General features: G+C 59.8%; 3 protein-coding genes across 15 annotated transcripts; all 3 read right to left on the minus strand.

The window, feature by feature from the left end:
- Positions 1–6237: 6237 nt before the first annotated feature.
- GLE1 (GLE1 RNA export mediator) lies at positions 6238–26842 on the minus strand. Its single transcript, XM_055124387.1, has 16 exons — positions 26656–26842; positions 23276–23497; positions 21500–21610; positions 20436–20584; positions 20276–20336; positions 19905–20174; positions 17686–17917; positions 15915–16027; positions 15754–15823; positions 15123–15265; positions 14817–15007; positions 14240–14369; positions 12051–12155; positions 9994–10076; positions 8856–8919; positions 6238–7137 (listed from the first exon to the last, which is right to left on the minus strand). The coding sequence occupies exons 1-16, from the start codon at positions 26752–26754 to the stop codon at positions 7069–7071; spliced, it is 2112 nt and encodes a 703-aa protein (XP_054980362.1). The 5' UTR covers positions 26755–26842; the 3' UTR covers positions 6238–7068.
- Positions 26843–28895: 2053 nt separating this feature from the next.
- On the minus strand, positions 28896–63516 carry ODF2 (outer dense fiber of sperm tails 2). 11 transcript variants are annotated; one of them, XM_055124329.1, is made up of 22 exons: positions 63327–63516; positions 60483–60573; positions 60197–60268; positions 59306–59374; positions 50157–50327; positions 49460–49609; positions 49148–49308; positions 48628–48757; positions 48035–48166; positions 44749–44820; positions 42664–42735; positions 42461–42577; positions 41782–41967; positions 41404–41513; positions 39196–39331; positions 37145–37255; positions 36954–37058; positions 35865–36023; positions 34569–34669; positions 33016–33178; positions 31328–31453; positions 28896–30136 (listed from the first exon to the last, which is right to left on the minus strand). In XM_055124329.1, exons 1-22 carry the CDS (start codon positions 63488–63490, stop codon positions 29948–29950), a joined length of 2787 nt encoding a protein of 928 aa, XP_054980304.1. In that variant the 5' UTR covers positions 63491–63516; the 3' UTR covers positions 28896–29947. The 11 variants fall into 11 exon arrangements, with proteins under 11 accessions (XP_054980304.1, XP_054980329.1, XP_054980334.1 ...); XM_055124354.1 differs by lacking the exon at positions 60197–60268 and adding an exon at positions 59570–59723 and having other exon boundaries at positions 59249–59374; positions 63327–63351; XM_055124359.1 differs by lacking the exon at positions 63327–63516 and adding an exon at positions 59570–59723 and having other exon boundaries at positions 60483–60548.
- A 4732-nt stretch (positions 63517–68248) lies between these two features.
- On the minus strand, positions 68249–78452 carry CERCAM (cerebral endothelial cell adhesion molecule). 3 transcript variants are annotated; one of them, XM_055124821.1, is made up of 13 exons: positions 78314–78452; positions 77563–77672; positions 75623–75733; positions 75417–75534; positions 74536–74670; positions 73912–74116; positions 72669–72788; positions 72394–72470; positions 72191–72297; positions 70575–70707; positions 69811–69938; positions 69459–69662; positions 68249–69098 (listed from the first exon to the last, which is right to left on the minus strand). In XM_055124821.1, the coding sequence occupies exons 3-13, from the start codon at positions 75694–75696 to the stop codon at positions 68852–68854; spliced, it is 1548 nt and encodes a 515-aa protein (XP_054980796.1). In that variant the 5' UTR covers positions 75697–75733; positions 77563–77672; positions 78314–78452; the 3' UTR covers positions 68249–68851. The 3 variants fall into 3 exon arrangements, with proteins under 3 accessions (XP_054980796.1, XP_054980797.1, XP_054980795.1); XM_055124822.1 differs by lacking the exon at positions 78314–78452 and adding an exon at positions 77933–78156; XM_055124820.1 differs by lacking the exons at positions 77563–77672; positions 78314–78452 and adding an exon at positions 76663–76875.
- Positions 78453–102746: the final 24294 nt, after the last annotated feature.

Below are 102746 nucleotides of genomic sequence, written 5' to 3' on the forward strand. Positions count from 1 at the left end.
TACCATGTGGAAAGTTACAAAGCTTTCAGGCTTAAGTCTCAGTTATACAATGATCGAACACCCATCCCTTCACCAGTGCACATGTTCCACCACCAAGAACACCAATATACCCCCTCCCACCCACCCCCACCACCCCCTGCCTGTGTAGCTGATAATTTTCACTTTACTTTCTCTTTACTTTGATTACATTCAATATTTCAATAAAAAACTCACTGTTGTTGTTTGGAGTTTCCCCCCCAAAATCAGACCTGAAAAGGAAGTATTTGATAAGTTGTTTTCCATTGCTGAGAATAGAGATATGAGGTTGCATGGCCGCAATAGTGGCTGTGTTGTTTTGGATTTCTGTATTTTAGTAACTAAGTTCAGGAACATTTCTGCCAGAAATTGCATCATTGCAAGCTCATACCTCTCTTTAGTGGTCCTTATAATATGGCGGTCGCCATGCCGCCCCCCCCCCACGCCCCCAAAAGGAAAAGCCGAGAGAGAAAAACCTTTCCCCTCCTGGGACAGCATGGGGCCGTGGCTTGGTTCACAGTCTAGAGACACTTTTTTTTTTTTTTTGGCTTTTTGGGTCACACCCGGCAATGCACAGGGGTTACCTCCTGGCTTTGCACTCAGGAGTTACTCCTGGCGGTGCTCAGGGGACCATATGGGATGCTGGGAATCGAACCCGGGTCGGCTGTGTGCAAGGCAAACGCCCTATCCGCTAGGCTATTGCTCCAGCCCCACTTCTTTTTTTTTTGGGGGGGGGGTCACACCTGGCGATGCACAGGGGTTACTCCTGGCTCTGCACTCAGGAATTACCAATTACCCCTGGCCGTGCTCAGGGGACCATATGGGATGCTGGGATTCGAACCCGGGTCAGCTGCGTGCAAGGCAAACGCCCTACCCGCTGTGCTATCGCTCCAGCCCCGAGACACTTCTGCAAGAAGCTGCTGGTGCCAAAAGTAGAGGTGGCCTCCGGAATCATGGTCATTCAGCAATGGAGAGGCCGCATAAGTGCAGCTGCTTGGGTCACATCTCGGCAGAGAGTGGCCTCACTTAAATATTTTGTTTGTGAGCCACACCTGGCTACGTTCAGGGCTTATTTCCTACTGGCTCTTGCTTCAGGCTCACTCCTGGTGGATGGAACCGAGGCCAGCCCCGTGCATGGTAAGCACCTGAGCCACTGTTCTTTCGGCCTTTTCGTTTCATTTTCAAGGAGCATTTGCCAAGTCTATTTAGTGACAAGTCTCCATTTCTGCAGTCATCTGTTCACAAAATAAGCATCAGCTTCTGTTTACTTCTTTTTTTCTTTCTTTCTTTCTTTTTTTTTTTTTTGCTTTTTGGGTCACACCCAGCAATGCACAGGGGTTACTCCTGGCTCTGCACTCAGGAATTACTCCTGGCGGTGCTCAGGGAACCATATGGGATGTTGGGAATCGAACCCTGGTCGGCTGCGTGCAAGGCAAACTCCCTCCCCACTGTGCTATCGCCCAGCCCCTCTATTATTCTATTATCTAACTGATAGACCTTATTGAAGTTTGCCAATTGGCTTGATGTCCTTCACGAGACAAATTCGTAAGATTTTTACCCCTGGTTCAGCTTTCACTACATGCACTACATGTACTCAGTGGAAGAATCCTGAACATTGAGACTGCCAGAGTGATCCCTGAGCACAGAGCTAGGAGTAAGTTCTGAGCACCGCCAGGTACCCCCAAACCAAACAATTCCCCAAAAAAAATCCTAGAAGGATCTGAGCTAAAATATACATTGCATATCATTGTTATATAAAATAGCACTGTTGTCCCATTGTTCATTGATTTGCTCGAGTGGGCACCAGTAACGTCTCCACTATGAGACTTTTTGTTACTGTTTTTGGCATGGCTGGAGCCATAGCGCAGCAGTTGGGTGTTCACCTTTCACGCGGCCAACCTGAGTTCAATTCCTCCGCCCCTCTCAGAGAGCCTGGCAAGCTACCGAGAGTATCGAGCCTGCACGGCAGAGCCTGGCAAGCTACCCGTGCATATTGGATATGCCAAAAACAGTAACAATAAGTCTCTCAATGAGAGACTTTACTGGTGCCCGCTCGAACAAATCGATGAGCAATGGGATGACAGTGACAGTTTTTGGCATATCGAATATGCCATGGGTAGCTTGCCAGGCTCTGCCGTGTGGGCAGGATACTCTCGGTAGCTTGCCGGGCTCTCTGAGAGGGACAAAGGAATCAAACCCGGGTCGGCCACATGCAAGGCAAACGCCGTACCCGCTGTGCTATTATATATAAGATATATATACGTACTTATATTTATATATATATATATATGTGGGGAAGGAGCCATACCTGGTGGTGCTCAGGAATCATTCCTGGCAGCTATTGGAGACCGTATCAATACAGTACCAGGGACCAAACCCAGGTCAGTCACGTGCAAGGCAAGGGCCCTATCTGCTGTACTATTGCTCTGCCCAAGAAAGATGTTTCTTGGGCTGGAGCGATAGCACAGCGGGTAAGGCGTTTGCCTTGCACGCGGCCGACCCGGGTTCAAATCCCAGCATCCCATATGGTCCCCTGAGCATGGCCAGGGGTAATTCCTGAGTGCAGAGCCAGGAGTGACCCCTGTGCATCGCCAGGTGTGACCCAAAAAGAAAAAAAAAAAAAGAAAAGAAAAGAAAGATGTTTCTTGACTGGTCATCTCTAAAACATTTTTAGGGTGTGGCCTCCAAGTGGAGCTCTGGGGACCCCACTGGCAATTCTCAGCCAACACGGCCAGTTCACTGTAGGGGCACAAGGTGTGATGCTGTTCAGGTCTATAGTGCCATGGTCATCCTGGTCGTGCTGGGGACCTCTAGAGTCACCCCTGGTGGTCCTGGGGGACCACGTGGTACCGGACATCCAACCCAGGCATATGCTGCGCATGTGCCCTAACCACTGTACTATTTCCAGGGTCCCTAAAACTTACTTTTATTGAATCACTGTGAAATACATTTACAAAGTTTAAAATGCTAAAACTTATTTTTATAGGTTGAAAATTTCTGAAACAGAAAATGGACTCCTAGCTCTGATTATGCAGAAAAAAAAAATATTTTCTTTGGTTTTGGGCCACAGCCAGAGATGCTCAGGGCTGACTTCTGGCAGTGCTCAGGGGACCATATGGGATGCCGGGGATTGAACTCAGGTCAGCCATGTGCAAGGCAAACGCCCTACCTGCTGTGCTCCAGGCTCCCCCCAGCGCCCCCCCTCCCACAAAGTGGAGTCTGGTTCTAATGCAAAATCCTTTGCAATGGAAGTTTTATAAAGTCTTTGTGTGGGGAGCTGGAGTGATAGCACAGCGGGTAGGGCATTTGCCTTGCACGCAGCCGACCCGGGTTCGAATCCCAGCATCCCATATGGTCCCCTGAGCACCGCCAGGAGTAATTCCTGAGTGTAGAACCAGGAGTAACCCCTGTGCATCGCCGGGTGTAACCCAAAAAGCAAAAATAAATAAATAAATAAATAAAGTCTTTGTGTGGGGGAGGACCACGGCTCTCATCTGCTTCCTAAAGGGTCCATAGGAAACCTAAGCATAGGAAATGCCTCTGACCGTGCTAGACCATATGCAGCTGACCCAGGTTCTATCCCCTGCACCACATACGGCTCCCCAAGCACTGAGCCAGGAATAAGTCCTGAGCACAACTGGGCAGGCCCCCTAAACAAGCAAAACCACTGTCACTGTCATCCCGTTGCTCATCGATTTGTTCGAGCGGGCACCAGTAATGTCTCTCATTGTGAGACTTGTTACTGTTTTTGGCATATTCAACATGCCACAGGGAGCTTGCCAGGCTCTGCCGTGCAGGCGCGATACTCTCGGTAGCTTGCTGGGCTCTCCGAGAGGGGCAGAGGAATCGAACACGGGTCAGCTGCGTGAAAGGCGAACATCCGACCGCTGTGCTATCACTCCAGCCCAGCAAAACCACAAAAACAAAAAATGGTATCAAAGGTACAGAGAGCGCATGATGCGTTGAGCACAGTCTGTGCACAGGGGAAGGTCTGGGTCTGATTCCTGGCACCACGTCCCCCCCCACCCCCAGCACCACCAGGAGGAAACCCTAAGCACAGTCAGGACACCTGAGGACCACTGGGTATGTCCCCAACTCCCCCTCCCCCAGACCCCAAAATGTAGGCCAATGATGTGACAAAAATCTGGGCACTCTGCCTGAAAAACGAGGTCACGCTTGGGAGGGATGCAGCGGGCAGCGCAGGAGAGCCCTCGGGAGCTGAGCACAGCCCGGCAGACCTAAGGGATCTGGTGTGCCTTCACCATCTCTGGAGATCGCGGCCCCGGAGGAAACTCGAGCAGCGGGCATCAGCTACTCTCAGGCGAAGCCCCTTCCGGGTCTGCCATCCAGAACTCTCAGAATACCAGGGATCCGATGACACGTGCTGGACAGCTCACTTACCTACCGGATCCTCAGGTATTTTTTGTTTGGGGTCACACCTAGTAATTTTCAGGGGCTATTCCTGGCAGTAAACGGGGGACCATATGGGATGTCGGGGGTCAAACCTGGGTTGGCTGCATACAAGGCAAACGCTCCCCCCCCGCCCGCTGTACTGGCACTCCAGTCTGCTGTCAGGTATTTTAAGGGGCTTTTCTTTTTGGGTCACACCTGGTGATGCACAGGGGTTACTCCTGGCAGTGCTCAGGGGACCATATGGGATGCTGGGAATTGAACCTCGCCCTACCCACTGTGCTATTGCTCCAGACCCAGGGCTTTTTTTTTTTTTTTAAAGTTTTTGGGTCATATGCTCAGGGGTTACTCTGGCTCTGCACTCAGGAATCACTGCTGGTGGTGCTCAGGGCACCATATGGGATGCAGGGTTGGCAATGTGCAAAACAAACGTACTCTAAGTCTCCAAAGAGGCATTTTTGACTGGGTTTTTTTTTTTTTTTTTTTTTGCTTTCTGGGTCACACCCGGCGATGCACAGGGGTCACTCCTGGCTCATGCACTCAGGAATCACTTCTGGCGGTGCTCAGGGGACCATATGGGATGCTGGGAATCGAACCTGGGTCAGCTGCGTGTAAGGCAAACGCCCTCCCCACTGTGCTATTGCTCCAGTCCCATTTTTGACTTTTTGTTAGGGACCACCCCGGCTGTGCTGAGCTGACTCCCAGCTTTGTGCTCAGGGATCACTCCGGGTGGGGCTTGGGGGGAACCACACGGGATGCCGGGGATTGAACGTGTGTCAGCAGCGTGCGAGGCGAGCGTTCTACCCGCTGCACTCCCTCCCTGGAGGCGCTTTCTAGAGAGCGGTATAAATTCAGCCTGGAAGCTGCCGTGGCAATCGCGTCATCCTGCAATCTGCCCACGTCCTGCCTGGTGGTGGACTGTGCCTCCATCTCACGTGAAGCCGGTGTCTGCAGCCCGGCAGGCGGCAATGCCGAGGATCCCCTTTCGTGGCTCCCGTTTCAGGGTGCGGAGACTCGAGTAGCGCGAGGCCCGCCCAGTCTCACCGTCGTCCTGGCTATTAATAGGACGAGGCTCCAGCAGATGGCAGGAACATCTTGGAGGGAGCGTTCTACAAAATGTGTCGCTGCCTCCACGGGCGGGTTCCAGGGCCAGCCCCAGCCAGCCAGCACCCCGTCTGGTGCTTCCAAGCGGACCCCCGCCTCGTTCTCAGGACCCCATCACCGGAAACTCAGAAGGGCAACGGACTCGGGGGCTGCAGCTGCCCGAGCCCGCGGAGCTGAAGGTGTGCCAGGACCCCGCACTGTCCAGAGCACAGCCTGGCAATCTCTCACCTGGGAACGAGTCCACGCTTTCGGTTCTGCAGGTGTTGGGGTGGGGGGAACGAGGCTCCTGCCACAAAACCCGAAAGGCCACGAGGCCCTGGTCTGAAGGCCCCACCCGAGCTCCTTCTGTTGAGCCCACACGAAATGACCGTCTACATGAAAGAGCGCCAGTTCCTGGTGCGGAAGTGGGGGCGAGAACAGTACTAGAGCGGGCAGGGGGTTCGCTCTGCCCGTGGCTCCCCTGCACGGTTCCCCGACCCCCGCCAGGAGTGATCCCTGAGCGCAGGGCCAGGAACAAGCCAAGCATGGCCAGGTGATGACCAAAATAAACAACTAAAGTTGAAAACTTTTTCAAAAAAAGATGCCACTTCCCAAGGTGCAGATCAAAAAGATGATGAAGAGTGTCAGCGGCCCTGGCACAGGCTCCTGCCCCCGCCCGCCCCCAGGACGCCCCAGATCGGGCTGAGGAAATGGAGGGAGAACCAGAGGTACCAGCGTTACTAAAATCAAGCTTTATTACTTTTTTGGCACAGCACTCATTAAGTCTTAAAGTGGGTCACTCCCACCCAGAGCACTGGGGCGGGGGGCAGGCCCCAAGCGCTTGCCCCTTGCTCCCCGGAGCTCTCACCGCCAGTGCTCACAGCACGGGCTCCGCCTGACATCTCGGGCTCCGCGTGGGGCTGCTGCTTCAAGCCCATCTTCAGAGCGGAGAGCCAGACAGGCACCTGGGGTGCCCGGCCTCCCTCGTGGGCACTGTCTGGGGAGCAGACTACCCACGAGGAGGGGGACGGAGCGGCTCTTGTGGCCGCGCCCGAGCCCTGACCCACAACAAGCTCTCTTGGGTGTGGGGTGGGGGGGGCTGGGGCACCAGCACCAGGACTGACCTGGGAGACTGGGGAGACGCCGCAGGGGCCTCGGGAGCCGTCTCCTTCCTCAACCCACCTGGACCCACGGGGCGCCAAGAGGGAGGAGGCGGGCGCAGTATCTCGGCAAACTGGCGCATAATTACCTGCTTTCTGCAGGGGCGAGGCTGAGATGGGAGAACGACACCAAGAGGGAGGGCAGGACCAGGAACATTTCTCCTGACTCCGGGGAAATGAGAAGGCCGACTCTGTCACACGGACCCCGGAGGGGGCCATCGAATGTATTAAGGGACCACCTTGATTCTGTGACCCATGTCACAAGGTACAACCATATGAAAATACACACTGGTGCTTCTACGTGGGACAAGACTTCTGCCAGGCAGCTGGCCGGGGGCTTTTTTATTGCCTCTGCACCATGGGTGGCATTGGTGGCGGCGGGCGGCGGGCGACGGAGGCATCAGGAGCGCCAGAAGGAGGACGTCAGAAAGCCTTTGGGCACGGGGATCTCCTTGCGCTGCAGACATTTCTGGCCAGGGAGAGAAGGCAACAGTGACGCCACAGCACCTCGGCCAGCACTGCACGGCCGGAAGCACAGGAGGGCACAGGGAGCGGCGCCGACGCCAGCAGCAGAGGTTGGGCCGAGAGGACAGTGGGCGCCAGGACGCCGCCCCGCACACCCCAACCGGGCTCCGCTCCTGCGGCCTCGTGGGACCTCCCAAGCTCCCGCCGGGACTGACCCGAGTGCAGAGACCTGAGCCCTGCGGGGTGGCCCCCGGACAAAGGGGCAGAGATGCTGTGACAGTTCTGCTCCAGTGCCCCGGAGTGCCGCCAGGGCGGAGGCCACTGCCCACCGTGTCGCCCTCGTCGCCTGCTGGCTAAGAGGGGAGGCTGCGGCAGAGTGGGAGCCAGCAGGCTGCCCCGCAGACGCCAGAGGTCCGGATGCTCCACACGGGGCTCCCGAACCCTCAGGCACTTAGGGCAGCTGGGGGTCTGGCTGAACGCCGGCAAAGGGCAGGTGACCACAGCACACACCCCTCCCCAGGCTGGAGGCTGAGACCCGTGGTCAGGGGCAGGGCCCAAGCGGGCTGGTGTGCAGGCGCGGCATACTCAAGTACTGGTGGCCTCCGAGTACTGCCAAGAGCAGCCCCCAGGCGGCAAGGGGAGAGACTCTCACCTTTCAAAGAAATAAAACACAGAGACAAAAACTTCGGCTAACCTGCAAAAAACGTACTGGTGACGGGGCTCGGCATTCAGAGAACATGCCTTGTACGTGTGGTACAATTGCCTATAACACAAATACTAAGAAAAAGAAAAATAAATCTATTTGGGGGCTGAAGAGAGAGTAGTGCAGGTACGACGCCGACCTTGCATGCGGTCAACCAGGGTTCATAGGCCCTCGTACCCTATACGCTTCCCTGAGCCCTGCGAGCGGTCACTAAGCCAGGGGTAAGCCCCGGACATGACCAGGTGGGGCCCAAGCAACCCCCAGGATTGAAAAATGTCAGTAAACACCCTTTGGGCTGGAGAGAGGCCTCGACGGGCTGGGATGCTGCGTCCTCAGGAGGTCCAGGTGTGCACCCAGGGACACGGCAAGAGCTGCCCCAAGCACTGAGTCAAGTGGTGCCCGAGCACCAGCAGGCGTGGCCCCAAATTCAAACCAGCAGCGCGCGCGCGCGCACGCATACACATATGAATGCAATATCACGGCAGAGCCTGGCAAGCTACCTGTGGCATACCCGATGTGCCAAAAATAGTAACAATGACGGTCCTTATTCCCCTGACCTGAAGGAGCCCCCAATCCGCCACTGGGCTACACTAGCACGCAAATAGAGACATTATTGGCACCTGCTTGAGCAAATCGATGAACAAAAGGATGACAGTGATACAGTGATACACACACACACCATGCTGTTGTTGCTCTTAGCGCGGCTTTCCCAAAGGCAGTGAAAAGTGACAGAGGCAGGCAGGAGCAAGAGCACAGCGGGTAGGATGTTTGCCTTGTACACGGCTGATCTCGGTTTGATCCCTAGTATCCCATATGGTCCCCTGGGCCCACCAGAGTGATCACACAGGACAGAGCCAGAAAGCCTGGTCACTGCCGGGTGTGGCACGCGCGCACACACCCCCCCCCCCCCCAAGAGCGACAGAGAGGAAGAAGATAAAATGGGCAGCGAGGGTCTGGAGAAATCGCAAGTCCGGCAGGCAGAGCCTGAGGGTGCAGGTCAGCCCAGGGCGGTATCTCACCTCCAAGAACTGCTTGAGGCGGATGACGGAGCCCATCTGCCCGGAGCTGGTGATGGCTTCAATCCTACAGGAGAGAAGGCAGAGGCGGGCGCTGCAGTCGGGCGTAGTGCACAGCTGGGAGCAGGCAGCAGCCGACTCAGGACTCTTCCAGACCAGGGAACTGTCCCCTGCCAAGAACCTCAACTTCCTTTCCAACAAGGGGTCAAGAAGCAGCGCGTGGAGGAGCTGGAGCAGAGGGCCAGCGTGCAGCCCTGCAGCAAGCAGCTCAGATCTGTTTTGTTTGAGGCCACACGTAGGGACGCACAGGGCTTACTCCTATCTCCACACTCAGGAATTACTCCTGGCAGTGCATGGGGGACCATATGGGACGCTGAGGATCGAACATGGGTTGGCCGTGTGCAAGGCAAGTGCCCCACCGGCTGTACTACCACTCTAGCCCTAGGAGGCCCAGATTTGATCCCGGTCATTGAGCACAGAGTCAGGAGTACCCCAAGTACTACATACAAGGTATGAACCTCCTCCCCAAAAAAGAGCAGAGAGCAGTGTCCTTTCCCAGAGGGGACGGGTGTAGCCGAGTCCCCACATAAATGACGGGACGCTGAGAAGCAGCTACTTGAGGGTCAAAAGATTAACTGAGTTGAGCAAACACCATTTTATCAAGGGGTTGGACTCCTCCCCTGCGACTGTGACTGCAGAGAATCGCCACCTCAGACTATGTGGGGTAGTTCGGAAAAGACGTGAGGGGTTGGGACTGGAGATAGTACAATGGGTAGGGCGCTTGCCTGTATGCAGCCAACCTGGGTTCGAGCCCCATACTGCATATGGTCCCCCAAGCATCGCCAGAGGTGGTTCCTGAGTGTATAACCAGAAGTAACCCCTGAGCATCACCAAAAGATGAAAAAGGGGTCAGGGTTGGGGATATAGACACGGCATGTGGAGACCTGGACTCTTCCATCACAGAGATACACACCACACCAAAGACACCTCAGGAGTCAGAGATGCTCAGAGACTCGTTAGAGAGCCAGTTCTGCAGGAACAGAGCAGAGGAGAGAGGGCAGGGCCTAACCACGCTGGGGTATCAGACGTCAATCAGAGTTCAATGAGTGAAAGCCCCGGGGTCCGCTCTCGGGTGCGATACCTGGGGAAGTAATCTTCTTTGATGAGAAGAATCATCTTCCAGAACTGGAGCTGGTACTGCCTCATCAGGGCATTCCCACACACCTGGCGGGAGAGATGGGAGAGTCAGCACAGAGAAGGGAGTTTCCCCTTGGACAGGGGGAAAGCAGGAGCCTCTGGCCTCTGGCCTCCCACCCCCATCGAGAACCTGGGCCGCTTCGCTTGCCCACAGGGAGAAAGTGGAAAGAATCCAGCTTTCTTCTGAAGCATTCCTTGGTAGACAGCAACACTTTCATCAAATTGCCAGTCGCTGATGTTTCAGGAAACGTAAATCAAATCTAAGAAACTAAAGGGCTGTGGGTTCAGACCCAGACCACTACAAAGAGTCATCACACAAATGACCCTGGCTTTCTGCCTGTGAACGTTGGCTCTATGCTACAATGCAGCTCACTGACTTTAATACGTGACGTGTACAGAAACACACCTCTGGGGCCAGAGTGATAGCACAGAGGGAGGGTGTTTGCCTTGCATGCAGCGGACCCGGGTTCGATCCCTGGCATCCCATACAGTCCCCCAGTGAGGCCAGGAGTAATTCCTGAGCATTGCTAGGTGTGCCCCAAAAAGCTAAAAACAAATCAAAACAATCCCACACCCAAAGCTGGAGAGACAGGACTGCGGGAAGGGTGCCTGCCTTGCTGGTGGTCTGACCCAGGTTGGATCCCCAAAACAACTTACAGTCCCCAGAGCCCTGCCAGGAGTGATCCCTGAGTGCAGAGGCAGAAGGAACCCCCAAGCACCACTTGGGTGTGGCCCCAAAACCAAAATAAATAACACTTCCTTGTCTATGTCTAAAAAACATACATCTTTTACTTTTCTTATTTGCTTTTTTGGGTCACACCCGGCAATGCACAGGGGTTACTCCTGGCTCATGCACTCAGCAATTACTCCTGGCGGTGCTCAGGGGACCACACGGGATGCTGGGAATCGAACCCGGGTCGGCCGCGTGCAAGGCAAACGCCCTCCCCGCTGTCCTATCACTCCAGCCCCTCACCTTGTACTTTTCTGCAGTGCTAGGGACCGTGTTCTACCACTGAGAGACATCCCAGTCAAACACGCCGCCGTCTATTTTCCCTTTTGAGGCTATACCAAACAACGCTCAGGGCTTACTCCTGCCTCGCGCTAACGAATCATTTCCGGCTGTACCTGGGAGGGCCTCCTGGGGTGCCGGGGCTCTAGCAGGTAGACAAGGCAGGCACCCCACCCACGCTACTATGGTCCTGACCCCGAGAGGTGCGCCCTTCCCACAGAAAGCCTTCCCTTCGTCTACCTTCAAGTGGCCTTTCAAGCAGCAGCTAGGACTGCAAGAACCTTCTGGAAGGGGGAGATCCTGACCCGCGCTGGTCAGCCCTACTTTCTCCTTTGGGATTAGGAGTCACAGCGGTGGGACACTGACTACACAACGCCAGATGCCCACACCGGGGCTGACGGCAGCCAGGACGGAGAAGCAGAGAAAGCCGGGCTGACCAGAGGGCGGCGTCTAGGTCGGGGCAGACACGAAGCTCACGTGGCTGGAGAGAGATGGACCAGGGCCTCGTGGTGGAACAGCTCCTGGTTCCAGGCACCGGGAGACGCACCAGCCCGCCCGAGGCTTGGTTCATTTCCGAACCCCAAAACAAAGTTCCTTTCTCGACACTACTCTGGCCTGGGAATGTACAGCTCTGGGATCTTTGGAATGTGAAACCATTCGCCCAGAAAAAGTGAGCAGAGCGTGAAAAAATCAAGACCATTGGGGCCGGAGCGATAGTACCGTGGGTAGGCGTTTGCCTTGTACATACTGACCTGGTTCAATCCCCAGCACCTGATAATACCCGAGCACTGTCAGGAGTGAGCCCTGAGCAGTGCCAGCTGTGGCCGAGACAAAGAAAACTCAGAAGCCAGCTTTGTCTTAGGTCTAACGATGGCACCAGCCCTGACGCTGGTCCCCATCCACCTGACTTGTGTACAACCTGCCTGCCTATGGCACGCAGGGCATGGCCGCACCGAACACTGGCACGCTTGTGTGCTAACTGCATCACGTACCTCCAAGAAGTCAAAGAGAAGGGTGGCGGTCACATCGGACAGGGGCTCCATGTTCAGGACTTGTGCCAACCAGCGCCAGCCGTGATTTAAGCCGTGGGGGTGAGCCTAGGAGGAGAGGGGCCTGGTCATGACCTGACAGCTGCTTGCTGCTGCTGTGTGGAGCTGTCACCCCGGCAATGCTCAGGGATACTCAAGGCAGGGCTCCAGCCCCTCTGATACTTTACTGTAACTGAAACTCCCAGGTCATCATGCAGCTCTAATGAACTAGATGTGAACCCCCAGATCCCATAACCCCAAGCACATAGCACAAGGCAGAAAAGGCATAGACCAGAGGGCCTGAGAAACAGGCCAATACGAAGAGCACTTGGCCTTGCACGAGGCTGACCCAGGTTCAATCCCTGGCTCCCCGTAAGGCCCCCAGAGCTCCACCAGAAGTGATCTCTGAGGGGCTGGAGCGATAGCACAGTGGTTAGGGCAGTTGCCCTACACTCGGCCAACCCAAGTTCGATTCCCAGCATCACATAGGGTCCCCTGAGCACTGCCGGAAGTAATTCCTGAGTGCATAAGCCAGGAGCAACCCCTATGCATCACCGCGTGTGACACAAAAAGCCAAAAAATAAAAAAAAGTGATCTCTGAGTGCAGAGCCAGGAGTAAGCCCCGAGCACCTCCTCCCCCCTCCCCGCCAAAAAAAAAAAAAGAAAAAGGAAAAGAGGAAAAGCACACATCAAATCTTTCCATGTTGGTCTTAGGGCCTCGCCTTGTGTGGGGCTACGCCTAGCTCGTGTCTGGGAGTCACGCCCAGAGGTGCCCAGGGCCCAAGCTGGGTCTGGTGCAGGCAGAGCCTGTGCCGAGCCCGTGGAGCTCGTTCACACTCACCGGCCTGACAAATGCCAAGTCCAAGTGTCCCAGAAGGCTGGTGCCCATGGTTGGTGCCCAAGGTTGGTTTCCCTTCGGGAAACACCTCAGCTTCGGGGACGCACGGACCAACAATCCCTTTGCTACTTATTTTATTCGTTGTCCTCAGATCCTTCTGCACAGAACCTGGGACATGGCAGGTGCCCAGTGACTGAGAAGCTCTTGGATCCAGTCACCTTATACACCTTTCTCTTTTAGGTTCCCAAGTTCTGGAACTCTCCATCCTTGAGACAGACTGGGCCAGCAGGCCAAAGCCCTGGAGCCCACTGCGCCGTCACCACGCAGGGTGGAGCCTGCAGTGAGCGCGAGTCTGCGAGGGACAGGACCTGTTAGGTCCAACAGGACAATTTCTTCCTCTTTCCTCTCCTGGGAGACTCTCCAGCCTTAATGACACCCCCAGGTTTTCTAGGGAACAAAATAAACTCTTTGACGACTACTTGGAGCGGGGGGCTGGAGCGGAGGGTAGGGAGCTTGCTTACACTCGGCCAACCGGCATCCCTGAACCCACCAGGAGTGACCCCTGAGTGCAGAGCCAGTACTACTGGGTATGGCCAAAACCCGAAACCAAAAGAAACACACACACAAAACAAACAAACAGAACCGTGTGGGCCCCTGAGCACTACAGGAGTGATCCCTAAGCGTGGGCCAGGGGCAGCCCCTGAGCACCACTCGGGATGGCAGAGAACCAAACTAAACGCCATGCGCTGAAGCTGCATGGACCTGACCAAGCCGGACCCCCTCCCTGCCCCACCTGACCATGCCGGACCCCCTCCCCTGCCCCACCTGACCATGCCGGACCCCCTCCCTGCCCCACCTGACCATGCCGGACCCCCTCCCTGCCCCACCTGACCATGCCGGACCCCCTCCCTGCCCCACCTGACCATGCCGGACCCCCTCCCTGCCCCACCTGACCATGCCGGACCCCCTCCCTGCCCCACCTGACCATGCCGGACCCCCTCCCTGCCCCACCTGACCATGCCGGACCCCCTCCCTGCCCTACCTGACCATGCCGGACCCCCTCCCTGCCCCACCTGACCATGCCGGACCCCCTCCCTTCCCCTACCTGACCATGCCGGACCCCCTCCCCGCCCCACCTGACCATGCCAGACCCCCTCCCCGCCCCACCTGACCATGCCAGACCCCCTCCCTGCCCCACCTGACCATGCCGGACCCCCTCCCTGCCCCACCTGACCATGCCGGACCCCCTCTCTGCACCCACAGGCACAGGGCACTAGGGCCCGGGCCCTTCTCGGTGTCTGAGAAAGTCTCCTACCTCCTGTCGGTTCCCATATGGCCACCGCAGCTGGATGATAGCCGCATAGAGACGGATCATCCCGGACATGCGTTTCAGGAAGTTGTCCTGCTGTTCCACTTTGGAATCCTTTACCTGGTAACCAAGACTCCTGAAGGGAATAAATAAAAATAAAAAGACACAGCTGAAGCAAGGGTGACAGATTGGAGATGACGTGAAGCCAAAAATCAAACACTAGGGCCTCAGACATGACAGGCCAGCACTGACCTACATCCCCTCTGTCGCTTGAGAGTTTATTTTACTGGCTCAGGGATCACAGGGCGGGCTTGGGGGCATCACATGGGACGCTGAGATTGAAGCCAGGTCAGCCACAGGCAAGTGCCCTCCCTGCTGTACTCTCCCTCCGGCCCTCACCCCCTTCACTGGTAACAAAACTGATGCTCCAGGAGTTTAGCTGATTCTCCCCCAGAGCCAGGATAAGACCCCGGACTCAACCAGAGCCCTTGTCCCCAAAGGACACTGCCTGTTGCTGGCCAAGCCCAAACATTCCCCAGGCCGCCTAGCCTGGGACTGGACAGTGGGCAGAGAAGCGCGTCACCTCTGATAGTCCTCCAGAGCCATTCCCTCCTTGAAGGTCGGGTAGAAGGGGACCGAATAAGGACACTTCTTGTGGAGATGAGCAAGAATGAGGTCCCCCACCCGGGGGTGCAGCTCCCAGATCCCGGAAGCCACCACAGCGATGGGGAAGGCGGCTTCGTGGTGGGACGCCACCTCCTCTTCTCCTTGTTTCTAGGAGGACGGGGGTTGGGGGGGAGACAAGAGCAACAGATGAGGTTCACGCAGGGGGCAGGGGACGGTGGGCACCAGCCTCTCCTGCCCCGCCTCTGGCAATCAGGTTTCTTACCACAAACTTCTCCGCCAGCTTGTACTGGACAAAGTCCAGGCCCTGTGGGGTGAGAGTGACAGACACAGAGCGTCCCCCGGAATGCACCGGTTTCCCGGAGAGCAGGTTGTGGATCCTGTCGAAGATCTCCTTCAGCTTCGAGCCTGGGCACAACAGAGAGAGCCTGGTCAAGCCAGCGGTCAGCACTGCCACACCAAAGAGAAACCCCCCGGCAGCCCTTCAGAGGGCTGAGCCTCACGCCCAGGTGGTGCTGCGGAGATGACGATCAACACTCAGCGTGGCGCAAAGGCAGCAGAGCAGCCTGGGGATGCGGAATGGACCGACGGGAAAGAAAGGGATGACCAGGACAGGGATCAAAGTAGACACCTTCCAGGCCTCACAGGCCACGAGTGATTGCCCCAAAGGAGTCTCGTACCTCTAAGAAAAACCTTCCAGGGGCCAGAGAGATGGTACAGTGAGTCGGGCACTTGCCTTGCACGGAGCAACCTGGACGCAATGCCCAGACCCCTACAGGGTTCGCTAAGCCCTGTTAGGAGTGATCCCTAAGCACGGAACCAAGAGTAAGCCCTGAGCATCTCTGGGTGTGGCCCGGAAGCAACAAAAGCAGCCAAAGAAGTGAAGGACCACTCACCTGCAATGGTGGAGATCTGGCTCACGGGGATGGTGGCTGCCTTCTGGAGGTCCATCTTGATCTTCTTGGTCTGCCAGAGACAACAAGAGGCAGACAGACAGGGTTGCAACAGGCCACTGAATCCAGGCAGGGAGGAACAGGGCAGCCCAGGCCCCACCTACCTGACTGTCTTTGCCGTTGGCCAGGCCATCGAAGGCCAACACGCACTGGCTAGAAATGTCCTGCAGCTGCTGGTACCATTGCATGGTGCTGTCCTGCACCTTTACCTGCAGCTCTGCGTGACAGAGGAGGCCCGAGCGTCAGTGCTCATTCAACACAAGCCCCGCCCGAACCACCCGCCAGACCCAGAAACGGTCTCGTGGTACGTTCACCCACAAGAGCAGATACAACTCCCATCCGCACGGGTTCCCTTGGTCTTTAGGCTACACCCAGCCCTGGCTCTACGTTCCAGATCCATGCAGCACTGGGGAGAAAACCCAAGTCCCCAGCAAGCAAACCCTGAGCTCAGCTCACTGTGTCTCCCGTCTCAAAGTCACTAATTTAACGACAAAGACCCAGGAGAGGAAAGGGAATGGCATCTGCCAAAGGTGCACTGCTGGGAGGGTGGGAAAGTAGACACCAGCCAGCATTCTTGACTGTCATGCTGTACGCGCCATATCAGTGATGAGTGGACAGGCTTTACACGGGCTTACTTAATGTTCAGGAGGCCAGAGCACTAGTACAGCGCACAGCAGACGGGGTGCTTGCCCTGTTGGCTGACCCGGGGTGATAGTCAGCATCCTATATGGCACTCCAACCCTGCACCGCCCAGGAGTGATCCCTGAGTGCAAAGCCAGGAGCAAGCCCTGAATGAATGGCTCTAAAACCAAAAACTAAAATACTCAGGAGCCGAAGAGATCTATGTTCAAAGCCTCAAAGCCTAAGTTAGATGTTAAGAACACAGATGAGGGGCTGGAGAGATAGCACAGCAGGTAGGGTGTTTGCCTTGCACGCGGCCGACCCGGTTCAAATCCCAGCATCCCATATGGTCCCCTGAGCACGGCCAGGGGTGATTCCTGAGTGCAGAGCCAGGAGTAACCCCTGTGCATCGCCAGGTGTGACCCAAAAAAGAAAAAAAAAAAAAAAGAACACAGATGCCTCACTGGGGGTAACCACCGCCCCACTCCCTGCAAAAATGAAGCGCTCAGGGCACCAATACTTGGAAGCAGAATCACACAGAATTCCAAGTACTGGGTCCTTACCAAAAATTCTTTTTGGTTTTGGGGCTGGAGCAATAGCACAGTGGGTAGGGTGTTTGCCTCGCATGAGGTTGACCCGGGTTCCATTCCCAGCATCCCATATGGTCCCCATGATTCCTGAGTGCACGAGCCAGGAGTAGCCAGGAGTAACCCCCATGCATCGCTGGGTGTGACCCAAAAAGAAAACAACAACAACAACAACAACAAACCTCTTTGGTTTTAGTTTTGTTTTTTTTTGGGCCACACACAATGACCAGGCCATACTCATGGCTCTGCACTTAGGGGATCACTTTTTTGGGGGATGGGGGTGACACCTAGTGATGCTCATGCTTCTGCACTTAGGAATTAGTCCTGGCAGTGCTCAGCAGACCACACGGGAGGCCGGGGATTGCAACTGGGTCAGTCATGTGCAAGACACGTGCCCTCCCCTCTGGACTATTGCTCTGGCCCTCAGGGATCACTCTTGGAGGGTTCGGGGGACCAGATTGGCTGGCGGGTCGGTCGCATGTAAGGCAAGTGCCCTAGCCACTGTCCTCTCTCTGTGGTCTTGTGGGAAAGTCTCCTGGTGTGAAGCAGGCTCCCCCCCGGTACGCTGCCTCGTGGCCTTCCACACAGTCCGAGCCATGGATTCCCGCCACGGTTCCCATCTGCCCACAAGCCAAGTTCCAGGCCCGGGGACACACAGCCAACTCACCTTCACCCTGTCTCCCTCCCGAGCCCGGGCTGGGAGCTGGGAAGTCCTTGCGGACCTCGGGCGCCTTCTGCATCTGCGACTCCTGGAGCTTCGCCCGCGCCGCCTCTTCTTCCTGCCGCCGCTTGTCCTCGCAGGCCACGGCCACCTCGTGCTGCAAGCTGGAGAGGAGGTGCCGCATTTCCTGCAGCATCTTCTCGGCCGCGGCCTGGTCCTCTGCTGTGGGAGAGCGGTTCTGTCAGAGCGACAGAGGCAGAGCTTAGAGGTCGTCGCCAGACACTGCCAGGGCTGAGCCGCACTGTGTGCAAGCCGGCATAGTGCCAGCCCGGGCACGGCTGGACCACGGGACCCACGTTCCACAGAGACAGACACAAACAAAACTGGCTGCCCCGCCGCCCCCGCCCCGCCCCCACCCAGAGTGTCAGGTACACACCTGACCCTGCTCTGTCTCCACAGGCTGGGGCCATCCTGTCACTGCTTGTGCCCACAGTCTGGATAAAAAGTACCACTGAGCTTGGGGCTGGTGAGATAGTACAGTGGGGAAGGCGCTTGCCTTGCATCCCATATGGTCCCCCGAGCACTGCCAGGAATTAATTCCCGAGTCCAGAAGAACCCCTGAGCACTGCTGGTGTGACCCAAATCCCACAGAGGACAACAACAAAAAGTTACTGGGGCTGAGAGTGGCAGTACAGTGGGTAGGGCACTGGCCTGGCAAACAGGCGCTCTGGGCTTGATTCCTGGCACCCCCCGCCCCGAGTACCGTAAGCCCTGCTAGGAGTGACCCCAAGTGCAGAGCCCTGAGCACAGTCTGATGTGACACAAACACAAAACAATGTTTTTGTTTGTTTTCAGGCCACACTTGGCAGTGCTTGGGGGTTACTCCTGGCTCTGCACTCCAGGACACTCCTGGCAGGATCAGGGGACCGTATGGGATGCCGGGGATCAAACCTGGTTTGGTTGCACGCTATGCAAATGCGCTAACCACTTTACTACTGTTCTGGCCTCAAAATAGTTAAAAAAAAAAAAAAAAGATACCGGGGAAGGGGAGAGGAGCTATAGTCAAAGGGGTTCCCCCCTGGTACATGTATCTAAGACAGGAGTCAGCCGGTTCGATTCCCCACACATCATGCGGGGTGACCTGGTGAGAGCCAAGAGTCTCACGTCCTCGAAACCCGTGAACTTCCAGCCTGGCCGGCTGACCATTAGCAACCAGCAGGGGCGAGAGGCTTCCTGAGCACCACCCTGGTGGCGAGTGGGTGCACACAGCGCATTAATTTGGTCTCCACTTCAGTATCGGTTTTGAAACTTCACACTAACAAAGGTAAACAAAAGCCAGAAAGAGAACCAAAGGTGCAGGCCTGAGAGAAGGGGAGAGGTGGCTCAGAAAGGCAGGCCTGCTCGATGCCGGAGAGCACAGCGCGTGGAAGCGGCACCCCACAGCCGGGGGCGGCTCCGGCCTCTGCCTGCACAAGACAAATGCTTCAAGTTCTCAGTGTTCGAATTTCAAATAAATCGATTCCAAAAGAAACTGGGGCCGTATCTAGCTCTCCTTAAGGTTTACTCCTGGCGGGCTCCAGAGTGCCCTACCTGGGGGACTTTTTCTTTTTTTCAAATTTTGTTTTTTGGGACACACCTGGCGATGCTCAAGGGTCACTCCTGGCTCTGCACTCAGCAATCACTGCTGGTGGTGCTCATACCTGCTAGATTGTTGTTTTTTTTTTTTTAAAAAAAAAAGGGGGTGAGCACACTGAGCTGTTTTCAGGATCTACTCTCGGTGGGGCATCAGGAAACTCTATGCAGCGCCCAGGGTTCAACGCAGGGTCAAGCCATCATGCAGGCCTGCACCCCCTCTGCGCAGGGCGCACTCGCAGGCCCGGGATGGGCTGCTCCAAACCCCCGTCGCACACTGCGGAGACTCTGCCCGGGAAAGGAGAAGGGAAGCACCTTCCCGGCCGCTCTACCTCATGGTTCCAGACAATTTTTATAACTTAAGAACCCAAGACTATTTATAGTTATAGATAAGCTTTTAGAAGTCAATGTCAGGTGACAAACAGAACCACCGCCACCACACACACTGGGGAAATCCCATCACATATCGCAGGCGACCTCCTCCCTTGCCCTCTTCCTCTCCCTCCCTCCCTCCTTCTCTCAGTAAGGACCCGAGTGGGACGTGCTGTTCTAGAGGACAGGTGGCACGGGGCTGCCGCCAGCAGGTGCGTCACCTCGGCAGAGCTGGAGCCGCGGATGATGTTGGAGATCTGACCGCACAGCTGGTTGCCCCGGGTGCGGAAGGCCGCGGGATCGCCCTTGAGCAGGTCCTGGCGCTGGGCCAAGGTCTCGAGCTGCTGGTGGAGGTGCAGCAGCTCCTCCTGCAGGGCGTAGAGGCTGCGCCGGCGGTCCTCGGCCTCCTCCCGCCGGGCCCGCTCCTGCTCCTCCTGCTTCAGGCGCTGCTGCTCCGCCTCCCGCAGCCTCAGCAGCTTCCCGTTGAGAATCTGCAGGGAAGGCAGGGACGGCCCCTGAGCGAGGGCCTGGGGCTGCGAGCCCGGGGGCAGCCCCTCCGCACTGCTGAGCCCGCCGCCCTCCCAGCTCCGACCTGGGCGCGTCTGCTGTGCTCCTCTTTCAGCTTCTCCTGCTGCCCCAGGGCTTCTCGGGAGCTGCGGGGGGACACCGGGAGGGCGTCGGGCGCAAGCCAGGCCCAGACCCCCCCAACCCTCGGGCGGCTCCGCCCCGGGCCTCAGAGCGCCGGTGCTCACCTCTTCTCCATCACCTCCCGCAAGTCCTGTAACTCCCTGTGCTGCTTCAGCTCTTTGTGCTCGTCGAAGCGCTTCAGCTGCTCGGACGCCATCTCGGAGAAGGCACGCACGCGCCGCTCCTGCTCCTCCCGCCACTGCCGCAGGCCCTCCTGGAGAGCAGCGCGGAGCACTCGTGTGCACTGAACGGGCTGCTCCAAAGCCCTGTCGCACTGCAGGGCCTGCCTTGAGGCTAAACCTGACTTTCAGGGCGCTGAGGAGGGAGCAAGCCCTCCACTGGCGAGCTGCGGCCCAGCCCGGAACTGCCCTGACTCCAGCTGGGAGAGCGCTCTTCCACTTGGCCTGTGGTCGAGTCCAGCAGGAGTGACCCCTGAGCACCGCTGGGTATGGCCCAAACACCAAAATTTATAAAACAAAAAGGGAAGAAAACTCCCATGCCAGGCGCAGGCCGAGCCTGCCTTCCGGGCACCCCTCCGGCCAGCAGCGCCTCGGACCGCTCACGAGGGCACTCTGCACAAGCGACTTAGGGAATCGCGTCTCGTGTTTTGGTTTGGGGCCACACTCAGCAGTGCTCAGAGCTTGCTCCTGCCTCTGTGTTCACGGGTCTTTCCTGGTGGGCGCAGGGGACACTGCAGGGTGCAGGGATCAAACCCCGTGGGCTGAGAGCCCTGTGTACTAAGCCGCCTGCCGCGGGAACGGTCACAAAAACTCAGAGCACAGCACGGCAGCCCCTGGGCACCACCTGGCAGGCCACAGAACCCACCACCCACCACCAGACTGGGCAGCACCCGAACCCCTGGGCAAGGCTGGGCGTGGCACCTATGAAAACACAATCTTCCAGGTGGGCTGAGGATGTGGCTCAAGGGCAGACATGCGCCTGGCACCCCCGCGCCCCGGGTGAGACTGCCAGGCAAGGTGTGGTGCTGGCGGTCTCCCCCGACACACAAACGACAGCTGGCAAAGGGAAGGGGAGCCCGAGTCCCAGCGAAGGCCGCCAGCAGCCGTGGAACAGCGTGAGGCTCTGAGACCCGACTCCAGTCCGTCCCTGACGCCCGAGCACCCCGTACCGTTCCTCTCAGTCTGTGCACCAGCTCGTACATCCGGATACAGCCTTCCACCTTCATCCCGCGGGAGGACTGAAGGGCCATGGGTTCCGTGTGCTGAGAGTCACGCTTGCCCTGCGGAGGGAATAAACAGATCAAGCCTCTCAGGGGCTGCAGAGAGAGAACAGCTCTGAGGGCACTCGCCTCGCACACAGCGGACCCCAGGCCCATGATGCTCTGAACACCGCCAGGAGTGAACCCCGAGCACAGATCCAGCGTAAGCCAGTCCCTGAGCACAGCCGGGTGCGGCCTCCACGCAAGCAAACACCACGAGAGGGCTAAGTGTTCTTCGCATGCGGGAGGCCCAGGGTCAAGCTCCAGCATCACACAGCGCCTGAACAGCACCAAGAGTGAGGCCAGAGCAGCGCTGGTGTGGCCCAATTCCTCCCACCGCTCCGACCCTCCCCGCACGCCCCACAAAAGGAGAGAAAGAACGTATGGTCTTCAAGCCGGAGAGTAGTACAGAGCATAAGGCACTTGCCTTGCACACTGCCAACTCAGGTTTGATCCCTGGCACCCCACTCGATCCCCCAAGCCCTACCAGGAGTGATGCCTGAGCACAGAGCCAGGAGCAAGTCCAGAGTTACCACAGGGTATGGCCCCAAAACCAAAAATAAAAAAAGTTAATTAAATGATCAAAACTTAACAAAAAGAGGGCTGGAGCAACAGCACAGCGGGTAGGACGTTTGCCTTGCACACGGCCGACCCGGGTTCAATTCCCAGCATCCCATAGGGTCCCCTGAGTACTACCAGGGGTAATTCCTGAGTGCAGAGCCAGGAGTAACCCCTGTGCATCACCGGGTGTGATCCAAAAAGCAAAAAAAAAAAAAAAAAAAAAAAACTTAACAAAAAGAATTGGGGGGGGGGGTTGTCGTGGTGGGGGGAGAAAACCCACATACACCGGTACTAACCTGATTTTATTGATTGGTTTGGCTGTGGTTTGGGGGCCACAACCAGTGATGCTCAGGGCTTACTCCTGACTCTGTGCTCAAGGGACCAAATGTGGTGCTGGGCATCGAACCCAGGTTAGCAGCATGCAAATCGAGTGCCTAACTACCTCTCTGGCCCTGACTCACAGTTTTACTTTTTTAAGAGGGAGCAACAAAGCCCCCAAAACCTGGTTAAAAACACACAGCACCTTTGATACGGTCCAAAAAATTTTTCTTTCTGGGCCACACCCAGCACTGCTCAGGGGTCACTCCTGGCTCTGCACTCAGGGATTAATCCTGATGGTGCTTGGGGAACCATATGGGACCCCGGGGATTGAGCCCGGGTCGGCCGCGTGTAAAGCTTGTGAAGTACAAACGCCCTACTCACTGAGCCACCGCTCCAGTCCTGGTTCATGCACTTTAAGAGCAAGGAACCCAAAAACAGATTTTTACGGGTAAAACAGATACAACACCCCTGAAAACAACCCACGCAAGCACCCATGACATGACTCTTCTTGATACGAAGAGTCCATTAAAGGGTCTTGTCAGCGAGGGCACTGGGGGAGGGGCACTGCTCCTTCGAGTCCCCGCTGCATCTCTCCCTCCCCGCCCAGGACTTACTCCTGCTCCGCACTCAGGGATCACCCCGGGCAGGGCTCAGGGGACCATACGGGGTGCTGGAAAGCAGCTGCACAGACGCCAAGTGCACTCCCCATCTGCGCTCTCTCCCTGGGCGAGGCTCCGTCTCAGCCACCGTTCAGGCCCTCACCCCGCCTTCCCTCTCAGGCCCGCGGGAAACCTTCCCTCTTACCTGGGTTCCATCTGGAGTTTCTGGGGGCTCAGGCGAGAAGGCAGTGTCTCTTCCTGGGGATGTGGGGGCGAAGGAAGACCCATCCAGGCCCGAAGACGATCTAGTGGCTGCTGACACCTCCAAAGGAGGTACGCGCTCTTGTGTATGAGGTAACACGTGATCCACCACCCATCCGGAGTAAGAAGAGAGCTCGGGAACGGACATGCATTCTTCCAGAACATCCTGGGGACATGAGGCAGACTAAGCACAACTGACTTCTGTCCTCGAAAGTCCACTCTACACCTCAACAAAAGGCCACGGAAAACTAAACCAGTACACAGAACACAAAATAATTGTCTTATTACTAGGTGAAGCAAATGTGCAGTTTTTATGATTTTTTCCCCTGTTCCTAGTCTGCGCTCAGAAATCAATGCTCAGGGCTTCCTTCCACCTGCTTCTGCGCTCCACACGCACCATATGGGGTGCTGAGGTTTGTACCTACCACACTCATCGCTCTAGCCCAAGTATGTACAGTTTCTTGATGACCCCAATAACTGTATTTTCCTAGTATCAGACTAAGCCTGGCAACAGTAATCGGAACAGCAGAGATGCTGAAAGCAATCTAAAACAGATGGAGAGAGACGCAACAATGAAGCTCTGGGAAGAGAGCACAGAACAATATGCCACAGAGATGCCTCGAGACCCTCGGCAGGCTGTTTCATTCGGGGTAACCAAGTTCCCCTCCCCGCCCCCCCCCGCCCCCACAGAGCCAGCCCCAGCAGCATCCCAAATGGTCCCCCGAGCACCGCCTGGAGTTATTCCTGAGTGCATGAGCCAGAAGTAACCTCTGTGCATCGCCGGGTGTGACCCCAAAACCAAAATAAATAAATAGAATAAAACAGACTCAGAAAAAATGAATCCTGAAGTAAAGTAAAGCCACAATCAATGACTGTCAATCATCACAAACTCTGGAGCCATGTGGCTCCAGGACGGCGGCTACATGCATGTGCTCTATATACCTGGTGCACAAGCCTCAGGGGTTGTTACCTGGCACAGTAAATAAACTATACTGACAAACATTATCTCAGAAACTATAATTAGGTGATAAAACCAAAAGCATAAGTATGTCCACAGCTGGACAGAGCATTTGTCTTGCACACAGTCACCCTGGGTTCTATCCCCAGCATCCCATCTGGTCACCTGAGCCTGCCAGGAGTGACTCCTAAGTGCAGAGCCAGGAGTATGCCCTGAGTACAGCCATGTGTAGCCCAAAAAATATGTCCACGGTTACCTAAATCAAAAGAAATGCTGAGCTGTGGTTTGATCCCTGGTCACTGTCACTGTCATCCTGTTGCTCATTGATTTTGCTCGAGCGGGCACCAGTAACGTCTCCATTGTGAGACTTGTTACTGTTTTTGGCATATCGAATACCTGGTACTACAAAAATATCCAAGAGGAAACAAGAGAAAAGAAAAGGTTACCACGCCAAAAGAAAGAATGAAGCAAGAAAGAAAGAGAGAAGAAAGAAAGATAGGGAGAAAGAAAGAAACATGGTAAGTCTTGAATGATCAGTGGTATAATTCGTCTTGTTTTAATTTTCTGTACTTAACTTTTAGCAGAACTTCAGGTGTCTTCCCAATTCCCAGGAGGGCCGGGGGACCAGGCCACCTCTAGCGTGGTGGGGCCCTTGTGTGTGTTGGGAGGCAGTGACGCTAGGGACTGAACCCAGTGCACACAAGGCACGTGCCCTACGCGTCTGAGCCATCTCTTCAGCCCCTACACTTTGTTTAAAGAGGAGGGGGGTTTCTGCCACACTCCAAAATGGTCAGGGGTGACCCCAGGTGGCACTCAGGTGACCATATGCAGCGCTGGGCTGCCATCTGCTGAGGACTGGACCGAGGCTGGCAGGATGCAAGGCTCGGGCCTGGAGCCCTGCACAATCTCTCCAGCTCAAATGATTTATTTACCCGCTTTGTCTGGAGCCCCTGGGGCCTACCTCTCGGCGCTGGAGGAGGCCGTGCCCGTGCTGGGGAACCTCACCTGGAACCTGGAACAACCTGGGCACATGTTTTATCACTTGAGTTACCTTTCCGCCCCAGTAACTTAAATGCTCAAAGTCAAGATGCAAATAAGCAAACCCAGAGCGAGAGAGCTCCACAAGTGAGTGCCTGCAGGCCCTGGTTTCATCATCTGCCACCCCCAATCCCACAGTGGGGAGCACTGCCTGGGGTCACCTCCCAAGCACCGGGCTTAACAAGCACAGAGAAAGCAGCAAAGGGGCCAGAGTGAAACTAGAAAGGGTAGGGCTCTGGCCTTGCACCTCAATCCCCGGCACCCCAAAGGGTCCCTTAAGCCCGAAGGGAGAGAGGAGCCCTGAGTACAGCTGGGAGTAACACTGTAGTCCACTGTTCACTGATTTGCTCCAGCGGGCACCAGCAAAGTCTCCATTGTGAGACCTGGTGTTATTATTTTTGGCATCAAATACGCCACGGGGAGCTTGCCAGGCTCTGCCGTGCGGGCGGGATACTCTCGGGAGCTTGCCGGGCTCTCTGAGAGGGACGGAGGAATCGAACCCGGGTCGGCTGCGTGCAAGGCAAACGCCCTACCCGCTGTGCTATCGCTCCAGCCCAGGTTTTCAGACACTAGGCACGATTTCCAGTACTAGCTTAGCTGGGAAGGAAACACAACACGTGAACACACTGACAGCCCGCGAGTGGACATAAAAGCTCAAGTCGACATTGAAACTAGTTTAAGTAACCAACCAGCTGTGAGTAGTTAAAAAAAAAAAAATCCAAAAAAGCAAGGCTCAAGCCCAGAGAAAAGCGGCGGTGAGAGGCAGCCTATCCCAAAGCAAGGCCATAGGGGCCCCGAGCTCCAGGGAGCACCGAGCCCGGGAGCGCCGCTGGGTGTGGCCCCCGAACAAAACAAAACAGGCGGAAACCGGGAGCAGGAGCTGGGAGGAGAGCGAACAGCGAGCGGGTGAGGGCCCGGCCTTGCAGGTAGACTCCCAGGTGTAGCTGGGTCCCCAGGGCACCTGCGTAACCGGGTGGCCCCCTAAATAAGGCTTGGCGGGGCGGGAGGGGGGCGAAACCTGGCCGGGCGCGGGGCGCTGGGAGGGGCGCTGGGAGATGCCCCGCACAGCTGGGCGCGTCCAGCACGGCCAGGAGCACCCCCAGGGAGCACCCCTGGCTGTGCCCAAAGACCCCGAGCCCGGGGAGGCTCCGGCGGCCTCCACGGCCACGAACGAAGGGGTCAGCCAGACGCGCTCGCTCCTCCCTGGCGTCCACGCGGCTGCCCGCGCAACGTGCCGGCAGCTCGGGGCCGGGCAAGGCCCAGCACACCGGGGCGGCGGGGACCCGGCCGGCGGGGAGGGCGGGCGCGGGGCCCCGGCTCGCACCCACCTCGCCCCGCAGCAGCCAGTCGCGGTGGTAGCACAGGCGGCCCTTCTCGGAGCTGCGCAGCGCCCGCAGCGTCTCCCAGCAGCGGCTCTCGGACGGCATGGCGCGGCCTGCCGCGGGGGCTCGGCCGAGGGCCGCTTGTGACCAAACAAATCCTCGAACCAGCCGCCCGGAAGCGGCCACTCGCCCGCTTCCGCTTCCGGGGCACGCTCGGGGTCGCCGGGGCGGCCCCGCCCCCAACGGCCGCTCGGCCCCGCCCCCGGCTCGGAGCCCGGAGCCCGCGCGCCTGCGCCGTGGGGATGCCTCGCTCGCAGCCCCCTTGCAGGTCCATGGTGCGGCTCGGGGGTGCGGTGCGAACCCTCTTCCTTTGCGGGGGGGGACTGGGAAAGGGCGCAGCTGCGGTGGGAGATTACAGGCGAGCGTCACAGGGGGTCGTGGTGCCCGGAAGGTCCTGGGCAGAGTCCCGGCTGCACTGACAGCTTGACCTGGGTTTTCAGCCGCGCAGCCCGGCGTGTGAGCACTGAGCAGAGGGCCCGAGGGGCCGCAGCCATAGGACAGCGCGGGGGGCGCTCTCCTTGCACGCGGCCGACCCGGTGCAGTCGCCGCACCCCATATGGTTCCCCGAGTACCGCCAGGGGTGATTCCTGAGCATCGCTGGGAGTAAGCCCTGAGCATCGCTGGTTGTGACCCGAAACAAAACACAAAGGGTGTGAGCCCCCAGGAATACTGTTATAAGAGCATCAGGCCAGGAATGCCGACCCTTGGAGAGCATCCTTGTCAGCAAGCTTTACAACTAAAGTGTGTGGCTTCTGGGGGCCGGGGCCATCTTACAGCAACTAAGGCACTTACTTGCCTTGTGTAATACCGACCTGAGTTAGGTCCTAAAACAAAAGGAAAAAACAGGAACCCAAATATTGTCTCCCTAATCGACGTGATCTAATTGTACAGGGAGCTATTTTAATCAGGAAGCACAAATACCAACCCGTGGTGGGCCCTGAAAACACCTATGTGAAAGCGGCATTTCCCAAGCTTGTATGATTGTATTTATGTGAAATGTCCAAGAGGACAAATACACAGGAAGAGACTGCATTAGTAAGGGTCAGAGACTGGGAGGAAGGAATGGGGAGAGAATGCTAATGAGAATGGATTTCAGCTTGGCTGATGGAAAATTCTAGAGATTGATCATGGTGATAGTCCCACAACTTTGTGAACATACAAAAGACCACTGAGTGCCAGCACAGGAGATAAGGCACTTGTCTCACATGCAGCCAACCCCAGTTCAATCCCTGGCATCACAAGGAATCCCCCGCATTGCCAGTGGTTACTTCCTTTGAGTGTACCTCCCTCCCCCACCCTGGCTGTGCTCAGGGGTCTCTCCTGGTGGGGCTCAGGAGAATGTATGAGGTGCCAGGGATCCAGCCTGGGTCTGCTGCATTCGAACCTACCCCCTGTACTAAATCCCCTGTAAATCCAGATGATTTCTAGACCCCATTGTCTGGAGGACAGGAAGTGAGACTCTGTACATCACCCAGAAGGCCGAGGTCAGCTTGAATAAAAGGTTGGGTAATATAGGACAGATTTAATAATTTATTGAGTAATCATCTGTTAGGAATTTTATGTTAAGAATTGGTTTTTCTTTTTAAAAATTTTTTTCGAGGGGAGGGGTTTTGGGCTACACTGGCTGTGCTCAGGGGTTACTCCTAGCACTGCTTGGGGGGACGTACGGGACTTCAGGCAAGCCTGACCCACTGCCTCTATCTCTAGCCCTGGTTTTCCTTTTAATAAAGGAAAATGTCAAGAGCAGAAAAATAGCCCACCATCTTATCATTCAGAAACATATTTTTGTTTTGTTTGGGGACTACATCAAGTCGTGCTCAGAGATCCCTCCTGGTGGGGCTCAGGGGCCATCTGGGTGTCCCAAGTTCAATCCCCAACACTCTTTTTTTTTTGCTTTTTGGGTCTCACCCAACGATGCACAGGGGTTACTCCTGGTTCATGCACTCAGGAATTACTCTGGCAGTGCAGTTCGGGGGACCATATGGGATGCTGAGACTCGAACCCGGGTCAGCCGCATGCAAGGCAAACACCCTATCTATGCTGTGCTATCGCTCCAGCCCCAACCCCCAGCACTCTAAGTTTCCTCATACCATACCGGGCAGTCCTCAGGCCTCACCCAGACTCGCCTCAGGGATCACTCCCGGCGGAGCTTGGGGGAACCACATAGGAGGCAGAATGTAGAGCCCAGGTCAGAGACACTGGGACCTGCCTTCCAGCAGCGACATCCGAGAGGGGAGGTCAGCCTCGTGCAAGGCCCTGACCACTGTACTATATAGCTCTATCCCTTTTAACAGAGAAAAATCATCATGTATCCTCTGCCATCTTCTTCCTAATGGCTCACAGGGTTTGGCCCCAAGAACATGCAGGCCCTACAAGAGCACGGATCCCCTGGTCAGGGGCTGATGGCGTACAGACAGGAGAGAAAGAACCTGCACAAGCCCAGCAGAAGTCTGACGTGAGCACTGGGTCCTTTCACGTCTACTGACTCTCCCGCTACCAATTCATTTATTTTCAGAAGGGGGTTGGGGCATGTGGTGCAAGAGGAATCAACCGAGAAAGGCTTAAATATCAATTAAAAAACTTTTGAAAAACACAAAAAATTCCAAGAATAAATGCGTTCCACAGGTACGAACCTGAAAGAGCAAGAGTGACCCTGGGGTCACCCTTTGAGACGGTCAACTTAGACAGGGGCCCTCCAGCGACCCCTGTGAAGTGCTTCCGGAGAAGGGGCCTCAAGGGAACACGGGCCCGAGAGGCCGCCCCTGAGCTTTCGAGGGCGGCTTTGGGGAAAACCAGCACCTCAGGGACCCGGAAGGAGGACACGGGTCACCCTCCAAGCCCGGGCCGGGGAGGGCCTCTGGACTGGGGGCAGAGAAAAACCAAAGTTCCTACAAAAACGAGGTGTCAGGACACGGGAGGAAAAAGCCCCCCGTGCCAACCCGTGCTCGGGCACTGCCAGCGGTATCAGGGTGTTGAACTGAGTACCCGAGCAGGCCTGCCAGAGACTGCCTTTCGGCAGCGACATCCGAGAGGGGAGAATGTTGGTTTCTGCCTCCTCCTCCAGGCAGCTTTCCAGACTTTTCTGGAGCCCTGAGCTAAGGACAAAATCCTGATGGCACTTTCTCGCCGGGAAGGAGGGGAACCAAGCGGGTCTCGCAGGATGGCTTGGCGACTTCCACTTCCCATGGCCTTCCCGTCCTGGGCCTCCTCCGGGACTCCCGGCCCACAACCCGCAGCCTCAGACAGGAGGCGAGCGCGAGCGGATGGGGGAGCTGGTGAGGAAGCTGCTGTAGGGGTTGTCCCCGAACACGTTGGCGTAGGAGGCCTTGAGGAACTGCACGTAGTTGTGCATGCTGCGGTTGGTGCTCTCCGACTGCTCCAGGCGGTCCTTCAGGTCCTGCAGCCGGCTCTGGTAGCGCCGGTCCACCTGAGGAGGAGAGCAGGACACGGTCCCAAAGGGCCCTCGGCACGGGGGCGGGTCTGGGGAGCACTAAGGGGAAAGGGTGTTTCTTCCCGAAAGTCCCCTCCACTGCGCGGCTCTGAGATATACTGAAAGAACATGTTTTATTAAAAAATTTAAATAAATAGGGGGGCTGGAGCGATAGCACAGTGGGTAGGGCGTTTGCCTTGCACGCGGCCGACCCGGGTTCAATCCCCGGCATCCCATATGGTCCCCCAAGCACCGCCAGGAGTAATTCCTGAGTGCAAAGCCAGGAGTAACCCCTGAGCATCACTGGGTGTGACCCAAAAAGCAAAAAAAAAAAAAAAATTAAATAAATGAATGTGGAACAACAATATAAGGGGCCAGGCAGCTGGCTCGGGGCTGTGGTGTGAGCACTGTATGCGAGGAGTCTCTGAGCCCCAACCGGATGTGGTCCGGAGGCCCTGCTGGGTCTAAACAGCACTGTCTCCTCAGTCCCCAGCGGTGAACTGGTCGGCTGAGGACCACTGGGAGTCGCCCCGTGGCCTTCGAGCATCACTTGAAAGGCCCCCAAAATGTAAATGCCATCTTTAATTTTGCAGGGACAACCACACCCAGCAGTGCTCAGAACTCAGTGCTGGCACAGTGCTCAAGGATCACTCCTGGAGGGTTTGGGTGACCATAAGGGGGTGCCTGGAACCAAACCGGAGTTGGGCTGGTGGCAAGCCCCCTGCTTGCTGTACCGCTGCTCCAGCTCCGTAAATGCCCCCCTAATAAGGAGTGACTCCCGAGTGCAGAGCTAGGAATAACCCCTGAGCTTCATCGGGTGTGACCCCAAAAGTAAAATAAATAAACAAATAAATAAAAAGGGAGACTAAGCGGAAAGGGCTGAGCACATGCCGCACATGCAGGCGACCTGTGATCAGTCCCAGCACCACAGGGCTCCCTGAGCACTGAGTCGGGAGTAGCCGAGCCCTAAGTACCAACAAGTTAGGCCCAGAAATAAATAAAAAGGAAAAACATACCAAAGAAAGGGGGTCGGGGGAGGGGGTGCCTGGGGATTCTGATGCTGGGGAAAAGGAGAAACCGTGCTGTGCCCACCAAAACGACCAGCAGAGCACCTTGCCCCATGGGCCTGAGAGGCCGGCTGCTCCGTGTAAGCCCCCCGCCCCGGCCCGGCCGCCCTGCCCCACTCACGTTGTCCCAACTCCGTCGCAGCTGGCTGACTTCTGTTTTGGTCCTACTCAGCTGGGTCTCAAGGTCCAGAATCTTGTTCTGAGCCGCTCGCTCCTTAGACAACGCCTGCTCCTTGGTTTGCTCCACCTGCGGAGAAGGCACGTAGCGGGGGCTGGCGAGGGCAGCTGCCCGCGATCCCGCCCCGCAGACAAGGCTGGCGCTTGGCCGAGGGGCGTGTCCAGGAATCTCTGGCAGAAGCTCCCCACAGAGCATGACTGCAGCCCAGCTTCCCTGCCCTCACCCGCAGTGCTCTCTACCAGGTGCATAAGTGTCAGACACTGGCTCTAAGGACGCCAGTGACCAGAAGGCAAGAAAAAGGCGGCCAGATGGAATCATGAAATTTGCATATAAGTGGATCGACATGCAGAGTATCTTGCTAAGTGAAATGAGTCAGAGAGGGACAGACATAGAAGGACTGCACTCATTTGTGGAATATAAAGTAACAGAATGGGAGACTAACACCCAAGGGTAATAGAGATCAGGGCCAGGAGGATGGCTCCATGGCTTGGACGCCGGCCTCACATGCTGGGGGAAAAGGCAGCTGGGATAGAGAAGGGACCACTAAGTGAATGATGCTTGGAGGGCTCGCTCGGGATGGGAGATGCGTGCTGAAAGTAGACAATAGACCAAACAGGATGGCCGCTTAATACCTGTATTGCAAACCATAACACCCAAAAGGAGAGAGAAAGGGGCTGAAGGAATAGCACAGTGGGTAGGGCATTTGCCTAGCACGTGGCCGACCCCGGTTTGATTCCCAGCATCCCATACGGTCCCCTGAGCACCACCAGGAGTAATTCCTGAGTGCCGAGCCAGGAGTGAGGTGTGCATCGCCAGGTGTGACCCAAAAAACCAAAAGGAGAGAGAAAGAGGGAATGTGCCTACCACAGAGGCAGGGGGTGGGAAGGGGGTGGGGGTCGGGGGTCAGGATACCAGGAACATTGGTGGTGGAGAATGGGCACTGGTGGAGGGGGGATGGGTACTTGATCACTGTATGACTGAAACGTAATCACGAAAGTTTGTAAGTCTGTAACTGTATCTCACGGTGATTCATTAAAAAATTTCAAGAAAAAGGGGGCTGGAGCAATAGCACAGCGGGTAGGGTGTTTGCCTTGCATGCTGCTGATCTGGTTCGATTCCCAGCATCCCATATGGTCCCCTAAGCACCGCCAGGGGTAATTCCTGAGTTCAGAGCCAGGAGTAACCCCTGTGCATCGCCAGGTATGACCCAAAAAGAAAAAAGAAAAAAAAATCAACAAAAAGAAAAAGGGGGACTGGAGCGATAGCACAGCGGGTAGGGCGTTTGCCTTGCACGTGGCCGGCCCGGGTTCTAATCCCAGCATCCCATATGGTCCCCTGAGCACAACCAGGGGTAATTCCTGAGTGAAGAGCCAGGAGTAACCCCTGTGCATTGTCGGGTGTGACCCAAAAACAAAAAAAAAAAAAAAGAAAAAGGTGGCCAGAGCGCGCCAGCTCTAGCCCTGCCACTGTGCAGGGATACCGAGGCGCGGCCCAACCCAACAAGAGGGCTGAGCCCTTCGCCCCAGTGGGTGGCTCTCCGGATCCTTCCCCCCGGCCCCCCCCCCCCCCGTTCCGAGGAACCCCTCGCCCACGTGCTCGTTTCTCGGGTGGGAGGTGGGCGCCCGACGGACCTGCCTGCGGGCGTCCTCGATGGCGTTCTCCAGCTGCCGCACCAGCGAGCCGCACTCCCGCGTCTTCTCCTCCAGCCGCAGCTGGGACTGGTGGATGGCCTCCTCCCTCTTGGCGATCACCTGGAGGAACTCGAGATTCTGGGCGCTGGTGGCCTCCAGTTTCCTAGAGAGAGCGTGAGCCTCAAGTCAGGTCCCGCAGGGACCCCCGTCCGTCCTGATGCGCCCTGCTAAGGGGCGGCCAGCCGGCCCACGAGCACCTCACGCCGAGAAGCTCCAAGGAGCCACAGGGCTAATGGTGAGCGGGTGGGTGGGCGCGTCACGAGCGAGGAAGCGTGTGACCGGGCCGCTGGCGGGAAGAGCTGGTACAGAACTTCAGGAGCCAGCCAGGCAGGGCTCCACGTCCACGGCCGCCCGTGGACAACCCCCGGCGCCCCGCAGCCCAGTGGGCGGGGACGCCGCAGGTGAAGCCAGTCGCCAAGGCAGCCCAGCCAGCCTGCCGTCACCCCAACCGCGGCCTCCACCTGCTGGTCACTGCTGCCTGCCCAGTGGGCTCTGGCCGAGGCCCACACGGCATCCCAAGGGACTGGCCAGGAGGGCGCAGGGCCCGTCGCCTCATGCCCCTGCTGTACTTCCGGAACACCTTCCAGCTTAAGGAGCCCTGCAATCCTGGAGGCTTCCGGGCAGAGGCGGGACCCGAGGGCTGAAAGGTCCCCGTGCCTCAGAGATGGGCTCCAGCCCTCGCTTTGCAGATGCTCTAAGTTCCCGGGCAGCTGTCCTGCCCACGGTCCAGACGGCAGCTGTGTGGCCGGGAGCAAATCACTGACCCTCTTGCGGAGTTCAGGCCAGTCTGTTCACACCCCAGGAAACCGACGAGCCAACCTGTTCCCCACTGTCTCCCCACGAGCCAACTGAGGCTCCAAGTGCTCAATGGTTTCCTGAGAGTACAGGACGGGAGACCAGGAGGCTTCAGCCACCAAAAGGTGAGCTCCTCCCCCGCCCGGCCTGAGGCCCAGCCAACAGCAGAGGGGCAGCTGGGGAGGATGACTGGGGACGAAGAGCAGAGTCGGGGCGGAGGCCAAAAGGTTGGCGCCAAGTGCCATTCCCATGTGCATCTCTGGGCAATCTGGGTTTTTTGGTTTTTTTGGGGTGGTTTTTTTTTTTTTTTTTTTTTGCTTTTTGGGTCACACCCGGCAATGCTCAGGGGTTACTCTGGCTCTGCACTCAGGAATCACTCCTGGCGGTGCTTGGGGGACCATACAGATGCCGGGGATCAAACACAGGCCGGCCGCGTGCAAGGCAAACGCCCTCCCCGCTGTGCTGTCACTCGGCCCATCTCCAGGCAGCCTGAGATAGTGCAGTTACGCAGACGCGAGACCACCTTCCTCTCGCCCCGTGCTTACCGCTGCCCCAGAGCAGCGACTCCTCTGAGGTCTGCCTAGTACCTTCCAGGGCCTCAAGTCCCTCACACTTGCACACGCCAAGCCCAAAGCAGCTCAGCGGCGGAAGTCTCAGGTCCTAGGAAGAGGACAGAGATGGGGCCAAGCGCCTCTAACCTCTCCAGTTCATCCACCTTCAGACTCAGCTCTTTATTTTCCTTCTGGGAGGCCTGATGTTTCTCTCGCGCCATCTCCAGCTTGTCCCCCTGGTGTTCGATCTAAAATGACAGGAACACAGACCGGTTTATGCCACAAGTTCCCAGGACCGCCCTTCCCGGCGCCTCCTTGCAAGACGCAGCTGCCGTGGCGAGCCTCCACACACATCCTGTGCAGAGCTAAGCCCAGCTCCTGAAGCGGAAGGCCTGTCAGCGCCGAAAAGCTGGTCGCACCCGCAGACCCACCGCGCTGCTCTCTCCATCAGAAGCTGCAGGGGCCGGCAGGTCTGTGCCTCGGACACCAGCTGCGGGAGGCAGGCAGCCCGCCCGGGCCGGCACAGGAGCCCGAGGGACTGCTGAGGACGCAGATTTCCTTCCGGGCGGGCGTGAGGGTGCAGGCCAGGCAGCAGGGAAGCCATCTGGGCATTCGGCTAGTGCCCAGGGACGCAGAGAATGAGCACTCAAGGCTTCCAGAAAGTTCAGACTCGAGAGAAAGCAAGTGCTGGCACGTGGCAAGGAACCTGGACAGTGCCCGCCAAGATTCCTCTAAGCATCGGCTGTTGTGACCTCAGGAAACGACCAACCCTCTGTGCCTCGGCTGTTTCCCACGAGATGGGGCAAAGAACAACCATCTCCTCTGTTCCCGGGGGAGTTAAATCAATCCTGGAACACCGAGGATGCACCCTCCACCTGCCATCCCACCCTGGCCCCCTGATCCCCACCAAGCACGACTTTCCTTGTAACGAAGAAGCAGGTGGCGAGAGGGGAAGGGCCTTGCCCAAGGTCACACTGTGAACCAGACACTGAGCATTTCCCAGCGGCAGCGCGGGGCCCGCTCCCCACTGCTCCGGAGGGAAGGGCTGGGCAGTGGATTTGCCGAGGGGAGAAAGGCAGCTATAGCGAGCGAGGGAGGGGAGGGAGAGAGCGGGAGGAGGAGAGGGAGACAGAGAAGCGGGCAGCGGCCAGGGCTTGGGGCGGGCTGGGGGGGTGAGGCCGAGAGCGAGCAGAAGCAGGCGGGGCGCGTGAGGGCGGAGCAAGCGCGGGGTCCGAGAGGCGGTTCCTATGGCTATAATCACTGGTGCACACACAGGCATTTGGCACACCAGACTTTTATTTCACAGCACTGATGATAGCTCACTCCTTTCAGAACGTGGCAGCCAGAAAAAGGAAGTGGTCCTCCCTCGGAAGGCGCAGCTCATCTTGGTAAGCGGGACCCTGCTCGGGCCAGATCGTGGGACCCCTTCTGCCAGTCCCTTACCCGGCTGCGCAGGTCGGAGATGATGGCTGTGAGGTCGATGTTCTTCTTCTCGTAGCCCTGCAGCTGGTCCTGGCACTCGGCCAGCTTCGCCTCGGTGATCTTGAGGATGTCGGGGAGCTGCTGGAGGTCAGCCAGCTGGGACTGGAACTGCCTGCGAGCCTGCGGGCCACAAGAGGAGCCGCGTCGGGAAGGGCCCCGAGGGAAATGCCCGGGAGACCCTGGAGCCCCCAGCCAAGGTGGCCGCGCAGCAGACGCCAACCCCGGCCGGCCGCGCGGGGCTCTGCGGGTCCTTCTGAAAGGAGCTGCCGCTGCCCCAGGGAGGACACTAAGTAAGGGAGAGCCGAGGAGCCACTGGGCAGGGAGGAAGGGCCCGGTCGGCCTTCAGACCGGGAAGGACCGGCCACAGGTTGTGCGGTGGGGCAGGGCCTCGATCCAACCACTGTCCAAAATCACCACTAAGATGGCCTTTGGCTTCAAGTCCACGGGCCCTGGAGAAGCGGGGAGCCCCCCTTGGGGCTGGCCCGAAATAAAGGTGGAGCCCTGTGAGCCGGGGTCTGGGTCCACTGTGCGACGCCAAGGAGGGTGGGGGGTACAGGGGCGCACCTGGTGGAGTGACTCCTGGGAGTGCTCAGGGGACCACAGGTGGTATCGGGGATTAAACTCAGGTGAGCCACATGTGAGACAAGTGCCCCCCCACCCCATACCTTCTCTTGGGTCCGAGGTGGGCTATTTTTTTTAATTAATTGTTATAAAGTTGTTCACAATAATTGATTACATCGAGGTGGGCTTTTTTTTTTTCTTTTTTGGGTCACACCCACAATCCTCAGGGCTAACTCCTGGCTCTGCACTCAGGAATTACTCCTGGCAGTGCTCGGGGGACCATATGGGTACTGGGGATTGAACCTGGTCAGCCACGTGCAAGGCAAACGCCCTCCCCGCTGTGCTATTGCTCCAGCCAAAGGTGGGCTATTTTGAAATCGAGCAGTAAAAGAAAAAGAGGAGGGGGCGGCCTAGCAATGGCATGAATCAGGCCTTCAACCCGGGGAGCAGGGCAGGGAGAGGTGGGGTGGGGGAGGGGTGAGTACAGACCGCTTCGATCTCTTTGTTCATCTCATCTTTAAGGATCTTGTTTTCTTTATCACAGCGTTCCAGCTGGGCAGCCACTTCGTCTGCCTCCAATCTGGTCTTCATGACCTGGGGGCCAAAATCACGTGCAGCTGGGGCCCCGGAGGCACGGTCTGGGGGCACCCCCCCACCCCCAGCCGCTGGGTGGGCCTTACCTGGCTCTTATAGTTGTCAATCATGTTCTCGTAGTTCTTGACGGATGCTTTCAGCTGCTGCACTTCCAGGTGCGCCTGGCTGAGTTTGTCCTCCATGGGGGCAAAGCTAGCCTGTGGGGGTGGGGGGGCACAGCAGTCAGCCCCACCCAGGGGCGCAGCCTCCTCTGCACCACGCCCCCACTTCTCCTGAACAGGGCAAGCTGTGAGCGGATACAAATGGGGCGACTCTGTTTTCTTGCCCTTGTTGCAAAAGCCTTACGGAATCATTTAAGAGAAACAAGTCAGAATGGAAAAGAAAACGGAAAATAGCCAAACAAAACCCCAGACCTCCCGGACGCCGCCCTGCGCCCACTGACAGCAGCCCCGCACCGGTTCTTCCCCCTCCTGCAGGAAAGCGGGGCCAAGCCCACAGCTCCACAGCTTTCTCATTTTGTTTTGATTCTGGCGCACACCCAGCAGTGCTCATGGGTCACTCGGCAGTGGGGCTCGAGAGACTATAGAGGGGATGCCGGGGATCGAACCCAGGTCAGTTGCCTTCCAGGCATCGGCCCACCTGCTATGCTATTACTCTGACCCTGCAACTCACTTTTTCAATGAACAGCTCTACCGTGACCCACTTCCCCAGTCAGTGGAGGTCCCTGACAAGCCCAGCACTCCCTCCCGCAGGTGAGATGAGACCCCCACAGAGGCCCAGGGAGCCCCCCCAAGTGGGCAGTGAGGATAGGGACAGCCACACCCACACGGAACAGCCCAGGTCGAGGAAGAGTGCGTGTGGGCCTGGGAGGCGTCTGGGGTATCTTCCTACTAGATATATTTCTGGAACTTTTGCTTGTAGCACACGTAAAATCTAAGAAAGCGCTTCCACACACAGCAGGGTTTGACTTTTTGTGCCACACCCGGGGATCACCCCGATGGTGCCAAGAACTGAACCCAGAGCTCCATCTCGGGCCTCATCTTCCACCACACAGCACAGCAGTGCTCAGGGCTGACTCCCGGCTCCGTGCTCAGGGATCCCCTGAGGGGGATTCCCTGGTGGGCATCAGCGCACCATCCTGGGATGCTGCAGATCAACCTGGGTCGGCCACACGCCAGGCAGGTGCCTCCCCGCTGTGCTACTGCTCCAGCCTGGGGACCCATCGGCTCGAGCCTGGGTTCCGCTGACAATCGTGCTAAAGGAAATGCAAAGCTGACACTCGCTCAGGGGAGCAGCAGAAACGAAGGAGCCACAGGCCTTGTCAGGCACAGGGGAGCAAGGGTCAGTGCTCACAGCCCAGAGGGGAGTGGACACCGCTCCAAGTGCTTTGCTGTCTGGCAACATCTACCCAGGCTGGCCTTGGTGACCATCCAGTGACCCAGCCATTTTACCCCAAGGTTTCAGAATCTGAAAACGCTCTGGGTCTGCACTGGAACCAGGCACGGCTGACGGTCTACGCCACGAACTGATAGCCTAAGTCCACACACACACACACACACACACACACACACACTCCACATGGGCCTCACTTGACCGGGTGAACATGAAGTCCAGGCACCAGGCTTCAAGCAGAACAAATCCATGCGGAACATGGGGAGCAGCCACCTCCGGCTGGGGGAGACAGGACACACATGCGAGCACATGGACACACACACACACACACACACACACACACACACACACACACACACAATGGACGGTGCCACCAAGTGAGGTCACCCAACTCGGGCGGGAGTGCAGGCTGACCACTGGACAAAGCCCTTCGTCCTGTGCACCTGGCTGCGTGCTGTCCTTCCCTCGAGCAATCTTAAAGGCAGGAAGAAAACAAACCCCACTGTCACCACTCAGGTGCCCCGAGATGGCCCCGCTGTCCCTGTGCCGCTCCTGCTCAGGTGCCCAAAGGGGCGCGCGGCGAGGGAAGAAGAGCCAGTGCCCCGAGTCCAGGGGAGGTGCCCGGGGCCTGACTCCTGCCCTGCGGCTCACGTCCATCCATGTGCTCGAAGCCCCTGGCCCAGACCCTGAGGCTCTGGAAGCAGAGCTCCGGGGTCCCTCCCCAGCCGCCCGGGCGGGCCCCCACCTTCAGCCGCTCGTTCTCCAGCTTGAACGCCGAGTACTCGGCAGTCTGGCGGTGCAGTCTCTCCACCAGGCTATCCCGGTCTTCCCGCATCTTCTCCTCTAGGGTTTGCTGCTGGTTCACGAGGTCTGTCACCCGGCTGCGAGAAGCAGAAACAATCAGCCGCGCAGGCTCTCCGGCACGGGGGTCTCTGGACACAGCACCAGCGGGAGCTCCTGCCAGCTCACGCACCCATGCCCGCCCAACTCCCCACCTCTGCCCAATTTCTATCCCGAGACGCAAATGCCCGGCCACAGCCCTGTCCACTGCAGTTCCCACGGCGCCAGCCACCCGCTGCAGCCTGACAGGTCGGCCCTCTGGGCAGGTCACTGTGGGCTCTGGAGACACCCACTACCATTTTCTTTTGGGACTGAGAGGCAGCGCCAGGGGCAGGGCGTCTGCATTACAGGTGCCCAACCGGGTTTGATCTCTTATGATCCCCCCAGCACTGCCAGGAGTGTTTCCTGAGTGTACAGCCAGGAATAACCCCTGAGCATCGCTGGGTGTGATCCAAAAAGGAAAAATAAATAAATAAAAGTACAACTGGATGTGACTCAACAGCAAAGCATTGGCCTTGCATTAGGGTTTGAGCATTAGGGTTTGAGTATCTAGTGGGGTTCAGTCCCCAGCATCACCCCAATAAATAGTACTAGGGGTTAGAAAGATAGTAGAGCGGGCAGGGCACTTGCTTCGCATGCAGCTGACCTAGCTTCAACTCCAGGCACCGTGCATGGTCTGCTGAGCACTGGCAGGAGTAATTTGAGTGCAGAACCAGGAGTAACCCCTGAGTGTTCCCAAGTGTGCGCCCCACCCAAAAAGAATTTCTTTGGAGGGCGGGATAGGGGGATTGGCCACACCTAGCAGTGCTAAGGGCTTATGACTGGCAGGGCTTGGGGACTACGTGGGGTACCAGGGATTGAACCTGGATCGGCCACGTGCACAGCACATGCCCCCCGCCCCTGTATGATTGCTCTGGCCCATTTCAAGAATATTTTCATATAAATGTCCAATAAAAAATATATAACCCATCTAATCATACCTGCGATCAGTATGATGAGCAAGGAAAGCGGAATGATCTCAACCGCTCAGAAACCCACCCAAAGCCCCACTTCTCATGCCTGTGTGCTCCCCAGGGCCCCAGACTGCGGCTCCCCTAAGCCTGAGTGCTGAAGGTAACTGGGGGAGGCAGCACCCCTGCCCGGCTGCTGGTTGCCAGGGAAACCAGCAAGAATAGAGGGCGGGACTCTGGCAGGCCTGAGGGGAGGGGCGGGGCAGAGGGGCGGTGCTGGGGTTCAGGTACCAAAGGTCTGAGTGACTAGAAGGTCCAGCGAAGGCTCAGAGAAGCCCAGAGGCGGGATACAGAGGTGTGGAAAGTGGGGCGCTGAGCGGGAGGGGCAGGAGCCCTCCCTCCCCTTCCCACGCCCCATCTCTCCCGCCCATCCACAAACCCACCCACCGGCGCAGGTGCCCGGTGAGGGAAGAGACCCAAAGGCTCCTTAGAGCCCTCTGGGCGGGGAGTGTGTGAGGGGCGGAAGGGAGTGTGCCCCCCAGCCGTGGAGGGAGGCTGCCGCTGGGAGTCTCGGCCAGAGCGTCTCCGGCACAGGGGCTGGAGCGGTCAAGGGGGGCCGAGCCCCACCCCGTCCTCTCCCAGGGCATCCCCAGCGGCTCTCAGGCAGACGCCCCTCACCCGTCAAGGGCCCAGCCTCCCCCAGGCCCCTCCAGCTGCGGCCTCCCCCCTCGGGTTTGTCTTTCTGGGCCACACTGGCAGGCTCAGGGCTGCCTCCTGGCCCTGCAGCCGCAGGGGGCTCTGCAAGGCCGGACCCGCTGCCCCCTTCTAGCTGCTGCTCCACACAGGCGGGGGACTCCCCAGGGCCAGCTCAGCGGGACAGAGAACGGTCTCGCTAGGGCCACACCCGCCCTGAGCGAGGCCCACCATGGCAGCCCCCGCTTCTCCTCTGGGCCGCAGGGTCACCCCCAGGGCAGGGAGCCCACCGGACGCAGAGCCTGGGACACGGCGGGAGTGAGAGTCACTGAACACGCCCGTCCCACTGACCCTGACCGGGATAACCAGCACCTCTGGGCACACACGGGGCAGGAACAGAGGCCCCGAGGGGGACCAGGGGCCAGGGCTAGGCCCCCCGGGGAGTGCGTGAGGGGCCGCCCGCGACCTACTCGTTCAGGACGATGATCTCCAGCTCGAGGTCACCCTTGTCCTTGACAACTTGGTTGTAGCGGCTCCTCCAGGACTCCAGGGTGGACAGAGCTTCGGCGACATAAAGGTCCTGGGGACGGACACGGCCCACAGGGCCCGCAGCCCAGGTCAGCGCCGAGGCTCCGACAGCTGGGTCCAGGGTCTCCCGGACATCTCCACGCCACCCCCCCCTGGGGCCTCCGCCCCCCGCCCGCTGTCAGGCAGAGGGAGGCTGAGGGCTGGAGCGGCAGCTCCTCAACTTCCTGCCCGGGCCAAGCACCGTCTGCGAAACCAGCTCCTCCCCCCCCAGCACCTCTGCAGCCGCCCCGCGCCCCCCACCTTGGGGGCCCCGCGCCCACCTTGTCGGCCAGCTGCACGTGCAGCTGCTCGGCGTACTCCTCGCTCTTCTCGGCTCGCTCCTTCTGGGCGCGGATGGCCTTCTTCAGGGACTCCTTGTCCCGGTCGCCTTTCTGTTTCAGTTCCTTCAGCTGCTCCATGATCGCCTCCACTTCCGCTTTGTGCTGGTTGCCACTGCGCTCGAGGTTCTGGCCGGGGCCGAGGAGGTCTCAGCCGGGGGGCGCGCGGGCGGGGGGCTCCCCTCCCCCAGGCCAGGGAGGGACTTTCCCAGGTCCGAGTGGGACTGGAAGTTTCTGGATCCTTCCCTGGACACCCCGCTCAGGGGTCACCCAGCAGGGCAGTGCCTGCAGAGGGTCTCCGAGTCCCAGCCCCCCTGGCCACAGCCCACAGCCCCCGCCCAGTTGCGGGCCCTCCAGCGGTGCTGGCCCAGAATCTCCCAATTGGTTCTCTTTGGAGGGGCCCTCCCAGCAGCAAGGGGGTTCCGGGACACCGCGGAGTCTCTGACGCAGAAAGGCTCCACCCGGCAATGCTCAGGGGTGACTCCTGGCTCTGCACTCAGGAATTACTCCTGGCAGTGCTCGGGGGACCCTATGGGATGCTGGGAATCGAACCCGGGTTGGCCGCATGCAAGGCAAACGCCCGCCCCGCCTGCTGTGGCTCAGCCCCCCAGCCAGCAGCTACCTTGATCTGCATACACAGGCGGCTGTTCTCGGCTTCCTTGCAGCGCAGCTGGGCTTGCAAGTGGCCGCGCATGGACTCCATGGACTTGGACAGCTCGGCTGCCGTCTTCGCTTGTGCCTGCGGAAGAGACCAGAGACTCGGGCGGGAGTGGGGGCCGGGCGGCCGGTGGGGACGTGGCGCAGGGCGGCGGGGGCAGGCGCTACCTTCTCGCACTGGATCTCCTGGAGGAGCTCTTCCACCTCCTTGTCCTTGTCCTGCAGCAGTAACAGCAGACGCTGCGGGAGAGCACGGCGCCGTGAGCCACCTGGGAGGGGGCAGGAGGCCCGCGGGGCGGAGACTCGGCTGTGGGTCCCAGGGTCCCACGAACACTGGCCAAGGCAGAGTGGCACCGAGCATCGTACTTAACTCCTTCTACCCGTAAAACATCACCCTGGTCTGGAATGCCCTGCCACAGTGGCAGGGTGGGGTGGGGGGAGATGGGATTGGGGAGGGTGGGAGGGATGCTGGGTTTACTGGTGGTGGAGAATGGGCACTGGTGAAGGGATGGGTTCCTGAACTTTGTATGAAGGAAGCATAAGCACAAAAGTGTATACATCTGTAACTGTACCCTCACGGTGATTCACTAATTAAAAATAAATAAATTTAAATTTTAAAAAAAAGGAAAAAAAAATCACCCTGGTCTGTACCTTGAAACCAGGCGGTGCGTGGAAAACGCCCACACACGCTGGAGAATCCCCACGGTCCCCCCCAGAGCCAGGCGCACACCCCTTAGAGCCAGGCGTGCACCCAGCACCTCAACTCTGGACTAGACCTTCTGCCACTCTTTCTTTGCGGGGTGGGGTGACACCCAGGGATGCTCAGGGCTGATTCCTGGGCTTCTGCACTCAGGGGTCACTCCTGACATTGCTCAGGTGACCGCATGTGGCACCAGGCATTGAACTTGGCAAGTCAAGTGCCCTATCCACTATATCGTCTTGCCAGCCCCTTTCTGCCGCTTCTGAAGTGGCATTTAACATTTCCTTTCACTCATCACCATCACTGAGCGAGGAAGGGGACACAGTCAGGGCGGGGGGCGCAGGCTCAGGCACCGTTTCCCAGCCTCTACACCCTTCCAGCCCAGCCCTAGGGACGGGGAGCCGGCGTGGGACATGGCCCCTTGCGTCTCTCGGAGGCAGGGCGACACACATCAAAGGCTCACAGTCCAACTTTCTTCAGGCCAGCCAGTGGGACCCCAGATCACTTGGGGAAGAATTCCTCTGTTTCTGGCATCCTTAACATTTTTGGCAAATGTTCTGTTTTCTGGGCGACACCTGGCGGTTCTCAGAGCTTATTCCGGGTTCTGTGCTCAGGGATCTCTCGCCCCTGCGCGCAGGAGACCCGACGCAGTGCCAAGTATGGAACTGCACACAGGGCAGCGCCTCAACCCCTGAATCCCCAGACTACCCCCCCACCCCCCAACCACTGACCCCGAGGCACTCAGGGTGCTGGGGAACTAGCTTTGAAGCATGCTGCTCAGAGCTGCAAAATTTTTTTTCTTTTTGGGTCACACCCAGCGATGCTCAAGGGTTCCTCCTGGCTCTGCACTCAGGAATTACTCCTGGTGGTGCTCAGGGAACCATATGGGATGCCGGGAATCAAACCTGGGTCGGCCGTGTGCAAGGTAAACGCCCTTCCCACTGTGCCATTTACTCTGGCCCCAACTGGAATTTTTTTTCTTTTCCTTTTTGGGTCACACCAGGCAGTGCACAGGGGTTACCCCTGGCGGTGCTCAGGAGACTATATGGGATGCTGGGAATCAAACCCGGGTTGGCCGTATGCAAGGCAAACCCCCTACCCGCTGCCGCTGTGCTATCGCTCCAGCCCCACCAACTGAAACTCTTTTTTTTTTTTTTTTTTTTTTGCTTTTTGGGTCACACCTGGCGATGCACAGGGGTTACTCCTGGCTCTGCACTCAGGAATTACCCCTGGCAGTGCTCAGGGGACCATATGGGATGCTGGGATTTGAACTCGGGTTGGCCGCGTGCAAGGCAAACCCCCTACCCGCTGTGCTATCGCTCCAGCCCCACCAACTGAAACTCTTAAGTTAAAGAAAAGTCAGTGCTTCTAGGGAATGTGTGAATCGACAGCAGTGGGACGTCCAGGTTTTAGGAGAGCAACAAAGCCCAGAGGAGCCAGTGGCAGAGACTTCAGGCCACGTCCACATCATGGAACTGACCCAGAGCAGTGTGTGTGTATGTGTGTGTGTCTGTGTGTGTGCAGTGGTGCCGCCGGCGGGGCGTGTCCGTTACCGCTTTCTCTGTGTCTGCTTCGGCCAGCCGTTTTAATAGCGCTCCTTGTTGCTCCATTAGTCTATCAGAGTCCTGGGGGGAGGGAAAGAGAAACGGGGTCAGGAAGCAAGTTCCGTTCCTCTCCCCCCCACAGCGTCCGACACACGGTGAATTACCCTGTCACATTTCATTCGGGAAGGGAGCACCTGCTAGGGAGCCTGCCTGCTGCTGTCCCCTGATGGACATTCCGCTCGTCCGGCCTCTCTATCATAATATTAGATATTGGGCCCGGGGAACTCGGGAGCAAGAGGGAGTTAATGGTAATTTTTGTTTTGTTTTGGGGCCACACCTAACAGGGCTGAGGGCTTATTCCTGACTGTGCTGGGGATCACTGCTGGGCGTGCTTGCTGGGGCCCTGTGGAGGGTGGGGGACCCAGCCGGGGTTAACAGAGTGTCTTGACTCCTGAACTGACCTTGCATGACACGAGCGTCTTAACCCCTGCACTAGCACTCTGGCTCCAGCTAATAATCATTTTACAAAAATTACATTTAAAATGTTTGCGCTACACTGGAACCTTTTTTATTTTTTCCCCCTAAATGGAAACCACATCCAGGAATATTTGGCCTGTTGGGTGCTTAGGTGAAAAACTTGACTCATTCAGGGCCCCGGAGTGACAGTACAGTGGGGAGGGAGCTTTCCTTGCATGTGGCCAACCCCACTTCCATCCCTGGCAGCCCGTAGGGTGCCCGGGCCCTGCCAGGAGTGCTCCCCGAGCCCCGCGGGTGTGGCCTGCCTCGTGCTGTTCGAATGACCCTTCTCGAGTCACTCGATGGCTCACTGGCCATCGGGGCGGCCCCTGCCCTGCAGGCCCTGTCTGCACCTGTCCTCCGTCCCGCCCAGTGTCCCCAGCAGGAAGCTCGTCACTGCACCTTCTCCTGTGAACCCTGCAGCATCGTCACAAACCAAGAGGAAAGGACTTCCTGGTCCCACAGCGCCTGGCAACCCCGGAACCTCGGGTCCCTCCAGCAACCAGAGGCGGCAAAGGGGCGGAAGCCGGGGCTCGGGCGGAGCCTGGGGCTGCTGGCTGCCCGGACAGAGCATGAGCGCCGGGTGGGAGCACTCACGGAACCATCTGACAGGGCCTACCACCGAATCCCCACGCTCAGGGGCCAGGTCCCGGGAGCACGCGAGCGGGAGGCCAGGGAACCGTCGTGATCGCGGCAGCAAAGGGCAGCGCCGGGCCCTGACGGCAACTGGTTCTAGATCCCAGAGTGGGTTCCACAGCCAGATTCTAGAGCCACCCCGCCCCCGCCCCAACGCCCACCGTCCTGGACTGCCCAGTGCCCTCCCGCCCGGGGGGAGACGCTGGACTCCAGGAGAGAAGGGACTTGGGCGGGCCAGGCAGAGGGGGCTGGGCACGCTCAGACACCCCAGGGGGCCCGGGCACCGCCTGGCTCCAAGCACCATCGGGGGGGAAACCTAGGGCCCCCAGCCCCGCCAGCCTGAGCACTGAGTGGTACAGCCCGGGGCAGAGCACCCCTGGCACGGCCCCCAAGCCTCCGCTGCGCCGTTTGGGAAACCCCGCGCAGAAGCAGCAGCGTGCGACAGGGAGGGGCTTCCTGAGCCCCCCCCACATGCACACAGCCCCGCCCCTCGGTACTGCCCCGTTCCGGAGGCAGGTGACACTCAGCTGGCTGTGAGACAACAGCACAGGAGGATGAAAGGGGCAAAACTATCCCCAGGGACTCGCTCCGCTCCCTGCCGAAGGGAACAACTAGCCCTCGGGGGTAGCACACGCTGCCCCCCGCCCCCGCCTGCCCCCTGGGGGATTCTCAAAAGGCTAAAAGCACAGTGCACTGGGGGGCCACACAAGCTAGCATTCCTGACCCCCGGAACAGCCCCCAAGGTCTCTGCCCACAAAAGAACAGCGGAAAAAAATGCTGCTGCGAATCCAGCCATAAGGCAGCAGGGTAACCCGGTACCTCAGGCCTTGGGGGAGAAAAATTAAGGCGCCGCCAAGATTGGTGAGAGAAAAGGCAAACTCGAAAGGAAATGGGGGTGTGGTGGAGGGTGGGGGACACTGGGGAAGGGATGATTGATTGGGACACTGTAGCCTGACACTCAATCATGATGATCTTTGTAACTTTGTAACTCACAGTGACAGAACTGAGATTTATTTATTAGCTTTTGTGTCACACTCGGCAATGCTCAGGGTCACTCCTGGCTCTGCACTCAGGAATTACACCTAGCGGTGCTCACGGACCATGCGGGATGCTGGGGATCGAACCCAGGTCAGCTGCGTGAAAGGCAAACGCTCTACCCACTGTACTATCACTCTGACTTTTATGATTTTACTTTTTACATATTTTAGTAAACTAAAATATAAAAAACAAAGAAATAACTGCTCGATTTTGCTTGGAGCATAAAGAAAAGCAACTTTTTCAAAAAATGCAGAGAGCTCGATGGGCTAAGCACATGCTTTGACTACTGGTGGCCGTGGGTCCAATCCCTGGTACCACACGGTCACCTGAAGCACCACCAGGATGGATCCAAAACCGAAAAACAAACTCCAGAGAGGGGCTGGAGTGGTAGTACAGTGGGGAGGGTGCTTGCCTTGACCCCGGGACCCTACCTGGTCCCCTGAGCTTGCCAGAAGTGATCTCTGGGCACAGAGCCAATAGTCAGCCCTGAAAGCCAGATACAGCCACAAAAAAAAAAACAAATAAAAAAGGTTATAGGACACTTGTCAGATCAGATGGGGCCCTCGCCTTGCACACGGCCAACCAGGGTTTGATCCCCGGTACTACGGACAGTTCCCTGCCCCGCCGGGAGGATGTCCTGAGCAGCGCTGGGTGTGGCCCAAAAGCCAAACAAACATTTCTCTTCCTTCAGGTCCTACGGTCACGAGGGTCACTACTTGAGGCTTTAGCGTAGCGGGTACTGGCCCGTCACCATCTCCAAAGTGCCCAGAGACCCTCCTGGTGGCCCTCGGCCCGCCTCCTCCTTCTCCAAGCCCCTCCCACACACAAATTATTTTTATTATTAGTCTCTTTAATCTTTTGTACATGAAAGTATGAGCAGTAGCTAGACCGTGCTGGGAAAAGAAACGAGGCTAAAGTGGGAAAAACCGCGTCACCTGCTCGGCGCGGCGCCCCCTGTGGGCCCGGCCACCCACCCGGGCGCTCGGCGAGCACCGAACCTCAGGGCTCGAAGCTCAGCCCCGGGTCTCACCCTCCCTTCCGCCATCCTGCTCAGCAAGCCCCTGGGGACCGAGTGGCCCTCCCGGCAGCCCCCGGGGGGACTCACGTCCTTGCAGTGCTGTTCCCTCAGCAGGTCTCGCAGGGTGCGGTTGGTCTCTTCGAACGTGCTCAGCTTCTGAAGGAGAAGCTCCTTCTGCCTCGTCAGCGTGTTGATGTCCGTGCAGGTCATTTGTTTCTCCTGGGGACACAGCGGGAGTCCTCACACAGAGCCCACGGGGAGGCGGGGGGGGCGCACAGCCCTGGGAAGAGGGGCCAGGCTGTGTTCAGGGCCCCGGTGAGCCACAGCAGGCTTCCTGGAGGAGGACCTGGGAGGAGGGGGCAGCGCCGGCGGGCCCGGGGGAGGACGGGGCGCGGGTGCGGGTGCCACCGGCCTTCTCAGGAACGCGGGTCCCACCTGGCAACAGCGGTGGTACATGGTTGCAGGGATCAGACGCATGGCCCAGGTCACTGAGATGCCAGGACTCCCATGTTGAGGCCAGCAGTCACCCTCGAGGGTCAGGCCACGGAAGTGAGAGGTGGGGACGGGGCCAGCGGCTGGGCACACCCCTCCCCCCCAAGTCCGGAGATGTCATAAAGTCAGCCTGGTGACTGCGTAGGGACCCCACCCCTCCCCCGGCCGCCAGGCCCGGCCCCACCCACCGTCTTCAGCTTCCCGATGGTGTCCTTCAGGGCCAGAACTTGTTTCGCTGCGGCCGCGCCGTCCATCTCCGCCTCCACCAGCTTGGACATGAGGCATTCTTTCTCCTGCTGGAGGTGTTTCTTCTGGAGCCTGTGGCCATAATGATGGGACATGGTGAGCCCTGGGCTCTGGGAGCAGGGCCCCGAGCTGGAGCGCGGCCCAGAGCTCTGCCCCCGCCTCACAATGCCCTGCCTGACTCATCACCTGGTCAGGGGTCAGGGGCTCGGGGGAGGGGCCACCCCTGCAGGGTCACTGCTCCCTCGAGCCCTGTCCAGCCTCTGCTGCCCCCCACACCCTGTCTGCAGGGCTACCTGGGACGGGGGCTCCCATGCTCCTCCCCCAGACACGCACGCACGGTCCCCGGCTGGGAACAGCCTTCCCACGGCCACCTCGGAGAAAGCCATCGCTTCCCCCGCACCTTACTCTGACCTCAGGCTCCGCGTGAGACACCGCCCCCCGGCGCCCCGGCAGGCCGCTCACATGGTGAAGTCCTTCTCCTCCTTGATGCGCTCGATGTTGTGCCTGAGCACGGTGTTCTCGTGCTCCGTCTCGGCCAGCTCGTGGGCGACCTCCTCCAGCTCCTCCTTCCGCTCTTCCAGGAAGCGCTTGGCCATCTGGCGCTCACCCTTCTGCATCTTGACCTGGCGGGGTGGGGGGCACGCAGGCAGGCGGCGCCACTGAGCACGGGGGCGCTGGTGGGCGGCCAAGCGGCCAGGCCTCAGCGAGCCCCCTGCCCGCCGACCCCCCGCCCGGGGAGCACTGCACGGGCGCTCAGGTCCTTTTGGACCTTACCAAGAGCCGGGGGAAACAGCAGCCCTTCTCATCTCTCCTCAGGCCTGACGACACCGAGGACAGAGCCTGAGTCGCTTGCTGGCTGGGGACCGAGCCAGGATACAAACCGTGGTTCAGCTGGCACACCACAGGACAGGCGTCACAGGGCCCCTGCGCCGCAGAGAGAGGGGGGCCTGTTCCGGGCAGCCCGCCCCGGCCGCTCCACTAGGGCCTGTGGGCCCGGCACGGGGAGGAGGAGCGAAGGCACAGCCCCTCCGAGCTCCGGGCCTGGCCTGCAAGCCAGCCCTACCAACGGCCTGCCCGTGGCCTTGACTCCGGGGCCAATGTCCAACTGACTCTGTGGCTGCAGCACCCCCCAAAGGCACCGGCCAACACCGGGGAGGGCTGAGGCGGGGCGGGGCGGCTGCCTTCACCCGCTCTGAGGCGTTGCTCCGATTTCCAAACACAGGGGAGATGGAAAAGAACCCCGGGCCCCTTGCCCCAAAGGGGGCCAGTACCACCTCTGGTGTCGGGACTGGTCCAAAAAGTCAGGCCCGGCCCTGCAGAGCACCCGGGGAGGGCCCCGGGCCCGGCTAAGCGCAGCCGGAACCCCAGGCAACCTGCCGAGGTCTTCCAGAAGCATGCGGCAGGCCCCTCCCTGGCCGAGGCCAGGCCCCTCGGGCACCAGCTGGCATGGGCCCCCCCGCACCTCCCTCACCTCAGACTTGAGACAACCAACCGCGTTCATAAGACTGTCAATCTTCTTGTCATAATGGTTCATTTTACAGTGACCAGAGTCGTCATCTTCGGTGGAAAGGTCACTGAGTCGCATCACGGAGACCAGTTTTTCTGAAGACGGTGGCGTGATCTCCAGGCAGTGAGGTGGATTCTGACGCACAAGAAGACACACATCAGCTCATCAGGCAAAGTGAGTGCGGCCGCCTCCGCCACCTCGCCTCGCTGAGCCCTGGGGGCAAAGTTCTAACCCCGCTGAAGGGGCCTTGACAGGGGACCCCGCCCCCCATCCTCCCCACACTCGGGAAGAACACGCCACAGCATCTGCAGGGACACCGTCCGCCCTGCGGGGCTCAGCCGTGTGGTGGTGAAATAGTGGCCACGGCAAGCTGGCCATAGTAGGGAGGATCCCCCAGTTTGGCTGAAGTCCGTGGTCTGGGGTGACAGACTGCGTCCCGGCCGTGCTGCCGATGGCCAGGAGGGCATTCAGCCCTGGCCGGCACACAAATGTTAGGCCCAAGTCGGGAAATTTGAATCTTGACCAGATATCAGAGAGGAAATAAAAGTTTTATACACACAACTATTAATGGCGTCTACCTGAAACTCCCATTATGTTATAATATAGTTACTTCAGCTACGAAAAAAAAGACCAGGGAGGGGGGTCTATGGCCCCAAGCACAACACGTGTGGCCCCCAAACCACTCGCCCCTCAAAAGGAGGAATTTTAACAGGTTGTAGCTCAGCAGCAAGGCACTTGCAAAAGGCCTGAGCACTGCTTTAAAAAAAAAAGAGCAATATATAGTACAGTGGGCACTTGCCTTGCACAAGGCTGACCCGAGTTTGATCCCCAGCATCCCATCCGGTCCCCCAAGCCCACCAGAAGTGATCCCTGAGAGCCAGGAATAAGCCGCTGCCATGTGAGGCCCAGAAACAGGAAAATAAAAGACCTTTGACCAGAGAGGCAGTGGGGAAGGCACTCGCCTTGTGCTCTGTCAACCAACATTCTATCCTCAACACCCCAAAAGGTACCCCAGAAGTAATCCCTGAGCGTAGCCAGGAGTTAGCCCTGAGTACTGCTACCCCCCAAAAAAAACTGGGGAAGGTATTTTTTGAGAAATATACACTATAGTTTCAGTTACAGTAGAAAATTACTTAGATTTAATAGAAAATTAAAATTTTTGCCATTTGAAAAAAATATCTAAAATGCACATGTAATTTAGTCACTGAATGGGATGGCTGAGTTTTTTAATTCATCAACTTAAACCGTGTATTTAGGAGGCATGCCAAGGAGACCGCTCAAAGCACTACAGTGCGTGCTCTGAATGCATAAGAACCAGGTTCAGTCCCCGGCACCCCAAGGTGCCCTGAGCGCTCAGGTGTGTCTCAACTGAAATATAAATACTAAAATAAAACCCACGCGCCCCAGGCCAGAATGATGGAGCACTGGGGAGGGCGTTTGCCTTGCACGCAGCCCACCCAGGTTCGATCCCCACCCAGCATCCCATATGGTCCCCAGCACCACCAGGAGTAACTCCTAAGTGCAGAGCTGGGAGTGACCCCTGGGTATCACCAGGTGTGACCCAAAAAAACATGTGCTCCTGAGAAAAGTAAGATGATACTTTAAAAAAAAATTTAAGGGGCTGGAGCGATAGCACAGCGGGTAGGGCGTTTGCCTTGCACGCGGCCGACCCAGGTTCGATTCCCAGCATCCCATATGGTCCCCTGAGCACTGCCAGGAGTAATTCCTGAGTGAAGAGCCAGGAGTAACCCCTGTGCATCGCCGGGTATGACCCAAAAAGGAAAAAAAAAAAATTTGTGTTAAAGGATATGTAATCGTTTTTTGGACTCCAGAAAGCCCAGGTTTTGACAGGCTGAATTGGAACGTGAGTCTGTTTCTACATTTACTCTGCTCCTCTGATGATGAGGTTACCAATCTCTGGGCCGATTTCTGGGAAGAATAATGCTCTCGGGAATAAAAAGGAGTGTTTGTGAAGGTTTAACAACACAATCTAAAAGCCCTGGGGCCGGTGAGAAGAGTAGGTCACAGTGCTTGCTGATCCCTGGCTCCCACATGACAGCCGGAGCAGAGGTCAGGAGTAGCCCCGAAGAACCACTGGGACAAAACCTCCAGCCAAGTAGGGGACACGTCTAAGTGTTGCACCTGCCCTAGAGAAGACCTGGGTTCAATCCCCAGCACCAACCAAGAAAATAAATCAATGGAAGTACGAGTCGGGGGTGGGGAAGGGGCTTGGGGGCGCAGCTCTGCGGGCCTTGCATGTGGAGGACCTGGGCTCAATCCCCGGCGCCGCAGAAACAAAACAAAACAAAAAATCCCCAAGTGTCCTTTCTTCCAGAATTTGAATTCTAGGAATTTATAAAGGGCACCCAAAGAACTTACTTACTCACTATGTAAGCCTAGGACAAGGAGAGCGCTAATATTGGACAAGATAGCAAATCCACAGTGACACTTACAGAGAGGCCCTACCTGGAACAAACACACAACGGAACACTGCCTTTACAGCACAAAGCAGGGCAAGGGGCAGCTGGAGACCACAGCGGCCACACCCTGCTCCGATCCCCTGCACCCGATGGTCTCCCCGAGCAGGGCCAGAAGTAATGCCCGAGCCAGAAGTAAGCCCTGAGCACTGCTGGTTCTGGCCCCCCTCAGATCCACCTCCGCCCCCTGCCCAGCCCAGAACCTTCTCCCAGGAGCATGGAGAATGTGGGTACTCGGGGGGAAGGGGGCCCTTGTTGTCCCTGGCAAAACCTCTTCACGCACAATGACTAACTGTTTGGGGAGGGGGGGCACACCTAGCAATACCTGGCAACACTCAGGGGTTACTCCTGGCTCTGCACTCAGGAATTAAGTCCTGGCAATGCTCGGGAGACCACATGGGATGCCAGGAATCATACCCTGATTGGCTGAGTGCAAGGCAAACGCCCTTTCTGCTGTGTTATCGCTCCAGCCCCTTTCTAAATGCTTCATTTATTGAAAGGATGCTACTAAAAATGTCATGAACCAACAAGAATTGCCTAGTGTTGAAAATCAGTGTGGGAGGGTCTGGGAAGGGCGTGCAAAGGAAAGATGCTTGATGCAAACAAAACCCATGGGTGTGTTTATCAAGAGTGGCTATCAAGGCAGCCCTGGGGCGAGCTCCAGAAGGGATGTTGGTGTTGGCGGCATCAGTGGCCAGCTCTGACGCTTATAAAACAACAGGAGCAGTTGCTGCAGGTCTGGCTTAAAAACCCCAGCTACAATTCCAGGTTTTTCCCTAAGTGTTCCAGCAGGAGACACACGACTCTTCATTGATCGCCTTTTATGTGATTGTTATACTGACTTTTAGTTCTTTTGGGAAATTGGGAAAAGAGACTAGGAAAACAGAAATGTTAAAAAAATTTAAAAGTGGGCCAGAGCGATAGTACAACGGGTAGGGCATTTGTCTCGCACATGGTTGACCTAGGTTCGATCCCCGGCATCCCTTATGGTCCCTTGAGCGCCGCCAGGAGTAATTTCTGAATGCAGAGTCAGGAGTAACCCCTGAGCATTGCTGGATGTGACCCCCCCCCAAAAAAAAAACAAAAAAATATTAAAAGTACCAGGCCAGGGGGGCTGGAGCCATAGCACAGCGGCTAGGGCGTTTGCCTTGCACGCGGCCGACCCGGGTTCAAATCCCAGCATCCCATATGGTCCCCTGAGCACCGCCAGGAGTAATTCCTGAGTGTAGAACAGGGAGTAACCCCTGTGCATCACCGGATGTGACCCAAAAAGCAAAAAAAAAAAAAAAAATTAAAAGTACCAGGCCAGAGAGATAGTACAGTGGGGAAGGCACTTGCCTTGCACTCGGCCAACCCTGGCACGGCATACACCCCCAAGTCCATCAGAGGTCACTCCTGCCCACCTTGAGCAACTCCAGGGTGTGGTTCCAAAACAAAAATAAGCACAAACAAAATCACCTGAAAAGTCCTAATGTAGAGGCTGGGGATGCAGCTCAGCTGCCTTGCATGTATGTATGAGGCCCTGGGTTTGGTGGTTCAATCTCTAGCACCGCAAAACTTCGACAATTAAAAAAAAAAAAACCCATGAAAATTTAGTATGCTTTACACTGAAAATCTGAAGACGTTATAAATATTGTACACGGGACCAGACACACAGGTTAAGGAGCACGCCTTGCACGCAGGCGCCCCTGAGCTTCAGTGGATGTAGCCCTGGAGGCCTGAGCGCTGGGGGTGCCCAGCCCAGGAATTGCAGCACCACAGGGCCCAAGCAGCACCGCCTGCTCCGACCGAGCACGGAACCGGAGGTCCAGTTGGCCAAGAATTGCCAGGAAGGGCTCCCGGGTCTCCTGAGCACCTCCTGGGGAGGTGATCCCACCCACTGGCCCATTGTACGGGGCCAGGGAGCCCCCAAGGGCTCGCTCTCATGCCTTGCACCCAGCAGGCTCAGGCTCAATCCTTAGCCTGATTTCCCCCAGGCTCTGCGAGCATAGTCCTTGAGCCACATCACTGGCTAGTGGGCCAAAACTGAAAATAAGAAAAAACAAAAATTACACAAAGGAAAGTAACGTTGATCCCATTGGCACAAAAGTTCCAAGGATGAGTGCTGGAGCACTAAGACAGCAGGTAGGACGTTTGCCTGGCACGCAGCCAACCCAGGTTCAATCCTGGGCACCCCAGAGGATGCCCCAAGCCCCACCAGGAGTCATCTCTGAGCACAGAGCCAGGGGGGAGCCCTGAGCACTGCCAGATGTGGCCTCCAAACAAAATGAAAGTTAAAAGGATAAGCTATTTTATCAGAAACGCTCAGTAGGGTACAGCCCAGAAGGCTGTGAGCAGACCAGGCGCTTGCCTTGCATGCCGCTGACCCAGGTTCAATCCCTGGCACCCCATATGGTCCCCCGAGCCCCGCCAGGAGTGAGCCCTGAAAACAGAGCTAGGAGTAAGTCCTGAGCACTGCCAGGTGTGGCAAAAAAAAAAGAAAGAAAAAACCTCAACAAACTGTACACCTAAATACTTACACTATTTCTGAGGATTCTCAGGACACTCCAGTGTGTATGTATGTACAAAACCCTGTATGTTTTACAATTACTCATTTGGGCGTTGCATTTTCCAATGTTTCGAGAAACATGACATCATGTTTGATAAAACAGACTCTTCCTAAAGTCTTGATGAACAATAACAATGCATTGCTGCTTGAGTCAGTCAGCTGGGGGCTGGACAGTGCAGCAGTTATAGCGCTTGCCCTGCAGGTGCGACCCCCAGCAATCCTGGGCCCTCTGAGCCTGGTCAGGAGTCAGCCCTGCATACCACAGGGGCAGGCCAAAAGAACAAAACCAAGCAAAAGACACCTGTAAGGGCCGGAAGTTATCAGTGGGAGAGTACTGCTCTCTTGCCTGAGGCCTTGGATTGATCCCTGGGTCAACAAACAGAATCAACAAATCAGCAAGATCTGAAAGATTATCTATCGGAAGTATAAATAAAATACTGTTTTCCAAAACCTCTGCATAAAAAGATAAAATGAATAGGGTTAGGAAGGGGGCATGGGCAGAAGGCACGTGGAAGACCTCAGCTCAGTCTGATCTCTGGCACTGCAAAAAAAGGAAAGAAAAAGTTATAACAAAAATCCAGGGCCAGGGGGCTGGAGAGCGAGTACCAGGCAGCGAGATGCCTCGTGTGTGGCTGCAGCAGCCCAGACAGACACTGTCTCAAGCCCCCCAGCACCACCTAACAGCCCCTGAGCAGAGCCAGGGCTCCAGAGCACCGCTGGGTGTGGCAGAGAATAAAAATAAAGGGCAGGAGAGGAGAACTCCAAGGGCCAGAGCGTGCGTCTCACACGCACAGACCAGGTGCCACATGCAATTCCCAGCACCCCGGGGCCGAGGAATGCAGCCAAGAACGGCTGTGGTAGGCCCCGATGATGACACTGCTGTCCAAAAAAGAAAAAAACACCAATTTAAGAAGAAGTGAATGGGGCTGGAGCGATAGCACAGCGAGTAGGGCGTTTGCCTTGCACGCGGCTGACCCGGGTTCTAATCCCAGCATCCCCTGAGCAACACCAGGAGTAATTCCTGAGTGCATGAGCCAGGAGGAACCCCTGTGCATCACCTGGTGTGACCCAAAAAGCTGCGGGGAGGAGAAGTTAAGCCACATAGTTCAAGAGTAGCACACTTGCCTTGTATGCCACTGACCCCAGGTTGATCCCTGGGGCCACAGAGGGCACACCTCAGGGTATGTCCCCCACTCCTCCACCAAAAAAAAAAAAAAAAAGATGGAGAAGGGACCCATCAGCATCTCAGCAGTTGCAGGAGATGCCTCGCCTGGGGCAGGCACTTCGGAGGCGGCCGTGCAGTTTCTCCAAGAACTCAGTGTCGGGACACAGGTGACAATGGATCACAGCAGGGCCCAAGCAAGAGCACAGTGTGCAGGGCACTTGCCTTGCAGGTGGCTGACCCGGGTTCTGCCCCCGGCTCCCCATCTGGTCCCAGGAATGCCTGAGTGTAGAGCCAAGAGGAAGCCCCGAGCAGTGCCAGCGTACTCAAGAAGCGAAAACCAAAACCAAGCTCCGTGGCACAACACTGATCTGACGTGTGCACTTTCTGGCACTGCCACGCAAGAGGGTTTGTAAAAACTGGGAGCAACCAAATTTGAGTTGTAGGATTGGTCATGTGTCTGCATCTTGAGTCTTTCCACTTTCTGCTAAAGAGAAAAATCGACTTCCAATAGCAATTTACCTTCTTTTTCCCCAAGACAATGTCACGTACCTGAAGGAGCCGAGAGGCCAAGCGAGGCCTGACAGAGCCCCAAGGGCCGGGCGCGCTGCGTGGGGCGGCCCCGGCTCCATCCCCAGCACCACTGACTCGGCCCCTCTCCAAAAACAAAACGAAACAGAACTACCCGCGAGAATTCCCACACGCACACGGCAGCTCTGGGGTCCAACTCTGCCAAGGTCCTTGTCCCCAAGTCCGTAAGCGTCAGGCCAGAGCGCCGAGGACACGGAGGGGCCCAGCGGCAGAAGAGGAGTAACTGCCCGCCCACGGCAACTGCGCGACGGCTAGTGTGAGTGGGAGTGACAAGTCGCTTCCTGGGGCCTCTCCTGGGGCCGCAACAGGGTCCTGACCTGCACCCAGACCCCTGAGTGCCACACAACAGGAGGTCAGCTTCCACATGGCCGCCCAGAAATGGCCTCGAGGAAGACTTTTCTGTTTTAAACCCTGGGGGCTGGAGAAACAGGGTCCAGCCATTTGCCTTGCGTGCAGCCAAGCCCAGCCCATTCCCAGAACTGCAGATGTCCCCCAAGAATCGCCAGGAGTTACCCCCGAGTTTAGAGCCAGGAAGGGGCCCTGAGCACCTTCTGGGTGTGGATCCAACAAAAACAAAAGAATTTGTCCAGGGACAGAGCCAGGGTACAGAGGGGACGGCACCTGCCTCGCAGAGTCAACCCGGGTTTGGTCACCAGCACGACACAGGGTCTTCCGAGCTCACCAGGAGTGAGCCCTCAGGGCAAAGTCAAGAGTATGCCCTGAGCACTGCTGGGTGCGGCCCCAAAACCAACCAACTAAACACACGCACCCCACTCAACGAGTCGGGAACAGGAGAACACCCCCAGCCAGCTTCGTTAGGGGACATTCCACCAGGACACCCACAGAGGGACCAGGCAAGGCCCCCACACCCGGGAGGTCGCCCTGCCCACCACCACTTCCGGGGGTCCTCCCAGAGGACGTCAGGCACTGGCACACGTGTGTACCACACGGGCAAACACACCCTTTCTGCCCACCAGGCCCCAAACTCTAGGCTCTGTGCGGCCCCTCGTGGCTTCAGCTCTGTATTCCGGCTGTGTGTTCCACCGCGCACCTGTGTCCGAGTTAACCAATGCCCTCAGGGGACACTCTTAGGGAGCGGCCCCCCCTTTTTCTGCACCACAAACATCACCACCCCTCCTCCCAGGCTAGGGAAGGGTCAAGTCCCAGAAGAAACACTAGACGGCCCTCGATGGGGGGAAAAAAAATCGCCTCTAGCACCAGGATTCGGTTCCCAATCCGATCCACGGGCTGCCCACAGCCAGCCTGGTAATGTCTCCATTTTTTCCTCAATCAACAAAAATGATGGCTTTGAAAAAAAAAAATGAGCATCCAAGAACAAGCCATGCACAAAGAAAGCCCAAGGTTCCAGCCCTGGCACCAGAAAGACATTTATTGCATATTTAAAAGAGAGAACAAAATTGTATTTACGTTTCCCAGATTCGTGACTGACACATGGCCAAGAATGGGAGGCCGACAATGATTCCAATCTCTGGGATAGACATGACACGCACGCCCCACATCGGACATATACACAGGCCAGAACAGAGACTTCTAATTTATTCCCTTCATCGCCCAAAGATGAGTGGAAGTATCAGGGTGTCGAGACAGGCAGTCAGAGGAGAAATTCCAGACTGATGACTTTTTTTATTCTTACTGTTAAGAGTCATCAGCCATCACCCCCCCCGAAGACGAGATCTTTCCAAATTGGGCAGAAACAGCCTATCTGGGCCTTCACGGGCCCCAGGAATGAGAACGCAGCCAGGAAGGACCCAGCCATAAGCTTCCTCGAGGCACCTGGCTCCCAGGCCGGCCTCGGCGGGTCGGGGGGCCCTGCCCAGGCCTCCAAGCCGGCCCCAAGTCTCCAACAGGGCTGCCGTACGGCACAGACTGCCAAAACTGCCACGGGGCCAAGCTGGAGCGAGGTACGGTGACCCCAGCAGCTCCTCCCCTGGGCTGGGGGCGCCCCATCCCTGCGGCCCCCGCTCGCTGGCCCGGAGCCCCCAGCCTCTCTGGGGCTTGCAGATGTCCTCGCAGTCCCGGGGAAAGACCTCGGCTCCTCGAGTGCCCCAGACACCCGGCGTCAAGCAGGGCCCCCCCACCCCCCGGAGCCCGGCGCCCCACCTGCTCCTGCCTGAGTCTCCAAGCACAGCGCCAGGCTCAGCCGGCCACACCAGGCCCTACGGGGCGCCTCCTCGCCCCCAGCCGACCCCGGCACACCCGGGCAGAGGCCTAGGCCCCGCGCGCTGCGAGAAGAAAGGCCTGACAAGGCAGCGCCTACCTCCCACTTGCATCCCACATGCCGAGAGGATGACTTTCCAGGGGGCATCCAAGGTACCTTGGCTTTCACCCGGACACTCCGCCGCACATTCACGGTGTCCCCTTTCATTCCACGCTTATGAGATTTCTGCGGAGAGGGACAAACCCACGGTCACGGCCCGGCCCGCCGGCCCGGCGTCTCGCTCGGCGACAGCCACCTCCGACTCTTGCCTCTTCCGCCTCCGACCTGGGCCGCCGGGTGGGGCCGACGCGCCTGCCTACCTTCCGCGGGCGGCGCCTCCGAAAGCCTGCGTCTCGAGGCGCCCCCCTGCTGTGCTCCTACCTGGCTGCCGGCCGCTGCTGGTTTCGGGAGTTTTTTAATGTGGACGTGGACAGGGGTGTTCTCATCCACGTGAACATGTAAGGGGGGAGTTGAGGAGCGGTCCTTCATGGTTCGATTCTTGCAGGCGGGGGAGGGCAACACAAAAAGGGCTGATCTGTGGATGAGCAAACTGGGCATGAAAAACGTGCATGGGGGGGGGGACCACCGAGAGCCGGGCCACCAAGCCACCAGGACGGCTACCGACTACTGGCACGCAGGCACGAGCGAAGCGGGCGGGCCCGACAGCAGGCTCCCGCGGAGATCCCGGCTGAAGGCGGCCGCGAGCCAGGGGCACGCAAGGGAAGGGTCTGCGCAGGACCCGCGGGGTCTCCGACAGAGCCCGAGCCCAGGAGCCCTGGGGTCCTCCGAGCCTCCTGGAGGCAGGCCATCCTGGCACGCCGGAATCCCAACGGGGCATGCGGGTCACCGCGGGCAGACACACAAAATGAAAAGGATGCGTTGGTGTGGGGGGGCGGGGTTACAAAATAAAGCAGACGGCAGGCGACGAGAAGGCAGCCGGAGGGGAGTGGCGATGAGACGGTGGCACAGACCCTCAAGCATGAGCACAGCAGACCCCCAGCTACGTACCCCTCCCCTTTGCTTTCTTTTCTTCCTTTTCTGTTTTTGGGAAAGTCTGCTGTCAAGATTTGCAGAATACGCCTGGAAGGATTAGATCAAGACAACCTCCTCACCCCCGGCGCCCGGGCGCAGGCACCCCCACACCCCCGGGAGGCTGCAGGGGAAGCAGGAAGGCACCAAGCAGAGCGGGGAACCAGGGTGCCAGCAGCGCCTGAAGAGGGGTGCGAAGCAGCAGCTATTTTTTTTTTTTTTTGCTTTTGTGGTGGGGACGCAGACACAGACGCGAGTCACCTACCGTCACGGTCACACTGGGCGGGCCACAAGGTGTCCTTAAGACCTTTTTCTGCGTGAGACTTGTTACTCCGTTCTTCCCGCAAGCTGGAAACCTGCATCCGGGCACAAGAACCAGGTTACGGGTGGAGAGGCTGGGGCCCCGCTGCCCTCCGCGCTGGCGGCCGCGCCCCCCCCCCCCCCCGCAGTGCCTACCACGCCAGCCCACAGCTAGCGAGCAGGCTGGGTGCGCTTCTCGCCTTAGCTCAAGCCCCACGCGCACATGATGTGTCCGCTGGGGGGGGGCGGGACGGGGGTGCTGGGCCTGCCCAGGGCTGGCCTTTCAAGCGGCCACCGCATCACATATATTATGACCTTGTGCTGAGGACCAGCTACCCCTGACGGCCCTCTTAGAGGGGCTCCCCCCATCCCAAATGGGAGCTCGGGTTCCAGGGGATGAAGGACCCAGCACCCTCCTGGAACAGAGGCAGCCAGAGAGAGAAACTTGTGATGACATCAAGAGGCCGAGCACCGGGGTCCCGGATGAAATCCCCAAGCCTCAAACTTCGTAACCAAGAGGATGAAATGTTCCCAGACCCCCGCAGGCAGTGGGGGCACCGCCTGGCCCCTCTCCCCCCAACTCTGCTCCACCTCCAGGTGTGCAGATACAGCAAGAGATTCCTTCCCCCGACCAGGCAACGGCAGCGTCCAGATTTCTAGACCTCGCAAAGTTCCTAGGCACCCGGCCCTGCCCCCACCCTCACCCTGCCCACGCGGGAATCGGATGCAAGCCACAAAGCCTTAAGCACTGGGACATGCACTTTGCTGTGTAAGTACCAGACCTTAAGTTTTACTTTTTTTTTTTTTTAAGAAAAAGAATAAAAACATATGGCCCGTTACTGATCAAGGCACATCAAATGTCAGCACGGAGGAGCACAAGCTCTGTCCGCGTCAAGCCACAGGCTGGGGAAGCTCCTACAATCCACCTGGGACCCAGCTCCGCCCTGCAGCCACTGCGGAGGTTGCGATCTACGTGCACGGGGCCTGGTCGCGCACATTACCGGAAGGAACACGTCTCACTAGACAACACAGGTGGCCCTAAGGGGCTCGCTACCAGGAGCTGGGGCGCCAAGGGAGGGCTCCCAGGGAGGGCAAGTTGGGATTGCCAATCTGCTTTTCTGCTTCCTCCATTACAAAAAGGAAAAAAAAGGGGCTGGAGTGATAGTACAGCGGGGAGGGCGTTTGCCTTGCACGTGGCCAACCCGGGTTCAATTCCAAGCATCCCGTATGGTCCCCTGAGCACCGCCAGGAGTAATTACTGAGTCTAGAGCCAGGAGTAACCCCTGTGCATTGCTGGGTGTGACCCGAAAAAAAAAAAAAAAAAAAACATTATCCAGACCAGAGTGATAGAACAGAGGGGAGGGCATTTGCCTTGCACATGGCTGACCCGGGTTCAAACACCTGAATCCCCTATGGTCCCCTGAGCTCTGCCAGGAGTGATCCCTGAGTGCAGAGTCAGGAGTAACCCCTGAGCATCATCGGGTGCGACCCAAGAAACAAAGGAAAACAAAACCGAGAACACCATTTTCCAACACTGTCCTGTGGCCCCAGATCCAGGCCGGAGAGAGGAGCCCAGCGGCGGGGGAGGGGCCCTGACCCCCTTTCTCCCTGTCCCGCTGGGACCCCCACATGGCAGTACCTGGGGGAGCCGCCTGAGGATGAGGCAGACATGGCTAGGCATCAAAGCCGCAAAGGTGGGCAACTGGGTCAGCAGACTGCTCAGGGGGACCCAGAGGGGCTGGCCAGTGAGAATCTCAGGGGCCCCGGCATCAAGCGTCCTGGGGGGAGGAGGGTGGAAGCTTGGGGGTGGAGGCTGGGAGGCGCCCCTCTACTGCCTCACCGCACCTGTCCTGCCGGAGACGGAGAGGCCGAGCGGCCCGCGGGCAGGGGGCGGGGGGGCGGGGGCCTGTGGGCCGGGGAGCCCTCTGGGGAGCCCCCCCACCCCCGCCCTGCGAGGGCCAGGGGCGCGGAAGCTCCAGGGACGGACCCCCACACCCCAGCCCCGACCGGGAGGGCGGAGGCCCCACAGGGGAAACCTGGAGGAGCCCGGCGGAGTCCGCAGGGAACCGCCCGGCCCGAGTGGGCCCCCGGCCCGGGGCAGCGCGGGCAGGTGGGCGAAGCTTTCCCGGGCGGGCGGGGCCGGGGCAACTGTCTCCTAGGAGAAGGGGCGTTCCCGCAGGACGGCGGCCTCGGGAGGGAGGCGCGGCGGCGAGCGGGGTGCCCCCGAGGGGCGAGGCACGCTCGGGCCGCTAGCGTGGGTCCGAGCGGGCGGCGGGCGGGAGCGGGGTGGGGCCCCCAGGACCGGTGAGCCCGCTCCGGCGGGTCGGGCGATGCCCGGGGGGCGCGGCGCTGCCCTCGAGGAGCCGGACACTAACCGCCGTCCGCGGGGAGGGAGGGGGCGCTGACCCTCCCCCGGGTGGGGGGGGGAGGCGGCGGGGCGCGGGGACCGGTCTCCGGCGGCGCAGGGCGCGGAAACGGCCACCCACCCGTGGGCAGCAGGGACCCAGGTCCTGCCCATAGAGAGGAGGGCGCGGCGCTGCCCGAGGGCAGCCGGAAGCGGCGGGAGCCCACGGCCGGTGGCCAGGTGAGGAGGGAGGCGGCCGGCCCGCCCGTTAGCGGGAGGAGGAGAGCCCCGCGCCGAGGGGAGGGGCCCGGGCGCCAGGTTCGGACGGGAGCGGGGCCGAGCGCGCCCCCCGGGCCGGACGCGGGGTCCGCCCGCGGCGCGGGGGGCGGCAGGCCGCGGCGACCGCGCCCCCGGCGAGCGGCGCCGCCCTCGGCCCCCCGCGCCCCGCCGCCCGCCGCCTCTCACCAGGAGCGGCACGGCTGTGCCCAGAAGCGCCTCCTTATGTAGTCGTTGAAGTCGGAGGCCAGGGACGTGCCATGGAGACGCCGCGATGGATGCGGTCCGGCTCCGGCGGCGGCTCCTCCCCGCTTCCGCCTCTTTTTCCGACACCCGGTCGGCAGCTCGCCCATTGGTCAGTTCAAATCTGCCCGGAAGCCTCCGGCCTCGCCATTTAGTCCCACCCCCGCGCGTCACAGAGACGCCCCGCCCACTCGCGGGCCACGTGATCCGTCGCCACGGAGACGCGCGACGCCACCGGCGGGCCGGGCCCAGGCTTGCCCGGCGCTTCGGGGGCTGGCGTCCCTCTCCTGCCGTTTTGTCCCCCGCCCGCCACCCCTGACCCCTAGCTTTTCGGCGTTATTTTGGCTGTGTGTTGTTGTTGTTTTGGAGGGGCCAGCCCTGGCTCTGCGCCCAGGGGACCAGGCGGGATGCCGGCGAGCGAACCGCGGCCGGCCGCGCGCGAGGCCAACGCCCGACGAACATCGCCGTCGCACCGCTCCCGCCCCTCGTTTTTTTGTCTGAACTGCCGCGACCCCCGGCCCCCGGGAACGCTCAGGCCGCTGCTCCTGGGGGTCTCCGCAGCAAACGGGGCCCCGGGAGGGCCCCCGGGGCGGGCTGGGGGAGGGAGCGGCGCGTGCCGCGGAGCCCAGCCCTGCCCGGCCGCCGCAGCGAGCCGCCCTGCGCCCGCCCGGCCCCGCCGCCGGCCCGCGCTACCCACCGACCCCGGTGAGCCTTCCCTCGGGCCGCCATCGTCGCCGCGATTGGGCGCTGCCCCGGCAGCCAATCACGGGCGCGCGCGGCGCGCGGCCGCCCTGGATTCTGGGACCCGCGCTCGGCCGCCGCCGCCTCTCTTTGACGTCCGCAACGCCAGTGACCTGCCCGGGGGGCCTCTTTATCTTTCACCATCTCCCACCCCCCAGCCACCTTGTCTTCGGCTCTGACTTTTCATTTCGGGTGGCCAGTTAACTTAGCTCCGTGTCCCCGCGCCCCTTCTCTGCCCGCCCCCCAACGCCCATCACCCTTCAGGCTGTCCCCACTGCCCCAGGTCCCTCCCCACTGCATGACGTTCCCCAACTTTGCTGCTTTGCTTTGTCTGGGTGGGGGGCCGGGCATGGGGTACACTTGGTGGGGTGCAGGGGGTCCAGGACCCCATCCCTCTCCCCCTTCAGAGGAAGCGGTACCTTCCTTCCGTGGAGCCCAGGATCCACTTCTGGCTTCAGGGCCCCGGTTCTATGTTGCTCCTCCATCCTGGGGCACCATTCCAGCCTTCCCTGGCCTCCCACATGGAACTGCTGACCCTGTTTCGTGTCGCACCCACCAGAGCAGGATTGATTCTTAGGGGGTTACTGATTTCAGCGCTGGGCCTGGGAACCCAGGTGTGTGCTCAAGCATTGAGCCACATCCCCAGCCCCCAAACCACTATTTAAGTCCCTCCTATATGCCCAGTCCTCACATGCACCAAGCCCAGCCTGGTCTGCCAGCATCACATATGACCCCCTAAGCACCATGAGGAGTAATCTCTGAGCACAGAGCCAGGAGTAGGCCCTGAACATTGCCAGGTAGCGTCCTGCCCCACCCTCCCAGATGGACTCCCGCCCCTGCCCCCCTACCCTTAAATGAAGACTCATTCAGGAGGGGAGGGGAAGGTCTGGGGATGGGCCCAGGGACCCTGGAGTGGGAAGGGGGAGGAAGGGGTACTTTGAAAGTCCAGCTGGGGTGGGGGCGGAGAGTACAGCAGGAGAAGTGTTTGCCTTTGCCCCTTACCCGGGTTCCATCCCCGCCCCCCCAGCATTACCTGGAGTGATTTCCTAGTTCAGAGCCATGAGTGAGCCCTGAGCATTATAGAAACCAAACCAAAAAAGTCCAGCTGGGGGCGCTGAAGTGACAGCACAGCAGGTTGGACACTTGCCCTGCATGACCCGGGTTCTATCCTTGCCACCATGCCACCCAAGCACGGAGCCTGGCGTTAGCCCCCAACCGAGGCAGGTGCGGCCCCCAAACTAATAAAGTAAATAAACTTATAAAATGTCCAGCCTGATCTGGCTTGCTATCCCTGCCGTGCTATTAAGAAATCCCAGCAGCGGGCTGGAGTGATAGCACAGCGGGGAGGGCATTTTTTGCCTTGCACGCGGCTGACCCGGGTTCGATTCCCAGCATCCCATATGGTCCCCTGAGCACCGCCAGGAGTGATTCCTGAGTGCAGAGCCAGGAGTAACCCCTGTGCATTACCGGGTGTGACCCAAAAAGAAAAAAAAAAAATCCCAGCAATGGGCTGGAGCTATAGTACAGCAGGTAGGGCTTTAGCCTTGCATGCATCCGACCTGGTTTCTATTCCCGGCATCCCATAGGGTCCCTGAGCATCGCCAGGAGTAATTCCTGAGTGCAGAGCCAGGAATGACCTCTGTGTGTAACCATGTGTGACCCAAAAAGAAAAAAAAATCACAGCAGTTGGGGCCAAGGCAATAGTACAGTGAAGGAAGCCTTGAGGATCATTGGGTGTGGCCCATAAACTGGGAAAAAAAAAATGTCCAGCTAAATGGAGTAGAAGAGACTGTACGAACAAAAGTACAGTGGCTGGGGTCAGCCGCGTGGCCCAAAAACAAAAGCACCGAATTCATATCCACCCTTAATAAATTCACTTTCACTTAATTGCCTTCTGAAGTTCATTTCTGGGCAGAAGAGAAGCCCCTCAGGGCTGGGCAGGCCGAAGGCTGGCGGCTCCTTCTCCTGCTAAGAGCATAACCTGGCTCAGCTGGAACCCCCGGCTCCCAAAAATTTTGTGGTAAACACCTGTCCCCCCTGCTCAATAAGACACACACACACACACACACACACAAAAAAAAAAAAAAAAAAAACCCACACACACACACCTGGAGCCAGGAGCCCAGCACACACGAGAGGTACGCCAGCTGCATAGGTGAAGAACCGAAGGTGGGTTCGTCCAGCAACTGTGCATCTGGCCAAACTGAGGTCAGTGATGGCCAGGACGGCCCCGGGAGGCTGAGCTCCAGACCCCTTCATTTCCTCCCTGGTTTGGGGGGCCACACCCAGCCGTCCCCTGTACTCAGGTGGCGCTGGGTCTCCTGCCTACCGACAGGCAGTCGGCCTCCTGCAGTCTCCAGGACCCCGGTCCAGTCCGTACCCCCGGCACCTCCCCACCATGAGCCCGGGAGACACATCTCTCCTCCTCACCACCCATCCTGGAAGTTTCCAGGAGGAACTCGTGGGTACTCAGGACTTGAGCATTCAGTGGCCAAGTGCTGTTCCCCTGGCCGGCCCCCCGAGATGGACGGATAAAGGATCGGGGAATGGAGAAACAGGGCCCCAGGCCGGTCGGTAGTCAGTTATTTCTCTCCCCTCCCCAGCGTAGTCCGATCTCTCCTGTACAGCACAGTCGTAGTCATGTTTTGGTCGCAGTCCCAGTCACCATCGTTCCATCATCCTAGTCCTCTTTCTAGTCTTCCTTATACCCCCTCTTACATTCCCTTATAGCATAGTTATATAGAAGTCATGAAGGGTGGGGGCACACACAGCTGGGGTTGAACATTGTCATAGCAACAAGAGAGGTAAAGCCCCTCCTTCAGGGGGAGTTCTAGGAGACTAACTCAAATAGACAAGATCTCATCTGAGGGTTCAGCACTCCTGATTACTAGGAGATCCGCTCAATACACACATTCAGAGTGTATTGCTTTCTCCTTTCCTCAGCTAGTCATCCATTTGAGAAATCATAGTAAATTTACTGGGGCTGGAGCGATAGCACAGCGAGTAGGGAGTTTGCCTTCACATGGCCAACCCGGGTTCGATTCCCAGCATCCTATATGGTCGTCTGAGCACTGCCAGGGGTGATTCCTGAGTGCAGGGTCAGGAGTAACCCCTGAGCATCACCGGGTGTGACCCAAAAAGAAAAACAAACAAAAAAGCACAGTAAATTTACTTCTTATAATATTTCTAATGGGCTGGAGCGATACCACAGCAGGCAGGGCATTTGCCTTGCGCGCAGCCGACCCAGGTTAGATTTCTTCGTTCCTTTCGAAGAGTCCAGCAAGCTACTGAGATTATCTTGCCCGCACTGCAGAGCCTGGCAAGCTACCCATGGCGGATTCGATATGCCAAAAACAGTAACAACAAGTCTCACCATGGAGATGCTACTGGTGCCCGCTTGAGCAAATTGATGAACAACGGGACGACAGTGCTACAGTGCTAATATTTCCTAGTAATTTCGTATGAACACAGTGAGAGATGTATTAAGCATAAAGGTTGGCTCTTCCTGGGGACATCTCACTATATATCCCAGACCACAGTCCCCAGGCCAGGTCAGTCTTTCCTAAGCCCAGCAAGGCCCTTTATTCAGTTACTTCTTTTTGGGTCATGACAGAGTCTGTTCCATGACTGTGCTCTTAACTTATTATACTGATGGTGCTTAGCTTGTTCGATGCCAGGTAGCTTACCGCTCACCCTGGGTCCATCCAGTCCCCTCTTCGGGACCCTCCTTTTGGAGGTGTTAGGAGTAAAGGCAACTGAGGCATAAGTCAGGTAAATATGATGGATGCCCAGGAGTAAATATTATTTGGAATCAATTAACTCCCATGCTACAAAAGCACAGCCTCAACTCTCTTCCTGTGTCTATACGAAAAGGACATTGCTAAATAAACCATGCAAAGGACATAAAGGAAAGAGAAAAGCAATATAGGATTATTAGTGCTTGATGGAATTGGGTGTGCCTCAGGGGCACTGTTGTGGGAGTAGCTCAATAAACCTAAGCCCCCTGCAGGAGGAGCAAGGACACCCCAATGTTACCCAACAACATCCCAGGGGAGTGATATCAGGTCTGGCCTTCCCTCCTCTCTGTCCCTCGGCACCCACAAAGAGACTCCGCCATGAGTGAGGTATAAAGTGCAAATCCCAGCGGGCTTTTATTGAGCACCTACTATGTACCAGGCACCCGGCACACGAGGGTCCTCCCCTCCCGCCCTGCCCGCTGGCCAGGCGTGGAGCTGGGGAGGAGCTGACATGGAGGTAGAGGGGGAGAAGGGGCTGGGCGGGCAGGTGTCTGGGGCAGAACCCCCTTCTCTCCACCCAGGCCCTGAGTCGATGAGCCCAGCCCGTGTGCAACGAACGTGATCAGGACACTGCCCGAGTGCTGTCTCCACTCCCGGGACAGGGCCGGGGGCAGAGGGGTCAGGTCCCAGGCGGCGGCCGGCGGTCTCCAGTGCTGCTCCTGGACGTTCCCCGCCTCACCGCCTGGACGTGGAGATGGCAGAGGCGTGTGGAGAGAGCAGGGAGCAGTCTGGCGTGACACAGTGACAGTGACAGAGGCGGCAGGGAGAGGACGGGGGGGCAGCGGGGAGGCCAGGCACGCGGCCGGCCCTGTTCCACGCCCCGGGCAGGGGTGACTCGCGAGTGCAGAGCCGGGGTCAACCCTGGGCCTCGCCGGGTGTGGCCCCCGAGCCGAATCCAGACAGGACAGAGGGGAACACGCGTGCTGCCCGGGGCTAGAGCTCGTCCCGGGGCCGGAGGCCGTGGCCCCCGCCAGCCAGGTCCAGGCGGGGGTCACGCAGGGTCTTGTGGGAGCCGCCGCTCCAGCTGACCAGCTGGCCGCTGTCGTCGTCCCAGGCCGAGGACGTCTCCGTGTCGCTGAGCCAGTCCGCGTCCCCGGCGTAGTGAGTGGGCGCGGTGAGCAGCGGCCGGGCCGAGAAGGCCCGCAGGTCCCGCGGCCAGAAGTGGGCCTTGTACTGCTCGCTGGGAGGAGAGAGCACGGCTCAGGGGCGGGGGCGGCCCCACACACCCCCAAACCACACGCCTGTCTGGAGTCACTTCCCACAGCCCCTCTAGAGCTGTCCCCATATACGTGATTGTGGGGGGGGTGGATGTCTTCCAACCCATTTTCCAGATGGAGAAATAGAGGCTGCAGACAAGGAAGTCATGTGACTGAAACCAGCTGGAACGTGGATTCCCCCCTCCCCCACCTACCCCTGCTGTGGCCAGTCTGACTCAAGGGCTGGGCAGTGCCCGAGTAGGGGAGCCCAGGGCCTCCAAGCCTCATAGCTTCCATCTGCCCCGCTGCCCGAAATGTGGGGTCACGCCCTGACGCCGGCTCACTTAGGGTGCTGGTCAAACATGATGGGCAGAAACTCGTCCACGGGCAGCATGCGGCGTAGGGGCTGCGAGGCCAGCAGCTTGCGGGCGCCCGGCAGGCTCAGCGCGTAGGCCAGCGTCCAGTAGGAGTAGCCGGCCACCACCAGGCGTGGGAGACCCTCCACGGCCACTTCCTCCTCGGGGTTCACCTGCTTCCGGCCCAGGTAGCTGCAGGCAAACAGTGGGGGGGCCCCGGGGGGGTCACCGTGGGTGCCGGGGTCTCATGGGGCCCGTCTCCCCAGACGCAGGCCCGGGTGTGGAGGGCTCAGCGCACACGGAGGGGTCAGCGGGGGGGGGGGGGGGCGGGGCGGCCTACATCAGGTCCCACGCCAGCCGCTGCGTCTGCACCTCCGCCATCAGCTGCTCCAGCCGCGCCCGGAAGTTGCTCTCGAAGCGGACATCGTCCTCAAACACCAGGACCTGGCCCAGGCCCCTGGACACCACCTGCGGGGCCCAGGGTCGGGGGGGGGTCCTGAGATGGGGGCTCCCCGACATGGACCCCCACGGCAAGCTGACACCCAGACCCCGGTTCCCCCAGTGGGAGGGTGGGGGCCGCAGAACCGAACCCAGGGTGGCCCTGTATGGACCCGCAGGAGGTGGCCCCCGGGGGCCGTGGGCAGAGGAGACCGGGTCCCCCCGCGTGGCCGCACCAGCCCCCCCGCGTGCCACTCCCGGAACTTTCTCTCACTTGTTCGGTTCCAGTAGTGCCAGGGACACAGTCCAGCACCTCACCCCCGAGAGGCCAGTGACGGCCACTGCGCCCCCAGCCCTAGCCTCCGAGCTTTAAAGGGGGTGGGATGTGATGGGGGAAACCTTAGCCCCCGACACCCCGACACAATGGCCCTTTAGGGGGCTGGAGAGAGAGGACAGTGGCGAGGGCACTGGGTTAGGTCCCCGGAACCCCAGATGGTCCCCTGGGCCTTGGGACTCAGCCCAGGCCTGCTCAGGTTTCACTGGGGGGCGGGCCGCACCCAGGGGTGCTCAGGGGGCCCTCCCACGCCTCACCTCCTCACAGCCTGGGGAGCCGCCCCCGCTGCCTGCTCACCTCCCCCCACCCCTTCCTCCTTGGGGTCCCCTCACCTCCTCCCACACGGAGTGGTGGCTCAGGAAGCAGCCCACCTCGCCCTTGGTGAGCGGGCGGCCCGAGTGGGGGTCCTGGTAGCCGGGGAGCAGCTCCACGCCCAGACGTCTCAGGGTGCTGCCGTTGAGAGTCCTGGGGGACGGGGTGTCACCGGGCAGTCACGGCACTGCCCGGCAGCGCGTCTGGCTTGGGGTGGCTGAGGCCACAGTGACTGGACCCAGGGAGCTGAGGGGGCAGCGCAGGGCAGAGGTGGGGGAGAGGGGAGGCAGGTCCTGGACGGACACCCAGCAGCGGCGGGGGCACGGGGGCAGGGAGGACGGCCAGCCGCAGGCTCACCTTACCTCGGACACCCACTCGGCGGGGCCCCAGCTGACCCGTCCCTCACCCCAAAGGGGCTGGAGCCGCAGAGAGAGGGGATGAGGCTCAGCAGAGGAGCCCCAAATCTGTGCACCCCCACACGGGAAAACAGACAGACACAGGGGCTGGAGCGATAGCACAGCGGGGAGGGCGTTTGCCTTGCACGCAGCCGACCAGGGTTCAAATCCCAGCATCCCATATGGTCCCCTGAGCACCACCAGGGGTAATTCCTGAGTGCATGAGCCAGGAGTGACCCCTGTGCATTGCCGGGTGTGACCCAAAAAAAAAGCAAAAAAAAAACAAAAACAGACAGACACAAACACACGCAAATAAAGGAACACGCAGAGGGGGCCGGAGGGGGCCGGCGGGCTGAGCTCTGCATGCGGGAGCCCCGGGATCCACACCCAGCCCCACACGGCCCCCTGAGCAGAGCTGGGAGCAGCCACCAGGCAGGGCCGGGCCCCAAACCAAAACCGACTGAGAGCAGGCCGGAGCGACAGTACGGCAGGGAGGGCGTGTGCCTTGCATGAGGCCGATCCGGATCCCCCAAGCCCCACCAGGAGTAATTCCTGAGTGCAGAGCCAGGAGTAATCCCTGAGCATCACCGGGTATGACCCAAAAGAGAAAAAACAAATATACAAAAAAAAAAAAAAAAACCCACAAAACTGATAGAGAGAGAAGGGCTCAGGCTGCCCTCCCTGGTCCCCTGAACACCCCGGCAGGTGCAGGAGCACAAAGCCAGGAGTAGCTGATTCCCCACAGCCCCCAGCACTGCTGGGTGTGGCCCCAAATCCAAAACAGAAGAAGTTAAAGTCAGAGAGAGAGGGAGGGAGGGGGGGAAGGAGGAAAAGGAGGCCCCAAAGGAAGCATACTCTCGGGCCGGAGCGAAAGCACAGTGGGTAGGGTGTTTGCCTTGCACGCAGCCAACCCGGGTTCGACCCCCAGTATCCCACGACCCCTGGCATCCCATATGGTCCCCTGGGCACCGCCAGGAGTCATTTCTGAGTGCAGAGCCAGGAGTCACCCCAGAGCATCGCTGGGTGTGACCCAAAAGGGAAAAAAGAAAAAAAAGGAAGCACAGCTTTTTGTGGCTGAGTGGGTCACTGGGCGAGGTGACCAGCAGGTCACGGTTGAGCTGGGCGCTCAGGCCCCGGGACTGAGTCCTGCACTCTGCGCCCCCTGGTGGCCAGACTCTGTTAGTGCTGCAGCCTGCGGGGAACTGGCGGACCCCCCCACTCCCAGCCCCCGGGTACCTCACCGGCCATCCACGGCCTCCACCACCCGCGCCGCGATCTCCATCTCCCACAGTGAACTCAGCATGCGCTGGCGGCGCTCTGGCCGTCGGGCCAGGCTGATGACAAAGACCTGGAGGGGGCGGTGGGGGTCGGGGCGGATGGTCAGAGCCCCCACCCCCCGCGGCCCACGGGCCCAGTTCTGCGTGCGGGGCAGGGAGGCTCTTACCTCATCAAATCCCATCTTGCTGGGCCTCTTCGGGGGCCGGGACACGTGTGCCGAGGCCCGCATTGGGGGCCCGTCCACTGCAGGGGAAGGCACCCCCCTGTCAGCATCAGCCCCGGGGCCCCGCCCCCCACTGCTGGCCCCCTCGGCAGGTCACAGAACCCACCTGTTCCCTCGGCCGGCAGACCTACCTGGGGAAACTGAAGCCCAGGGAAGGGGTGGGGCAGGGGCCCGGGGGCCAACACAGGGTGAGGGGGGAGAGCCGGGCTGGGCCTCACCTAGGGACTCCAGGAGCAGGTGGATGAAGTTGACCCTCTCGTCCTCCAGGCCCTGGTGGGGGCCCGCGGGCACATTCATGTAGCCGTATCTCTGCTCGTTGCATAAGTGAACCGAGACCCCTGGGGAGACAGAGCGCGGGCGGGGGCGTCTCAGGCTCAGCTGAGTGTCCCAAAGGGGGCAAAGATGGTCTGGCCCGAGCGCGCACGGCCCCCTCCCTGCAGCGGGTCCCTCCCTGCCCGGGCTCCCGCGCCCCCCCGCCCCCCGCCTCGAGGGGGCTGCAGACAGGCGTGGCCCACCCGCCGCCTCTTCCACCTCTTCCCACCGCCCTGCCTTTCGCAGACCCCCAGCACCCCCTGCGGGCCCCCTCCAGGCCCCGTCTTCACTGTTGCACCCAGAGTCGCCTGGGGCTGCCGAGGGCAGTGCTGGGGCTCCTGGGGTGGCCCCGGGGACCCGACTCGACTCGAAGCCTCGGGCCCCCAGGGGCTGTGGCTAGGGCCGAGTAAGCCTCTGGCCCTTCCTCCCTCCCGACCTGGCCTTCACCTGCACCTGTTTCCAGAGGCTGAACCTGCGCACCCTGGGGCAGGCCCAAAGCAGGGGCGACAGAGCGTCACCCCCAGGGTCCCATCTAGGGGCTGGCCGGGTGGGCGAGTGGGCTCGGGGCCCCCCAGGGAGGACGCTGACGCTTCACGGCCGCTGCAGTTCCCTCCCCTTTCTGGTCGCCTCTTTGCTGGTTTGGGGGCCACACCTGGCAGTGCTCAGGGCTTACGCCCAGCGTGCGGCTCTGGGGTCACACGGGGTCACCCACCCGGTGCCAGGGACCGGTCCCTGCCTCCTGCTCTGGCTCGAGCTCTCCCTCACACCCTCCCGCTCCTCTTGGGCTCCTGCCAGGACCACGAACGGCGGGTGCAGGGGGCCTGGGGCCCTGGGGCCCACGCCAGGGCCCTGCAGGGCACCTCCTGGGTACCGCTGTCCGCCCTGGACTCAAAGGGCCTAAGACTCCCCGCGGCACACAGCCACTGAGGGCGCCGAGCGGGAGGCCCCAGGAGGGCAGGGCTGGGTTTTCCTCTCCACTGTCTTCCCAGGCCCTGGCGCGTGCCACTGTGCCCAAGCCTGTGTCAGACAAGCTGGGGACAGACAGAGGACATGCTCAGGGAGGGTCGAGGCGGCAGGAGTGGAACCGCTGCCAGGTGGGGAAGGGTGTGCAGGGAAGGGGGAACAGACGGAGGCCCAGAGGCTCCTCACCGGCCGCCTGGCAGGCATAGGCGAAGACAATGATGTCGTCGAAGGGCCAGGTGTAGTTGGGGTGCGGGGGGTAGAAGGCCAGCTGGGCCGCCCCCTCGGCCCGCAGGGACAGCAGGAAGGTGGAGTGCACCATGGGCACCCGGAAGCAGCCCCGGCGCTGGCGGTTCTTGGTGGGGAAGTACTCGGCCGTGCGGCGGTAGTAGCCCTAGGGAAGGGCGGGGCTCTGGGTTCGGTGTAGCCCCCCCCACCCCACGCTGCCCCTTACAGGTCACCCCCACCCCCACCCACCCCAGGCTGCAGACTCCCAAACCATGGCCCCGAGCACCAGTACGGCCAGGTCCCATCCCCAGCACCGTATATAGTCCCCCTGACGGCCACCAGGAGGAGTGAAGAGCCAGGAGTCGGCCCTGAGCACTGCAGGGTGAGCCCCCCAAAGTAACACAACACACAGACTGGGGCCATAGCACAGCAGGGAGGGTGCTTGGGTTCGAGCACCGCCAGGAGTGACCCCTGAGCATCACCGCCAGGACTGACCTCTGAGCATCGCCAGGTGTGACCCACCCCCCAAGAAAAACAATCAAAACCGCAAACCCCAGGAGGCTCTGGTGGCACCTCCCGCCTCACCTGCGGGGTGATGCCGCACCAGAAGTTGGAGTAGTAGGTCTGCGAGTCCAGCATGGGCGCCGCCACGGGCAGGCCCCGGCCCACCAGCAGCCGCAGCGTCTGGTTGTTGGTCAGGATGTTGTCCGTGTCTGCAAACTTGGGGGGCAGCGTGGCCGGTCGCAGCCTGCCGGGGTGTGCCGCGGGCACCCCCCAGACTGCCGAGACTCAGGGGCAGCGCCCAGCCAGCGGCGGGGAGGGCCGGGGCACTGGGCGCTGAGCCAGCTTCCCGCAGCGCCACAGAGGGTCCCCCTCAGCCTGCCGTGACAGTCCCTGAGCACCAGCCAGGAGGAAGCAGGAAGAGAAGGAGGGTTCGAGGGAGGGAGGGAGGGAGGAGGAGAGAGAGGAAGGGAAGTGACATCCCTAACATCCCGCCCGCCCGCAGGGATCAGACCTAGGCCTGATCTCTAAGGACCACAGAGACCCCTCCCACTTCGGAAACAGGCCCAGAGAGTTGCTTCAGGCCAGGCATGGAGCTCAGCCATACAGTGCTCACTCTGCAGGTGTGAGATTCTAGGTTCAGTCCCTGACACTTACATGGGCGTGCACACACACACACACACACACACACACACACACACATGCACATGCACACACGTGCTCGCGCACACACGCAGCTCCTGTGAGCGTGGGCCGGGGAGCGGCCCTGGCCGAGGTGCAGGCCTCAGATGCCCCCGGGCTCTGGCTCAGAGATCAGCTCAGCGCAGCCGCCAGCACAGACAGACCTAAGCCCTCCGTGTCGGAGCTGGGTGGGTTCTGTCCCAGCGGCGTCTGGGGCTCAGCCCTGGGGCTGGAGAGCACTGCAGGCTCGGGCTGGGGCCCCACAGCACCCCGGGGCTTCTCACCAGGATGTAGTCGGCCCCCCAGCGCCGGGCGAAGGTCAGCGCCTCCTGCTTCAGCTCCATCAGAAACTGGTACCGCTCCCGGGTCCAGTGCTTGGGACCCTGCTCGTCTGGGTAGGCCCTGGGGGACAGAAAGGTGAGGGGACGCTCGCCGAGGGCCCGGGTGTGCCTGCCAGTGCCGCTGCTCCCCACCGTCCCCGGGTCCCCACCTGGGCGCCCCCTCGGGCCTCCAGACCACGGCCGCGTAGTCAGGGCCCACGGCGGCCAGCCACTCACGCAGCATCTCCGTCGTGTTGTCCACGTTGTGGTCTGTGGCACACCTGCAGGCACGGGGCGCGGAGAGGTGAGGGGTGCCCCCGAGCCCGCCCTGAGCTCCCCAGTGCCTGGCCTGCGCGACAAGGCCCACCCTGTGCCAGAGAAGGGGGCCGGGCAGGGGGCTGCTCCGGGAAAGCTGTGTGACCTCCACCCCGCCCCAGCCCTCTCTGGGCTCTGCCCCCCCCCTTCAGTGCTCTGAGCTGTCCTGCCCAGCCCGGGGGACTGAGAGGGCAACAGGTGAGTGGCCGGAGGAGACACAAACCCAGGACAGGTCTCAGGTCTGTGGCCTCGCTCCCTCCCGGTGGCACCGTCCCAGGTGGGCTGGGCCCATAGGAGACAGAGGTGCATCCGCCTCTGCGCCACAGCCACTGCCATGGCCAGTCGGTCCCAGCCCCACATAGTGTGGCCCCCGCGAGCCAGTTCAGGCCCCTGTTCCCCAGGGCCGAGTGTCAGGCGCCGCTGCCCCTTTAAGCCAGCGCCCAGCCCCAGCCCTAAGTGCGTGTCAGGTCCCAGGGAGGAAACCCAGAGGCTCCCAAATTGGCCCTTGTGGGCAGCGCGGGCTCCACCCGCCAGGGCAGTGCGGCCCAGGAGGGTCCTGGCCACCCCAGACCTCAGCCCCGGCCCCTCCCTCTTCTGGGTCACACTTGGCCTCCATCCCGCTGGCGGTTCGGACGCGGCCCAGAGGCTCCAGCCGGCGGCCGGGGGCTGAGGCCCCTGCAAAGGGGCAGAGACCCCCGGGGCTTGACAGCATTCCGGAGGGGCTCCCCAGGGACCCCCGGCTTGCCACGTGGGACCCCGGGGCGGCGGGCCAGCCGAGCCCAGGGCAGGCCCCGGGTCTGGCGCCCTGCTGCGGGCCGGCGCCCTCCCCGGGCTGTCAGGGGGCGCGTGTGCAGGCGGGGGTCCCGCGGGGTCCGTGCGCGCCGGGGTCTCTCACCACACGGCCAGCCGGGCCCGCGGGTAGTCCAGCCGCTCCAGCGCGCCCAGGTAGTGGGGCAGCGAGTGCTCGGCATTGCGGGCCAGGACGGCGAGCACCACGGCGGGCAGCTGCGGCTCGGCCACACCCGCAGCCGCCAGCCGCGGCCCCAGCAGGAGCAGCAGCGGGAGCAGCGGGGCGGCGCGGGCGGCGCGCATGGCGGGGTCCGGGGCGGCGGCGCCCGGGGCGCGGGGCGCGGGGCGCGGCGGGGCCCGGGGCGGGGGGCGGGGCCTGGCGGGGCGGGGCCTGGCGGGGGGCGGGGCGCCGAAGGCGACAACCGGCTCCCACCCGGTGGGCGGGGCCTCTGCCAGGGGCGGGGTCTGGAGGCCCGCTGGGGCAGGGGGCGCGGAATCCCCAAACCCTGGCCGCCCACTCCCCTCGCGCTGACGCGTGGGTTCTCAAGTGTCCTCCCTAACCGGGTCTCCGCGACCTGTCCCAGCGCGGCCCGGGAGTCGCCGCGCCCCCTCCGCCAGCGGGCTGGCCCCCTGCGGGGATGACGGGGGCGGGGGGGCGGCGGGGCGGGGCGCGGGGGGCGGCATCGCTCCAGCGTCTGAGGCTCGGACTCGGACTCGCTGAGCGCGCCAGGCCCCCGGATCAAGCTTCCCGCGCACCCGCCGCCCTGACCCCCGAGGCCCTAACCCCCCATCGCCCTCGGGCCGTGGACGCCCAGCCCGCGGGGCGCTGTCCACCGCCCTGGTTCCCGGCGCCCCCTCTGCTCTCGGGCGCCCCCTGGCCGCCCCGGACGGAACTTCGGGGCCCCGAGCCTGGGTCCTGCCCGCGTTTGGACTGCGCGGAACCAGGGCGCGCCCCAGAAACGCCAGAACCGCGGCGGGGCCTAGAGGAGGCAGGGGCTGGACCTACCGTGCAACGGCGCCGCCGGCGGGGCGTCCCGGGGAGTCCCTCTCTGGCCGGCGGCCGGGGGACCCAGGCCTCGGTCGGAGCTTCCAGGCTGAGCGCTCCCCGCCGCGGGCCTGTGGTGGAAGGCGGGGACCAGAGAAACGGGACTGCAGGGGGCTTTGCCTGACGTGCGGCCCACCGGGTTCCATCCCCAGCGTCCCACAGGGCCCCCTGAGTGCAGAGCTCTAATCGCCGGCACCCCCAGCCCCAGGAGGGGCTTCCCTTCCTTCACATCATGCTCGCACATTTGGGGAGTCCCCCTCGCACCCCAGCACCTTCCTTGTTGAGTCTGGGGCCACCCCAGCGGGGCTGGAGGGCTGCTCTGCTCTCTCACCTGGTGCCTCCCTCTTGCAATGCCTGGGTTCCTCCCCGCCCCTCTTCCTCCTGTTTGTTTGGTGGATGCCACAACAGCAGTGCTCAGGGGTGACTCCTGGCAGTGATCAGGGGACCATCTGCGATGCTGGTGAACAAACCCGGGCCGGCCACGTGCAGGGCAAGCGCCCAAGCGCTGTACTGTCCTCCGGCCTCTTCCTCCTCCTTTCTGAGGAAAAGTGTACCCTGCCCCCCCACCTCCCTCCCCCGCCCCGGGGCTCACCTCCAGCCTCTAGCCCTCCCTGAGTGCCCCCATCCACCTGGCTGTCACTGCAGGGGGGACTGCACCTCAACAGGGACCCCCCGGCTCCAGGAAGCCACCCCCCTGCCCTGTGCGACTCACCTCCCTTCCCCGCACCCTGCCACATTCCAGCGACTTCAATCTTCAAGCAGAGAGCACTCGTCCTGCTCGCAGCCGACCCAGCGTCTGTCCCCGGAGCCCTGCTGGGAAGGAGCTCTGAGCCCAGAGCCCGCAGCACTGTCAGGTGAGGCCTAAAAACGAGCAGAAAACGCTGTGGACACCCAACAGCCCGCCACCCCCAGCTACAGCCTCGTCTCTTCCCAACCTCCGGGAAGGACACGCGCTTTGTTTCCTGTCTCTGTTCATGGTCACGGGAAACACACCAATGTGTAAACACGCATGCACACAGGCACGGAATGCTCGCACACACACACACACATGCACACAGCGGGCTACAGTGAGACTCCAAGTCCTCCTGGCCAGTCCCCCAAGAGCTACTCCTGTTCGTCCCAGAGGACTCCTGGCAAAAAAAACTGGGGTCTCCGTCCAAACCTGAGCCCCAAAACCTGCTTCCCCCCTGCTGACCAGGACACGGCTGCACGCAAGTTCCTCACACAGCGGGGGACTGTGGACAAGTTGCTCTCCCTGGAGCCATGGTGACCCCTGCGCGGGGCCCCTGGCTCCCGGCACTGTCACCCGATGTCGGGGGGGGGGGGGGGAGCGCCAGATCCCTCCCGGGGCCACTCTCTCTGGAAGCCATTCCGCACACATCAACCCCTTCAAGCCTTTTCTTTCTTTTGTGAGGAGTGTGTATGTGTGTCGGGCCACACACGGTGATGCTCGGGGCTGACTCCCAAATCTCTCCTGACGGTGCTCAGATGGGGTGCTGGGACCGAGCCTGGCTGGCCGCGTGCAAGGCAATGTCCTCACTTGCCATATTATCTCTCGGCCCCCCTTCAAGCCCTTTCTAGAATGCTCAAGTCAACACCTCTGGGGGCTGCCCTCGGGAGTGTTCGCCCATGGAGAGCGCAGACCCTCACAGAGCCACGCGGCCCCCGGGCCTGCCCCTGGCCGCCTCGGCCCTGCAGACGTGCAAGGTCCTGCGGCATGCAGGCTGGAGCACTTCGCCACATCTCTTCCTTGTTTTGTTTTGTTCTTTGCTTTGGGGCCACACCTGGAGACGTCACTCCTGCCGCTGACTCAGGGGACCGTACAGAAGGCTGAGCACTGGACCCGGGTCGGCCTTGTGCGAGGCGAGTGCCTCCCCACTGTGCAGTCATGCTGACCCCCTCGCCACATCTTTTCCACATGTGAGTGCGCCTGTGTGTCTCTTCCCTGGGGACTGCTACGGGCCCCCCCGGCCTCAGCGTCCACTTCTCTGGCCAGGCCTCCGCGATGTCTCATCTAGGGAATGTGGGGTGTCGCCTCAACATGCAGCGGGTGTAGACCGAGCCCCGCTCCCTGGGTCCCCAGCACCATCACCTCCCGGGGACACAGAGGGACCAGCTGGGGTCCTTGGGGCTCCCGCGCTCCGGGGAGGTCAGCGGATGGGAAACCGGCTGACGGACCCAGGAACGGTTTCTGGCAGTGGGGAGTGGGCAGAGCGGGCTAGCTGGAGTGGGCCGCGTGCCAGGAGCAGGTCACAGAGGCCAAAGGCGCCAGTCTAGTGCGTGGCGGCAGCCGGAACCAGCATTCCAGCCCCGGGCACAGAGCTAGGCGTGGCCACAGGATACGGCCCCTCCCCAAAGTGACGCGGGCGGGGCGGGAGAGGTGGGAGACCTGGGCAGGTCCTTGCGGGGAGCCAGCCCCGGTTTGAGCCCCTGAGACCCACGTGGTCTCCCACGCCCTTCCAAAGAATGACCCCTGAGCACAGGAAGAAAAAAAAAGTGGGGAAGAAGAATGTTCTAGGGGTCGGGAGGGGTGGGGTATGTGGAGGGCACAAGCCACCATGCGGGCAGGATCCCGGGGCCTCCTGGTGCAAAGCGTGTGTTCCCCTGCTGAGCCTCAAGCCCGCTCAGCAGCATTTGATTTTATTCTGGAAACTCTGGGCCGCGTCCAGGTTCTGTGCTCAGGAGTGCCCCCTGGCGGAGCTGAGGAGACAGTGCTGGGGATGGAACCAGGGTCAGCAGAGAGCACAAGCGTCTTTCTTCCTCCTGGGCTATCTCTGGCCCAAGGATTTTGGTTTTAATTAGAGGGGGCACTTCTAGCAGGGGCCACAGCCAGTGACCAGGGCTGTGCACTGCTGGGGAATGAACCCTACGCTCACTCCCGCATCCCATCCCCAGCACAATTTTGACTTTCTTTTTTCCCTTTGGGTCACACCAGTGATGCTCAGGGCTCTGCACTCTCCACCTGCTCCTGCTGGTGCTCAGGGGCCTCTCTGGGATGCTGAGGGTCAAACTCGGGCCGGCTGTGTGCAAGGCAAACGCCCTCCCCATTCTGCGATCACTCTGGCCCCCACTGACTTTTTTTTTTTATGTATTAGTAGTAGAGAAGTAAGTAAATAGGAAAGTGGGGAGGGAGAGGAACGGTATGATCTGTCTTTTTTTTTTTTTTTTTTTGCTTTTTGGATCACACCCAGCGCGATGCTCAGGGGTCACTCCTGGCTCTGCACTCAGGAATTACCCCTGGCCGTGCTCAGGGGACCATATGGGATGGTGGGAATCGAACCCGGGTCGGCCGCGTGCAAGGCAAACGCCCTACCCGCTGTGCTATCGCTCCAGCCCTGATCTGTCTTTTAAAATTGTTGCTTTGGGGGCAGGAGCAGATAGTACAGCAGGTAGGGCATTTGTCTTGCACGCGGCCAAGCCAAGGTTCGATCCTTATCATCCCGTATGATCCTCTGAGCACTGCCAGAAGTAATTTCTGAGTCCAGAGCCAGGAGTAAGGCCTGAATACTGCTGGAGATGACCCCAAAACAAAACCAAAAAATATTGCTTTGGGCGGGGGGGGGGGGGCAAAGCTATAGTACAATGGACAGGGTACTTGCTTTGCATACAGCTGACCTACGTTCAATCTCGGCATCTCATACAGTCCGCCCACACCATCAAGAGTAATCCCTGGGCTGGAGTGATAGCACAGCGGGTAGGGCTTTTGCCTTGCACGCAGCCGACCCGGGTTGGAATCCCAGCATCCCATATGGTCCCTTGAGCACCGCCAGTGATAATTCCTGAGTGCATGAGCCAGGAATGACTCCTGTGCATTGCCAGGTGTGACCCAAAAAACAAAACAAAAAAAAAAGAGTAATCCCTGAGGCCAGAACGATAGTACAGCAGGAAAGGCCTTTGCCTCGTACACGGGTGACCCAGGTTCAATCCCCAGCATCCCATAGGGTCCCCTGAGCACCACCAGGAGTAATTCCTGAATGCAGAGCCAGGAGAAACCCCTGAGCACTGCTGGGTGTGACCCAAAAAGTCAAAACAGAGTGATCCCTGAGCATCACCGTGTGGTCCAAAAACAAAACCGAATCATTGCTTTGGAGGCACATCTCCCCATTCTGGGGAAAGGGTCTGCCCAGCCCCCCTTGGGGTGTGCACTTGGCTTCTCACTCTGGAGATGCCCAGTTCTCCCTCTAGCATGTATCTCTCATGCACCCCTTTATTTCCTGAATAAATTTGTTTTAAATACATACACAGATATATACACACACATTATACATATATAGAAATTTATATATCTAGCTGCGGCTGGAGCAATAGTACAGCAGATAAGATAAGCAGAGAAGGGGCTGGAGCGATAGCACAGCAGGTAGGGCATTTGCCTTGCATGCGACCGATCCGGGTTCAATTCCCAGCTTCCCATATGGTTCCCCCGAGCACCGCCAGGAGTAATTCCTGAGTGCATGAGACAGGAGTAACTCCTGTGCATCACTGGATGTGACCCAAAAAGCCAAAAAAAAAAAAAAAAAGTAAGCAGATAAGCCTTACGTGTGTGGGTGAGTGAGGCTTGATCCTCAGCCCTCCATAAGGTCCCACAAGCCTGTCAGGAGTGATCCCTGATGCAGAGCCAGGAGTAAACCCTGAGCACAGCCAGGTGTGGCCCAAAATTTAAATAAATGAATGCAAAATATTGCTTTGGGCTAGAGGAATATAATTCAACGAGCTACACAGACGCTTTGTTTAAGGTCCCAAGTTTGATCCCTAGTCCCTCATGGGCCTTTTTCTTTTTCTTTCTTTCTTTTTTTTTTTTTTGGCGATGCTTAAGGCTTACTCCTGGCTCTTCACTCCTGGTGGGCTTGGGAGACTATATGGGGTCCCAGGGATGGAATCCAGGTCAGCTGCATGCAAGGCACGTGCCCTTCCCGCTATTCTACTTCTCTGCCCCCACCACCGGCCCTGGTGCCCATTCACCAGAGTCCCACAGAACCAAGGAGGTAGGAAACAACAATAATAAAGGACTAGAGAACTAATGGAGAGGGTAAGGCACTTGCCCTGCGTCAGCCAATCTAGGTACAGTCTCCAGAACTGTATGGTCCCCTAGCAGTGCTGGGAGTGCGCCCTGAGCACAGAGCTGGGAGTACTCTCTGAGCACTGACAGGTATAGTCTCCTAAACCCAAACAAACAAATCATAAAAATAGAGGAATAACTTGTTTTTTTCCCAGGCACCAGGGGGACTGTGGGAGCCGGGCATCTGGTATTTGTTTAGCTTCTTTTTGGGTGGGGAGGGAGTTTGGTCGCATCTGGAGATGCTCAGGGCTTACTCCTGGCTCTGCACTCAGGGCACTCCTGGTGGTGCACAGGCGACCATACGGGGTGCCGGGGATCGGACCTCGCAAGGCAAGTGCCCTACTGGCTATACTATCACTCTGGCCCCAGTAAAGGAGTGATGGAAAATTTTGAACTGGGGCTGGAGCAATAGCACAGCGGGGAGGGCGTTTGCCATGCATGTGGCCAACCTGGGTTCAATTTCCAGTATCCCATATGGTTCCCTGAGCACCGCCAGGAGTAATTCCTGAGTGCAGAGCCAGGATTAGCCCCTGTGCATCGCAGGGTGTGATGCCCCCCCCCCAAAAAAAAAAAGATCAGGGACCAGAGGGACAGGAGCAGGGTAAGGACTGTAAAGTCACAGTCCCCCCCATCCAGCACCATCAGAAATAAAACAAAAGAAAAAATTACGGGAATTTTATTTGTTTTGTTATTTCGGGTTAGGGTCAGACCCGGCGGTGCTCAGGGTTTACTCCTGGCTCTGTGCTCGGGGACCATCTGGGGTAGCAGGGATCTAACGGGACTTGGCCTCAGGCAAGGCAAGTGCCTTAACCCCCTGTACCATCTCTCTGGCCCCAATAATAATGATTTTAATAATTAAAAAAAAAAGAAAAGAAATGCAAATGATTGGGTCCTGCCCCACAGGCCTTGGGTCTAGCAGCCTGCAGGCTACAGCTCATTTTTTTTCTTTTCCTTTTGGGGTCACACCCTGCGATGCTCAGGGGTTACTCCTGGCTCTGCACTCAGGAACTACTCCTGTTGGTGCTCAGGGGACCAGATGGGATGCCGGAGATCGAACCCAGGTGGGGCGCCTGCAAGGCAAATGCCCTGACCACTGTACTACCCCTCCAGCCCCTGCTGGTTACAGCCTGAAGCCCGTTTCCTGCAGGGCCTCAGCAGCATCCCCTGCCTGGTGGGGCACAGGAAGAGATGACTGTCCAATGGAGGGGGGAGGGGTGTGCCCTGATGGGGGCCCAGACCCAATTACAACCCCCAGTGACTGTAATTCTCCACACGGCCAGGCGGTGGCGCCCGCGCCTCAGGCTTCCGCGACTGGGGCACTCCAGACCCTGGCACTGTCCCCTCTTGCTCTGCCCTCAGCCTCAAGGCCGCCCGCTGGCCGCGGCCCCGCAGTGACCTGCTTCAAGGAAGGGGCGCTGAGGCTGCTATACCCAAGGCTGCCTTCCCCCCTCTACCTGGAAGGTGGCAGAGATGAGGGGCTCTGCCCTTGGGTCTTGGGTCCAGCAGACCCCGGCCACACCCCCCCCACACACACATGCACACACACGCACACGCATGCACACACACACGCATGCACACACACGCACACGCATGCACACACATGCACACGCATGCCTTTCCTGCCTCAGAGCCTGTGAGGTATCAGCACTTGCTTTCTTGCCAAGGGGAGCCCAGAGGCTCCCCAGAACCCTGGGGGTGGGTGGGGGGCTCCCTCCCAGGGGGGCTGCGGGCGGTGAGGACCGTGCGGTCGGGTGGACGGGCTCTTACCAGCCGCCAGCTTGACGTCCCGTGGGTTGGGGGCTCCCTGGGCCCTGTCCCTGGTGGCCGGGGTGTCCCGCTCCGGGATCCAGGTACAGCGGGCAGGCAGCGGGAGGAGTCCGAGTCCCGCCTGGGCGCTGTCCACTGGCAGGAGGACGCGGGGCTGCGGGCACCTGGCACTGCCATCTGCTCCTCCTTTCGGTTCTAGGGGGTCGCGAGAGCCCCAGGCCCCCGCCGGAGTGACCCGGCCGGTCCGAGCGTCCAGCGCCGTCTCTGCAGCAAGAACGTGCCCACGCCCGCCGCTGTGGGGTCCCACCCAACGCCCACGCAGCCGCGCCCGCGCCCTGCCTGGGCGCCCAGGACCCCTCCGCGGCCGTGCCCGGAGACTCTGCTGTGTCCTCAGGACGCAGCGTGCCAGAGGCTCTCCCCGCACCGCCAGCTGTTTTGCCCATTAGGAAGCAGCCCCGGCCAGCGTCGGGGCTGCAGCGTGGCACCCCACAGGCCAGGCCGGGCAGTTAACTCCTCTGGGTCCAGCGCCCCCCCACGCCTCTGCCACCCCCCCACACACAAGCAGGATGCCCAGGGCCCTAGCCCACCCCCAAGACTGCACCTGGGTGACCCCAGGTGAGAGCGAATAGAATAATAATAATATAATAATAATAATAATGATATTCATAACGATCACAGCTGTCGGAACGCCCGGGTGGGCAGCGGGTGCTAAGTGCTTCCCGTGCATTCTCTCCCTCCGCCGTTTCCACCACCCCCCTGCCAAGGATGGGCTGTTTTCATTACACGGAGGAGAAGGAGGAGGAGGAGGGGGAGGAGGGGGAGGAAGAGGGGGAGGAGGAGGAGGAGCAGCAGGACAACCAGCGTGGCTCAGCTCTGCTCTCCCGAGTCCAGTCGGGTCGGGTCTGATCTGGAACCGGGCTGCCGGGGACCAGTCCTGCTTCCTCCCAGCTGCCAGGGGCGGTGGGGGTGGGGGGTGGCTCGGTAAGGTCCCCGCCCTGGGTGGCTTTTCCTGCTCCCGTGGGTGCATGCACCCCCCGGTGGGTGAAAGGGAAGGGCAAGGGGAGGCAGGAGCAGCCCTGGCCGCGGGCCTGGGTGGGCCGGCCCCCGCCAGACTCTGCACTCAGCACCTTCCAAGTTCCGGGCCCAGCCCTGCTCTTGGACCTGGCCCGGCCAGGATCTGGCCCCAGGCGAGGTCTTCCTCCGCGCCTCCGTGTCCAAACGGGGCGGAAGGAGCCTGGACTGGAGGGGAAAGGGGGCGGGCAGGTACAGGGAGGGAGCGAGCGGACAGCGGGGAAGGTGCGGGCACTAGGTCCGCAGGGTTCGAGCCCCCTGGGTCCTGCCCAAGTGGCCCTGAGCACAGCACCAGGAGTGAGCCCCGAGCACGGCCAGGTGTGGCCCCCCAAACAAACAGAAAAAAGAAAAAGAGGGTGGAGCCAGAGTGACAGCACCCCCGGCCGGCGCCTGGCCGTGACACGGGTTCTGGTGCCAGATTGTCCCTGAGCCCGACCAGGACCCATCCCTGAGCACTGGGTCAGGGAAAGCCCTGAGCACCCCCTGGTGTGGCCCCAAAGACAAGTGAAAAGGAAGCTGCTGGGGTCAGCTGGGGGGTCAGCTGGGGGGGGCTGGCACCTGACCGTGAGGACCCTTAGCCGCAGGCCAGGGGGACCTGGGGGCTCACTGCCCCCGGCCTGCCCCGCGCTCAACACAGAGCCGGCACCGCGCAGGGCTCTGGCGTGGCCGGTGAGTGGACGAACGCCGGCTGGGGGTCCCGCACGAGGGGACGCACACCCACACCTCGGGGCTGCACCCCCCGCCCCGCCCCAGCCGGGACCTGTCAGGTGGCCGGGGAGAAGGGTCGAGTCCGGGGACAGCCCCGGACTGAGACAGCCCAGAAGGTGCCTGGGTGGGATCCCGGGGTCTGGGAACGACCCTCGGGACGCAGTGACCCGTGCTCTCCCCTCAGTCCCCTCCCCCTGCCCACCATGGGTCAGCTCCCTGGTCCCAGCTGAGACATCTGGAACCGGGGCAGACAAAGGGCCGCGGGAGGGACAATAACCTTCTGTCCATCTTCAGATGCGGGGCCGGGCTGGCCAGGGCTGGGGGCCGGAGCCCCACGAGGCGGTGCCAGGTCCCCCGCGGGCAGCGGACAATGTTGGCAGTGATGGAAAGGAGGCATTTCAAAGCGTTTTGTTCCCCGCTGACCCCCTTCCCCCCCACTTCTGGAGGGGTGAGGCCCTGGCCCCACCCCACCCCCACCCCCCTCCCCCGACCGCCCCCAGGCCCCCAGACCCCTGCTCAGGGCCCTGCTCCTGGGACTGGCCACATTCTTGACCTCAGGGGAAAAGTTTAGACTCTCTGCGCCTGGGGCAACAATACCGGTGTCAGGGCTGATTTAGGAACCGCACTTTCCATCACAAAGCCGCAGACAAAGGGCAGGGCCGAGACAGGCCGGACTGGGTGCCAGGCCCCAGCCCAGGAGGACTCCAAGTGGGACCCAACCTGGGAAACGGAAGGGGGGGTGGGCCGAGCTAGGGCCACTTCCTGCCTGGTCACCAATTTGCTCCTGACCCCTCCCCCACCGCGGGTGGGCCTCAGTTTCCCTTAGCTTAGCAGGGAGGCTCCACCCCAAAGCCACAGGGCAGCTCTGAGTGTGGTGTGGGTGGGTGCTGGCCAGCCCTTCCGGGTCTAGGTGTTGCCCTGCAGGGCCGTAGGGGTGCACAGTGCTCTCCAATCCTGTCCCAGCCTTCCTCCCTTGTTCCCTGTCTCCATCTACCTGGCAAAGGAACGGGATGGGTCTGAGGTGGCAGTGGACATGAAGCGGGGCCCAGAGCAGTCCAGTGCCTTGCCCGGGTCACACAGCGTGGTGGCGGAGCGAAGCCCAAGCCCAAACTCCAGCGGGAGAGAGGGGCCAGCTCGGGCAGGCAGCGGGGCCCCCCGCCCGGGCAGAGGACGACGGACAGGTCACTCTCTGCTCGCCCCCAGGGCAAGGAACAGCCCCGGACCAGGTCTCCAAACCACATTGGTGCTGGCCTGTGGGCAGAGGCTGGCCCGGTGGTGAGAGACGGGGAGTCCAGGCAGTGACCGCAGGGGTGGGGCCCGGGAAGGGGCACCGGGCTCTGGGTGCGACCCCCCTCCTCGCTGGGGCCCTGCACCAGTGACTGAAACTCTATGTCTCTTTTTGCCTGCCCGACTGGACGCACTGGGCGGGAGTGTGGGCACCAGGGCTCAGGTCAGTGGTCACAGCCAGGGTCTTAGGGCCACCTCGGGGAGGTCACGGGTGGGAGTCTTGTGAAGGGTGAAGCCAACTTTCCTTCTTTTTTATTTGTTTGGTTGGTCTGGGGCTGGAGCAATAGCACAGCGGGTAGGATGTTCGCCTTGCATGCCACTGACCGGCGTTCGATTTCTCCCGCCCCTCTCGGAGAGCCCGGCAAGCTACCAAGAGTATCCCGCCCACACGGCAGAGCCTGGCAAGCTCCCCGTGGCATATTCGATATGCCAGAAACAGTCACAGCAAGTCTCACAGTGGAGACGTTACTGGTGCCCCCTCGAGCACATCGATGAGCAACGGGATGACGGTGACAGTGACAGTGGTTGGTCTGGTTGTTTCTTTTGTTTTGTTTGGATTTGGTTTGGGGTCACACCTGGTGACGCTCAGGGTGAGTCCTGGCTCTGTGCTCAGAAGTTGTTCCTGGCCGTGCTCAGGGGACCCGGCGGGATGCCGGGGATGCCGGGGATCGAACCCAGGTCAGCTGTGTGCAAGGCAAACCCCCTCCCGCTGGACTAGCGCTCTGGCCTCCTTCGTTGGGTCTGTTTTTGTTTGCTTTGGGAGCCACAGCTGGCGATGCTCAGGGTGACTCCTGGCTCTGTGCTCAGGAACCGCTCCTGGTGGTGCTCAGGGGACCCTATGAGGTGCCAAGGATCAAACCCGGGTCTGCCGCCTGCAGGGCAAGTGCTCTCCCCGCTGTGCTCTCTCTCTCCAGCCCCCGTCTGGCTGGTTTGGGGGCCACATCCTATGGTGCTGAGGCCGGCCGGCCAGTGTGGGGCCGGGGGAGGTCCCCGCGCCTCCCGCCAGCCCACTGGGCTCCCCTGCTCCCGAGGCTGCCCTGACCTGGCTGTCCGGGACGGGCCTGGCTGGCCGGAGCGAGCCGCCCGGAGATGAAGGCACTAACCTTGCACGCAGGGACCCGGGTTTGGTCCCAGGCAGCACGCCCGCCCCCGGGACACTGCCAGGTGGGGCGCAGGAGCAAGGCAGGAGGGGACTGGGCGTCCCGAGGGAAGCCCGAGGGCCGGAGAGGCAGCTCCTCGGGGACGGCGCGGGCCTGGCACGCAGCCAAGCAGGGGTTTGCTCCTCGAGGCGAGCAGGATTCCTGAGCTCCGCGCCAGCAAGGGCCCGGCTCCGCCTGCTGGCCGCGCTCTGGGATCCCGGCCTCTGCGGGCGGGCGGCGGACCCGGAGCTGCTGGACCTGGGCTCGGTGCCCGGGGAGCTCAGGAGAGGAAGGAGCCGGGGAGGGGCCATCTGGAGCCTGCCAGCCCTCCCGTCCAGGGGCGGACAGGCGGGCAGGGGAGCAGCTTCCGCCGTGCCAGCGTCCTGTCACCCAAGGCGACCTGCTGGCCCCGCTCCGGGCTCATCCCAGGAGTTGTTTAGAACCCAGGGCGTCCGGGGCCAGGAGCTGAGTTTCACCCAGGCCCCACCAGGTGTGGGCCAGAGCCCCAAGAGAAAGAACCAGATGACTGAGTAAAAATGAAAGTCAAGGGGCTGGAGCGATAGCACAGCGGGGAGGGCGTTTGCCTTGCACGCGGCCGACCCGGGTTCGATTCCCAGCATCCCATAGGGTCCCCTGAGCACCGCCAGGAGTAATTCCTGAGTGCAGAGCCAGGAGTAACCCCTGAGCATCACTGGGTGTGACCCAAAAAGAATAAAAAAAAAAAAAAAGAAAAGAAAGTCAAGGAGTTCGTTCAGACACCCACAGCCCAGGCGGAAGCTTCGTGGCTCCATAGAAATCAAGAAGTTGGGTGGGGAGGCCAGAGCGACGGGACAGCAGCGGGGAGGGCGCTTGCCTGGCACGCGGCCAACCCGGGTTCGACCCCTGGCATCCCACAGGGTCCCCCAGCCACAACCAGGAGTGACCCCTGGGCGTCACAGGTGCAGCCCCCAAACAAACAAACAAACAACAGATTGCTTGGAGGGGTGGAAGAGGAGGTACAGCGGGCAGCACGCTGACCCAGCACGCGGCCAGCCAGGGTTTGATCCCCGGCACCCTGTAAGGTCCCTGAGCACAGAGCCAAGAGTAAGCCCTGAGCACTGCCAAGTGTGGCCCGAAAAAGAAATGAGAAAATCTGCCCCCCCAACCCCCAGACTTCACCCCAAGCCCCCCTCCCCATGCTCCTGACCCCTCCTCCCCAGACTTCACCCCAAGCCCCCCTCCCCATGCTCCTGACCCTTCGCCCCCAGACTTCACCCCAAGCCCCCCTCCCCATGCTCCTGACCCTTCGCCCCCAGACTTCACCCCTAGTCCTACCAAGCGACACGTGAGCCCCGGACACGGCGGGGGCCAGTCCTCAGGACGGTGTCCCCAGATTCTGGGGGGCGCACGGGCCTGTGGGGAAGCTCTTCTCCCCCGGGGACTGGGGAGTACTCACCAGGCGGAGCATCCTGGGGTCGCTCGGTCCCCGAGCCGCACGGCAGAGCCAGCCTGGCCATCCCCGGCTGCCTCGCCAGGGAGCGGGAGCCCGCAGGCAGCCTGGGCACAGTTTCCTGGCATTAGCCGGGGGCGGGACAGGGGCAGGGCACGAGCCCGGCCAAGGGGTCCCCTAGAGAAGGTGTCCTATGCCTACGTTCTTGCTCCTGCGGGGGCCGTGGACAGGCCCGGGACGGCAGGGGCGGGCGGGGTGGACGGGGCAGCGGAGGGGGGCGGCAGGTGGGCGAGGCCGAGGTGTTTGCTTTTCCAACTCCACACTGACTCCATTCAGAACCAGCCTCCGCCCGCCTGGCCGGCTGCTGGGCACCAGGGAGAGAGCACCAGCCCCCCCCCGCCCCCCGCCGCTGCGGGGCCCGTCTCTGCTGCAGGCCCACCGCCAGGAGACTTGGGGAGGAAGGATGGCAGAGTGGAGGGGGAGAGGGGAAGGGAAGTGCAGGGGGCACGGGGGGACGTGGGGTCGACGCCCCAGGTGGGCGCAGTTCCCTGGCATCCCTCGGGGAGCAGAGAGGTGGCGGCGGGCACAGGCGGCCGGGCCTGTGTGGGCCGGGGCACCTCTGGGGGCGGTGACCTGGTCTGGGGCCCGGGGGAGGGGGTGAAAAGTTTCCCCAAAGTCAGAAGGCCACGGGGCGACGTTGCGGGGGCCGCTCCTGGCGGCTCGACTGTCACTTGGGTACATAAAGCGGGTGCAGAGGTCAGACGCGGCCTTTCAGGCTCGTGGGAAAAGCTCTCGCCATTTCCCTAATCCATATTTATTGGTGTGAGACTCTGGGGTGGGAAGCGGCCCCCGCGCCCGCCCGCCGCCCGGCCCAGGCCAGGTTAGCGCTGACGGCGGGCGCGGAGTCACCCCGATCCTACCCTTTGTCTCCAGATTGGCTCCGGAGTCCTCCCCCTTCCCTCCTCCCCCTGCCCCCCCCACCCCGCCTTTGGGGTTGCCAAGCAACCGTGGAAGGGTAGCTGAGATATTTTCTTTATTACAAGCAAAAGCAAGACACACCAGGGTCCCCCCCGGAGGGGAGCAGGGTGGGGGCTGGGGGTGCCCCGGCCTCTGGGGGCACTTCCCCACCTCAGTGGGCTCCTGGGCAGTGGTGAGGCCCCCAGAGTGCAGGTGGGGCGAGCACTGGGGTGGGCAGGTGGGCACAGGCCGATCTGAGCGCCCCAGCCGGCCACCTCACCTGTCCCCCACCCGCAGGCCAGACCACCTCCCTCCTCAGGGACCCCCACTCCTGGACGCAGAGGCTGGAGACTTGCGGGGGGGCCCCCCTTCCCGCGCCCTCCCTGTGCACGACGGCCTTCACGAGAGCGAGACGTCATGGGCCACTCGGCACCGCCTGCCCGCCCGACGCCTCGGCCGCCCCAGGAGCTGTTTCAAGGGCCTGGGCGCCTACACGAGCAAGACCACCGCCTTCACCTGCGGGAACACCTTGTCACCCCGAAGAGTCTCCCAAACCCGTGAGCCGTCCTCCCCCGCCCCCCAGCTACGCCCCCTTCCAGCCCGCGCCCACCATGGCTCTGCTTCTGCCTGTGGACTGACCCTTCTGGATCCTTCTGGGTCCCTCCAAAGACAGAAGCAGACAATCTAGATCCTAATGTCGCTTTTTTTTTTTTTTCAGTCACACTGGCATTGCTAAGGGGAGACTCCTGACTCAGTGCTCGGGGAGGCTCCTGGTGGAGTTGGGACTGAACTCAGACCTCTGGCATGCAGAGCCTTTGAGTTCCCTTTGGCCCTTCTTGTGCTCTTTTATTTATTTCTTTTTAAAGGAAAGGTATTTGGGAGACCGAAGAGAGAGTACAGTGGTAGAGTCCTTGCTTTGCATGCAGCAGATCCAGTTTTTTTTTTTAATTAAAAAACAATTTGTGGGGCCGGAGGGATAGCACAGCGGGTAGGGCGTTTGCCTTGCACGCGGCCGACCCGGGTTCGATCCCCGGCATCCCATATGGTCCCCCAAGCACCGCCAGGAGTAATTCCTGAGTGCAAAGCCAGGAGTAACCCCTGAGCATTGCTGGATGTGACCCCCCCCAAAAAAAATTGTGTGTGTGGTGGAAGTGGGTAGGGCATTTGCCTTGCACGGAGTCGACCTGGGTTGATTCCTCCATTCTTCTCGGAGAGCCTGGCAAGCTCCCGAGAGTATCCCGTCCGCACGGCAGAGCCTGGCAAGCTCCCTGTGGCATATTCGATATGCCAAAAACAGTAACAATGGGGCCAAAGTGATAGTACAGCAGGGAGGGCATTTGCCTTGCACGTGGTCAACCCGGGTTCAATCCCCGGCATCCCATATGGTCTCCCCAGCACCGCCAGGAGTGATTCCTGAGCACAGAGCCAGGAGTAATCCCTGAGCATCACTGGGTATAATCCAAAAAAGCAAAAAAAAAAAAAAAAGCGTTATCAAAAACAGTAACAAGTCTCACAATGGAGACGTTACTGGTGCCCGCTCAAGCAAATCGATGAACGGTGGTATGGGACGACAGTGCCACAGTGCTACTCCCAGCTGCACTCAGGGCTCCCTCCCTGCGGGCTTAAGGGACCCTTTGGGTGCCGGGGATTGAGGTGCAAGGCCAGAGCCCTACCCGATCTGGTTTCACTCTGGCCCCTTTGCTGCTTTCTCTGTGCTTGTTAAGGCTACGCTGTGGGGGGAGGGTCACACCCGAGATGCTCAGGGCTAACTCTTGGCTCTGCACCCAGGAATTACTCCTGGTGGTGCTTGGCGCACCATGTGGGATGCCAGGGACGGAACCCAAGGCAAACACCCAACCAGCTGTCCTATGCTCCAGTCAGGTTCATTTTTGCTTGTTTTTTTCCCTTTTTGTTTCTGTTTTGGGTCACACCCAGCAATGCTCAGGGGTTACTCCTGGCTCTGCACTCAGGGATCACTCCTGAAGGTGCTCGGGGGACCACATGGGATGCCGGGGGTTGAATCCAGGTCAGCCGTACACAAGGCAAGTGTGCCCCCCAACCCCCGCTACTGTCCTATCATTCTGGCCCACAAAAAGACTATTTTATTCTTTGAAAACAATTTTTGGTTTTGTTTTGGGTGCCCAGAATTTACTCCTGGCTCAGTACTCGGGGATCACTCCTGGCAGGACTGTATGTGGTGCTGCGGACTGAACCTGGGTTGGTCACATGCAAGGCAAGCACCTTACAAGCTGGACTTTCTCTCTGCTTCATATTCTTCTTCTTTTTTTTTTTTTTTTTGCTTTTTGGGTCACACCCAGCAATGCACAGGGGTCACTCCTGGCTCTGCACTCAGGAATTACTCCTGGTGGTGCTCAGGGGACCATATGGGGATGCCGGGGATCGAACCCAGGTTGGCCTCGTGCAAGGCAAACGCCCTCCCTGCTGTGCTATCGCTCCAGCCCATATTACTTTAATTTTTTTTTTGCTTTTTGGGTCACACCCAGCAATGCACAGGGGTCACTCCTGGCTCTGCACTCAGGAATTACTCCTGGTGGTGCTCGGGGGACCATATGGGGATGCCGGGGATCGAACCCAGGTTGGCCTCGTGCAAGGCAAACGCCCTCCCCACTGTGCTATCGCTCCAGCCCATATTACTTTAATTTTTTTTTTTTGCTTTTTGGGTCACACCCAGCAATGCACAGGGGTCACTCCTGGCTCTGCACTCAGGAATCACCCCTGGCGGTGCTCAGGGGACCATATGGGATGCTGGGATTTGAACCTGGGTCAGCCACGTGCAAGGCAAATGCCCTCCCCGCTTTGCTATCGCTCCAGCCCCATATTACTTTAATTTTTAATTTTGTTTTATGCCAAGTTCAGGTCAGATGAAGAGTTTTTTGGGCGGGAGGGGATGTTGGGTTTGAGTCATACAAGCAGTGCTCAGGCCTTACTGCTGACTGTGCTTGGGGGTATGGATTACAGTTCTAAGCATTGTAAAAAAATAACACTGGCTTGTCCTTTCTCTCCCCACCCCCCTGCAATGAGCTTAGGTTTATTGAGTTACTCCACCACAGTGCTCCCATGGCACACTCAATTCCATCACACACTCCCAAACCTCTGTGTTTATCTTTATTTTTTTATTATTTTATATATTTTTTGCTTTTTGGGTCACACCCGGCAATGCACAGGGGTTACTCCTGGCTCTGCACTCAGGAATCACCCCTGGTGGTGCTCAGGGGACCATATGGGATGCTGGGAATTGAACCCGGGTCGGCTGCGTGCAAGGAAAAAACGCCCTACCCACTGTGCTATCACTCCAGTCCCTCTGTGTTTATCTTTAACTTCTCCTCTGTGCTCTTCTTCCCTGTCAATCACATATATCCCCAAATCAGACCCTGTAACTTGTAAAGTCAAATTCTCCTGAGGGCTCTGGATTTTGTATATGTAAGTGAAATATTGCTGTTCTTTTTCCCTTATGTCCTTTGTGTAGTTTACTTTAGAACAATGTCCTTTTTGTACAGACACAGGAAGACAGTTAATGCTATGCTTTTGTCACTTGGGAGTTAACTGATTCTGAATAATATTTACTCCTGGGCATCCATCATATTTACTTGATTTAAGCCTCAGTTGCCATTAGTTCCTAATACCCCAAAAGGTGGGTCCCAGTAAGAGACTGGATGAACCCAGGGCCAGCCGTAAGCTGCTCTGGCATCGAAAAAGGGCAGGCTAAGTGCCATAAGACATACAGTAAGTAAAGAGCACGATCATGGAACAAACTCTATCATTACCCAAAAAGAAGTCACTGAATAAGGACCCAGCTGGGGTTAGGAAGGACTGACCTGGCCTGAGGACTGTGGTCTGGGACCTATAGTGAGATGTCCCCAGGAAGAACCAACCTTTAAGCTTAATACATCTCTTCCTGTGTCTGTACAAAATGACCAGAAATGTTAAGAAGTAGATTGAAGATGATTGTTTAAATGGGCACTGGGGGGCCGGAGCGATAGCACAGCGGGTAGGGCGTTTGCCTTGCATGCGGCCGACCCAGGTTCGATTCCCAGCATCCCATAGGGTCCCCCAAGCACCGCCAGGAGTAATTCTTGAGTGCAAAGCCAGGAGTAATCCCTGAGCATCGCTGGCTGTGACCCAAAAAAGCAGAAAAAAAAAAAAACGGGCTGGAGCGATAGCACAGCGGGTAGGGCATTTGCCTTGCACGCGGCCGACCCGGGTTCGAATCCCAGCATCCCATATGGTCCCCTGAGCACCGCCAGGGGTGATTCCTGAGTGCATGAGCCAGGAGTGACCCCTGTGCATCGCTGGGTGTGACCCAAAAAGCAAAAAAAACAAATAACTAAATGGACACTGGCTAAGGAGAGGAGAAGCAACACACCCTTAGATGGAATTCTGCCCCTGGGCGGGTCTCCTGGCAGGAATCTGGAGTGCAGGCACTTATACAAGATTTAGTCCTCGAGTAGAGCCCCTAGGAGAGCGCCCCCTGAAGGAGGGCTGTACATCTGCTCCTTGTTCATGATCACGCTCAACCACACCTGTGTGTAATTGCTACCCGACCCCTCATGATCTTCCATAACTGCCGCTGTGAGACCTGAATAAACGGCCACTGGCTACCAACCAGCCTGGTGGACCCTGGACCCTCCTTCATTTGTCCACTGCCATCGGCCGGCCTGTGGGGGAACAGGGATTGGCCCCAAACATGCCAAGGGGACCCTCAGGTCAGTCCAGGCAGGCTGGTGACCACCCCGCCAGGAGCAGCAACAAGGGGTCACTCCTGGCAGAGCGCAGGGGAGGAACTGCGGGGCCGGGACCACCCTGCCTGCCGTGCTTTCTCTGGACTTCCAGAGGGTCGTATTCTAGGGAAGAGGAGGGACAGAGGGCGGGCGCCTCCCGCGGAGCGAGCGGGCCTGAGAAGCAGGATTCCTTATTATTATATTTTTGGAGGAGGAGTTTCGGGCCACACTCGGGGGCTACTCCCAGCTTTGTGCTCAGCACTGGTCCCAGCCATGCCCGGGAGACTGCGTCTTGCAGGGAACTGAACCTCAAGTCAGATGTGATGCCACTGAGTCACATTCTTGGCCCAGACGGTGGGGTTTGCTGTTGGGGAAAACTGGGTTTACAGCCCACGTCGATGCTGTAACCAGAGCGACAGCACAGCGGGGAGGGTGCCTGCCTTGCGTGCGGCTGACCCGGGTTCAATCCCCGGCAACCCACAGGGTCCCCTGAGCACCACCAAGAGTGATCCCTGAGTACAGAGCCAGGAATAAACTCTGAGGGGCTGGAGCGATAGCACAGCGGGTAGGGCATTTGCCTTGCACGCGGCCGACCCGGGTTCGATTCCCAGCATCCCATATGGTCCCCTGAGCACTGCCAGGAGTAATTCCTGAGTGTAGAACCAGGAGTAACCCCTGTGCATCACCAGGTGTGACCCAAAAAGAAAAAAAAAAAAACAGGAATAAACTCTGAGCATCACAGGGTGGGCCCCTCCCCGCCCCCCAAAACGAACAAACAAAACCCCACCTCTGTGCCTGTCTGGGATGTGGCTGCATCCATGACCAACCAGGTGGAACCCCAGGGCTGCGCATGGTCCCCTGAGAACAGCCAGTGTGGCCACTGAACACCCCTAGGCGTGTTGTCCCCCGACCCCAGAACACCTGACTCTAGGGGTGTGGATGTCTCAGATGGCAGGGCACAGGCCTGGCACACGTGAGGGTCCTGCTTAGCTACTCGCACCACAGGTGTGGCCCCACAACAATAAAACAATAAATACCTTTTTTATTTTTGAGGGGGGACGCACAGGATGCTGGGGATCGAACCCAGGTTGGTGGCATGCAAGGCGAACGTCCCACCTGCTGTGCTATCACTCCAGCCCCTAAAACAGTAACTTAAAAGCAAAACCAGGGGCTGGAGCGATAGCACAGCGGGAAGGGCGTTTGCTTTGCACGCGGCCGACCCAGGTTCAAATCCCAGCATCCCATATGGTCCCCTGAGCACTCCTGAGTGCATGAGCCAGGAGTGACCCCTGTGCATTGCTGGGTGTGACCCAAAAAGCAAAAAAAAAAAAAATCTCACGGTGATGCAACAAAATTAAAAATAAATAAATAAGAGAGTGAACAGGTACACAGGTAACATGGCCTTGGGGGCTCGGCAGGAAGCAGCTGGCCAGGGTCCTGGGCTCCAGAGGCCCGCAGGGCTGGAGTGAGCACTGACCCCGGCTGCCAGGCGCCCCCGGCGGGGGGCTTGTTAACAGGATTACAAAGATCCCGCATCGGCGGGCCGGCCGCTGAGTTTACTCCCCACAACCCACGAGGGCGGGCACCTCCCTGGGCCGGGCTCCGTCCCGCGACTCGATGCACGGACCTGGGGTCAGTCTCTGGGGAGGCAGAGACGCCCACGGGAGCGGGCAGGCAAAGCGGGTGAGGGCTGGAGGGGCTGCGGCTCTGCGGGGGCCTTCATTCCCCCCCGCCCGTGCCCAGCCCACTCCGTCTCAGGGCAGGAACATCTGTGACCCTGCTGAGGAATCCCCGGCCTGGCTGCGTCCCCCCTGGGCTGGGAGGGGGTTTCCAAAGGCTCCGGGACTGGGCTCCACACGGGCGGGCGCGTGGCCGAGACCTGGCCACAGGGACACTGGAGTCAGGTGGACACTCGCTCGGTGATGGGACCCCTGGTGGGGGAGATCCGGGCAGGGCAGCCGGGCCACAGGCCGCCCGGTCACGCTCAGGGCCTTCTCTGCCCCTGGGCCCCGTGGACGAAGGCCGGGGAGGGAGGGAGCCCCCCACGGGCCCGCCCCTCCCCCGCAGTGGCGCCTCCGTGTCACCGGGGAGCCTCCGCTGACTGGTGACATTCATGCTCACACAGTCAACTATTCATCCTCCACGCATGTTCCCACTCTCGGTGCCACCATCCGACGGTCCATCTACCCACTCCCTTCCTTGTATCGTCAATAAGGGGTCATTCATTCATTCACTCGTTCTCTCCCACTTCACTTATTCATCCACTCAATCATTCATTCATCCACTGATTCATTCGCTCTTTCATCCATTCACTCACTCATCCCCTCATTCATTCACCCACTCATTCATCCATCCACTCATTCATTCACTGATTCATTCATTCACTCACTCACGGGTAGACACACGCTGTAAATGTCCCTCTCCTGGGCACAGTGTTGGGTCAAATTCCTGGTAAAATGCCAGTCAGAGGGGGAGGGGCATGCTTAAAGGGTAGTGCCACCTTCCTCCCGAGAACTGTTTGCTTGTGTCCTCCCAAGCAATGGCCAGGGGGCCCAGAGTCCCCGCCTGGCAATGCCCAGACACCTGGGCCATAACCTCAGGGCTAAGGGCCCAAGGAGTGGTGCCAGGGCCCTTCAGGCAACATCTGGAGATGCTCAGAGACCACGTGGTGCCAGGGGTAGAACCCAGCTCAGATATGGGTTATGCATGTGCCCTAACCATTGTACTACCTCCCTAACTACTGTACTATCTCTCCACCCCTGGGAGATAGTTTTTTGTTCTGTTTGGGCCACACCCGGCAGTGCTCAGGGATCCAACCTGGTGGTCCTCAGGCACCCCTATCAGCTCAGCTATGTGAAAGGCAAACGCCCTGCCCACTGTACCGCCCGGCCCCAAGAGCTGATTTTAGGAAGGGGCAGAGGCTCTGAGGCTGTGGCACCTGCGTACGGACATGTGCACAACTGTGTGCGCGTGGTGGGAAGGGACAGCCTTGCGGGAAGCCCAGGGTCTTCCCACTCCTGCCACAGCCCTCCTCGAGGCAGGCTTGGAGGCACAGTCCCTCCCAGGTCACCTGGCCTTGACCCCCAAGGCAGCCTGCCTCTTGGAGAAGGTTCCCCACTCCTTCCCGGCTGGAAAGAACTGCTCGGCCCTCTGCAGTCCTGGTGGAGTTCCACAGCCTCCATCAAGCCAAAGGCAGTTCTGCTCCTTTGGGAGACATGAAGGGTGTGTGTGTGTGTGTGTGTGTGTGTGTGTGTGTGTGTGTGTGTGTGTGTGTGTGTACCTGGAGGGTGTGTGTGTGTGTACCTGGAAGGTATATATGTATGTGTGTACCTGGAGGGTGTATGTGTGTGTGCGTGTGGCTGGAAAGAACTGCTCGGCCCTCTGCAGTCCTGGTGGAGTTCCACAGCCTCCATCAAGCCAAAGGCAGTTCTGCTCCTTTGGGAGACATGAAGGGTGTGTGTGTGTGTGTGTGTGTGTGTGTGTGTGTGTGTGTGTGTGTGTGTGTGTGTGTACCTGGAGGGTGTGTGTGTGTGTACCTGGAAGGTATATATGTATGTGTGTACCTGGAGGGTGTATGTGTGTGTGCGTGTGGCGTGTGTACCTGGAGGGTGTGTGTGTGTGTATACCTGAAGGGTGTGTGTATACCTGGAGTGTGTGTATATGTGTGTACCTGAAGGGTGTATGTGTGTGTATGTACCTGGAGGGTGTGTGTGTATGTGTATACCTGGAGGATGTGTGTGTGTACCCGGAGGGGGTGTGTGTGTGTGTGTGTGTACCCGGAGGGTGTGTGTGTGTGTGTACCCGGAGGGGGTGTGTGTGTGTGTGTGTACCTGGAGGATGTGTGTGTACCCGGAGGGTGTGTGTGTGTGTGTACCTGGAGGGTGTGTATATGTGTGTGTACCTGGAGGGTGTGTGTGTATGTATGTAACTGGAGGATGTGTGTGTTTACCCGGAGGGTGTGTGTGTGTGTGTGTGTGTACCTGGAGGGTGTGTGTGTATGTATGTAACTGGAGGATGTGTGTGTATACCGGAGGGTGTGTGTGTGTGTGTCTGTGTGTCTGTGTGTGTGTGGCTCCTGTTCCTGTCTCAGGACAGGTGAGAGGCACGTCTCTCTCTGTCCCCTCTGTGCAGCCCCCGGGCGGTCCCCCCAGCTGTGTGGCCGTTCCCGGGCCCCCAGCTGTGGTCACCATGCTCCTCCTCGAAACCCTTCAAAGGCAAACCCTTAGACACGTAAACACACTTGGGAGCCTCTGGGGATCCTGCTGAGGCCACAAACCCCAAAGTCCTCTCTGCGGCTGCAGGGCCGTCCAGCCCGCCCCCTCGCCCTCGGAGCCTCTCCTTCCTAGCGCCTGCCAAGCCCTCGGGCTCGTTGTCTGAACTGGAGCTCTGCCCTCGGAACTGTGCCCTGCGCCCCCCACCCGCCTGACCTCTGGGGGCTCTTTGCCCTGGGGGACAGAGCTCCCAGCCCCCTCCTAGCAGGTGGCCTGCTGGGGGGTCTCTCCTGCTCTCAGCTGCCCCCCAGGTTGCATTCCTGCACGCTGGGTTGTGCTGAGACACCCCTGTCGTTGTTTGCGGGGACACACCAGCGTGAGGGCTCAGGACCTGCCTAGTGAAGCCCGGGAAATCAGAATCGCTTGGTACCGGCCTGAGTTCCAACCTGGCCTGGCCCGCCTTCACGGCTGCCAGCCTGTCTCTTCATCTGTGAAACGGAGCTGCCGACACCTCTCTCCTCGGGGGGTGTGGCCATTGTTATTTGGGGGCTGTGCTTGGGGGTCACTCTGGCTCTGTGTTCAGGTGTCAATCCCAGTGGCGTCCTGGGGACCACGCAGTGCTGGGATTCAAGTCTCTTTTAGGGGCCAACACGGGACCATTTTAGGAGGGACCACACCTGGTGATGCTCCGGGAGTTCTCCTGGCTCTGCGCTCAGGAATCACTCCTGGGGGTGCTCGGGGACCACTCGGGGTGCTGGGATCGAACCTGGGTTGGTCGAATGACAGGCACGTGCCCTCCCTGCTGTGCTACTGCTCCAGCCCCTGCACTCACCACTTCCCTTCTTCTTCTTCTTCTTCTTCTTCTTCTCTTTTTTTTTTTTTGCTTTCTGGGTCACACCCAGCAATGCACAGGGGTTACTCCTGGCTCTGCACTCAGGAATTACTCCTGGCGGTGCTCGGGGGACCCTATGGGATGCTGGGAATCGAACCCGGGTTGGCTGTGTGCAAGGCAAATGCCCTCCCCGCTGTGCTGTCGCTCCAGCCCCACCACTGGACACCTCTCCCGTGAAGTCAGCACTCGCCTTCTTTTGCCTGAGCCTCCAGCACTCGCGTGCGAGGCAAGCGCCCTACCCACCGTGCCATCTCTCCGCCCTTCCCCTCAGGACCATCTTTAAAGCACTTAGTACCTGGCCCCAAGGCTCCCATGGGACCACTGGGCTCCTCAGGGGGCTAGCTGGCCACTCTTCTCTGCCTGAGACCCAAGTGCTAATTTTTTGTTTGCTTTTAGGTCACACCCGGCGGTGCTCAGGGATCACTCCTGGCGGTGCCCAGGGAACCATACTGGGTGCTGGGGAATGAACCTGGGTCGTCTGCATGCAAGGCAACTGCCCTCTCCCCTGGACTAACTCTCCAGCCCCGGCTTCCGGTCTGACGTGCCAGGAGCCAGAGGGAAGGGGCGTCTGTAAGAACCTCCAGGCTAAGGGCTGATGCAGGGCGCCCCCGACCCACAAGGCTCAGACCCATTTCTGATGCCGAACCAGGTGATGTGACCGTTCAGGGGGCTCAAGGGGGCCAGGGGACTGTGGGGCAGGGGTCACTGCGGGTGCTGCCCTGGCTAGGGCCCGAGGGGCTGCGGTGAGACTTCGGGTTCTGCCCAACCTGCTGGCCAGCCCGCGATCTCCACCAGGCACGGACCCCCACTGTCCCGGGGAGACAATGACCCGCTTCCACTCCCGGTTAAGCCTGAGTCCGGACCCCAGGTGGGGGGTGTGGTTTGTGGAGACCTCAGCCTGCTGGGGGGTCGCACCCCTCCTCCCTTGCCCTTCTGCCTAGCCTTTTAAGGGGGTGACCCTCTGACCTCCAGCTACTCCCCCTCACCCTCCAGCCCGAGCTTAAGAGTTGCAGAGGCTCCAGGCTGCGATGCACAAGTGTGGCCAGGGCCAGCCCTTCCCGATCCTGGGGTACCGCGGGTGCTCTGGGGGGCCCTGGTCAAGGCCAGGCGCCTGGACGGAGCCCAGAGGAGCCCAGGGCCGAGAGGCGGGTGCGGGTCCGGGAGGGAGGAGGGGTGGCGGGCAGAGGGCTCCGGCCCTGGGGGCCGGGGGGGCGGCGGGAGGCTGGGACCGGGGTGCGGGCTGGAGGGCGCGGGTCCGGCCGGTGCAGGGGGGCGCCCCTGGGGAGGGGCACGCTATGTCTTTAAGAGCTGCCTGAGCCAGGTCGCAGCTGCCTGGCCAGCCCGGGAGACAGCGGAGATTCATTACCCGCCGCCGACACAATGACCATTGATGGCCCCGTGGCGTTATTCAAATCCAGTACCAATTGCAGCCGAGCCCCTTTCTCCGCGCCAGGCCCGTATTGTTGGAGCGGCCCCCTAAAAGCCCGCCCCGGCCCCGAGCCGCCAGAGGCGCCCGCTCGGGTCCAGCCCTGCGCCTCGCCAGCCGCCGGCTCCCGGCCCGGCTCCCCGGGCGCTGCAGGTGACCGGGCGGCGCATTCCAGCGCTCCCGCCGCGCCGGCCCGGCCGCAGCCACGGACGCGGAGGGCGCCCGAGCCGGTGCGTGCGCGGGGCTGGCGCGGCGGGCGGGGGCCGGGCGCGGCGGGACCGCGGCCCCGGGCGCCCGGCGGGGCGGGCGGGGGCGGGCGGCCGGCCGGGGCTCGGGCCTGCGGCGGCGCCGACGGACACCCGCGGGCCCCGGGCCACCTTACCGCGAGCGTGGGACGGGCCGCGACCGCCGGCGTCCGGACGGCGGTGAGACTCTGCTGCGAGACGCTCCGTGCCGGTGCTCG

The sequence above is a fragment of the Sorex araneus genome, chromosome 1 (assembly GCF_027595985.1).
Source record: "Sorex araneus isolate mSorAra2 chromosome 1, mSorAra2.pri, whole genome shotgun sequence".
In the NCBI taxonomy this organism is placed as follows: domain Eukaryota; kingdom Metazoa; phylum Chordata; class Mammalia; order Eulipotyphla; family Soricidae; genus Sorex; species Sorex araneus.

Excerpts from the sequence above, each read along its gene's own strand:
- GLE1 (XM_055124387.1), bottom strand. The coding sequence starts at position 26,754 with ATGCCGTCCGAGAGCCGCTGCTGGGAGACGCTGCGGGCGCTGCGCAGC. Across the intron at positions 23,498-26,655 it reads ACTGGCTGCTGCGGGGCGAG|GATGTTCTGGAAGAATGCAT; the intron begins GTGGGTGCGAGC and ends TCATGTCCCCAG. Across the intron at positions 14,370-14,816 it reads GCTCTGGAGGACTATCAGAG|GAGTCTTGGTTACCAGGTAA; the intron begins GTGACGCGCTTC and ends TATTCCCTTCAG.
- ODF2 (XM_055124329.1), bottom strand. The coding sequence starts at position 63,490 with ATGGGCGAGCTGCCGACCGGGTGTCGGAAAAAGAGGCGGAAGCGGGGA. Across the intron at positions 34,670-35,864 it reads TCTCCGACCTGCGCAGCCGG|ATCGAACACCAGGGGGACAA; the intron begins GTAAGGGACTGG and ends CTGTCATTTTAG. Across the intron at positions 33,179-34,568 it reads AAGGTGGATGAACTGGAGAG|GAAACTGGAGGCCACCAGCG; the intron begins GTTAGAGGCGCT and ends CGCTCTCTCTAG.
- CERCAM (XM_055124820.1), bottom strand. The coding sequence starts at position 76,859 with ATGCGCGCCGCCCGCGCCGCCCCGCTGCTCCCGCTGCTGCTCCTGCTG. Across the intron at positions 72,789-73,911 it reads CTATGCCTGCCAGGCGGCCG|GGGTCTCGGTTCACTTATGC; the intron begins GTGAGGAGCCTC and ends CTGTCTCCCCAG. Across the intron at positions 69,099-69,458 it reads ATGTTTGACCAGCACCCTAA|CGAGCAGTACAAGGCCCACT; the intron begins GTGAGCCGGCGT and ends CTCTCCTCCCAG.